General features: G+C 41.1%; 5 protein-coding genes across 10 annotated transcripts; 1 reads left to right on the top strand and 4 right to left on the bottom strand.

Moving 5' to 3' along the window:
• Positions 1 to 38,009: 38,009 nt before the first annotated feature.
• On the top strand, positions 38,010 to 40,618 carry gadd45aa (growth arrest and DNA-damage-inducible, alpha, a). 2 transcript variants are annotated; one of them, XM_080907165.1, is made up of 4 exons: positions 38,010 to 38,049; positions 39,189 to 39,290; positions 39,410 to 39,635; positions 39,906 to 40,618. In XM_080907165.1, the coding sequence occupies exons 2-4, from the start codon at positions 39,190 to 39,192 to the stop codon at positions 40,017 to 40,019; spliced, it is 441 nt and encodes a 146-aa protein (XP_080763291.1). In that variant the 5' UTR covers positions 38,010 to 38,049; position 39,189; the 3' UTR covers positions 40,020 to 40,618. The 2 variants fall into 2 exon arrangements, with proteins under 2 accessions (XP_080763291.1, XP_080763290.1); XM_080907164.1 differs by lacking the exon at positions 38,010 to 38,049 and adding an exon at positions 38,485 to 38,648.
• Positions 40,619 to 44,883: 4,265 nt separating this feature from the next.
• gng12a (guanine nucleotide binding protein (G protein), gamma 12a) lies at positions 44,884 to 82,437 on the bottom strand. Its single transcript, XM_080907728.1, has 3 exons — positions 82,072 to 82,437; positions 47,652 to 47,760; positions 44,884 to 46,888 (listed from the first exon to the last, which is right to left on the bottom strand). The coding sequence occupies exons 2-3, from the start codon at positions 47,742 to 47,744 to the stop codon at positions 46,763 to 46,765; spliced, it is 219 nt and encodes a 72-aa protein (XP_080763854.1). The 5' UTR covers positions 47,745 to 47,760; positions 82,072 to 82,437; the 3' UTR covers positions 44,884 to 46,762.
• Positions 82,438 to 83,918: 1,481 nt separating this feature from the next.
• Positions 83,919 to 114,083, bottom strand: wls (Wnt ligand secretion mediator). Of its 2 annotated transcripts, XM_080907376.1 has the most exons (13): positions 113,830 to 114,083; positions 109,759 to 110,031; positions 106,502 to 106,626; positions 104,250 to 104,411; positions 103,524 to 103,660; positions 100,622 to 100,790; positions 99,276 to 99,395; positions 88,232 to 88,329; positions 87,316 to 87,379; positions 86,570 to 86,713; positions 86,340 to 86,423; positions 86,061 to 86,229; positions 83,919 to 84,914 (listed from the first exon to the last, which is right to left on the bottom strand). In XM_080907376.1, exons 1-13 carry the CDS (start codon positions 113,933 to 113,935, stop codon positions 84,805 to 84,807), a joined length of 1,761 nt encoding a protein of 586 aa, XP_080763502.1. In that variant the 5' UTR covers positions 113,936 to 114,083; the 3' UTR covers positions 83,919 to 84,804. The 2 variants fall into 2 exon arrangements, with proteins under 2 accessions (XP_080763502.1, XP_080763503.1); XM_080907377.1 differs by lacking the exon at positions 99,276 to 99,395 and having other exon boundaries at positions 113,830 to 114,081.
• On the bottom strand, positions 90,107 to 99,269 carry LOC308412800 (uncharacterized protein). 4 transcript variants are annotated; one of them, XR_013974626.1, is made up of 2 exons: positions 90,838 to 99,269; positions 90,107 to 90,590 (listed from the first exon to the last, which is right to left on the bottom strand). XR_013974626.1 is itself a non-coding variant. In XM_080907375.1 (2 exons), the coding sequence occupies exons 1-2, from the start codon at positions 96,628 to 96,630 to the stop codon at positions 91,551 to 91,553; spliced, it is 4,914 nt and encodes a 1,637-aa protein (XP_080763501.1). In that variant the 5' UTR covers positions 96,631 to 99,269; the 3' UTR covers positions 90,107 to 91,550. The 4 variants fall into 4 exon arrangements, 2 of the variants coding, with proteins under 2 accessions (XP_080763501.1, XP_080763500.1); XR_013974627.1 differs by having other exon boundaries at positions 91,139 to 99,269; XM_080907375.1 differs by having other exon boundaries at positions 90,107 to 91,557; positions 91,724 to 99,269.
• Positions 114,084 to 129,301: 15,218 nt separating the features above from the next.
• scinlb (scinderin like b) lies at positions 129,302 to 142,228 on the bottom strand. Its single transcript, XM_080861399.1, has 17 exons — positions 142,097 to 142,228; positions 139,864 to 140,050; positions 138,696 to 138,850; positions 136,384 to 136,545; positions 136,097 to 136,246; positions 135,606 to 135,695; positions 135,353 to 135,485; positions 134,933 to 135,021; positions 134,615 to 134,830; positions 134,391 to 134,524; positions 134,121 to 134,211; positions 132,927 to 133,097; positions 132,649 to 132,823; positions 132,072 to 132,187; positions 130,611 to 130,688; positions 130,452 to 130,512; positions 129,302 to 130,208 (listed from the first exon to the last, which is right to left on the bottom strand). Exons 2-17 carry the CDS (start codon positions 140,042 to 140,044, stop codon positions 130,048 to 130,050), a joined length of 2,163 nt encoding a protein of 720 aa, XP_080717525.1. The 5' UTR covers positions 140,045 to 140,050; positions 142,097 to 142,228; the 3' UTR covers positions 129,302 to 130,047.
• Positions 142,229 to 144,179: the final 1,951 nt, after the last annotated feature.

The raw sequence follows: 144,179 nt of genomic DNA, 5'->3' as shown, positions 1-144,179 counted from the left end.
AAAGTTGCATGAATTAAGTGTTTTCTCACTTGGAGGGAGAAACAGGATTGACTTCTAAAAAGGTAACTTAGTTTTAGTTTTAACTTCGACACAAGCCTTTAAATGTGAGTTTTAAATGACAAATTCTGATCTATAATGATCCCTAGATACTTGTAAGATGTGACCATTTCAATTTCAGTTCCTTGAATTGTTTTAATCTTAGGAGACGTAGCTAACAACTCTTTGCCATTTGAGAATAACATAAACTTTGATTTCTCTGGATTTAACACTAACTTAAGTTGAATTAAATGGGACTGAACTACATCACAAGCAGACTGCAGAAATTGCAGGGTTTGTGCTACTGACGGAGATGAACAATAAATAATTGTATCATCTGCATAAAGATGAAATGCTGCATTTGACAAATTCTCACAAAGGTTGTTTATGTAAAGAGAAAATAGCAATGGCCCTAATATGGAGCCCTGCGGAACTCCTTTGGATGCTAGGAGAAAAGAGGAAGAAGACCCAGCAGCATGGACACACTGTTTTCTTGCTGACAAGTAATTTGACGTCTATAAAAGCTATCCTGCAGCTCCACTCTGAAACGTGCCGGTCTCCACATGCCTTCCTGCTAGATCCAAGCTCGTCACTTGGCCGCAGAGCTACTTTCGGCCCCTGGTTGTCTCCAAAGCCAGTTCAGGTATCCGGTTTTGCATTATCCTGCTGCTCCCTGTCGGGGGCACACATAGATCTCATATGATCACGTATGAAACTGAAGCAAGTCTTTGGGCTGTGAAAGAGAGCGGATGACAAGAAGAGTTTCTCCATCCTCCATTTCACATCTTTTCACTCCAAATTGCCCACTTCTGTCCATTTCCACTTTCCCTTCTTTCAGCTCCCTTCTTTCCCCTTTTCCCTTCTTTTCCAATCATCCTTTTGTCCTCCAATCAGCCCATACTTCCCTATCAGTCCTGACTCAATGCCAATCTTAATCCTCTTACCTCACGGCTCCATTACCCACTTCAGCCATTTTTGCATTTACACCAAAGAAAGAGGGGCTCCTCTCTTCTTCCTCAAACCCCCCCAAAAAGCTCAGACCTCCAATCCCACCAAATATAGATCCCTCCACAGACTATCTCTCCATGCATATGATTTCATTTTCAATCAATGTGAAATTTCTAAATCTGAATGCGAGAGGGGGCAATGAGGCTTTGGAGGGAAGGTGGTAAAATACCGGACCTCTTTGGAAGCCTTCATCCAAAATGAAAATAGCGTAAGTCCCCAGTTCCCAGGCGGGTGTGTCCGAGCCGCAGGATTATCTCCTGTTTTGTGTTGATTTTTAATCCCTAAATGCCACTTCTGCTCCCTTCAGTGCTGGTAATGAAATGCTAATGTAGCGCTGCACTGCTCATTTTCTTTAAGTGTATTTGTCACATCGTAATTGATAATATAAGCGAAGAAGAAGTCCTCCACAGGCAGTTCCTTTTATTTATGTGAAACAGGGTTTTTCATGCTTACTAAATTATCGTGCCAGCCGTTTCCTGTTTAACAAGTCAATTTATGATCTCTTCTTTTCCTCCCCTTTCTTTCCTTTCTAATTTACTGCCACTCTCTCATGGGAGAGATTAACCCCTAATCCCCTCATGTCCCATGGTTAATTGATATGATTTAACTATTACGAGGCCCTGGGTGGTTCCACACTGCTACCTCAGAGAGAGCATTCCCTGCGCTTAAAACCATGACCCTCGTTCCCCCCATCCGACCCTCCTCTCACCTCCCCCTACAGTCTCCCTTTCTCAGTTTTTTTCTGTCGTTTTTTTTTCTCTCGTACCTGTTTCATCTCCCATTTTGCTGCACTTTTCCTCGTGTTTTCCCTTGACACCACCCTCACTTGCTCCCATCGGTCGCCACTCAGTAGCAGTTAGCAGTGCACTCTGGGATGTGGCCCTCGCCGTGAGACCATAAGTTCATCTGAAACACTGCCAGGACTTAGAGTCTTAAGTGGTTTGGGACAGATTGCATTATAAGCTGGACATGCTCTAAATTAAGCTTGGAAAAATGTTTAAAAAGACTTTAGAAACAGTTTTCCCTTCATCCTCTTTTTTTGTTTGTTTTTTGTTTTGCTCACTACTGCGTAGAAGATGATGTGGAAAGCTCTCTCTGTACAATGTTAAATGTGTGCATAGACTAATAAGCAATTAAGTGATTGCAACATGCCTGGAAAATAACTTTTTTTCCACCCTCTATTTAAAAACCCTAAGCATAATGGCGTTGAGGGTACCATAGTTTTATTTTGTGAGTTTTGTGAGGATAGCTGTAGATCTTTCACTGAGAGTATTGCCTCATGTTGTCAAAACACTTGTAAAGGCAAGAGGTCATAAAGGCAAAATGTTGAACCACTATGTACCACTGTGTATAGTGGATTTAAAACTAAACCACAGTGGAAAATCCTGGGCTTTTCAGGCATTTACTACGACAAATCCAGCGATTAGTCTGCATCTCTGTTGCTCATAATCTCCAAATCTTGTTTGTGCAGGAGCACGATGCCAGCGAAATCCCATTTTAAAAAGACATTACAGTTTTTAATGTTTAATACTGTTTGTGTTAAATAAATAATGTAATTGTCTGCTTCCTTATGACACTGTTCATGTGCCATGTGTCACCATTTTGGCCTTAAGCACTAATCATCCAAGGCCTCCCACAATATTGCTTGAAGAGTTCATCACTGATGAGAATTGCAAGAAGAATTTTGGTTCACCAGTGGGCTCATATTCAGGTAGTTTTTCTTTTAGTAGAACCCTTCCTAAAGAACATTCATTTAAAGTAAGTGTACATGAAAATACAAAACTCTTTTTTGTAATTTGGACCTGAATAATGACTAATACCACTGTTGTTTAAATTGTAAATATTAGGCCACAAACCAACAAAGCTAGCTTAGCATAATGAATGGAAACCTACTAATTAATAAACATTTGTTAATTAATTACTAATTAACAAATTAACATAATGCTACATTAACATGCTATGTTAATGCTAGGTACCTGTGCTCCTTCACACTGTTGCCAAGTGCTTGCTCACACGTAATCATCAGATTATATTATTGTAGTCTTTACCTTACAATATAAAGCACCTTGAGGTCACTGAATTGAAAGTTATTGCTAACTACTTAGCTTCTGTCCTAAAATATGAACTTTATAGCTTTAGTTCCCAAGTTTCCAGGGTTTATTAAACCTGTAGCATAATAGTTAACTTTCAGACATGCAAGATATGCAAAGTTGTATTTTCTGGTCACTCCAGGGATTAATGGTGTATTGTAGATTTTCTAGAAACTAGATGGTTTGTGACTCAAACTAATGTTTCTAATTATTTGTGAATCATGCTTATGGGCAGTGAATAAAACTGAGGTTGTGGTTGAGTCTGTTAACTGACTAGGAAAACTATGCAAAAGTCAGTGTGTATCAGTCTATGGGGTAAAAATATATATATTTGTCTTGCATTCCTCATATACATCATTCTAGCCCTAAACCTGCACAGAGCATGTTGACTCCATTATCAGTCCAGTGCTGAAATGTTACACCTCAGCTGCAACTTTCACCGCGTCTCTCCTTTTTCTCTCATCTCTTTTTTCCTTCTTCCTCTGTTCTCGCCCATCTCCTTCCTTTTTCACTACGAACATGTGACTCATGCATATCCAACACACACACACGCACACTTTCCTGCCTACCTGCAATGAAACCTGAGAGCACGTCGGTGAAATCACTGTCATATTTCTCAAGCTGATGGAACATTCTGCCCGGGCCTGAAAACATAATAAATAGAGGGCCGCACTGTCTGCTCTCAGCTTTAGCATGTATTTGTAATGTGATCATTCTCAAAACCACAGCCTCCTCATGTGCTTTAATGCCGGGTTGAGATCACAACATCCTTCTCAAAGGGTTTAAAAGGGTTGTAATAATAATATGTGGCAAATGCATGGTCCTGTTACAATACCGCTGCATAATAAAAGAAAATAGGTTTCAAAGCTGCCTGCATTCCTAACAAAATCCATATTTTTTAGAGGGGGGTTGTGTCTTGTTTTTAGATCTGCGTTGAACTTGTTTGTCACTCAGTAAGCTCTGCTGAGGGAATGTGTCATCAGAGGAATCGAGGTGTTTGGGGTTTGGAGCGTTAATGTGAGGACGGCTAACAGGGATCAGTGTGTCTGTGTCCATGTGTGTACTGAGGATTATGTGTGTGCACTGCCCTGCAGTTTACCTTTTGGCTCACCTAAATGTCTGCATCCACTCATCTTTCTTCTCCTCCCACTCATCCTACTGCCCTGCTCCCCATAGCCCCTCTAAGTCACTGAGGTATTTCCACAGCACTGTGTCAGGGTTAATATTTACTCTGATCTCATGGCCCAACTGGCCCGCATACACCTCTCATACCTCATTTGCCATGTTTACAACGCTGAATGCCAAAAAAATGAAACAAAATAACATTAAACTCCTGTGAATCATTGTTTTATTCTTATCACCAAAATTTCTGTCACAGAGGTCTTTACATTACATCCCCGAGACCCGGCGTTGTCATATGGCGAGATTAAGATAAGATAAGATAAGATAAGATAAGATAAGATAAGATAAGATAAGATAAGATAAGATAAGATAAGATAAGATAAGATAAGATAAGATAAGATAAGATAAGATAAGATAGAACTTTATTAATCCCTTGGGTTGGTTCCTCTGGGAAATTCGATTTCCAAAAAAGCACAGCACCGACAGAAGTTACAGAGTTACAGAATATTATATATACACACACACACACACACACACACACACACACACACACACACACACACACACACACACACACATATATATATAAATACAGAGACAATATAAATAAAATATACGAAGGGGATAAATAGAATAAATAGGAATAAAAAATAAAAAATAAAAATACAAGTGAATTGCACATTTCAAGTATTGAGGTCTATTGCACTGTTGACTATTTACAAAAGTATTGCACAAGGTATTGTACAGTGAGGTGAAGAGGCACTACAGCTTAGTTGTTTCCCCCTCCTTTGTCCTCCTGTTTCCCCTCCCTCTCCCCTCCAGAGAGGAGTTAAACAGTCTGATGGCGTGTGGGACAAAGGAGTTTTTAAGTCTGTTAGTTCTTGTCTTGGGGAGAAGCAACCTGTCACTGAACAGACTCCTCTGGTTGTTAACGGCCGTGTGCAGAGGATGCCCAGCATTGTCCATAATGTCCATCAGTTTCTTTAATGTCCTTTTCTCTGCCACTGTCACCAGAGTGTCCAGCTTCATGCCGACCACAGAGCTAGCCCTCCTGATCAGTTTCTCCAGCCTGGATGAGTCCTTCTTTGCTGTGCTGCTCCCCCAGCACACCACAGCATAGAAAAGTACTCCAGCAACCACCGACTGGTAAAACATCCTCAGGAGCTTCCTGCAGATGTTAAAAGACCTCAGCCTCCTGAGGAAGTACAGTCGGCTTTGTGCTTTTTTATACAGGTGCTCTGTGTTGCATGACCAGTCCAGTTTATTGTCCACCCACAGCCCGAGGTACTTGTACTTGTTGACCACCTCCACCTCCTCCCCCTCTATCTGAACCGGCAGTGGACCTGCTCTAGACCTCCCGAAATCCACAACCAGTTCCTTAGTCTTTGAGGTGTTGAGTTGCAGGTGGTTTGTGTGACTCCATGCGACAAAGTTCCTCACCAGACTTCTGTACTCCTCTTCCTGATCATCCCAGATACACCCCATGATGGCTGTGTCGTCTGCAAACTTCTGAATGTGGCATAATTCAGAGTTGTAGCAGAAGTCAGAGGTGTACAGGGTGAAGAGAAGAGGGGACAGCACAGTTCCCTGTGGTGCTCCTGTGCTGCTGACCACAGTGTCAGACGTGATGTCCTTCAGCCTGACGTACTGTGGTCTGTCGGTGAGGTAGTCGGAGATCCAAGCGACCAGGCAGGGGTCCACCTCCATCCTGTTCAGTTTTTCCTGAAGCATACAGGGCCGGATGGTATTAAAGGCACTGGAAAAGTCAAGAAACAGGATCCTGACTGTGCCTTTTCCCCCATCCAGGTGTGAGCTCTGTGTAGGAGGTACAGGATGGCATCCTCCACTCCGACACCCGCCTTGTATGCAAACTGTAGTGGGTCCTGGGCATGTTGTACCTGTGGTCGGAGGAGGTTGAGGAAGAGCCGCTCTAGAGTCTTCATAAGATGTGACGTCAGTGCCACCGGTCGGAAGTCATTCAGCTCATTGGGCCGGTTCTTTTTGGGGACCGGGACGATGCAGGATGTCTTCCATAGGGCGGGCACTCTCCCCAGTCGCAGACTGAGGTTGAAGACTCGTTGTAGCGGCTCCCCAAGTTCAGCAGCACACGCCTTTAGCCTTTAGATTACGTTTTGGCTTTTCAGCATGTTATACGATTTATATCAATCAAGTACAAATATAGCATAATGTTTTGCTGTAAGATACAACCCGTCGTCCCCATATGAGGGCATACTTCTAAATATAAAGATGATGCTTAGTTTACAGCTAGAAAACATATGTTGGAGTTTCATGAGGTTAACTGCATTAGCTGTGGTGTAGTGACATTGATGTTGTTCATGCATCGTCATAATATTAATAATAAAGGATCAGCATTGCTACTGACCAATCACGTTCTTCTTTGAACGCTCTTATGAAATAAATGGTAAGCGTTTTAAATATTTTTTTTATTAATTTATGCACTACACCAAATATATTGGATATGGGGTTAAGGTGGGTTGCAAAGCAGCTTGCAGACATGCAATAACTGTTGGCTAAACAGCTGCCGTCTATGAGATTTACTAATTGGCAGTATAAAAGAGTGTCGACTGAGCCATGAGTTGGTGTGGGCTTGACTTCATGGCTTTCCTAAACTAAGGTTTGTTTGTTTGTTTGTTGCCCAAATTTGCCAAGTCCCCAATATGTTGATCTCTGAAATTAAATGCTATTAAATCCAAGATGATATCTGACTCAGAAATAAAATAAAATAAAATAAAATAGTGGAGTTTATGTTTAGCACAGTGAAGTTGAATTAATGAAGGACATTGCAGTTTGGACTAGTCTTTCCACCTCTGTCTGAATAATTACTGTTATTTTTATGCACCCATCAAATGCAAAGCGATGGACCCTGGACTTTGTAGCAGAAAGTTTTATTGCCCATCTACTAAAATAGTGGCTGGTTAATGTAATGCACTGGGCAGCAAATGCTACACATTTCAGACAGAGTTTGAGGTCAGAGGCTCACAGAGGCTCACAGAGAACTAGCACATAAAGCAGGTTAAAAATGGATAAGAAAGAAGTGTGTGGGTTTTAATTTATCTAAAAATAAATGCTTCTTTATTCTGAGGGACTTTTCTTGTGTCTTGTGAAGTGTTAAAAGACAGAAGACAGTGATGACATTTTTTATTGACCTATAAATGTATAAACTTCAGCAAAATATGACATCAGTTCCACACGAACGACTCAAACTCACATCGCAGAACATGCACGTGCATTTTTGTGTTCAGGCTCTCTGTCATGTGTACGTGTCGATGTGCATCCTTGTGAGGTGGTGTGTGTGATGTTAGAGTGTTTATCTTTTCAATGCAGCGTCTCCATGGTGCTGAGCTGTTTCGGTCAAACCTCTGGGTCATAGGGTCGTGAACCCTGGGTAAACTTAAAGCTGCTGCCTCCCAGCATGAGAGAAAGGCTCAGTCAGCCTGTTCTCCAGGTCAGCTGCAGATCAACAATAAGGATGTTCCCTGAACATTAGGGAACATATTAGAAAATGACTGCATCACTCAAAAAATGGGCTCTGCACTGCAGTAATAAGAGTGACATAGGCACAACTTACTGCTTTTGTTCCAGCTAAACCTTTATCGGAAATAGTTTAGAAGTCCTAAACTTTGATTGTTTTGTGTGTTTTTTCCAGATTCATCATTTTCTTTGCTATTACAACAGACTCTCCTATCAGACTCTTAATTTGCCCCTGGCAGCAATTTGACAGTCAATAGAGCAACGACCCTCATTAAACACCTATTTTACATCCATTTAGTATCAACAGATAGAGAAAAAAAACAATCAGCACAGTCTGACTGTTGATTGAGAACAATGATGATTTAGTTAAACTGAAAATCCAATGTCTGCCTCCCTCAGCCCTGTGATCAGCAAAGAAAAACACCTTATCCAGTCGATCCTACGAGGGGGGAAAAAAGAAAAAGAAAAGCCGGCTCTTTTTCTTTATCCCCAAAGCAGGATAACAGCCTGCGTTAGGGGAATATCCACGCCTGCCAATTGCAGTAATGGCCCCTAATTCCAAATTAATTCAGTCTAAATGAACTGTCAGAGGGAGATTGATTTGTTGAAGCTGCTGTCTTGATGAGTGGTGTCGTGGGAGGGGGTGATTAGGTGCTGAGGCCTGCGTCACCCTCCCACAGCCTCGGGCCATGAGGCTTAATTTTTTTTTTTCCTTTTTTTTAAGCAGACCTGGACCTGAGCTGGCAACGCCAGCTGTTTCTGGGATGACAGGTAGGGGGACATGTGGCCGCTTGGGGCGAGTAGACTGAGCGAGTAGAAGTGGGGACCAGGGGATCAGGGGTAAATTTTCTATCTGAATTGGTTGGACAAGCTGACGCTTAGGGGGAGGTTGATGAGGTTTCTAGATAGTCCGCAATGCACCTTGGAAATACCACATCCATCCAGTCCATCTCATTTTTTATTATTTCCACACTTCTGTCTGGCGTATCGCTTTGTGTTTCAACCATAAATTTAATCCCAAACCAAAAAGTTCCTCCTGCATATAGTTCCGGGCTTTTTCCATGAAGACAACCTTATTAATGGGCTCTCTTCAAAGTTAATTAGCTGTGGAAACGAGGCCAGGGGCACTGGCGTTTCTACCCCAGAGGACTTTGCTATCCCTGCTGATTCCCGGGCTAGGCTAATTATTTCCCAATAACCTTACTTACTGGCCATGCTCCCTCCTCTGGGCCTGAGCCTAACAAGCGTCACCCTGTGAGTCGAGAGGCTGTTCTGCTTGGAAGTTTTTAGCCGCCTGCCTCCCTGCATGCCCACCATCCAAGAGATGATTTTCTCCTCTTCCTCCTTCTGAGAGGAAGCGAGTTCAGACGCTCTGGAAGCCCCAAACATGTGGAGGCGAGAGGGTGGTGGCTTTCTAAAGGCGCTGCTGTTTGATGTCGAAAATTAAATTCCTTCAAATTCGCCATTAACGCTATTACTTAAAGTATTGGACACACTCCTAAGTATCCCAATGGCATTATGCTTGCTGTCATTAATTTCCCCCCTCCTGTAGCTCTCCCTGCAAATATCAATATATATATAAAATTTAAAAAAAACCAACAGCTAACCTTATTACTTTGGCTATTTAATTTGACTGTTTATTTACTTTCTTATTTATATTTTTATTTCTTCTTCCCGCAGCCAAAGCAGAATTGTGTGCCCTCATATATCGCACGTATGAATAAATATGGGCCACATACATATTCTGAGGGCTGAAAAGCTGTTTATCATGCAAAGAGGGAACATCAGAGGCTAAGAGGGGAGGTGGCTAAAATAGGGTGAGCTATCAGAATAGATATTAGAATATATTAGAATATTGGAAACTAAGTGTGAACTTATGATCCTTTGACATACTTGAAGATGAAAGGAGAAAGTAATGTTTTTAAGAGAACCGTTTGAGGTAGCAGTTGTAACCATGTAAAATTGCATTTTTCCAGGTGAAAGTCATGATATTTATCTACTGTTTGCTATAGACTCCAATAAATCCTGACTTATATCATATCTGGTCATTTATACTATCGTTGTCTATTGATTAGTGCATGTTTTTGCTTCTGCAGGAAGTGTTTTTCTCATCTGATAGCGCTGCATTAATCCACCCCGCCCCAAAGCTGTCACATCCCAATCCTCACTAAGCACACGGCCTCATGGCACTGCTCTGCATGTACATGTTAATGGTCAGAGAAACATGTTTTTCTCCTTCAGCGATACTGATCATAACAGATTAGAGCTGAGGTTTCTTCATAATAACTGAAGGGTGCATGATACGTATCTTTGGTAAGTTGCTTGTTGTCAGACATAGCGCTTTAAGTGCTGCTAATTCCTCTTAGGATCCAGAACAACACAAGCTAAGAGATGTTTTGTGTGTGTGTTTTGATATGAAAAATATTTGATATGCTTTGGTGCTCCTTTAATCTCTGACTATCACGAATATCTTTGTCAGACCAAGCACAAAGTTCTCAAATATACACCAGATACTAGAACGTACAGCAGATATTCAGAGAAAAACACATTGAAATGATGGAGTTATGTGTGTGAGCACAAGTAATCCTTTGAAGAGCTGAAACTTTGAAGGAAGTGGACCTTCTCCAGTGTTCATTTAAAAACATATATAAACATACAAAGCATTTTATTTTAGAGAAATTAATATCGCCTTAGACACAATCAGAGCAACAGTAGTGTGTTTGCAGATAACCAGTGTTTTTGTTTAGCCTCTACAATCTGTCTTCATCAAATTTACGCAATTATTTTAATATTTAATTTGAAAAAATATCCATGTTAAATATACCTGTGTGACCCTGGTGATTAAAGGCTAATTAAATAATATGAATTGTGACCTCTGTATTCGATCGGTCTTTTTGGTTCTCTTCAGTGTTGTGGTTCACTATCACAATATTAACTTACTGGATTTTTAACATTTTTTGGAAGGCTTTTTTTGGCTTTATTGTGATAGGACAGTAGGGAGGGGACAGGAAAGCTGGGAGAACACAGGTCAGCTTTTCAGCACCTGCCACCCTGTTTGTTTGACTTTGTGGATTTTGAGTTGCAGTCTCACGTCAAACCTGCTGTTAGCACACAGAACTTTACATTCGCTTGTCTTTATTGTTCAGAAACACTTGTCTTAAACTTTGCTTATTGTTGCACAAAAAAAGTTTTTTTTAATATCATCTGATTGTTTGTAGATGTATTTAATTAAATGTGTTTTTCCTTTGCATGAATTAGAACAACTCTGTATATCACAGAAGGGGAGAAAAAAGGTTTATGGCATTAACATAGAACTTATCAGAGGGGTTTTTTTTCTGAGCATCTATAAAAGTCTGATTAATGTAGGAGATGCAGCAGCAGGAATCACCGTCAGCTGCATTTAACCGCCAATAAATTAGATACATTTTTAAAACATCAAATGTTTCTTTTTAAAATATCTCGTTCTTTTATCAGACTGAAGCAAATAAAACTCTTGAGCAGATACAGCAGGACTTGTAATTGGTCCGTGCTCTTACTTTAAAGCCAGAGGCGATCACAGTTCTGAGGTTATGACACCCAAACTTGGCCATCGGGTCAGCTGTATCTGTAATTTGTGTTAAATGACTGAAGAAAAAATTAGTATGAGCTGAATTTCCATTAATCTTAGTGTACATCTTTTTACCTGTATGGAAGTGTGTATGTTGGAACGAATGTGGGATCCTGTAGTTGACTGTGTGTCTGTATGTTGGAACATGTATGCTTATCTTTAATGTGTGGCGTCTTGATGCACGCTCAATCATCCAGGTAAGTAAATCTCCAAAAGTTGATTCTGTTCATCTGGACGTGAAACGTTTCGTCACTCATCCGAGTGACTTCTTCAGTCTCAGCTGACTGCAGGTTTCCCCAAATCTTATAAACAGTACATTTGCATAATGACTGATGACTTTAATGTGCGGCATTTTAAACTGTGAAGCACGTTACTATGCAAATAAATGTATTAATATTATTATTAATATTAGTGTTAAATGATCACAATTACAGCTACAACTGTTTATCCATAGAAATACAGAAGAGACAAAAATAAAAATCTCGTCTTTCACGGATTGAAAATAAAACCCACACGTGAGTTCCCCTCTGCTCCTTTTCATTGTCTGTAATCTATTTCCACCAAAGTTTTCTTTTGTCCTCCCATAATGCACCTGGGGCCATAATAGAACCCAGTGTTCTCATTTCCCCTGATGGACCGCTGCTCTGCCTGACACTGCTGTCCACACACTCGTTAACAACTTTACTCCTCCTGCTGCCCCCGGCCATGCAGCGGATGGATGGACGGCCCCAGACGTCTCCTTGTCTAACTCTCACTCCATCTCTCTGCTCATCATCCCTCTTCCCGTACTTCCCGCACCACGAAAATCACCTTCTTTCCTCTCTGACTTATCACTCCACCCTGCCATTGTTCTGCTTCCTTGAGGGTTTTTTTTTTTGTTTGTTTGTTTTTTCTTGTTGTTGTTTTTTTTTCTCCACCCTCCTGACTTGTTCACAAAGTCTGAGCTGTTCTGCTTTAAGCCCATTTTTCACCCACTCAATATAGAGTGGGAGCTCGCTGACTGCATACATCCTGCACCGTGGCAGCTTAGCCTATCAATACTATTTAAATTCTCCTCGTGGCCCCAAACAAGCCGCTGCATTATTTATCAGGCGTGTGGTCAATCGCACATTATCAACACAACATTAGCAGGTAAATGGCGTTCGTGCAGCTGTTGAGTGATGTGGAGAGCGGCACGTTTGTCACACCGGACAGTCACTACAGAAGGTTTAGTCTCTGAATCCATTAAGCAGATCTCTTTACCTGTCTATAAGATATGTTTAAATTTTCTTAATTCAGTGCAAGACAAAGAGATAGCTGCTTATATAACAAACAAGAGTCCAGCTATTAGGGAGATAAAAGCCATCTACAACACACCCAGACACACTGCAGAGACACGGTAACACTTTTTTTCTTTTTGCCTCAGTTTCTTTTGTTGCTCCTGACAAAATGGAACAAGCTTGTTCAATCCAAAGCAGCAGCAGCACGACCATAAGTGTAATGTACTTCTAGATGTAGGAAAGAATGGGCTGCAATAATAGCCAGGTCCTCATTTAGTGTGGAAATGTTTTCCCATCTCCTGAGTTGAAAGGGGAAATATTCATTAAGGAATAAATCAAATGAGCCATGACTGCTACAAGGTTGCAGTGAAAATTCAATTTGTATTCATAAACAGCCACGAGCAAGGAGGTGATAATTCAGAAGAGTTGGGGTTACTGAAGCTGTTTTTTCGACTTGTTATTTAAAAAGGCCCGTGTTGTGTGCGAGTGTGTGCGTCTACGTCCAGCACGTACATATGTGTTTCATGCACTCGATCCCCTCATAAACTAATGAAGTCTTTTGGATCTATTAGCAACAACCTTTCTTTTTTTTTTGTTCCCGAGCGTTGTTTAAAATCTAAACTCAATCACGCTAAACAAGCAGCGGAGCTAACGCCGGTTCATTAACGTAACGAGATACAGCGAGTCTTCATTAATGACACAAACTGAACAGTGACTTCATCATTAAAACTATTGTTAAACTGGTTTAAGTGAAAGCTCATCACATACGGCTCATCGTTCATAAAAAAATAATACCAGAAAATACTGGTGAGAGTTTCGGTGTGGACTGAGTTGTCTAAGCAAGACTGTGAAGACCCTGCGTCCTCTCTGGACTCAGTTGGTGTCCCCAAAGGGATTTAATGCATAATTTTAAATTCATAATCTCATTAATTGCTGAGTTACAGACACCCAAGAGTATCTGGGCAGGTTTTAATCTGCCTTACTTTAAGCCCACATACATACAGTAAGTACAGTGGTGTGAAAAAGTCATGTCATGGTTTAAACAAACCATGACATGATGTGTTGTGCTGAAAAACAAAGTCACTGACATCTATCAGTCTGGGAAGTGTTACAGACTCATTTCTGAGGCTTTGGGCCTCCAGTGAACCACAGTGAGAGCCATTATACACAAACAGAGAAAAACTGGAACAGTGATGAAACTTCCCAGGAGTGAACGGCCAACCAAAATTCTTCCAAGAGCTAATCGACGACTCCACAAGGTCACATTAAAGAACTGCAGGCCTCACACGTCTCAGCTAAGATCATAGTTCATGATTAATAAGAAAGAGACTAGCCAAGGATGGAATCCATGGGAGAGTTCAAGGAGAAAACCACTGCTGACCAAAAAGAACACAAAGGATCTTCTCACATTTGCCAAAAAGGGGCCCAAAAGTTCAGACAAAAGCTGAACTTTCTGGGAGGTGTGCGTCCCATTACATCTGGTGTAAAAGTAACACAGCGTTTCAGAAAAGGAGCATCATACCAACAGTAAAATATGGTGGTGTGATGGTCTGGGGCTGTTTGCTGTCCAGGACCTGAAAGACTTGCTGTGATAAATGGAACCATGACTTCTGTCTACCAAAACATCCTGAAGCAAACTCAAGCTCTACGGCAGGACAATGATCCAAAACATACCTGTAAGTCTCCCTTTGAATAGCATAAAAAAAAACTAATAAAATGAAGACTTTGGACCTAGTCAAAGTCCTGACCTGAATCCGATTGAGATCCTGTGGCATGACCTCAAAAAGGTGGTTCATGCTCGAAAACCCTCCAATGTGGCTGAATTACAACAATTCTGCAACAATGAGTGGGTCAAAATTCCCCCACAGCGATGTGAAACACTCATTGCAAATTATTGAAAATGTTTAATTGCAGTTGTTGCCTGGTAAGGCTGACCCAACCAGTTATTATCACTTTTTCAGAGAGGGTTATGCACGTTTTGGATTTTTTTCCCCCTTCCTCAATAATAAACATTTAGAAACTGCATTTTGTGTTTACTTGTGTTATCTTTGTCTAATTTTAATGGTTAGAGAATGTAGCAGTAGTTTTGTTATTATTAATCTATGCAGCAGGGCCTTGTAAATAAAAACCCTGCAGAACTTCTCTTTTTGATTCAATTTTCCATATAAGATACAATGGTGATTCAGAAAACATATGTATGTTTAAACCTAAAAGGAAAACCAACATAAACTATTTTAGTAAGCCACAATGTGCTGTCACAATAGCCTCAGTGCACCTTTCTTTATCTGTTCTCCAACTCCCTGGAGCTCTGCTGGAGGCCTGAACAAATTCTTCTAAAAGAGATTTACTTATTTGTTTTGATGATGGTGGTGAAGTCAACAGATCTCCTTTAAGATCTCCCACTATCACTCTTCTGCACATGTCCAAACCATCTTTGTCTCCCAAATGCTCAACCTGAGCTGTCCCTCTGATGTAATCATTTCTAATCTCATCTATGCTGGCTCCTCCCAAAGATCTTAATCTTAACATTTTCATCTCTGCCACCTCCAGCTCAGTTAATGACTTTTAATGACTAGCACAGTAAATTATATCAATACCATCTTCTACAACTTCTTTTCACCCTTGCTCTTGCTCTCTTGTGCACTGTCCGTTGCTTTGGATTTTTAATTGATTTTCTTCATTTGGGGAGAAAGCCTGTGTTCTGTGGACAAGCAAAGCATTTAATTAAATAAGTTTAAAAAATCTAACTGGTCAGTATTTTGTAAGAGAAGCATCACAGCCATCAAAGAAGAGTTGGGCTTAGTATCATCTTCTAAATATTTTTAACATTGTCATTTTATTTTATTTTTTTGTGTGTGTTTTCAACACCTATGAAACCCAACTTACAGTTGGGAAAGATCAAAGGGGAACATCTGGTTAGTGCACAACTCTTTTTTACTTTTTATCTGCCACTGGCAAGTAAATCCCTCCAGCTTCACAAAAACCTGAAGTCCTTTTATCTTCTCAGAGGGAAAAAAACAAAACAAAAAAACAACAAACATATTTAGAGCAAAGAGAAAGGAGGAGAGATAAGAGATGGAAAGAGGATGACTACTCCGCTGCGCTGGAGAGGCCGCCAAAATCCATTACCTAAGTGTTCTTTATCTTTTCCATATGCTTTTGTTGTCTAATCTATCTCTGCAAATCCTGGATTCAGAAAACAAGCTAATGGATCAGTTCCAAGCCCAAGCACACTACTTCAAATGTGCATAGAGAGGAACTGTTGCAGTGCCACCCAGTGGTCGGAGGGCAGAAGTGCAGGTGTGGCTGCACGGACCAATAGATGACAAATAACAGAATTAAAGGATGGCAGACAGAGTTGCTAACTCTACTGTCTGCTCTGTCAGAGCCACTGCTTTGGCCGTCACATCCTTGATCCTCTCAGCTTTCTGTCTCCGCCACCGCCCCTCCCCCCAGATCTCTTCTTTTAAGGAGGATTGGAGTTTATTCCAGACAATCCACTCCAGTTCAAGAAGTGGAACGAGGAGGACTCAGGGTAATGCGGGATCATGGACGGGCTTCCAAAGGGGAAAATCGTAGCACAATAGCGCTGTGGCTCTTATCAGATTTAGAGGAACGGGTGTGGGGTTTATGAAGCCAAGAGCTCGGGCTCAGTGGTAAACTTTTAAGTTGTTGGAGGTGGTGTACTGAATATTGAAATTGGTTTGTGAGGCCCTTACAGGCTTCTAAGTTTCTCGAAAGGACGGGAAACGTAGAGGCAAATTATGCATCCCTGCGGCCTGATCGGTTTTTAGTTAACAGAGAAACAAGATGCTCTCAGCTAGATTCAGACTCCACATAAACATCAGAGGAGGACACATTATTATGAATGCTTCTACGGATTTAGGTGAACGTCATGCTCAGAACCATCTGCTAACTTTATGTGAAAAGCAGGAATTTTTTTTAGAGGGTTGATACTTTTGTTTTTCTGCTGTAACATAGGCAGGACACAGTCTGTTCATGTAACCGGGAGGAAACAGGGGGAAACAGTTAATCTGGATCTGTAAGTTAGCCAAACCTACCTAACAGCACCCCTGTTTGGCTCTGATTAACTTGTTTAAACCTTACAATGACACCATAAACAACATTTTTAATCTCAGCCTTCTAGGTTAGCACTGATGGGATTCATGATTTTTCAATGCATAAATGTCTCAGGTGTAAGGTGTCAAAAGAGCCTAAAGATGCTCTTCTTCCTGTGTTTAATATCAGTTAACTGCAGATAAATGACTTTCTGGAACACAGCCACACTGCTGTACACTTCTTTCATGCTCCAGCCCTCCACCACACCGTCGTCACGCCGTAGGCTAAACTAGCTGGTGATCAGTCCCAGTCATTAAGCCCAGCAGCAGCAGCATGCTGTGTGAACAAACATCCCTAATCACAGCCTCTTAAAGACTCCTAATGAGCCTCTGCTAATTAGGCCTCTCTCTCCAAGTCAATCTTTTCTCTCTCTGCCCCAGTCTGTTAGCCCAGCCTCATTTGTCTGCTATAGATTAGTGGACACAGGGGCCTATGTGCATGCGTGTGTGTGTGTGTGTGTGTGTGTGTGTGTGTGTGTGTGTGTGTGTGTGTGTGTGTGTGTGTGTGTGTGTGTGTGTGTGTGTGTGTGTGTGTGTGTGTGTCACATTGGCCCACATCAAGCTATTGAAAATCATCAGTAGTTAAGGTAAGGGTTTTGGATGGAAAGTCATCAATGATTAAAGAAGAGCTTTAATCTTTTTCAAGATCTATTGTCCTGAGTTCATCTAAAAGAAAATAATAGAACAGATGACCAAATATCTTACTTTAGGTTGTTGTTTTATGACATTGTTGTTACTTTAATTCAATTATTAGCTACATGTTTGTGCAAGGTGATTAGCTTTTATTACATGGAGAAAAGTTTAACAAACTGGGTTAAATTAAAAACAACATTAAAACATCCAACTTCTGTCTCTGTCTTCATGTCTCTTATTTCTTTCAGATGAGTTTCCATGGAGGACAGATTGTTGTAAATCACTTTGTCTCCTCACCATTGCTCAAACATTCTCCATATCACAATAAAGCGCTTGTTTGATTTTTTTCACTGTAATTTTTTCTGGAACCCTAAATGTGTGGGAAATTGTGCACTGATTTTAAAAAATGCCTAATTTTAAGGGAGTGAACGGTGCATCTAACAATCCTACATAATATACAGGTACTTATGTCAGTCTGTGTTTCATTTGGACATTTTTCGGGAAGCTTAACTGGGTCATCAGCAGCTCTTCCTCCACAGTGGGAGCACTCACTGCAAAAGCCCTGAATTCACATTCAGACTAAACGATACAAATCCTGGCCAGAAGACACTGGAAGGAAACCTCATTTTCTAACCTGTGTACCCCATGTGTTCGTGTGTGTGTGTGTGTGTGTGTCTCTGTGTGTGTGTCTGTGTGTCTGTGTGTGTGTCTGTGTACAAAAGAACAGATCTCAGAGAATAAGTCAGAAGATGAAAATTTGCCTTGGGATGGCACTGACCTCACACACCGGTTTCTCTTTTTTTCCTGTTTCAAATCTGTGCTCTTCTGTGCTCTGCAGCAGCTTACCTGGGGCTCAATGAGACCAAAGAAGTGTGCGAACCACATACTTGGTAACAAGGCTGTAAAGCATCTTTCAGAAGAGCAGGAAAAACCTTCAAGTTTCGTGAATGACGATGCTAGGTAATGCAAGGAACTATCTTCCAGGGATTGCGTTGCTGTCGTTCAGTCACACTCTGAAATTCCCTGACAGACTGTAGCTCCAAGCACATAACCCACATCAGGTTGTTTATGTCTAACATATCGTTGTTATTAGAACCGATCTCCATGTGCCACTTCAAGTTGATCTAAAAGAAGTCTGAGGTGAAATCAAACAAAGTGGCGTTAACTCTGGATGATGAGCATTAAGCCATAGGTCCAGGGCAGCAGGCCGTGACAGAGCACAGATCAGCTGCTAGACCAACAGCAGAATTTGTCACCTTCTGCAGCAGCAGATCAATGATAATTACCCAGCTGACATGAGTACAGCTATACCTTTACAGGATCAGGAACAGGGGGAGTGGGAGATGAAGAAGGAAGGGCGAAGGGATGAAGGGCTCTGGGCCACACTTAGCTCTGAGCTGATCGATACCGTGTGAGATATGGCTGTGACCGGCCCCGAGGCCCGGCCTTATAGAAGCTCAACAAGCCATTACTGTCGTCTCTCACAGGGCCTGGTAGCACCACGCCAGGGGTTGTGTGGACTAATGCATTATAGCAGCCAAAAACAACTTGGCAGGCAACACGTCACCATCAAAATGCCATTTCGGCCATTCACCTCCGACAGAAGAACTTTTACATTATGATTGCTACAACCAGGTCATTTTCCCTTGTGTACTAAATGCGTGACACAGGGTGCCACCCTGTTGGTGGCTTCCTTCAGCACCACGGACAGCACTGACTGCCCTCTGCCCTAATGAGTGGTCACAGATTAGAGCGTTTTATGCATCAGACTGAAAAACAAAGGAGAGAAAGTGGTTCCTGTTATTTTATAGTGATAATGAAAATCAGCTTAAAAGGATAAAAGTACATTAAATGGTCCAAAATAAATATGGGACGACTGAGGCTTCTGTCATGATTGAGTGTTAAGGTTAGGGAGACAAGGACAGGGAGACAAAAGGTATTCGGGCAATTTAAGCATAGATTTTGCGGCAGCTGTGGTTCAGGAGGTACAGTTGAGTTGGTCTTTAGTTAATCAGAAGGTCAGTAGTTCAATCTCAGCTCCTTTAGTCTGCATCCAAAAGTTTTTTTGGGCAGGATACTGAACCCCAGGTTGTCCCCAGAGAGTGTGAGTTTGTGCACGAACGCCAAAGGTGCTTATCCATAGAATAAAGTGCTGCATAGATGTGTGTGTGACTAAGTGTTTCAATGGGTCTTGTAGCACTTTGAGCGCTCCATTAGAGTACTATATAAATACCATTTAAAGTTCAAGTAAATATCTGACCCTGTCCAACCAAGAAATTAAAAAAAATAACACTTTAAGTAAACTGACATTTTAGATAAATAGTCAATTAGATTTTAAAAGCGAGATAAAATTAATCAGAAATGCTAAAAGCTGTATTTCTGAACTTTTAACCTATCAAGTTTATGCTAAGCTAAGCTAATAACTTTCAACCCAACAAAAAGACACTGAAGAAACAGCTAGCAGCAAACTTTTAGAAATCACTCTGGATATTAGATTCATTTGGTGAAACTTGTTTTTAAAGTGCATTAGTTACATTTAAATTATAATGGGGGTATCTCAACCTTTTCTGAATTCCATCACTCAGGAAAATGTAAGCGATTCACTGGTATCCTGACATTTTCATCCCACTTACCTGCTGGTACACGCGAGCAGCAAGTTCATCATCATAGGAAAGACGCTGTCACATCGTAACAAATTAGGCGGACAGGGCAACAGGGCAGCAGATTGGTACATTCATCACGGGAGAAATAGATCATGTCACGGCCGTCTGTTCTGCGGAGGCCTATCTGCTGCTCCTGTGGGCCTACAGACGTGCACTACATCAAACCCAACTGTAGGAAATGAGGCCTTCATGACAAGTAATAGGTTTTACTGAGTGGATGATGAGCATGTCTAAAGTATTTCAGGACATTCTCAGCTCTGATGGCACACTTTTTTACTTTCTCGCAGAAAAACACAAAGTTCCTCGTGCTCGTGAGCAGTTGTCAAAGTTGTCGGGAAAGCTCGACTACGCTCAGCGAGTTATCTGTGGCTTTGAAGGAAGGCTGAAAAGTTTGGTGGTGCACGTGTTGGAGCATTCTAAGTAATTCCCATTTTAATCTGACTTTTCTGTCTTTTGAAATGTATTCTCTCGGTTTTCATTTAAGCAAAACAAAACCTATCAGCGTTCTCTAATCAAAGTCCATTATACGGAGGGGAATGGCACTGCGCTCGTCTCAGTGTTCCTACATCCTTTTGTAAAGCGCAACTGATAAATTCTCTTTTTGTAACCTCTGCAGGGTTCAGTGGCCACATTCAATGACTGTGAGAGAGAAAGAGACAGGGAGAGGAAGAGCGACAGGCAATCATTTCTCTGTGCGAGCGGCAGAGCGGGTAGGCGAGCAGATGAAAGCCCATTTTCCTCTGATTAAGTCCTCTGAAAATATTCCATTTGTCAGTGCCACAGCAGCTGAGACAGGCCCTGGCCTGCACAGCCAGCCGACTGTATCTGTTGACTATGTAGCTGCCGTGATTTACATCGCTCACTGACAACATCATCATTTCCTCCTTTAATGTCCTCCTTCACTTCTGTCTATACCTCCATCCCATCCCTCTATCCCTCCCCTTGTCCCGCCACCTTGGCCACCACTTTCCCTCCTTCGTTCGCGCCCCCCCCCCCCATCCCATCGGCAGTGCTTAGCGCCTGCCGCCCCCTCTGCCCCCTTAACAGCCTATTTTTGTTTGATCTGCCCCCATTGCAAGGTTGACTGCTACCAAAGAGGGGAGAGCAAAGAGGGACCTGCCTCTGTCTCTGTCATAGTCATTTTCAATGTCATAAATTTCAATTTCCAATCTTTCTGCTCCCCCCGCCCTCCTCCTCCCCCCTCTCATGGCATACCCATCATGGGAATTTGTCACTTCTGTTTCTCTCTGTCTTTTCTCTCTCATTCATTCTGACTCCCTCTCTCCAAACACCTATTGGCTATTATCCTGTCTCATGTCTTCCCCAGACTTCTGCCACACAGAATGCAATTTTCTCCCAGCCGCATCTGTGATGAGATCCAAATGAAAGATCATTAATATTTTGTTCAAAAAGAAATGGAGTTGTGTCTCCTATTTTAAATATTGCCATTTTCCCTCCCTGTGCTCGCCTGCCGCTGAGGTGCTCTTCTCCACCTCCAACACATAAGGGCGATGCAGATGATCACTTTTTCTTTTTTTCTTTTTTTTTACTCTGCACCCTCTTTCCCAGCTGATGATTGCATATGTGAGCATGTGTGTGTGTGTATCCCTCTGTAAAAGCTGCAGGAAACCCGACAGGCATAACAAAGGTATTTGCTCTTTGTCTCTCAGAAGGTCTTTAACTTGGAGACACTGACAGGAGCAAATGAAGCAGCTGTGATTGTTGCTGTGTGAGAAAAGATGGAGTGGCACCATTAGCAGTGACTGGGGTACATCTTCTTGACAGACTGTAGTGTAAAAAGGAAGAAGGGGTGGAATAAACACTTTAAGATTTTTTGAAGGTGCTCGTGAACAGCAGAGACTTTTTTTAGTTACTTAACTGAAACTAAAATGATTAACTTACACAAAGAGCTTCAGATTAGATCGTGATTACTTTTTGTTGCGAAGCAATTGTAAGCTTTTCTTAAGAGTTCATTTCTGTGCTGCGAAAGTTTGCACTGCTTTTGCCCAAGGACTCCAAAATCTGTTCAGGAGGTGTAATATTTCTAATCTTACTTCCTGTTTAGTATTTATTTTCCCACATATGAAATTTGGGTTGCAGCAAGTCAAGAACGGTCGATTCTTTAGAATCTTATGTTACAGATTTATAGTGAATATCTGTCTTAGAGTTTTCCTCATAAAAACAATTTAATAAACAGCAGTTCAATTTAGCTCAATTTTTGTTAAAAGCACCAGCTCTCGTCTAGGTATTTATCTCAAGGTGCTTTCTGTTGTCTATAACCCAACAGTGTTATAGACCCATCTGAATCCTTACCACATAACCTGCATGTACTGCCCTCAAAACTTAACTCCACATGGTATCTTTTGCCATTTGCCTGTTCATTCCTCCTGTGTATGTCCAGCTGTTTTTTGTTTTGTCTTTTTTGCCAAAGTCTTTGAATTCATTAGTGATTACATAACAACCAGTGTCTATGAGGAATAATAATTATAGCATCAATACTCACAAATTTCAGTAAATTCCTAGAAGGAGCCACTTACCTAAGTTACGTCCCTGGCCTACAAAGACTCCCTGCAGAAGTCTAAATCAGTCTGCAGCTCTTCATCTCCTCAGCTCTACTCTTCAGGCCTGAAACCCGTTTGATTTGGCTGCGCTGTTTCTGTTTCAAGCTACTACACGCAGTCACAAACCCAGTTCTTCATGTGTCTGTAATCCGCTTTTCCATGGCTTATTTTTCCATCCATGAACCAGCAAACCTGCAATAATTATTTACCTTTTATCTAACTACAGTCCATTAGCCTTTATATTAATGATAACAGGTGGCTAACGTGGCTGTTGTGTATTTGTGAATAGTAAACTGCTAATGGCAACATATTATGCTAGCATGGCTAAAGATGCTAACTTCAGGGGATTTTTGAAACGTCCTACTGCTCTTTGGGTGAAGATCTTTTTCTTATGTTCTCAAAACTCCAGAAAGCTTCACTAATCTTCATTTCCACTTGTAATTATTTAATATTTAAGGTTAGGGCTGCATGATTATGACCAAAATGCTGATCATGATTATTTTAGTCAGCATTGAGATCACCATTATTTGTCCTGATTGTTCATTGAATTTACTGGCAACAATGTTTTTTTTATCGCATTTTCATGTAAAGTAAACACTACTTTCACATGTGTATGAATTGCTGCATCAAAACAAAATTGGTTCTCATTATTCACCTAAAATCACTTTTAAAAAGCGCAACTAGAAGCTAAAACAAAATTACATCGACAGGACTCTGATTTCACCTTTAAATTGTTGCTACATTCATATAATGTGCTAATTACACATTATATTTGTAGACAAATAATATAAAGTCTCTCTGATCATTGCACCTGCATGGTGGCTATAAATAAAATTTGAAGCAAAGTATTCAACAGCTGTGAAATCCTTTCCCCCAAGAATGCACCAGGGGATAACATTTACTTTGACCGAGTATTTCACGTTTTTTTGGAAATCTTTGTTACTCCCCAGGACAAAGATACAACTGCCTTGGTGACTTCAGCATATCTTTGTGCGCTGTATTGTGCAGCCACCAGAAGAGGGATACACTGTGGTCACTGCATGGTCACCAACAATACTCTGGTCGGCTGTTGTGTTTAAGTTATGCTCAGTTGTTACTAAGGAGCTCAAATTTTCCCAAGCAAATACCGCCCACAGCAGCCTAAAGCACAGATAGAACACAGGGTGGTTACATGCTTTCATGTCATTTACTCTAAATTCTGATCCTACCATCTGATCTTTGCAATTATACTTAACCTTCCTGCCTTCTTGGGACCTTTTTGTGCCACTGCTATGTGTTAAATGGCTGCCATTTCCACTGTGTTCAGTGGAATATAACCAAACTTGCCACAGGATAGTTTTTACCTGTCAATGTTAATATTCCAGTGTGAATTCCTTAAATCAGCCTAAAATGGCTGAGCAGCAGAAATCCCCACACCCATCACCCTGGGGACCATTTTCTGCCCATTGACTTCCATTATAAACGCTATTTTTCATCCCCAAATTATCATTATATGATTTTATTTTTTCTTCTTTTCTTGGATGTCAATGAAGACTCAGGGCCTTGAAGTTTTAATTTTTAAATTGCAAAAAAAATGCAAAAAAAATAATGGCAGGTCAAAATGTATGTTGGTGCCAATCTTTGGTCCATCTAAAGGCCTACTTATAATGACAATCACATATTACTTCAACTGGTTTTTTGTGGAAATATTTAGTTTCGTTTTTTGTTTTTTGGGGCTTATAACACAGGGCGCTCATGTAATAACACTGGGATTTGAAGGGTTAAAACAACGACAATATAATTAAAACTTTACATGAATATTTCAGGGAGAAGTAGTTTTACAAGGTTGGCTAATTTAAAGTGGAATAAAATATGGATATATGGTCTTTTTATGGCGTTTTTGGGCGTGGCTGAGAATGGTCCCTAGGGTGATGGGTGTGAGTTTTTTAAAGGATGGCAGGAGGGTTAAGACCCATTAGACCAGGCAACATTTGTCCAATCGGTCATTGTCCAATATTGGTGAGTCAGTGTCAATTGGGGCCTCAGTTTTCTGTTCTTAGCTGAAAGGAGTGGAACCCAGTGTGGTCTGCTGTAGCCGATCTGCTTCAAGGTTTAAAGTACTGTGAATTCAGAGTTGTTCTTCTGCAGTTGTAACAAAAGATCATATGAGTTGCTGTTGCCTTTCTATCACCTCAAACGAGTCTGGCTATTCTCCTCTGACAGCTGACATCAACAAGGCCTGCAGAAAATTCCACGCACTGGATATTTTGTCTTTTTCAGACCATTCTCTGTGAACTCTAGAGATGGTTGTGTAGAAAAATCCCAGTAGTTTCAGCAGTTTCTGAAATACTCAGACAAGCCTGTATGTAACTAACACCCATGCCACATTCAAAGTCTCTTAAATCACCATTCTTCCCCCTTCTGCTCAGTTTGAACTTCAGCAGGTCATCTCAACCATGCTGCAATGTGATTGGCTGAGTAGACACAAGTAGACGTAAATGAACAGTTGTAAAGGTGGTTAGTAAAAGTGTTATTAGAGTCTAATGTAACACTAAAGTTCAGTTAGCTAACACAGTGAAAATATTTTTGCACAGATCAGTAGATACTTGAAAAGAGTCACTATCTTTGCCAAATTGCATTGCACAGCATTCAGCATCAAAGTCTTTGAGTTTAGAAAAAAAACATTGAAGGACCTCAAGCTTTCTGAGCGCACAAGACCGCAAAGACAAACAGATTGCCTTTTCTGAATAGCTGTCTCTGCAGTGCGACTGCGTGACTTCAGCTTCAGATGGCTTTAAAGACAAGTTTAATGGGGCTTTTAAAGACAAGAGACTACAAATTAATAAGCAAAGAATACACATGATTTCAAAGACAGAGAGGTGGCTTTAATGGGGAATGTGCACCAGAGGAAAAAAAGGGAACCAATAAAGTTGTGAAATGTAATTTGGAAATTAATCAGCATTCATTAGCCCACGGGGCCTTTTCTCCAAGTCTCTTTCTCTCCCCATCTCTCCGTCTTTCGGTCGCTTAATGGTCCTTCTCTTATCGAGGCATCATGGGTAGCCCGCTCACTGCTCACCCAAGCGTTGCCCATTTGCCTGCTGTCTCGCCAGCTCGCTCTCTAACCAAACTTTACCTCCTACCTGACACCTCCCTCCCTCCCCTCGCTCATTAGCATGCCATTAGCATTTCATTTGCATGATTTCAATCAGGATTCAATTCACTCCGCTCTTTTTCTGACACTCTTGTTTTCCTTCTCATTCCTTAGCACTTATGACAAGTTCTCGATTTGTGCTGTGAGTTGTCCTCCTGAACTTTTACTTTTCGTGATTTTGTCTCATAGTCACTTTAAAGATCCATTAGGTTGGGTTTTTAGACATAAAATTATATAACCATGACATTACTTTTATTATCACCGTTTGTTTGCAAGACAGTGGTGAAACTCTCAGGGAGTAGAATAGATCACTAGAAGGACAAATCTTCTCTACTGTACTGTATCATGACAATGTCAGTAGTCTCACTTTGAATGGAGTTGAATTCATTTCGATCTCTTGGCTGGAAAGACACAGTAATTAGCCAGTTGAGCAGAGCGGGGCGAGGTCAGGCTCAGGCAATTAAGAAAGTGACAGCCCATCCAGCTCGGTGACAGGCCGAAGCCTCACACGCAGGCGCATTCACAGAAATACAAATGTATGCACAATACAGCGTCAGTATCCATGTGATGGCCTGCTTTTAAGAAAGCCTCCCACAAGCAGCCTAATTAATACAAAGTCACTGGCTCTTCTGTCCGTCTCTGAAAGAAGAGTGAAACAAATGTGAAAGCAGGCAATTCACACTGACCACTAATGAGGATCAGTTTTATCATTTTTAGTTATTGCTCAGAACTTCTAAAACAATATCTCTTTCTCACATTTAAATCTGGAAAGAGCAGCGTGGATGTCCAGATGATGGTTCACTGCTTTGGCTCACTGACTTAATGGCTAATGTTATTAATTATGGTTCCATGCACCTGTATTTTCCATGAAAATGCCTTGGAGTCTTTATCTGTATCCATACAATAGCATTCTTAAAACTGGGGAAAAAAAGAAATACAGCAACATTTTTATTGTGCTCATGTTAAAACTCAGTTGGTTTGTTGGCCCATAATGCGAATCAAAAATGTGAAAGAGACCATAAAATGATTAGATGACTATTTTCCTTCTAAAGCTATGGCGTCACTTTGCATCAAGCTGTTCAAAGGATTAAATCCAGTCTGGAGCCTTTCTGTGTGGAGTTTGTATGTTGTATGGCTTCCTCCCACAGTCAAAATGCAATCATAAATGGTTGTTTGTCTCTATGTGTCACTGCCTTCTTTTGTTGGAATTAAAGGAGTTGCCCCCTACTGGCCATTAGAAAAAATGCAAGGTTAAGAAGCTCCATAATAGCTTCACTTTTAGAACTGGAAGTTATGTCCATCTTCTATACATGTATCCCAAAATCATGCAAGAGATCTGCTGTTTGGATGTGACATGACAGTTTTGCACAGAGCTCATCTGTGCGGTTAAATGTGTGTGTGTGTGTGTGTGTGTGTGTGTGTGTGTGTGTGTGTGTGTGTGTGTGTGTGTGTGTGTGTGTGTGTGTGTGTGTGTGTGTGTGTGTGTGACATTATTCAGTACTCTCTTTGTCTCCTATCTCTGTTGCAACCCCATTGCTAAACTCTCAATAGTGTGTGTGTGTGTGTGTGTGTGTGTGTGTGTGTGTGTGTGTGTGTGTGTGTGTGTGTGTGTGTGTGTGTGTGTGTGTGTGTGTGCACGTGTACGTGTACGTGAGACATTGTGAGGTGTTCTGATACAGCGTGAGGCAGTTATAAATGGCCATCATTTCCCAAACCACTCTGTTCTCCATTGTGGAGCGCATGTCGCCGCGGGGTGGGAGGGAGATGATGTGTGCGTGAGAGTGTGTGTAGGAGGATGTAAGGGTGTGTGAGGGGGTAATAGAGGAAGTGACGGGGCTGATAGTCCCAGAGGAAAACTGTGAGTGCGGAGAATAGCAGAGATGTACCACCGTGCAGTGTGGAAACTCGTACTGAAATCAGTGTGTGCAGAGGAAGAGACATTCGTCTACAGCATCATGAGAGGCAGAATACACATTCAGAGTCAGGACTTATGTATCAATGTTAGGAAATACTAGAGACCAAATTTATTTCAGGTCCTTTTAAGAAACTGCATTTTTATTGCGTCTATTAACCCTAAATTTCTGTTGTCCTTCAGTTTTATCCTCCTCCACAAAAGTATAAAAACCAAGGAGTTCTCCACACTATGATGCTGATACTGAAAAACATTGCCATCTCTAACAAAAACCCTACATCACCATCACCAACTCCTTGTGCGATAGTCCCAGGGTTGTGTGGATTTGAGTTTTGGATTCCCTTAAACCTAAAAGAGATTTAATTCTGGTGAAGTTGATGATATGATTTATATTATAATTGTCAGACAGTATTCAGTATGCCTCTTTTTGTTACTTACTGTTTTACTGTTAGAGCAGGTCATCTGCTGGCAGGAAGGTCAGTGGATTGATGCCTGAAAGCATGTCCACATGCTGAAGTATCCTTGGGAAAGATACTGCACTCAGAGTTGCTCCTGATGTTTCCAACATACTGTGAGTGTGTGCGTGTGTGTGTGTGAATGTTAGAAAGCACTTAGGTATTGATTTTGACTTGCAGTACAAAACACTTTGAGTGCTCAAATGGAGAAAAAGGTACTATATAAATACCAGAACATTTACTTAGAAAATTCGTTTTTAGTTGTGTCTCATGCAAATTTTACATTCTATTTAACTCTTTGGTTATTGCCCGCCTCACCCAAATGTAATCTCCTGTGTTAATTACATGTAATATTATTTACAATATGCATAGCAAACACACTGTGTGGTTGCTATGTTTGTTGAGTTTCCCTTTATGCTCGCTCTTTGCCTTCGGTGGGGCTATAGCTAGACGCAGCCACAACTTGTTCTGGTGTTGTGCTCAAAAATTAAATAAATAACAAAGCAAGCCCACTTTAATCCCTGATTATGGCTCACGGTTTTGTCTCTTTCATCTCTTTTAAACAACATCTCCTGGCGATTAATACAGGAACAGGACTGGCTTTTCCCTTCAGGCTCAAATTGTTGTTTTTTTTGCTTGAAAGTGACATGAAATGACTCCAAAAAAAAAATCATTTAAGCAAAACTAACGAGCCTGTTTTGAAAATGTAGAAAGTGCAGATATTTGTTTAAAAATGTTCGGAGTAAAGGTAAAAAGTTTTCCGAAAAATAAATACTAAAGTAAAGTACAGATATCTGAAAATTCTACTTAAGTACTTCGTTACTTCCCACCTCTGCAAATAACAAGCTGTAACATATAATAAAGCATTGAATATAAGCTAAAATGTCTTTGTGAGAGTAATAAACTAATAAACTGTCTCCTGAGTATATCATTTAAATGCAAAGCACTGTATTTTTGCTGTATTCTTAGTGTTTTTGTGAAGGTTGTGTTGCTGTGTTTAGATTTTTCTGGACTTGGTGTTAATGGTTCATATCAAGCGTTACCCTCATAACAGTCTTTGCAGAGGCCAGTCGTTCGGTGCTAAACATTAGCGTATAACTGTCTTTTGTTTTATTCTTATATCCCTCTTTTCTATTTCACTGGGAACTCTCTCCAGCTTTAACACACACTCTCCATCTTAACTCGTTCTTGTAACTTAAGAATCTTTTGTTAATGGTAATTTGTTTTGGCAGCCAGAAAGTTTAGGATTTAAAACCGTTAATGACATTTGGCTCTGCTTGCCCGTTTTGAGTTTATATCATCCTCTTTTCTTTTCTTGTCTTTTCAATTTTCAGTTTCCTTACACAGTGAGTCCAACTATTGTGATTAAATTGGTCTATCGAAAGCAACTTTAGGAAAGATAATAGTTGCACACAGTCAGTCTACGGATATAATTATTTTATAGTGAGTGTCTTCAGCTACCTAAAGTGCGACAGTTCAGTGAAATCTTCTCGTCTTTGCTCAGTGCTGCAGTTTACTTTCTTCCATTTCACAGCTGAGTGTCTAATCTTTCCTTACTGGTGCTGTATGTAAAATGCAAACGAGCAGAAGCCATAGTGATTCCTGCTAAGGTTACTGCTTAAGTGCTCGCTGCTGGATTTACCAGCACGCAAACCATCCCTTTACACTGTGGCTACTGTAATCTGCAATAAAGGTTTCTTCCTGTAAAAAATGTATATATATGAATAGAAGCTTTAAATTTTAGTTTTAAATTCCTGTAAATCTGTATCTTTGAAAGCATAATTGTTCATGCTGACCTCTCAAGCTCTCAGCATTTTTGTGATTCGGTTTCATCTCACAGTTACAGTTGTGCATCTTTAATTAAAGTTTATTCAAACCAGCCTTAAAATGAAAGCTGTCTTGACTTGAGTATTTGCTTTAGCTGTTTTGATCACTGTGGCACACGGATGTATCTAAAACTTAACAACAATCACTGAGAACCACATAGCACGTTCACAAAAATCAAAGTCTAAGTGACATTTGGCTTTGCTTGCCCATTTTGAGCTTATATCATCCTCTTTTCTTTTCTCGCCTCAAAGCAACAAACTAAACACAAATGTTTTGGTGTTTTTTTTAATTGAGCACATCACTACTAAATTCAATTTAAAAATATATATGTAGTGTGTCATTGTACAGTATTCAATTGTAAAGGTTGAATACTGTATTTTTCCTGTATTCTTACAGCAATTTGTTACAGTGTGTGATCAGCGCACCTTTCCTCTTGTTCTCAAAAATATTAGATCCCAGCAGCACTCGATCTTACCCTCTCCCCTCTAAAACAGGTTAGCAATTAAATGGCAAAAACAGCAGGGGACACTGTGTGTGTACACCTATTTCAGTACATTACAAATGTCTTCCACTTATTTCAACCGGGGGCCCGATATGGTTCTGATACAAGAGACAAGTGAGGAAAAGAGAGGGTCACTTATGGAGGGGAAATAGCTGGTGTTTGACAGGAGGCCTTTCTAAATCCCACACTCATCCATCATAAGTGGCATTTGTGTACTCTGAAGGCCTGATAATAGCCTTTTGCATTTTCACACTGCGCTTTGCCTTTTGGATTTGATCGGGGAGAGAGGGAATGGATGGAAATAGGTGAGGAGGGTGGAATGGGACACACACACACACACACACATATAGCAGTTTCATTCGTTCTCTTTATTTTCCAGCCCTCATCATCCCGCTCTCACTCCTTCAAGGCTGCTTCTCCTCTCTTCCCTTCTACATTTTAGGAAAATCACTCTGAATTGGAAAAGGGACCCCGGGGCCACAGGCACAGGGTCCATGTTTCTTTTTTTTTTCTTTCTTTCTTCTTTGGATAATTGACTCCCATTGCCTGGTAATTCATCGCTTGCATATGCCAGCTAATTCATCAGGAGAAGAGAAGCTGCCGACCTCACAACCTTGCAAGCCCCACAAGCCCACACACCCCGATAGCGCGCGCACATACACACACTTCATATCTTAAGAGTTTTCATATCTCACCCCACCAACACCAACACCTCCCCGTTTTTGCTAAATCGCATATATGCACACAGACAAACACATCACCACCAGGGTGTGAGTTTAGCTCCGTCCGCCTCCTCCACCCGCCCCACAAGAGGCAGCAGCCTGGAATGAGAGGAGGGAGCAAGCGGCAAGTTAGTGGATGGAAAACCTGAGATGATAGATGGGGTGCATTGTGGCATTATGAATGAATTATACCTCCCAAATACCTTGAGCAGCGCAGACTGTCAGCGTGTATCTATACTAATCTGGGAGAAAATATAGCTGTTTCCACATTAAAGGGGGCCGGCAAAGAGCGAGCCACAGAATTAATTGAGCAATCAGGCCATTAGAGGGAAACATCATACTGAGCCGCGTTTCCTGATGTAGTAACATTTATCACTGCTGACCAGAAATCTGCTTTCCAGGCTGTGTTTCTTTCTTTCTTTTTTTCTCCTCTCTTCCTTTCTCTCTCGTTCCCTCTAATGTGGCCCATCTTCAAACAGATTAGGATTATTGTGACAAGACAAAGGTATCTTTTGTCTATTTCCATAGCTGTGTCAGTGGGTGCTGCATTTATCACGGCTGTCACGCAGTCTTAAGGCTTTCAGTTTGCACACCTTGTCCCATTTTTCTCCCAGTGGTGGGTCCATGTTAAATCTGCAAAAAAGTGCACGACTTGGAAATGTCCCCTGATGAATGGTAGGGTGGACTGTCAGGTACATAGGAGGATTTGTTTGCATTTTCCTCCCTGTTGAGTTTAGTTTTATGTTTATCAGGTGGATCTTAACAAAACATCGTCATGTTTTTCTGTCTTTTCTTTTTTCTTTTTTTTTTGCTCCTGAAACGTGCTCGAATATCTCAACTCTGAAGATGAGATGAGATGTTATCGGTTGTGAGTGCTCAACAATATTTAAAATACCAGATTAATAATGTATTTTCACTGTTGGAAATTTAATACAGCTGATTTCCAAAATCAGCTGTATTATCTATCAAACTAGGTTAGATTCATATCATTATATTTCACTGTTATATTTAACAATAAATCTCCTATTCTCATATACCATCATCAAATATGTATCATTGCCGATATTAGAAAATCATACTAGTGGTTGAAAGTACTTTTTTTAGTCTTCTTCCCAGCATTGTTTATCTAAATTTGTGGTTAGATAGAGCCAAGCACATGAGCTAAATTAAAATATAAACTTATTGCAAGGATACTGAACAATTTCCAGTCAGCAGATTTTACTCACGGGTTCAAAGTAGCATAGTGCGAGTTGACCCACTGTCATTTTTACATTTCTGTGCATTTATCTGAAAGGTCTGCATATAATTAACACAGCAGAACATCCGGTTTGGAGGACCATTCAATCAAAATACTCAGCTAGTACAGTAATATGAAAACATACTGTGTTCATCTGTGATAAGGATGATGTAGTCCTGGAAACTTTGAGGCGCTGCCTTGGTGATCCAACATCTGACATCTATCCCCCTCTACTGGACAAATCAGAGAACTGCATTAAGCCCAGTTCAAGTTGAGTTAGAGTTTTCACTGCTTGTGTTGGTGAAATACATATATAGAATAACTTATATGTGTTTTCACCATGACGCACTGTACAGGACACTGACATTAGTTTTGAGTACATTGAACTTATTGTCATGTTCCAGATACCAGTTCGATTTTATCAGAGTTTTATGATATGGTGTGCTATTTTTTCAGTCTTCTCTTGTCCAATTTTGGTGACCTTGTGCAAAATGCAGCCTCAGTTTTCTGTTTTAAGCTAACAGGAGTTGTCTTCCGCTTCTATAGTCCACCAAGGTTCAACAGAGGTTCAGAGACGCTCTTCTGCATACCTTTGCTGTAACAAGTTTCTGAGTTCCTGTTGCCATTCTCATTTCACCTCTGACATCAACAAGGTATTTTCACCAAGAGAACTGCTGCTTACTGGACAGTTTCTATTTCTCACACTATTCTCTGGGAAAATCCCAGCAGATCATAAACCATCTCTAGGGTTTCTGAGATACTCAGAGCAGCCTGTCTGACACCTACAGCCATGTCACATTCAAAGTCATTTAAATAACCTTTCATCCCCATTCTGATGCTCAGGTTGAACTTCAGCAGGTTGCCTGGACCATGTCTACAGGACTAAATGCATTGAGTTGTTGCGATATGATTGGCTGATTAGATAGTTATATTAACAAGCAGTCAAACTGGTGTACCTGTGTATGACATCGGTCCCTTTTGTGGTTGATGATATCACAGGAACACTAACAGAAAATGCTTATTTGCTATATTATTGCACCTATTATGAATTTTATCTCATGCTTTTAAGCATACTGCTACAAAACCATTAAAATATTTAACAATTATCAGTATGTTTACATTACAATTGCTGTGCTCTAAAGATCTGTGGTGATGATGTTGATCTGTGGTTTGACCTCTGACGTACCTTAGCACCAAAAAAGGTTGAAACCAGTATCCAAGTTAGGAGGCAGATATCAGTCACAGATATCAGATATCGTGCTTCATTCTTGGAGATGGTCTTTATGTGTAGCAGACAGTGATGGAAGAATGATAGATTTCTTCAGTATGAATTATTTATACTTTTTGACCTTCATGGCTTTGAGCCATTACACTGTAGGTCAGGAAAGCCGATTAGTTTTGTATGTTTCTGCAAATAAAACATGTTTCTAGTAGAGCTGTGCGATATTTCAAATTTTGGTTTGACCAAACCAAGTAAATACAGGGCCAGCATTGCCGATGCTTTTATTCTACAAAGGCAGCTTATGGCCGAGCAGTGTGTCATGACTGATGAGATGAGTCATTATTTATTTACACATTGAGAACATATTTTAATGACTGCTAAATCACAGGGATTTTTACTTTCTTACATAATGAGTTAATTCAACAAAACACACCTTTCAGCTTTTCATGTATTGTGAAACTGTTCCTGTCTCTGTAGTACTTTGTGTCAGCTTCTGTTGTTTAAATGTGCTATAGGCTATAAATAAAATAGACATGACAATCAACACCAAAAGGTTCAGATATTTTTCAACATGCATGTGTGAAAAAATATCTCTACATATTTATATATACTGTACTTAGAGGATAGAAACAAAGAATTGATCCTATCGCTACCACTAGAATCGATCTGATATCAATACAAGCACTGGCATTGATTCTATTGATATTTGGATCGACCCCCCCACTCTTGTTTCTAGTTAAGTCTTGTTCATTGGATACACCTGATGTCTTTGTTAAGCAGTAAAGTAGCTTAACCATTTTCTTAATGTGATAAAAATTATTAATTGCTACCTTAAATAAAAACAATAGGACAAGAATACATTTTTAAGCTTGATACTCCAAGCAAAACACATTTAACCATAAAGTAATCGTGGACTATGGTATGTTGAGAAATGTGCAACCTATCCGAGCTGTCACAGAGCGAAGATATTTCCACAGTAATTTTTGTCTGCAGCCACCAAGGGGCAGCATAACACCCCCTACCATCTGCAGAATGGTTTCCTTTAACTTTTTTTTTTTATATTTTCCATGTGTTGTCCAGGAGTAACTTGCCACTTGTCACAATGCGACCACTGTTGTTTAAGCTACCCTGAATATATAACTGTCCAGGTATCAGTAAGTAAGCTATGTACACACTGGTAGACTGTACCAGTGTTGTGTGTATCCTGTATCCAAGTGTCAGAAAACTGTGTAAGCTCTTTATCCTGCTCTTGAGAAACCTGGAAATGCTCAGTGGAGGGAGAGAAACTGGGAAACTGTGGTATGAAGAAGCCATCTGATCATCCGATGTTTGCACAGAGGTGAGTTACTGAGATGTTGAACAATCAAAACACAAGTGCATACAGGATATGGGATATGAATAGCAGCTCTCTTTTATTAATGTAAAGTCTGTATTCAGGATAACAGCAAGGCCAAGATAAGGCTCAAAAAAGTAGATGCTGGTCAGGAACATTTACATGAAACTAGGAATAAAAATGCATTCAGGTAAAATAGTTTTATTTATTTAGGAAATAGATTTTAAACTACACTAACCAACAACAGAATACAAAATCACACCAAATTACCCTACTTTAAGTAGCTAATATTGCTAATTCTATCCATAAGATACTTTAACTTTAGCCACGGACAGGAATGATCTATTGTGTCATTCAGTGGTGCGTTTGGATAACCTCAGTCTCTCACTGAATGTGCTCCTGTGACAGGCCAGCACATCATGTTATGTCATTATATTATATTTAGCTTTATTCAGTGACTAATGGTTTTACTGGGACAGAAAAGAGAAGACTTCCAAATATACTAACTTTGAGAATTCGAAGTATTTATACAGCGCTTTTCACAGACATAAAACTCACAATGACAATTAAAACACGAATATTAGAACCATATTCAAACAGAATAAAAATTAAAATTAAAAAACATAAATAACAAAGGAAAATTAAAAACGGAAGGCCTGATTAAACAGAAAGATTTAGCCTACACTGTAAAGTCTAATTAGTTCCCAGAACTTTAAAAAAAATTACATAAACTCATTTCCTGAAAAAAACTAAGTAAAGCGTACTTAAGAGTAAGTTAGGATAACTTATTTATTGTGAGTACACAGTACTAAAAATCATTTTTCTGAGTGAGCAATACTTAATGTTTATCTACTGACATAAACATTTCTTAATGGGTTAACTTAATCACATTACATTATCATCCTTGAGCTTAAGCAATTTCTAGTGCAACACTTAATCAATATAAACACAGTGTGTAAGTATGATTACAAAATAATAATTATAAACATTTCTTTTGAGGCAATGAAAAATCAGCCCAACTTTTATTTTCAGATGCAATAAAGTATATCAGCCAATATGCTGGATACTGTTCTAGTGAACAGAAGCCTCCCATAAATTTGTATTGCAAGTTACATCATTGATATAATCAATATAAAATGTATTTATTGTTCAGCAACAACTGCAGTCTCAAGGAGGCTCAAACAGCATATCTGTTTTGCATTCAGACCCAGAAGCTTGGTACGTTGTAATATTTTTGAGGATGTTTTAGGCATTACTCCCTGAATGACTGTCATGGATTTGGGTGATCTAAATGTAGGTGCAGCAGAAAGTCTTTAACATTGCCCCAACTTTCTTAATTTGAGAAGCAGTTGATGTGGTTTGGAGATCCAATAACCTTCACCCTGCAGGTGACCATCCTCACTGACTGCACCATCTATGAAGGAGAGCTCATCTCTCCTGCTGCAAGGAAACAACTATATTCTTTAGAACACCAACTTGTATTTGCTCTTCTTAAAACTTTTTATACATTTGCTATAAAACAGACCTCAAGATAGACAATCAAGCTACATTATTACACTGTTACCAAAAACTGTACATGTGATATAAACAATTATGTCATCCACCCATCCATTTTCTTCCACTTATCGGCGGCCGGGTCACAGGGGCAGCAGGGACTCCTCCTGGTGGTACATGCCTGGAACGTCTCACCTGGGAGACGCCTAAAGTTAGAAGCCTGAACCACCTCAACTGGCTCCTTTGGATGAGTAGCAGTTCTAGTCTGAGCCCCTCTTGAATGATTGAACTTCTCACCCTCTCTCTAAGGGAGAGGCCAGCCACCCTTTGGAGTGGCTCTCTGCTCACTTGTGAACAAGACCCTGAGATACCTAAACTCCTCCACCTGGAGCAGCAACGATGCTCAGGTGGAGCATCGTTGCTGCTCCTAAATATCAACATCATTAAAATAAATGACACTGAAGATTACAAATATATTGAAAAACCAATGGAAAAGCTAAATTATTTTATTTTCAACTATAATACAAACCCAGATTTTAAACATTTAACAGGATATTAATCTGGTTTAAGGGTTTCTTACATTTGGCTTTAAATTTCACAACAAAACTTGAATCTGAATACAATTTTTAATCAAATAAATACTACTGTTGTTGGTTTGGAAAAGTGATGTAAAGGTGAGCTTAGCTACTACTAGCTTACTACATTTAACTACATTTAACCAACCAAAGTTTCTCTGTAATTAGATTTTAAATAATAGTGGTCATAGTAAGGTTACACTGACAATCATCTCTTTCCCATATACAATTAGTCCAAAATGCTGCAGCCAGATTACTGACTGGAACGAAAAAGAGAGCTCTGTGTTAGGAGCCATATTTGTGTGTAAAGCCTTTAAAAAGTCTTGCAACTGTATATGTAGTATGCTGTGGCCATATATTCCCTCAAGACCATTAAGGTCTGCTTCTCAGTCACTTCTGATCATCCTGTGGTCATAGCTTATTTCAAAACTCTGGAATGACATCAGTTCTCTGTCAAGCTATATGAGAAACTGATGTCTGGAACTGTGATTGGAGGATTGGTTGCTTTCAGGTTATTTCATTTAAACATTGTGAAAGTGTGTAGCATAAACCCATTTATACTATTTTGTTTTACTGTAAAGCACTTTAGTTTTAAATTTGCTTTAGAAAAATAAATATACCTACTTACTTTTAAACTGCTGTAATATCTCAAATATTGGGAAAATTGTAGGCAACCAAATCTTATTTATTCTTTTATTTTATTTTTATTTTATTTAGTTATTTATTTATTTACTTTTGTCTCTCCATGATAAAAAGAAAATTCTTACTTTGGAATCAAAGCTTAAATCTAAATGAAACAGGAAGGGATGGGCAGTGCTGTTTTGTAAAGGAACCGTTGCTTTAGTAGCTCAGGTGATGTAAGTGGGTCACAAGAGTCTTGCCTCCACTCGCTGGTCTTTCTCGCGCCAGTCCTTTTTAGATCTCGCGCGCGGTTTCGGTGTGTTTTCGCACGCTCTACTGTCGACCAATCAGAGGGCAGCTTTCCTAAGCGGCGTCCCGTTGCCATGCAGTTGTCCTGATGTCCGCTGTGTCCTGTCCGGGAGTGAGGGTGAGTTCTGCAGCAGATTTTTCACACTTTATTTTATTAAACACTCGCTTTCAGTGATGAAGTTTCAAACATAGCGTGTTGTTTCGTGTCGGGCTGCTCTAACGTTGCTTTACGTCATTGTATCATCATAAAATCATACCTGTGCTGGACAAGGTTTGGCTTCAGTAGTGGGTCACCGGCAACATTAAGGCTAAAGCTTTGTACATACACACATACATAGCTGCAGTCAGGTTAGTGAGGAAATATGAGTGAATAGTAGTTTTGTGTAACTGTTGGGAGGTCAGCAGACAGCTACAGTTGCGGTAGTAACCCGACAAGAGACAGACACGCCTGCTGTCCTATGTGTCCAATCCCACAGCAGGAGAATTAGCATACCACCAATGGAGAGAGCCGGGCTTTCTCTCGGACTCTTATAATGTGAAGTTGCCAGATTTATCTCTCAGTTGCAGCACAGTGGAGTAAAGATAAAAAAAAGTGTGTCAAGTCGAGAAGACACTAGGATACCTCACCAGCACTGTACTGTTTGCGCTAAAGGTGGATTTGGATTTTATGTACAACATGACATTTGAGGAACTAAATGCGGATTATTCTCAGGAAAGGTAAATAATTTGGATTATTTGTATTTTAAAGGTTGATGTGGTTTATGTGCAGCTAATCGCATGCATTAATTAGATAAGTGCACGATAAAGATAAATCCAGGTTTGTGGGGGGGTTTGCCTGTAGCTGCTGTGTGGACGGTGTTTCTCAGCGAGCTGTCGGTGCTACAGTCCGGTGTCTTTTCAGTTAACCGCTCCGGTCGCGAGCCCCGGTCTCCACTTAGCTAACGTAGCTGCTGCTGTGTGCTTTTAGGTGACCGAAAAACACCAGATTTCTCACTGGAGAGCTAATTAAAGCTAGTCAAAGGGACTCAAACCGCAAAACTGACAAGAGTTAGCTTGTTTTTTGTTTTTTTTTAGTGGTTAAACAAACCTTGCACGGCTGTCAGTTGTGCTCGAAGTCAGGGAATACCGGCTGGTTAGCTAGGAGTCCGATTAGCTAACGCTACCCAGACAGAGTACGGTGGGGGTTTTCCTTGGGTTTATGTGTGTGTGTTAAAACTGCTGTTGCAACGTTTGTTAAAGTGAAACTGTGTGTTGCAGAATGGACACGGTGGCCAAAGCTTTGGAGGAAGTCCTCACCTCTGCGCTGCCACAGGGAGGCATTACAGTCGGCGTCTACGAGGCTGCCAAGTCGCTCAATGTGTAAGTGCAACGTATCTGTCCTGAAGTTTGCAACAAGTTGCCCCTGTGTGAAAGCAGCCCATGCAGCATGTACATGCATGACCTCATAGACTAACAGCGCCTCTCTCTCTTTCCCGCAGAGACCCTGATAATGTGGTTCTGTGCGTCCTGGCTGCAGATGAAGAGGACGTTAAAGACGTGGCCCTGCAGATCCACTTTACTCTCATTCAGGCTTTTTGCTGCGAGAATGACATCAACATCCTGAAAGTCAACAACACCAGGCGCCTGGCACAAATATTGGGTGGTGGGGGAGGTGGAAAACAGAGCGGGGGCGAACCTTTGGACCTCCACTGTGTCCTTGTCACTGTAAGTGTCTCTTCCTCTATCTATGTGGTTTTATAGCTAAAACCATAAGAATTTTGTGCACATGCCTGAAACTCTTACTCACATGGGAAACATGTCAGTACTTGTTCTTGTGAATTTAGTAAACATGAATATGACTCCTCCCTCATGACTTCTGAGGAATCACGGTGGAGGAAAATACCTTGAATCTACCAGCACATACAGGAACTATCTGTACTTTGAAGTAAACAAATGAACAGGCATTTACATACTTTTGTTTATATGCATTTTTAGAGCCCACATTCTACATCATGGAAGGACCCAGCTCTGAGCAAACTGAGCAGATTCTGCAGAGAGAGCCGCTGCATGGACCAGTGGGTACCCATCATCAACTTGCCTGAACGATGAACTTTGACCAGCGACAAAAATGTGTCCAGAGACGAATTTTATCTGCACACAAAGAGAGGCGTGAACCCCGATGGACACAGATTACCATCCAAAGATCAAATTCCAAAGCACTGCTGATTTGGGGGGGAAGAAAATTCCTGGAAGAAAAGAGGGGGAAAAAAACCTTGCTGTCTGTATGAGATGATGTATTTAAAGGATGAGGAGGGGAAAAAAAGCAGGGGTTGGATTTTCACAGGACTGTTTGGAGTTGCATCTGTCAGCCTTGGCAATCGAGATGAGACGGCGAGGTTCTTGTATCATCACACGGTGGAAATGGCATTGTTTTGTTTTGTTTTTTCTTCTTTTCTTTCTTTAAATGTGACACTGGCTGGACACAGTACAGACGGATACTATCATGTGTTTGTTTGGTAAAGGACTCTGTGACGGAGAAGTCAGAAAAGTGTGGGGAAACCAGAACGTGGAGCTGTTGAGTGGACCAAGGCCTCGGCCTCTCTCTGCAGAAACAAAGCACTCGTTGAAACACTGGACCTACTGCAGTTTCACTTGTTTGATTAAAAACTGTTAATGTTCACTTTGCTGTTGTGATAATTTATATTTAAGAAAGAGAGAAAAAAGGGAAGGGCTACACATCCAGTGAAGACATTCTGTGTATCTAGTGTTTCTAATACCAGCTGGCTTCTTGCCACAAGTGAAATAGTTCTTTTGTTACAATTTAAATTATTTCTAATTATATTTAAGTGTATTTATGTTTCTTTTTTTCCTTTTTTTTTTTTTTTTTTTTTATATATATATATAAAAAAATATTTGTAATATCTGAATACGAGACACTTATCTGTATTGGTGTCAATAAAAGTATTTTGTTTTTGGAACAAGAACTGCGTTTGTTGATCTCTCCTTTGCATTTCTGGAAATTTTAGCAAAGCTGAGCTGAAATGGGACCTTTAGCAAGTGGATCACATGTGGATCACAGGGGTCATGTTGGCCTCAGTGCCATCTCTGAGCTGAAGAGAACAATAATCCTCGCAGCTCTCTCTGCTCCAGCTTCTGCCTCGGTCAGCAGGACCTTGCTCATTCATCCAAACAGGTTCCCGTTTCACCAATACTCTGATTTGTTGTTGGCAGTTTGCATTTTCACTAGCTGACTTCCTCAGGAGGGGGGGGGACATGTACCACACCATTTAAAAAAAAAAAAAAAAAAAAAAAAAAATTTAAATAAAATATTGAGAACTAGTGCAGGTCTCTTGAGGGTTTGCTCAGAATACGCTGGCTTCTCCCCTCAGGACCAATAATGTGCAGAGAGTCCTTACTGGAAACAGGAGTGGAAAAAAACTTTGAGCGTATTCTAAACAAGGTTTTGGCACGCAACCTCGTGCAAGATGATCTGGAGCGCTCCCGCCACCCCCTCACCCTTTCCCTTCCCAGCTATGTCACATGCAGGTGATCTCTCTGGAGTTGAGTTTCGATGATGTCACAGGGCTGGAGTCAGGCGGGCAATCCCCTTCTAAAAGTGCACAGTCATAATCACGAGAAGGGCAGAAGCCTGTCCTTGAGTTGCACAATCCAGTTCAGCCTCTGTGTGAATTATTTACTGCTGCTCAACTTGACTGACTTGCTTCTCTGTAGTCAGAATGAATTTACTAATTCTTTGCCAGTTTGGTGGGTTTTGTGCTCTACTTAAATCTCACAGTTTGAGCTGCATATAGCAGAGGACTGGACTTCAAAACAAAACCCAGTGCCTCAGTAATGCTTCAGCTGGTCTCTGTTTTTACTACATCACCCAGAAGCCTCCACTGCACTCAGAAATGCAAAGTGCACTTAAAGCCACTCCTAAGTGCTACCTAGATCAGAATGTTCCCCTGCCCTAGAAAATTTCCCACAGGCCCTGTGGTTTTACAGTTTTAGCTGGCACCGTGTGAAAGGTCGCCCGGCTTGTGACTGCAGGAAGTGACGCTGACTGATGTAACGTGGCATCTCTGTGATGTAAAGAAAGGTTATTTTAAGATGTGAGCAGCGGAGGGCTGATGTAAGCCCTGTAATACCACTTTTGACTTCCTTTGAAGTTTATGCTGGATGTTTTTCCCTTTTCGTGATCGTCACCTGGTGGTCGTGTGCTACTGCAGGGAAAAGTTCACTGTTGTTTAAACACAGAGCAAAGTTCAGTTAGCTGCTGAGTCACTCTGAACATCGAATATTTGGCTTGTGCTGATGTAACCTAATATCCTGAGGCAGTAATATCATGAATTGAGATTTGAACGCACTGTGCGCTGTCAAGATCAATTATAATTTTAATAGGTGCATCTAGCCAAAAATCAGTGCTGTTTAACCCAGACTCAGAGAGGTGTTGGTTCTTCTTTATGGCTATTTAAGGCTTTTTGATTAGGCTGCGTTATACTGAGATGCTATCCTAATGGCAAACAAATTAATATCAACAAGAGGACACACCTGTCACAACAATACATATCAGCTGCACAACCGTATGAATTTGACCCGTGACACATTTATCAGCACTGTTTAAACATTGCAGGGATGTTGCACAAGACTTGATTTACTCCAGCCAGTAAAGTGCTGTCCTGCTCTAAGGATTTTGCATCACAGGGGACGACTATCTCCTCGAGATGAAGTGTCAGAATATAGACGGGATGGACGATTACACCCTAAGTATTTAGGAGTTGTTTCACTAACTGTGTGGGCTCGTGGAGCTTTTAAGCTGGTGGGTGCATGACAGCCAGAGCAACAAGTGAATCGGAAAAATTAGGCCACATCTATGGAAATGGTAAATATTGATAAGGTACATTTCACCAGTCGCACCTGTCAAATTTCATGCTAGTTTGGCGTTTCGCTTAGGTTTCATGAGCTCAGCTATAAGCAGTGGTGGAAACTTACATGACAGTCCCAGTTACATCGGCATGACCAGTTTAAACATGGTTTTCAAAATAAAAGCCACAGAGAGTTCTAGGAATGTAACAGATGCTTTGAAGTCTGATTTATTTAAAAAAATAAAAGCCTTCTATTTCAGTTTTCCAATGTTTTGTTATATAACTTTAAATGCCATCTCAATCCATCTTTTTTAGTGAAAAAGTTGTGCAGCTTTTATAGTAGCAACAACCCCACCGTAATATTTCCAGAAATTGCATACTCTAAATCACTAAAACTAATAGATCACATCAGGAGTTTCAGCATCATCATTTTTATTGTCACATGGGGCCCTCATGAAAGTTCCTGCAGAGTTTTACACAGCTTTGGTGTCAGTATGCTGAATCATACTGACTGAGAATGCCTATTAGTTTATAAGGGCATGCTGGGCCTTTAATCATGTTTGTATATTCTAATGTTATCATTGTGAAACTGAAGCTGTTATATAAATGAAGCCAATTAGAAGTTTCTGAAATGTTCCAAAGTAGGAGTGTTGATAACACAAATAATAAAGTCACTGACATACAGGCAGCACTAGCGTGAAAGTACTCTATTATTTGCAGCACTGTTTATGGGTGAGTTGTGCATTACATATTGTAACTTAAACAGGAAAAGTACAGATTAGCTGGCAATGGAGAGATAAACATGCAGCTGGGACTACCAGAGGAACTGAGGTGCAACTGCACTCCACACCCTCCATCATCCAGCCTCACCCACACATCAGCACATTCCTACACACTGACACTGTAACTGCCAGGACAGATTTTCACAGTGGGGCACATGGTCAGTGAGCTACCCTGCCAGCCGCTACCCCCCACTCCCAACTCTCACATTGCTGCACAATGACAAACTGGGATTACTGCAGTGGCCTTCAGGGGCATTCATGTCTACAGATGTCTGTAAAACATCTTTAATGGATGCTTTTACATGCCACAAGTTTTTAATCTTATCATAGCTTTGTCAACTTGAAATGGGCCTGTTTTTATTTGTCATATGTGTAATGTTACAATGGCAGATGCTAACTGTAATTAAGGTCAGGCTTCAGAGTCCAACGGTCATCTCAAGCACACAACCCTGGCTGTAAGTACATAAGCCTCTGACACTTTGTTTGTTTATGAGGGCCAGCCAATCAGAGGAAAGCCCACAATTTTTTTTTTTGTTTGTAAAAAAAAAAAAAAAAAAAGCACTATTTTCAGCTGCAAATCTGCAAAGGTACTTTAGTAGAGTCGGTTAATAAAAACATGGAGTTAGAAATGAGAACAGGTCCCCTCTAAAGTTTCCATTACAAGTCTCTATTTTTAATAGTCTGTACAATACTAACAACGCTCATGTTTCCTGCAGTGACATTTGATCTCTGAGGGACGAGCACCGTGAGAAAACAAGAGGAGAGTTTCGCCTGTGTAGCTTTTGAACAATAATAGGTGACATTGTTTTGTTTTGTTTTGTTTTTTCCATCACTACGTGGCTGTATGTGTGAGAACTGTCACATCCAGCCCTGTATTTCTGTAGTTTTTACAATAGCTGACAATATGCCATTCCTGTATGATCTTCCCATTGTGTGGAGCAGAAAACGTAAAAAGCTCTGTACCCACCAGCTGCCATGAAACAAGGTCAGAGAGACCCAAGAGGCCACCAGCAGAGAAGAAAAACAGACTCTCAGGCTAAGCAGGCTGTGCCCCAAAATAGTTACTATCCAAGAGTGGTGGAAATCAGAGTGTTGCACTTTCTATATTTAGCTTTGCACACGGTTTTTAAACTGCCCTGGTGAGAGGCCCGAGGTCTCTTCTCTCCCAAGTAAGAAATACATACATGTCTAATGAGAGGAAGTAGCCCCAGATAACACTATGGACATGAGAGGCCAGCATCGGGTTTCTATTCTGCATAAATCTCAGCATGGATAGTAGCAAGGCTATGCAGCACGGCACGTTTTTATTGAGATATTAGTACAGTATTGGACTGTAGGAATGCTTCACTTTATTAATTTCAGTTAAGTCTTCATACAAATGTTGGAATATTAATAAAGACAGTTATCAAAATGCAGATTTTGACAATTAAATTAATCTATAAATGGTACAATAAGGCTGTTACAGAGTCACTGTGAATGGACAGAAATTAGGACATGGCAGTGGTCATCTGAATTTTTTCCTTAGGAGGCATACAGGACTCGTTTATTGCAAGTAAGAAGAACTGACAGCTTAGACAAAAATCATAAAAAATAACAATACCATTGATAGTAACACTAGATCTTGCTGATTTGAAGACCTGAAAGTACCCTTTGGAGAAGACAACAATACCAAAACTGCTGAAAAGCGGAGCACCTGGTAAGTGAAACACAATTTTAACAAGTTCTGCTCGTGACATGTAGACAAAACCCGATGGCACAATATTGTTACAAATCACTTTCATCCCACAGATAAAAATTGATAGAAACATCTTTAAAGAAAGTACTCCCAAGTTAGAATGTTCTTCATCATACAAGGCAAACATAAGTAAGGCTTTAGAGTGAAGAAGATTTGAATTAATACTATCTATTCTGTCTTTTTTTTTTTCTTATTGTAAAATTCACCATAGCAGATATTTTTCTCCCAGCAAATCACAACATACAGCACATGCCAGACCGACACCCTCCATCCCCACAAACACAAAAGTGGAAAACTAGAGCAGTTTTAAGAGAGTGGTTTAAAAAAAATAAAAAGTAAAAATAAATCAATGCACACACATTATGCCCACCTGGTGCCAAAACACTTAAAGATAATGATGTGCACGTTCACTTGACTAAGACACTTGTGATGAGCGAGCAGGCGGGGCTGACACTGAGTAAAGATCGCTAGCACGTTTTGTCGTGAGCATCCTAAAAATAACGTACCGCAGAAAGTTTTTACAAAGGACGGCTAAAACAGTCAAATTCAGACACCATTAAAAATATTTCTAATATGCAGTGTCATTGGTTTTCTTGGTCCCGGCTTTTCATTACACAGTGTTGCTTCATGTAAATCTGAATCTGAGCACTGATTATCTTTGACCAAAGGTGTTCATATGGAATGAATATCAACATGACGGTTCATTAAATCAGCTAAAGGAAACACTATACAAGGTAATTATACTGCAAGGAGATTTTACACTATCAGATTACAGCTGTAGTACCAGAGAGGAACAGACTGAACTGAGCTGGATGCAGATTACGCAGAAGCAGCTGGGGGCTGCTGCAGCTGGGATGGGTTGTAAAATACTTTGCGTTACTGGAATTTAACACTAAGTGTTACTGCTCCAATCCAAAATACATCACGGTAACATCTGAGCAGAACCCGCCCCTGAATTTAGTAATCCAAACCGTACAATACCGGTGGCACCTCTTTCTGAAGCTCTCACTGTTCTCCTTGGATGACACACTTTAAAGGGCAGGAGGGACACTTTGGCTGCATGAACCCATTTAAGGCAAACCAGGGAGATGAGTAACAGTCGCTGCCCACCGGAGATGACGTTGTGCACATATCAGGAAAGACCAAAATCCATCACTGAGGATTGCAAGTGCTGTTGGGACATTTCGACAAGGATATCTGCTTTGATATTACGTACTTGGAAGCAACGTTTTGTTAGTGGTTAGAGCTCAAACTGAAGAATGGGTCAATATTTTCAGTGAATAATACAGGGCTGCTGGAACAGGCACACAACACATGGTTTCTGAACACATGGTAATGATTCGATCCCAGTCCACTCCTCCAATTTCTCCCAACACAAAGAAATACAGGAACATTAATAAGCCAAAACAAACAAACAAACAAACACACAAAAGAAAAAAAAAAAAACAGATAAAGGCTAGGTGACATCCACTACAATATAGTGCAGGGTTTTTTTTCCTTGAAGGGGTTGTCTGAAGCAGGGATGCCCGTAAGGAGAGGGTCATTTCTGGCGTGTTCGGTGCAGTAGTTCATAAGGTCTGCAGAGGCCTTGGATACCTGTGGAAACAATAAAAAATAAGTAAATAAAAAAAACATCACATACGAATGGAGAGAGCTTTTAATGGATGTCTTTGTTGCAATGCGCAAGCACACAAAGTCAATCCATTTGTAAACACAACACATATTTATGTACTGCTCAACAATTATATGTTCAAAAGCTTTGGATCTTTAGACTGGTTTTAGAGTACGGCATCACATCTATTTGAGATGAACATGTGAAATAAGGATATCCTTAAAAACTCCAAGCACCACTGTATCTAAACATGTGACCATCGTGTCTGTCTCTGCCCGGTTTGATGGAGTAAAGACTCTGAAAAAGGAATACAAATCACTAAACAAATTGTAATTTGTATTCCACAAAGTGGCTCAAATTCACGAGTTATCATCCAATGCTATTGCTTGTGTAGAAGCAACAACTTTTAAGAGAAGCAGTTGTGTGATTGGCTGGTTAATCCCATGTACACACCTCACATTTGGCCAAAAACAACAATTTTTCCCCACACTCCATTCATGTTATTCTGCAGAACATAAACATGTTTTTAAATGTGTATTTTATTTGTTAAGGTATCTCGTAACATTGAACATGAGCAGTTCACTACACTTTGAGCCATTAATTCTATTTTATTTTATTTATATAGTGACAAATCATATGTAAAGAGAACATTACACCCCCCAGAGCAAGCACCCCTGGACCATATGTTGTTGGTGGAACAGATACATAACATAGAACAGGAGAGGTGGCTTGAATGAGGCACTGTACCTTTATCCTCTCAATGCTCGCCTCTATTCTCAGCTGGTTCACCGTCCGTCGGGCATGGGCGATGTTATTGGAAGGGTGAAGCTTTGAAGACATCCTGGGCGATGCAACACTGCAAGGAAGAATGGAAGATGACTGGATGAGGAGGAAGAAACAGATAAAGAATGCAAATATGTTTTTGGTAAGAATGCACTGATGTAAGAGGCCAATAAAATCTAGTTTTGTTTTCAGTTCCTGCACTTCTATCAAAATGATGATTCCAATTATTGGCACTGAATGTGTCTCAGGTGTTCATCACAAGCTATTAAATGATTTGACCTTATGTAATGCATGTAATGTGTTGCATACCAACAGCTCTATAGCACACAGACAGGCCAAACATCCACATTTCCTTTGAAATATGCAAATTTTGTTTTGCCAGTGCATACTTGCAGCAAAAGTATGTGAGCTGCACACACTCTGCTACCTAAGACAGTTAATGAAGATCAGAATATGCATGATGTGTGTGTTTGCACCAAAGGCCACAAAGAGTTCAGAGTTTTTCTGATAATCATTAACACACAGAGCGAACAAGCCCGGACATAATTCACAATCCAGCTCCGATGTCGCTCTTGTGCTCTCTTGCTTCCTTTTATTGCCACGTGTCTGTGTTTCCCATAAAAACAGACTTATTTCCTGTAACATCTTTGCATAACACACAAATGCCTTCTTGTGACACACCTTGCTTTGACCAAAACCTTTCTCAGCAGAGAACAGGAAGCCTAAAGTACAGCTTCTCAGAAGTTTGTGTCGAAAGTTTGTGCAAACTGTGACGTTTAATTTAAATTAACAAACAGTGTGCGTGAAATATATAAATCAATCAACCTGTATGCAGTTACAAAAAGGCAATGCTTTTTCATTCAGGCCTTTTAAAAGTTGCCTTAGAGCGTATTTTTGGTTTTTATACTCTAGTTTTAGCTAAATACCTACAGGCCTCTATTTTCTGCTTTGCAGAGATACCCTGGCGTTAAAGCAAAATCTTTACTGATTTAGAAACATGCAAACAGAAAAATACAAACAAGTATATTATTATTACTATTACTACTGTGTTTATGTTTTGGTGCACAAATGCTCCAATTACTGCATCCGCTCTGAATGGGCACAGGATTGTGTAACGAGGCCTCGGTCACAGTAACTGTAAATGATACAGGAAGGTGCTGTAAACGAGACACACATGAACTTGCAACAGCCACAGACAGTCCTAAAGCCAGTTTTAGTCCAATGCAAACATATTGCAGAAAATGTTTATTTTATTAGACCCTGTCTGCAGGATGTAGTCAGTCCAGACAGCGTCTGATGCTGTAGCCAAATCACACTGCTTTTCATTTCAAGAACAAAGAGCGAGGGAGGAATAAAGACAAAAAACGGAAACATGAAGGGACGGAAGAGTTCTCCTGGGAAGTGCCTGATTGGAGTTTTATTTCCATCCAATGACAAGTAAAGACTTCAAAAGAGTGAGTTTGAGAGATGACTCAAAGTGCTGAAATGTTATTGATATCTTGTGAGACATCAAAGAGTCTTGCGTCACAATCTGAGAGGGTAGAGACATCCTCATCTTCCTCATAAAGGCGAGCCACCAAAAGGTGAAGAGGACAAAAAAATCCTTTTATCTAAACATTTTGAGTCCAAGTCTTTGTTTTTTTTCTTCTTTTCAATGTGTGGAGGAATTTTGTGCAAAGGACATGCCCAGGCTTAGATTTTTTTCTTTTATTATTATACTGAAAGAAGCAAAGATTCCAGACTGCACTTTTACTTCACCTGCTCCAGATGGGCTAGCATTTTCCTGCTTCCAGATAAAATATTCTGGTATCTTGGCACTATCAAGCAAAACCGACTGCATAGTGCAATATGCAAACACGGCCCAACAACTGCTGATCAAGTACTACAAAGAAATACTGCGATAGAATGAGAAATGCAAACAAGCTTCACACGGCAGGTCTGATGTAAAAAAAACAAAACAAAACTTGGGCTGGTCCTTTCTCTCAAAAACCTCTTCCTGCAGAGAGGCTAATCATCCATGTCTTGAGTTAAAGACTGCTATTTCAGGTTCAGCAGCAATTACACATTCTGCAAAAGAGAATAAAAGGGCTCTTAATCACAGATCAGAGGTGCAAGTAAAACCAAAGCAGATTTAAAAAGGTACCACATTTTATTTTGCTGTTAGCGTAATTCAGACAAATTAATTTAAAGGGTTTAAAGGGAGATTTATTCTGAAATTTTACCAAGTTTTTCTCCTTTCTGTATAAATGATGCTGTGCTATGTTAAGTGATCGTAACTTCTCACTTTTCTATGTGCACACTGTGTCTTAAATAAGAAAACTTCCATCATTCTGCTCACAAGTATGCAGTCATTCAGGTGTGTTTTAAAGATATTTCCAGGATTGGACGTCCTAGCTAATTCACCCCAAGATCAGAAGAACTGCAAACAACCCAAGAGCTAAATCTCAAATACAAAGTCTATGTCTGAACACACCACAAGCCTTCTAAATGATGCCCTTTCGATGTACAGAGTGTTGATCCTTGGCCATAATGTTTGGCCATAATGCATGCTGTGTTTGATGAAAACCATCAGGACAAACAACTCCTCCCAGCTGTCAAGCACGGTGGTGGAGGCATAATGATTTGTGCTTGTTTTGCAGCCACAGATCCTGGGCACCTTGAGGTCGACCATGAACTCCTCTGTCCATCAAAGTATTTTACAGAAAAATATGCATAACGACACAAAAGGATATCTGTGTAGCTTCTCAGTCATCCAGGTCATGGTAATCTAAGGAGCTTGGAAAGAAAAGAACAGTTCCTTAGAGCTTCTTCAGAACTGAAGAAGCTTCTCAGATGAAAGGTGAAATGTCTTCAAGAAACTTAAAGATGTCCAGTTGTTTTTCTTTTCAAGCTTCAAGATTACACAAAAGGATACAAAAAGAATTTTTCTGTAATGTTATATCTGTCTCACAGAAAAGATAGCACCCAGATTCGTTGGCCTAATGAAAGATGTCGACTATAAAAATTTGTTGATGCAGAATTTTATTGTCGATGCATCATATCACGTAAATCTGTTTATGTAACTGCAATACACTGCAGGAAACTATGTGGGCAACTATGCGCCTATATTGTCTGCCAAGGCAGACAATATAATTCTGTTTTGTTCTGTTTCACTAGTACTAAGCACAGGCGTTGAGTTCGTCTTTTAATGAGGCTCATGCACCTCTCAAATGGCTGAAGTCATGACAGAGAGCGACTTTTCCATTGTTCTCAGCTGCTGGGAACATCATCTCAAAAATAAGCGAAAGCCCCACTGCAGAGCTTGTCCACTGCAACTGTGAATCCATGATGAATTCATCTGTTAACGTTGGTAACTTGTTATTTTGGAGTGGAAACTAAATCTTTTGGATTTAATGTGAAAATTTATTTGAACTTATGGACAGAAGCCATTTTAGTTTCCTATTTTTAGTTGTTTTTTTTTGTTTGTTTGTTTAAATACTACTAGCACTTTAATTTGTGTTACTTAATACACTGATTATTTTAAAATTAATTTCCTGAGTCGTTATCTTAATTTGCTGGTGATTCACAGGTGGAAGGAATAAGGTGGGGAAAGGTACCTGGAGCCTGGAAGAAGAGATCTGCTCACAGGAAGTGGAGATAAGAGTTGTTGAAATAATCGTTGCATAATCAAATAATCAAAGAAAAACTTGCCGATTAGTCGACTACCAAAGTAATCTTTGCTTGCAGGTCTAATACCAACCCATTATTTAAATATTAGTTGCTGTCAGTAACCCTCAAGTGTAATAAGTATTTAGACTGAGACACTTTTAAAGCTTTGGCTCTCCACATCTGAAGCCTGGCATGTGAAGGGAACTAAAGAGACCTCCACGAATGTTATTTAAGATGAAATTAAGACAGAATTGAAAGTTTACTACTTTGTGTAGATTATTTTAATCAGCATGTGTGGTAGAAGAAAGAGGCAGGACTCCCATTGGGACTCAGAAGTGATTTCTGTAGGTAAAATGAGTCAAACAGTGCAGCCCCTGTGATGTGATGCCAGCTACCACCAGCAGCAGCCGGGCTGAAACTCTATGGGAGAGCACTGTGAGCATGAGTGTGTGGCATTAACCACCACCATGTACATACAGAAGCTGGGCAAAAAAAATTTACCTTCAAGGATCAGAAAAAGACCACCTCTTTTACAGCACAACACACATGCATACAAGCAGGCAGGACCACCTACTGCACAGAGCAGCATGGGCCCGCCACTCTGCTGTATCTTACACACACAAACCTACCCGCACACATGCCATTCATTAGCACGGTGTTCAAAGTACCAAGAACAGGGAACCATTATGAGTCAATGCTATTAACAGCAACACTCAGAGATGAAAAACTGTGTGTCTCACACTATTACTACACTGCAGCTTAAACCCAAAAAACCCTCTTAAAATCGGCTGACGAATACAAATAACATACATTAAAGGCTAAAAGAAGAGTCAGTCTGTGTGGTCTCTTCAGTGAGTGAGTATCTCGGGCTTTTTAGATTGGAGCAGCTTTTGTAATAAAGTAACACTGCTTTAGGGCTTAAGTATTGACAGCTGTACTTCACACTTTAACTGACATAAGGTGATGAGAGGCAGGCAAGGATCAGCCTTTTACGCATGGAAAGCTCTACATCTAGTTGACCCAAAAATGACAGATTGGTAATTGCAGACTGCGTTCTTCTGCAGATACACCAACTGGTACAGTCTTCGGTAAATGATCAGTAGGACCTTTTCAGAATGGGTGTTATTATTTGGGTTGTGGAGGAGCTGGAGGAAAAAATGTCACAGTAACCTAAATGCTCCAAAAGCTTGGATTATCTCACTCCTGCGCGCATGCAAATTTGATGCAAAAAACGAGTGCTCACAAAAAGAAACTCTAAATAAAATTCAGACATAAAAATACAGAGCTAAGCAAACCCATGCAGGCCAGGCCATCTGAGCATGGAGTTTATAGCATAGCGGTGAGAATATAGTAAAAGACTTGGAGGCAACTATGTCTTTGATGATTGAGAATGGATGTTTGTAGTGAAGGCTTTTGAGGTCCTTTTAAAGTCAGAATCCTTTAAATTTTTATCAAAGCAAGCTCAGCTTTCTGACGCCACTCCTGCAGCCACAGTGATCCATTCACTTTACATTGAGCAGTTGCAGTTACTGAATGTAGTTGTTTTACCAAGGGCAGATTCGACCTTCACAATACCTCCTGTATTTTTAGTCTCTGCTGATGCTAATACAACATTTCATTCTGACACAGGGAAACACATTTCATAAATTATTTTTTTTCCTGCAAGTACAGAACATGAAGGACATTACTGAACTGTCAGATGAAGAGCTGCAACCTAATCTCAAGTAAGGAAACAAACTGTACCGTGTCTTGCTGCCGTGTGGGAGCTACTTGTTTGTTAAATCAGATTGATCCTGCAATTACTTCTTCACTCATGCAACAATTTTTACTAAAGAAAAAAGAAAAGCATAGACCATGCGCTCTGATGTCGTGTTTCTGACAAATTGGCTGCACGACGAGTGCTTTCTGCAGTATTAAACTACATCTGCTGACATTATGCATGTGCAAGCTGCACATACATGATTATGCACAAGAGCCTCTTTTTTTATCTGCAAAAATATAAATCACATTTGATATGTGATTATTTTAAAAATACTTGAAAATCTACTGTCCAGACTGTAAGTGTTAGCGCTTTGGGGTCCTTAGGGACTAGTAAAGCGCTATATAAATACAGGCCATTTACCATTTTCCAAATAAAGCAGTGAATTGTGAAAATGCAACATACAGACAGATGTCTGCAGCTTTGAAAAGAGTTTAAAGGACTCCAGCCACACGTCATTATACTAGCTGTTCCCCTTTCCATACAAACACACACACACACACGCGCGCACTTAATCGTGGTATCTTTCTCAACTACAACCTTCCCCCTGCCAGTAGGAGTTTCCTAGTCTGCAGGCAAAGCTAAAAGTAGATCTCTCATACTTTGTGCTGCAACTCAGCACTTTTCCAGCTGAGTGAAAAACCGTCTCCTGCTGTACCTAAAACATGTCCCTCAGAACTACTCTGCAGCCTGCTTTACTATAAACACTTCCCTGTTCTCATAAGGTAACAGTGCTTATCAACCTTACTAATACTCAGTCATCAGTCCTGATGCTGAGTAAAGCGTGATTGTGTTTATAAACTAGAAGGGAGACTCTGGCTGCAGAGTTTCTCAGTCTGTGAAAAAGAAGGGGTGAGGCACAACACAGACGTGGTGAGCTTATACTTGTTTTATACTGTGAGAACCACAAGCCTGACATCACTACTTTCCCACCAGAAAAAAGAAAGAGGTACTTATTAGGCTCTGGTTTGTCTGTCAGCTGCTGTTTGGCAGTTAAAACAGCAATGATTTTGTCTGCCAAAGAGACATTAGAGACTTGGGACCTTTAACACAATTTATGCAAATTAACTGCACAACAAACTTCTTCTTCAGAAATGCTCATTAGCATTACTGTGTTACTGTAACATTTTGCAGGCCCTGACAACACACAATTTTGCCATTCTTGATAAGACTTATCATACGCAACAGCTGGTACACGAGCACCAGGGCATCTGCCATCCTCATTTATGAGCTTTGTTGAAACAACACATTGAGTCAGCAAGTCGCTTTGCAGAAATGTTCATTAATAATTTAGCATCGCAGGCTTAGGGTTAGGTAACTTTTTAGCCGCATGCTAATGTAAAACATTTTATTTAAAAAAAGAAAAAGCTTCCTTTGTCATTGAGTTTCATACATTCAATTGTGCCCAACATATTCATTTTTTATAAGCTCTCCATTTGTGTATGCCAAATGGTTGAAAACTACACTTCCTATAATGCCATATTCAGTTTGCCTCTCAAAGACACCCATGTTAAAATGCCCAACTCTACAGCAGAATTAAACATGTTTACAGTTTGGTATTAAGAAAGGTTTCTTTTCTTTCCCTCCTTTATTACAACTGCATGAGACTGAATTTACCTATAATTCACCTGTTGAAATTATATAAAAGCATAAACGTATTATGGGTTGCATTAATAGAGACTTTGCATGACAAGGAGTTGATGTATAGGCCATAAGGTATCAGCTACGGGTTGTTTCATCTTAAGCTTCAGTCACAGGACCAAAGACTGATCAGTGATCATCTGGAATCCACTGGTCAACCAACAATCTGCAGTGATTGCTAGCCAATCAGCGGGGAACTACATACTTTTTTCCTTAGCAGCTAGAGGTTGCTAGGGGGCCACCACCACTTTCTACGTCTGTGCGATTGAGGCCTAATTTGATTCACTGTAATGAACCCTTCAAGCATCTTTGCCCTTGGGTTTCTTAGAGTATTGGTAATTCTTGGACTAATAAAATGCAGGTAATCAGATTAAAGACCAGTAAGTCTTTGTTTCAGACTTGATGGGTGAAATATTTACATTTTTCTTAGTTTAGAAAAATCTTAGTTCAGCATAATAGCCGTCTTCCATTATACTAAAATTATCAAAGAGAAACTCAAACCAATTGATGACATCACATTGGTTATATCCATCTTTTATACACAGTATGCAATGGATCGATAAAAAGAGAAGGATGTTAATCTAAACCTAAGCTTAACTCTAAATGCTGGTGATGCTGGTGACTTGATCGATGTTAAGAAATTAAGCATTTAAAGCACTTTGGATGTAGAAGGTCTGAACAAAAAAATAATTGATAAAAAAATTGAAGATATGCCCAAATTGCTAAATTTGGGAGGGTGGCTGCTGCTTAGTCACTAGTGATAAATGTATATAAGGGTTCCAGGTTTAGCATTTGCACATACATTGACAAGACACAGAGCTGCAGCACCAACCCCAGAGCTGCAGGTTTGGCTGCTAAGATAAGTGAAGCTGACTGACCCCACCCAGCATACTGGCTGCACACTCTGTCCACAGGGAATACTCGGAAGTTCAGTGTTCCTTATGATTACCAAGACTGCTTGATTGAGATCAGCTAACAGTCATTTCTATCCCTGAGCAATCAGATAGTTTCCAGGAAAAGCAGCAGGACCGTTCAAAGATTAATGGAAAGTTGTTCACATAAGACATGTGGTGCTAAACATAACACAGTATATTTCATGATACAGTTAAGTTCAAACCCACATACTATGGCTTCTCAGAACTAACTGCACAATCCTGTAACTTCTGCTGCAGACTGACTGGATCAACTAGTCTAATCACCTTGCAGTGTCTCCACCAGCAATTCAAGTTGCGCCTTACATCCATGTCTGCATAATAAATGTAATGAGGGCTTTTAATTAACTTAAAAGAAAAAAAAGGGTATCAAGTATATTTATCTTTGGCCAGTAAAGTTGATTTCGATTAATAGTTTCAGCCATGACAGTAGACACTGTGTTATATATACACATACATCTGAATGCTAGCAATGCAGAAAATCCACATAATCATCACTACTTCACATTTCAGGTGTCCTGAGACATCAGCATTCACGTGACTGCCACGAAAAGATGTAAACCTTCAAAGAAAAAGACAAACAACCTGAAAATATGATGCCTCCAGCCACAGCTGTTGCCAGTAAGGAGGCATAAATAACAATCCAGCACACCGGAGCAACCTGCAACACAGTCCCACAGTGTCTAGACAGAAGACTAGACTGGACTCATTTCTCCAGGGTTTCTAAATCCTGAATTCATGCACAATTACTCGAGGCTCATTCTTGTCCAAATAAAGTATGAATGATTCCTTGTTTCAAGCACAGACTGAATGGCTGAGAAGTTTTGCTGCAGAAATTGCAACTCAGCCCAGTTTTTCTACAAAGTCAATTCAAAAGCACTAGAAGCTACAAAGGTGCAAGGAAAAGCTGCACATGAAGTCAGATAAGTTGGGTACATCCATGAAACGGCAAGTAAGAGAATCAGTGTCCTTAAACATGATGTTATTTAGGTCAGGACTGTGTGAACATAGCTGCTGTACAGAGAGTGGCTGATACAGCGCACAAGAGGAGCGGCATTTGTGTCAGCGTCTCTGACTGCCTGACATAATGACAGATAACAATGATAATTGAGAGGACAAGCAGGACCGGTATGTAAAAACTAAGCAGGGCCAAGAACTCACATGACGAAAGAAGGCAATCTCAACCTAATTAGATTCCACTCCAGACACAGCTCACAGCCCAGAGAGCTGTGTTCACACACTCACTACTTGATGTGAGTGTGTGAAAAAAAATCTTTTTTTAAAATTACTTTTGTTCTTGTTTCCTTTTCTGTGAACTACGATTTTTCATCACGATTAAAACAATGGCCCAAATTCTGTCTTTGAGTTATTTGTCTTTCTCACACACACACATCACTGAGTCATGTGGCAAAATCTGGCTCCCAAACTGCTGAATGGGCTATTTTCAGCAGGCAAGGTCAGCCATGTGGTGGCCCGTGGCTATTGTTGACATCGCAAATTATCAGTTGTGCAATTCTAAATGTGGGTGTATGTGGTTTAAAGATTAGGGCTGAATGTCGACTAAGTGTAGCATAGGCAAGTGAAGGTTTAATAGGTACCTGCAGCAGGTGTGGTGGGAGTTGTGTTTGTGAATCCCAGGATACAGAAAAAAAAATCTGTGACCTCCTTAACTGCAGCAACAAACATGGGTAACATAAAACAGTATAGTGCATTATAGCATCTCAATTCAGATCAAACAGTTCTTGGGGAACAGCTGGAGGCAAGTATCCAATGGGAATCTTCCAAGGATTTTTTTCTGTTTGCATTTGCACTGCTAATAGGAAATAAGATGCAATAGTCTAGCTAGCAGCTGATAACGTAACATCCTTTTATTTTCTTGTGATACCCTTTCAACCAAGTCATTTTCTCTCTTTGCATTGCTTTCTTTTTGCAGTAGATGCATATTAGCAAGTTCAAGTAAAATGAAGCCCAATACAGCCTGGAGTTCATTAACAGTAATTTCTTCTGGGTATTGTTCAACTACTTTAATATTTTACTGATATTTACACTTTTTCCATAATAAAGGATACCTGTGCTGCATTCATGTGTTCAGCCTAACACCCTACACTTAATCTGGGCATATGTATGTCACTCAAAGTTCCTGTTATCCTCAGAAAGAATAAAAACCTACCTTTTTTATGCAAACACCAAAGATTGGGGGTACTATGCCTGAAGGTTCCTGGAACTAATAAAAGTTTCCTATATTAGACAATAAGTAGAGACAGCCTTGGGCTGTAACTTCAAGCAACCTTTCATATCAAAAGTGCAGTAGATAGTGATGTGCAGTATGGGTTGAAACAGATAAAACGATTAAAGGGAAGATCCAAAAAGATCACAAGTGGCTAACATGAGGGCCTCGAGAAAGAGTCTGCAATCTGCAATACGCTGAACGTAAGAGCAAAGAATGAGAGATATTTGGTCTTTCCATTGATGTAACTGTCAAATGGCTCCTTGCATTCCTTCCACAGGAGGGGCCAGAAATAATGAAACAACTATGTAAACGACTTTGTTGATGCTCAACAGCCTTTCAGACAGGACTCCTGGCTTTACATGCATGATGTCAAAATGCTAATAGCAGGACTTAAACTGACGCAGAAAGTTGCCCCAGTGATATTGTTAGCAGCTAGAGGGTATTCTAAAAATAGCCAGCAGCTCTTTGTTGGTACTGGCTGGTTGCAATTGGTTCAAGTTAAAAATGACACCCAACTGTAGCTGAATATGACCAATTTGGGCACCATCCAGATTAGCAAGGACTCGACAGCTTCCATGTAGTTGCCCGTGAGCCTCTGGTTCCCCAGTAATGGGTCATTATCGAGCCTGGAGCAGCCCAAAACAAACAGAGGCCTGTGGCAGATAATGCCCTCCGGACGTCATTGCAGACGCACAGAGAGTGACATGCAGGAGACATGGGCGACCTAGGCAGCGTCTCTCTCTGCGCTGCCCTCGGAAAACAAACAACATTGTTCTCCAAAAACTGAACAAAAGAAAGCTTAGTGCAAGCCGAGTGGAGTTTGCTGGAAATGGATGCAGGGAAGGAATGAATGGCGGGGCAGAGAGTTGTGTGCTTGCGACCGAGACTGAGGGAGAGATAAGAGTTTGTATGTGTGCAGGGGAGAGAGAGTTCAGCTGGAGAAAGCAAGCTGTGCAGCTGTGTGTATGTTGCATTTGGTCCTGTGCCAAATATCTGCTGCTAGAGACTGCTATAAAACTTAAAGCTATTGTGAGTGCTTTGCCTCTCGCCTCAGTCCCCCTTGCCTCTGAAAGCTACTATTCATGACGAAGGCAGAGAGATACTACACAATGGTGCTCCATTTCTGCCCCAACACTGCCTTGCCTATATGGAACAATAAACAGACGTATTCGGCCTTTCCAGGCGCCACCCCTGAGCTCAACAGACAACATTTATGTCGCTACTGCACCGATGGTGAAAAAGAAAAGGGCAAAGGTGTGTAGTTAGTTATGCCGCAGATTATGCCTGATCCCAGCTGGAGCCGATGCAGGAAGCGTTAAGCAACAGCATGCATGCATGGAATAATTGATAATGGCATAGACGTCACAAAGCTTATTAGAATACAACATAAAGGTTGTAAAGGAGATTGCTTTTTGAGCAAAGAGGAAATGGGATTAGTCAGCTGGTGACATAAATGGGGATGAGTGTGTGTGTGTGTGTGTAACAAAGATTAGGTGTGTAAGGAGGGGCAAAGTCCATTTATACAAGTGTATATCTGTAATGCCCCCTGTATGGCATTCAGGTATACACGTATATTATTTTAAAGCAAATTACTACAGAATCTGTTCTGAGGAAAGTTAAGCAAAATATAATATTCAAGTACTAAATCTTTTGTTGTTGATCAACAGCAGCCAACAGCCATGTAGATCAGGACAAAGGGAACAGTGGTGGAAAATGTGTGCGTTTGTTTTTCAGGATGCTCAGGTCAGAGAGAGAAAGAGAGAGGAAAAGAGAGAAAGAGGTTGAGAGAGAGGAGGGGAGCAAGGGAGGGCGAGCGCAAAAGAAAAGGGGACAAAGACAGAGAGATAGGAAAAGACAGAGAGAGATAAAAAGACAGACACATACAAAAAAGAAAAGAAGTAAGAAGAGAGGAAAAAGAAAAGATACATGGTAAATGACTTGGTTCTTCTTTCTACTCAAAGCGCTTTACCTCTCATCCACATTGTACAGGCATTCTTTTTCTGTGTAGAAGTGCTTTCTATCTAATATTCACACAGTCCTACGAGTTGCTCTCGATGCATTCGATATTGAATGCATCGAGAGCTCAGTATCCTTGGCATGCAGACTGGAGCAGCCAGTGATCGAATCACCAACCATCCTTGATGACCTGCTCTACTTCCTGAGCCACAGCTGCTCCTGCAACACACCTAGGCCCACCCAATAAACTGTAAAGACAGATATATATCTATATATATATATATCTATATATATATATCTATATATATATATCTATATATATATCTATATCTATATATATATATATCTATATATATATATATATATCTATATATATATATATATATATCTATATATCTATATATATATCTATATATATATATATATATATATATATATATATATATATATATATATATATATATATATATATATATAGATATATACACACACACACACACATACATGCATGTGAGCAGGCTGGTGCATGGATATTCATAGGTGTTCCCTTTGCTTCTACTGTACTTTACCTTTATCATTTCTGCTGAATCACTGTATACATTGGCATGCCTTAGCCTTTATTACTCTGTTTGCTTTTCTAACAAATGTTATGAGCCATAAATGCAACTGGAACACAGCTCCAGGGGAACAGTGAGCACCTGCATCTACATTTAAGAACACTTGTATTTCCCATTAAAACTGACATGAGCCACTGTTGTGCCAGTGCCTCATTAATTCAGCAGATCCCCGAGAAGCCATGCTCACATGGTGAAATTTATTTGTGTGCAAACTTCTCACCTTTGTCATTACAGATCAGAAGTCACGAGGCCACATGGCTGTGGACTGTGGATGTTTTGAACTGCTTCCCTTACAAAAAACCTAGATAAGTGAAAAATAATCCAGAGGGCTATAGAAATCACAGAGAGGAGACGAAACCTTAAACACTTTAGAAGTGAAAGGAATCAGGCTCTTATGAAAATTTATAAACTATACCCAGGACACCAGTTTTTGCACAGTTTAAAAAACAAAACAAAACCTGAGCAACACCACCTGAGCATCAGCCTTCCTCCAGCTTACAAAAAGTGTGGGATGACTTTACGTGTCATGAAGAAGTCATGTGGGCTCATGTTTTATCTATTAGCAGTGACTGTACATGATTCAGAACCCAATGATCCCCATTATCTGCTGGTAAGAAGGGACATTACTGCACACGCAGGGACAGGAATGACAGGCATGTGGATAGCAGACAGATATCTCCACATGACCACTCAAGTTAAGTTGCATGAGAAGGCGACACACACACACACACACACACGCATACAGAAAAGAAAACAGAAACAAGCTCATAGAAAGTGTCAGCAGAGACAAGAGAAGTGCTGATCCCTGAGTTATTATTGGAAAATGCAGCAGTCACTCTGATAAATGCATACTCCTTATTGTGCTGACGTTAAAAACCTTATTAGACTTGATGCATACCAATATATTTCCTATTCCAAAGTGATTAGGACTATGGGGGCATAAGTACTTATTACAGTAAGCTCTGCATGCATTTACTGTGCCACTGTTTCAAAGTCCAGGTAAATGATTTTATCATCACTTTATGACAGCAGTGGAGGCCTCTGATAGGGTTGAGCGGGAAGAGGCGCAAGGTCAGGAGGACAAATGTTTATGATCAGGAATAATACACACGTCAGCACACAGCTATGTAAAGTCAAAGACCAAAATTGGACATGAATCTTGCAAGTTAAAGTTCCTTTCTGCTTTCTCTTCTGATTTTCATGCTATTGTTAAAACATACAAAAACTCATATTAGCATATATAGAAAACTTGCAGCGATATAAAGGACACAACTGCTGCATCTGAAAAATAAAGCATTGCAGTAAACCTGTATTCTTTTCAATGGCCAAGAAGTGGTTACAGCTGCAGTTTGCAATTACACTCCTGGTCCTATAGAAATTATGCGTATCGGACTTGACCTATACACTATGTTGTGATGAGTTTATGGTCTCATTTCATGTCACACTGAATAAAACATTTATTCAGCTTGGTCAGTTTATTTTTACACGACCATTATCTCTGTTAGGCTCAAGGTCTAACGTCTTTGGATTGACAAGTTGCTAGCCAATAGGAGTGCAGTTTTACATTAAGCTCCACCCTTCACTTGTCAAAACAATGGCAATAGTGACTTTTACAGCATATTTTAGACTAGGAAACACTAGAGCCAGCATTTGCCGCAAATGTACCACAAATAACCATGTTGCATCTTGTGATGAGTCTACAAACCCACGCACACACAAAAAGGAACAAGTAACCATTTGAGATTCAGAAACTTGCAAGTGTGAAAAAATGTCATCACTGCATAAAATCCCACAAAAAACACCCAAAAGATAATGAAACACTAATGACATTCAGTAGGCATGTTGTCACTTTAAATTCCCCAAGTGCAACAGCCTCAAATTCCAGTAACGCCACAGAAAAAAAAAAATGGTGGTTTTGCTTTTGAAATGTCTTTCTTGTTCCTCTAATTACTTTTCAGACACTCAGATATAGATTCACCATGATTACAAGACATTTAGGCAGCAGGAACAAAAGTTTAAATTATGACGGTTAAAATCCAGAAAAAGAGACAGACAGGATCTCAGACAGCCCGTTGACTTATAGTTAGATTGACTTACAATCACCCCCCTACTACACATACACACAAAGGAGCCCGAGTTACTATTAATCAGGGGCCACATGAATGGCTGCTCCTCCCTCCAACCACCGTGACTCTGTTCATCTAACAGTTTCAAAGACATGTCGGGTGCAGGAAGAGGCTCACACTGTGGGTCACAGTGAGGCCACTTCCTCTGCAGCCCACCCCAAATCCCCTCAAAAATTATGTTTGCCTCCTCCTCATCCTCCCTTCGTCTCCCTTTACTTCCTCTCTCTTCATGCTCCATCCACTTCTCAGCACTACAAGGTCACTAAGTTCACCCGGCTCATTCATGCGAGTAGTTTTGTTTATTTTTTAAAATGGACTATAGTCATTTAAAGAGACTCCAGTGGTGGACAAAAAAAAGAATTAGTCAAGACAATACACAGAAAATTGTGTGCCATAAGGTCATCGTAGAGCAACACACAGGAAATCAACAGAGCGAGAAGTGCTTCTGCAAATAGAGCTATACACAGAAATGTATGTGTGTGTGTGTTAATCAGATAGACTTAACTGCAGTAACCGTTCATGAATGTTTAAATTGCTTATCCTGCAAATGATTTCTCCACTGAGAAAAATAAAATCTCCACATGATCAGATAACGGTGTGGTCTTTTGCAACAAGAAGTGCAGCGAGAGGGAACACTGCCTATTGGGAACAGTTCAAAAAGGTAGCTGCACAAGGAGTCGCTGTACAAGAAGCATTCCTGGACCAAATGTGAGGTCTTGCTGCACCACGAAGGAGCGAGTAACTCTATAAATCACAGCCAAACAAAGCCTTGATGTTGGTTTAAAAGAAAGTGAATTTGACAAGAGTGTGAATGAGACACCTGATCTGAGCGAATGAGAAGACACTGAGAATGTGGACAAGAAGATAGACAGCGACTGTGCATCTCACAGACACCTGCTTCTGCTCCAAACAGAAACTGAGCATAACAGACAAAAACTGTGGGGCCCGAAGAGTTTTTAAAAGTGAATAAAGGGGTGCGGGTTTTTCTCTCAAACACAGCGAGGACGCTTGTGGATGCAGAGCCCTCTGCTACAGGTGTCGAGGAGGGGTCCCAGCCAGGCCTCTGTGAGGAAGGACACACACTGGCCTTTGTTTGGGATGCCAGCAAACTTCCCCATAGACTCAGAAAGGCCCCCAAAGCAATGAAAGAATCCATCAAAGTGACACTGTTTCTCCAGCCCACTCGCACACGCCCAGACAGCTGAATTTAAAATGCTGATTGGACTGTGAGGATTATGAATGATTCATTTGTCATTGGACCCTTTAAGATAGGCTGCATGCTTCTGGTGCATCCTGAACTTTCCTTCAGTTAGTTAAAAATGGCATGCTGCTGACAGAGCACTGAACCCTACCCATATGTACATATTTAGGAGTTGCTATTACACCATTAATGCAATAAAGGTAGTCATAGCCAGCATTCCTTACTGCTGCCAGGCTGGCCTACCCACACGATCCTACAACAGGAAATGCCCATATTTGGGCCTCGGCCTTAAGAAATCCTGTGCATGTCAGAGGAAATAATTTGAGGAGTGTTTGTGAAGTAAAAAAAAAAAAAAAAAAAAAAAAAAAAAAAAAAAAGGTATACCTTCCTGTGAGTGGGAGAACTTCAAAGCATTTTATATCCAGTCCAACCAGACAGAAGTTTACATGTTTCTACAGGAAACTCTACATTTTTTATGTAATTGCCAATCACAAGTGGAACAGCCCAAATGGTCATTATGCTTCCTATCACGGTGACATTAATCCATGGTCATGGGGTTGCATATAAGACTATGCATGAAGAAATCACAAGTCAAAAATATAAAAATAAACTCTGAAATAAGGTATTGCTCCTCTGACCTTTGTTATAAGATTAGAAATCCTTTACTGAGCCATGATCTTAACTGTATTACCAGCAAACAGTACATTACAAAGAGACTAAGGCTCGTCTGTCGGCCTTTGCGTTAATGGCGCTCTGCTTGTGTTGGTTACTATAGAGTCCTTCCAGTAAACAGTGCTGATACATAATCACAGTGCACACACGCACGCACCCATGCTATCTGAGCCGTCTAACAAGACAAATAAACGATCCCTGATTCACGTCAGAGGTGCAACATATGCAAAACAGACAATGCATGCTCACCTTGCAGGAAAAATTCCCTCACATACCCTTATGAGGAAAAAAAAGAAAGGAGGAAAGAAATGTAAAGGACAATAGGCAGGCATACACAGTGACATGAGGAGTGTGTGCGAGAAAGCAATCAAGATAAATGGCCTAGTTGTCACACAGAGCTGGACTCATAAAGGTAAAGAGACTAATATAAAATAATTTATTTAAATGTAAAAAGCATAGCTGCTGGAAAAATGATGCTTTGAATTAAAACATATTTTGGCAAATGCTTGCTTTTGCTGGGGTGGCACCAGCAGTAGGAGCACCAATGAAAATGACGGGCCTCTCAAGAGAGGCAGAAAAGCAGTCAGAGTGCACCACCTTGTGGCAGGAAGAAAGTACTGACAGCTGAACAACAGACCTCTTTAAGATCCAAAAAGTCTGAAGAGTTGTTTCGGGCCTGTTTCCAATGACTGTGACAGTATTTACTTTTGCTTTGATCTACTTTAAAGTGGTAAAAGCAATCCACAGAGAACCTGTGCTCTCTGTTATTTATCCTCGCCATTACAGAAGGAACTGGCTTCAAATTATGTGAAGTATTCAAAACACACACACTGGGCTCTCAAGCAAAACCCACATAATGCGCTTTAAGGCCAACTCTTCTGTGAGAGAGACACTGTTTATTTGTTCTTAAAGAGGCCTGCTGATTGTTACGATGCTGCCAAACATCATCCGCTCCTGTGACATTACCACTGGGGAGGAAGCAGAGCATCACACAATAAAGCCAGAGAGGAACCCACATGGTGATAGTTTTGTTTTTTAAATACGTATATTTTTGTTTATGACACACACATCCCATCCTGGGAATGAAGCCAATGAATACTTCTGTGTCCTCCCTCATTTACACATTGTTCCCCTACCCTTACAAGAATAATCTGTCTTCTCTCCATTCTCTTCTATTCACTGACAATAACATACAGACATGTTTTTTTAAAGAAGAAAAGAAAAAAAAGCCTGAAGTAAGCGAGGCAAACAAAGTATTTACTTAATTTGTTAAATAAGTATTTATTAAATTAGTATTTGTCAGACAAGTTATTGTGAGAGTAGACCGAGGAGAATCCACCTTTGGTAACAGTATAACACACAGATTAGTTATGTGAAAACATCATTAATAAATGTGGGCAAAACAGAAACTACCTTGTTTTTATAACTATGTTATGAATACTATGTTGTTTACAGTAAGTCGGGGTTTCTAAATTAGCTAAAACTCTCTAATCTATCCTACATTAGTTGACGTTTTAGAGAAAAAATTTAAATAGGAACGAATTTTTAAAGACACGGCAGTGACCTTGCATTATCAGAACAGTTTGCACTTTTGCTTGTTAATGTTTGACGTAAACTGTTTTTAAATCTGCACCACTGAGCTGTGTCTCTTCATCTTCTTAACGTCAATTCTTTATCAATTACAAGCCTCGCTGCTGAAGCATCCAGTGCCCATGTGTGTGCACTGTAACATCAGGACATGAAAAACACTGCACATTTACACGTTTTTCCTGGAACCTGTACCGTTTCCAATAGACAGTTTGGCAGAATATAACATTAGAAGATGATGTCAGATTATAGTAAAATATATTACTATTACTAGTATTACTATAGTTGTCTTTTTAGGGCTGCTAAGATTACATTTAGGGGTCCTTAAGCATCCATAAAAAGACTCTAAGCTCGACCGTGATGTCTGCAAATCAAGTGAGACCCAAACTGTAAACTTTTTAATAGTAATTTTCATATTGTAAATGAGTTATAGATAGAGTTAAAAACTAATAATTATTGATTGAATAAATCTACTAGAATAATCAATAGATCCATGAACTGTTGCAATTGTTTGACTCACTAATGTCCAAGAACACAACTCAACTGGACTGTCAGGCAGAACACTGACTGTATTATAGATACACTCACTGGACACTTCATTAGGTACAGCTTGCTAAGGGTTAGAAGGGTTGGACTTTAATTTCAGAACTGCCTTAATTCTTTGTGGCACAGATCCAACAAGGTATGGAAACATTCCTTAGTTTGGTCCATGATGGGTTACGGTGATGACATGATGATGACCTCACACAGTTGGTGCAGATTTGTCGACTACACATCCATGATGTGAATTACCACCACATCCCAAAGGTGCTCTAATAGATTGAAATCTGGTGAGTGTGGAGGTCATTTGACTACAGTGACCTCATTGTCGTGTTCAAGAAACCAGTTTGAGAGAATTTGAACTTTGTGATATGGCACAATGTCTATACTGTGGGCATAAAGTATTGGACATAGCCAGCAATACTCAGGTAGGCTGTGGCAGGGGTTAAAGGGTCCAACGTGTGCCAAGAAAATATCCCCAACACCATTAAACCTCCACCGAACTATTGATATGAGGCAGGATGGACTGCTTTCATGTTTCTTACATCTAACTGTGACCCTACTATCTGAATGTTGCAGCAGAAATTAAGTCATCACATATGATAACTAGGGGTGCAACGATACACAAAATTCACGGTTCGGTTCGGTTCGATACTTTGGTGTCACGGTTCGATATTTTTTCGATACAAAAAAAATGTTCATGCCTTTTTAATTTGTCATTTATTAAAATTATAAATATATATTTTAACTCAAAAGTACAGTTTTTAAATTGAATGTTGCTGAAACAAAAGTAATAAAAATAAATAAATATATCTCAGGGCTCTCAAAATTTCAAAATCCCTGGTAGCCCTTCGAGCAGGGACTCTTCAGTTTTTGGTAGCCCAAAATAAATGTAAGTAGCCCGAATAAAAAAGAGAGTAATTTTTTGATTGATGTTTTGTTTCCTTTACAATGTTATACATTAAAGTATAATATTGTAAAGGAAACAAAACATTAATCAAAAAAATTGTTGAAAAACAAATTACAACATTGTATAAAAATTACAATCATCAACTCAAATACTTGGTTCTAATTGAACATAAATTTCTATGAACTTGTAAGAACTGTGTAGGACATGAATCAGTCTGTGTCAGATCCTGAATTTGAAATTTCCGCTGAAGTCACGGGTAAGAGACAAGTGGAACCAAGATCGAGGCCATTTGCTTTTTGAAGTTTGCAAAGACTGCTAAATTTTGCCAGTGGTAGTTCAGTCTTTGCAACATAGTACGCTGTTCTAAACAGATTTTTCAGGTTTATTTTTAGTATGTTATTTGCAATTGGTGTTTGTTCTGGGAAAGATATTGCAGACTGAGCAATAATGCATTTCTTGCATTTCTCATGGGTTCTAATGGGGGCCTTTCTTAAAATGACTGGTCCCAGTAACAAAGGTGCTTGTCGACTCAGAAATCGATAGAAAACCAACAACACACCTGGCAGAACATTATGTTATTTACACAGGTGCACATAAGTGGTCCGCATGTGCGCATTCGCTGTCAAAATAAAAGACGCGCACCAGATAAGAAGTTGCAACGCGCGTTTGCATCCATATAAAAAGCACTGTTTTTGTCCGCTAGAGTGGGATTTTCACGGCACATTCCGCACCACATCTCTGTGCGTTCATCATTTGTTTGAAGCCAGCTCACCTCCTGCAACCACTTTTCCGAGAATACGTGCTTCTTTTGTGGTTCGGACTCCTTCTGACATTTGTTTGGAGGTGGAGGAACACCAAAGTAATTGCTTAAAGGAGCTTCTTCGACATCTTTTAGAGTTCTAAACAAATGTCTGTCCTCCTCCAGAAAATCTTATGTATGCAAACACGCGTTGCAACTTCATATCTTGTGCGCGTTTTTTTATTTATTTTGACCACTTATGTGCAGCCCCGGTTATATAGCTCGTCATATTGCAGCCACAGAAATTATTTTGTCCATGAAACCATAAAGCTGCACTTTCTTTTCGCCTTATAGTCTGATTTGTCATAACTTTTCCATTTTGTGGTAAGCTTTTCTTTGGCTGTCACTTCTTCACTCTGACCTGTCTTATTTGGCTCAGCAGAACTAAAGTATAAATCCTGCTGCTTTTACACACACACACACACACACACATAACGGTCAGCGATTCTCTGCGCGATCAACCTCTCATATGTTTAAGCTTGCTGCGGGAGATTTCACTTGTCATGTTTGCATAGTAAGCTAACGATTGATAAGACGATGTCAGAGAAATTGGTGCGCAAATTATCATCACTCACCAATCAGTACTGTCGCTCTCTATAGACAGTTCGCGCGATTGCAAAGTGAAAGCAAACGCGATTTCAATATGTCACATATTGACAGTGGCTCACCGATGCCAATGACATAATTACCCAGCTACATTTCCGAAAGAATGCAAAAGCATTGACATATATTTTTCCTTCCTACAATAGCCCGACGGGCAGAGCAGAGATAGATTTTGGTAGCCCGACTGGAAAAATCGCTAGCTCCGGGACGTCGGGCTAGCGATTTTGTGAGCCCTGTATCTGATTGAGGAATCACTCATCTTTGGAAGAGAGTTTATTACAGAGAAATGGCTCTTTCCAAAATAACAGCTATACTATACGCTTCTTCTGGGCTATATTCTCAGCAGCACATTGTAGCGGGTCAGGGCTGTTTGGGGTTCTGTTTGTACAGTTATGTTTTGTTTATGTTGCCATAGTGACGGATGACGCCCTCTCGCTGCGACGGTGTGTCCTTCCTGGGTCAGAGGGCGCCCTGTGTGTTGTTGTTGTTGCTGTGCTGTTGCCGCGCTGAGCAGTTAGCTAGCGGCAGTGTTCTTCTGCAGATGTCAATAAACGGCTGTGCTCCCTGGCTAGCTCACGGGAAGCAAGACCAAACGACACCTCCGTCTCCTCCTTGTCTAAGCTCGCCACATTGGTGTCAGAAGTGGGATGATGGTGGCACCCCATGTTCTGACCCGAGTGACTTTTCCCCCGCCGGTCGTGACCGGCCGGTGCGCCAAAAGAGGGCACCTGGACATTTGCAGGACTTTGTGTGGGGTAATGGGGTCGTCGGGGACGACTGACCCCTTAGGTGGGGGCTATGTAGCGGGTCAGTGCTGTTCGGGGTTCTGTTTGTACAGTTATGTTTTGTTTATGTTGCCATAGTGACGGGTGACGCCCTCTCTCTGCGACGGTGTGTCCTTCCGGGGTCAGAGGGCGCCCTGTGTGTTGTTGTTGCTGTGCTGTTGCCGCGCTGAGCAGTTAGCTAGCGGCAGTGTTCTTCTGCAGATGTCAATAAACGGCTGTGCTCCCTGGCTAGCTCACGGGAAGCAAGACCAAACGACACCTCCGTCTCCACCTTGTCTGAGCTCGCCACAATATTAAACATATCAGGTCCCCATAAGGAGAATCATGTGCTAACGGCAATCTAAATGACTCGGGTAAAGTTTGTAGCATGCATGCTTGTTGTTTTTGTCTGCTTCCACTTGTCTTTGCACTAGGATGATGTCGGCGTAAACACGCAGTCATATTCGTTGTGTTCCCACTAGTGCTGTCAGCATTAATCTCGTTGAAATGACGTTAACGCCACAACACGGCAAATCTCCGTTAATGAGCTACCCCTGATCGCCCAGAGTGTGGGGCTAGACGGCCAACACGTTAACGAGCTAACTGCGCTAACACACTAGTTCCCACCCATGTAATTGAGCATTGCGTGGCACATCCAACATACTGTTTTACTTTAGTCCATGACTCGCTTACCTTCAGGGTCATACCTCACATGAAAACCAAAATAATTCCAAACGCCAGATCTGAATGAGGGTGGGAGAGGTTCAATTTGCCATGGTGCAAGGAGAGCTTAACTTCTGTCTCGCTAGCTTGCCCTGCGCTCTTCTTTCTGACGATGCTGTCTGTGTTGAGTGCTCAGTGGATCTGCGCTTGACAGTACAGCCTAGGCGGAGTAGTCGAACGCAGATTCACTGAGCGCTCAACACAGACAGCATCGTCAGAAGGAAAGTTGATAAAATAAATTACAAATTTTGTATTGTTCGATACATATGCGTACCGAACCGAAAGCACTGTATCGAACGGTTCAATATCGATATGAGTATCGTTGCACCCTTAATGATAACATGTACAGTTTGGTTAAGCTTGTTTAAATTGTAGTCTTAGTTTCTAAGTTGACAGGAGTGGTACCTGGTGTGGTGTTCTGCTGTTGTAGCCCATCAGCTTCAAGGTTCCATGTGATTTGTGCTCAGAGTCAGTTATGCTTTCCTATCAACTCAAAGCAGTCTGCTCATTCTCCTGTGGCATCAACAAGGCATTTTCACCCAGGAAACTGCTGCTCACTGGATATTTTAGGACCCTGTAAACCCTAGAGATGGTTATGTGGGAAAATCCCATCAGTTCAGCAGTTTCTGAAATACTCAGGCCAGCCTGTCTGACACCAACAACCATGCTACATTCAAAGTCACTTAAATCACCTTTTTTCCCCTCATTCTGATGCTCAGTTAAACTTTAGCAGGCGGTGTTTACCGTGTCTACATGCCTAAATGTATTATATTGCTGCCACGTGATTGACTAATAACATATGTGTGTTAACGACTAGTTGCAAAGGTATACCCAGTAAAGTGTCTGGTGAATGTACATATGTGTGCATTTAATCTGCACACAGAATCAAAAAATAGTAAAAACAAAATGTCCACTGCATTTATACAAATTTGAAATAGCAAAAATAAATGAATAAATAAGACTAAAATACACAAAACATTATTTACAAGGTCACATAGGAAACTGCTCATTAATAATGGCCCAAATGGATTTAATTGCTTCAGTTTCAATGTCTTGGTTTTAGTATTGAGACACTGTAGCAGTGTAGTACAAAGCCACCATTAATGCCGTCACCTGTGCTTTTCCCACTGTATGAAAAAGGCCTTCTGAGAAAGCAATCCTCAAATCTAGGAAGCTAGAAGCATTTAACCCTTATAATTATGCAATTATTGGTTATAAGAAGTTTTGGCAACTCTTTTGTAGAGAGGTTCCTCCCAAATACTGCAGAGCATTGAGCTCCCTAGCCCATCGACTAACCTTTACACTTTGTGGGACAGCTACAAATCTAACCTCACATTAAAGTGAGGTTACAAGAAACTTCAACCTTGGACATAGTTTACACTCCAAACACACCTATCTTATCTGCTTTCCCTCTCCTGTCCAACCAGAGATCGGGATGAACAGCTATGTACTGGCAACAAACTGAGGCCTGCTCACCAACCTCAACACAAAAAGGGCTCATATGTCAATGTGTGCACTTACAGCATCAGTTTTAAGGTATTACTCAACAGTTAAAGAAAACAAAACTTTAACCTGAAGCTATAAGGAAAAGAACAGACTCAAGATGGCATTGTTGAGTTGACTTGTTAAATCACTCTCACTATAGGCTGGTTTTGTGCAGACTTTCATACACCAACAAAAATATTCGTTCAAAATCTAGTTTTGGCTTACAGAGGCATGTTATTACAAGCCCGAAGCGCTTTGCAGGTACCATCAGTCACGGCATACCAAGAACTCTCATAAGTCACTGCCTAAAATTTCCTTTTTAGAACAAAAGTCAGTAAAAAACAACCTAAAGTGGTTTTCACTGTTTTTACCGGAACAAATGCAAAAATTGAGTCAAGCAAAATCTAAATTGTGCAACTCAGTATGCATTTAAATGATAAAGTAAGCTGGTGATTTCAGTCTCTGAGGTTGGAAGTGTTAGGCAATTAATCAAAGAGTCCGAAGCCAGAGGCATAAATCAATAATAACCATTTAGGCCAGGGGTGTCAAACTCAAATACACAGTGGGCCAAAATTCAAAATGGAACAAAGTCGCGGGCTAACATTAATATTTATTGAAAAAAAAAAACTTCCTCCAGATATAAGAATGAATTTTTTCTTATGGACTCAAACAAGTTTAGTTGAAAAACTGAATATGGAACAGCAAAGCTTAATACTAAACAATATATATATTAGCTGTATAATACCAGTAGGCCAGCTCTAATAGTAATTTGGTATGGCTTCGCGGGCCAAATGACACCTATGATTTAGGCAATTTATCAAAAAACAAAATAGCAAAAAACAAAAAACAAAACACATGCTAATTCAAGTTTCTTGTTTTAATCTAGATGAGTTTTTTATTTTTTAAGTCTATTTTGAAGAGTTTTCATCATTATTTTGGACAGGGCAGTACAGAATGACATCCAGCAAGTGGCCCAGGACAGACTTGAACCTGAGGATCTGCAGTAGTGTGAGTTATATCATTGCTTCTTCTACAATTTTATATGACTGCTGACTCAATGTTTTGCTGCTGAGCTTCTGTGTATTTCTTACACTTGAAAAAAAATACCAAGAAAACCTAAAAGATATTTAAAACAACTTCTGTATATAAAACACTGGCAATACAGGGAGTGCAGAATTATTAGGCAAATGAGTATTTTGTCCACATCATCCTCTTCATGCATGTTGTCTTACTCCAAGCTGTATAGGCTCGAAAGCCTACTACCAATTAAGCATATTAGGTGATGTGCATCTCTGTAATGAGAAGGGGTGTGGTCTAATGACATCAACACCCTATATCAGGTGTGCATAATTATTAGGCAACTTCCTTTCCTTTGGCAAAATGGGTCAAAAGAAGGACTTGACAGGCTCAGAAAAGTCAAAAATAGTGAGATATCTTGCAGAGGGATGCAGCAGTCTCAAAATTGCAAAGCTTCTGAAGCGTGATCATCGAACAATCAAGCGTTTCATTCAAAATAGTCAACAGGGTCGCAAGAAGCGTGTGGAAAAACCAAGGCGCAAAATAACTGCCCATGAACTGAGAAAAGTCAAGCGTGCAGCTGCCAAGATGCCACTTGCCACCAGTTTGGCCATATTTCAGAGCTGCAACATCACTGGAGTGCCCAAAAGCACAAGGTGTGCAATACTCAGAGACATGGCCAAGGTAAGAAAGGCTGAAAGATGACCACCACTGAACAAGACACACAAGCTGAAACGTCAAGACTGGGCCAAGAAATATCTCAAGACTGGTTTTTCTAAGGTTTTATGGACTGATGAAATTAGAGTGAGTCTTGATGGGCCAGATGGATGGGCCCGTGGCTGGATTGGTAAAGGGCAGAGAGCTCCAGTCCGACTCAGACGCCAGCAAGGTGGAGGTGGAGTACTGGTTTGGGCTGGTATCATCAAAGATGAGCTTGTGGGGCCTTTTCGGGTTGAGGATGGAGTCAAGCTCAACTCCCAGTCCTACTGCCAGTTTCTGGAAGACACCTTCTTCAAGCAGTGGTACAGGAAGAAGTCTGCATCCTTCAAGAAAAACATGATTTTCATGCAGGACAATGCTCCATCACACGCGTCCAAGTACTCCACAGCGTGGCTGGCAAGAAAGGGTATAAAAGAAGAAAAACGAATGACATGGCCACCTTGTTCACCTGATCTGAACCCCATTGAGAACCTGTGGTCCATCATCAAATGTGAGATTTACAAGGAGGGAAAACAGTACACCTCTCTGAACAGTGTCTGGGAGGCTGTGGTTGCTGCTGCACGCAATGTTGATGGTGAACAGATCAAAACACTGACAGAATCCATGGATGGCAGGCTTTTGAGTGTCCTTGCAAAGAAAGGTGGCTATATTGGTCGCTGATTTGTTTTTGTTTTGTTTTTGAATGTCAGAAATGTATATTTGTGAATGTGGAGATGTTATATTGGTTTCACTGGTAAACATACATAATTGAAATGGGTATATATTTGTTTTATGTTAAGTTGCCTAATAATTATGCACAGTAATAGTCACCTGCACACACAGATATCCCCCTAAAATAGCTAAAACTAAAAACAAACTAAAAACTACTTCCAAAAACATTCAGCTTTGATATTAATGAGTTTTTTGGGTTCATTGAGAACATGGTTGTTGTTGTTCAATAATAAAATTATTCCTCAAAAATACAACTTGCCTAATAATTCTGCACTCCCTGTAAGTCTGGGCAAGGGATGTCAATCTATTATTAGATCCATGAACAGTTGAAAATCTACATAAATTCTGATACTTCTATACACTGGAACAGAGAAAAATTTAAATATGTCGCTGAATAGAAACAGATCGACTTCATTCAGTATTATTGATGTCGAAGTAAGCATTTCTGCTTCATGTCTGATTGCACACCCTGTTTTTTGTTTGAGTCAATATTGTCTACACTGCTAAATAAGGCTTATTTTAAAGAAAATATGAGCTGTGTCACTGAGCAGAAAGCTGCAGAGGTAAAGAAATCCGTGGCTTTTCCTCTCACATGGATGTTAGATGCTCCGTGTTTGGCACTAGTTTTACCTTTGTGTCTGTCGCCTGTGTCCTCCACTCAGACTGACAAACACAATAATAGGATCTCTACAGCTTGAACCCAGCTTCAGGGACCAGTGTATCCTTGAAACAACAAGCAGACAGAGTCAGCAAAGGCTGAGACACGGCGGTGAATCAGAATCAGAAAGCCTTGACACATTTACTGAAACGGGGGGAAATTAGGTCTGCGCGCTACCTTTCTTACCTATCTGAGATGGTTGCTATGACAACACTTCCTGCTTAGCAAATGTGTACATGTCAGGCTGATGTCAACCTGATTAGTACATGAGCACACAGAGCGCCTCACTTCCTGAAGGCAGCAGTGAATAAACCACTTTCATCTACAACCACCTTTGAAACACACAAAACAAAAAAAATTATTAATTAATAAAACAGCATCTTAGAAAACACTTCGGCTATAAAGTACGTGTTTCACCAAGTTGGCCCATTTTTAGCCAATAAGAAAGGAAGGACTGAGTTATGCCTGGGATTTCATAAAAGCAAGTGACTGTGCTGCCAAACCAACACATGGGTGTGACTGTATATCCGCAGTGTCACCACCACTCCTCTGAGTACATCTGCTGCTGGGTAGGGTGAATTTCAAGCAAACCAGACACTGTAGGCTCAGCCTTGTGACTACCAACTTACACAATGCAGTGCATACACAGACACACACCGCAAACATCAAGCTGGAGCAGCCTTTGAGGCTCAGAGTGTATCTTTGCATACTGTATAGCTGAAGTGGAAGAAAATCATCACTGAAAAGACAACGTTGTGGAGTTCTTAGTGAAACAAAAGAGAGGAAAAACTGCATAAAACCCTAACATGAGTGACATTTTTCAGTCTTGTAAAAATAGAATAAATATATTTCTTCATATACATGGCGCATGACAACCCAGAAAACAGTTTTATTTTTTTATATATATAAACATATATATATTAGGGGTGCAACGATACACAAAATTCACGGTTCGGTTCGGTTCGATACTTTGGTGTCACGGTTCGATATTTTTTCGATACAAAAAAAATGTTCATGCATTTTTAATTTGTCATTTATTAAAATTATAAATATATATATTTTAACTCAAAAGTACAGTTTTTAAATTTAACCCTAACCCTTGTGCATGTTTTTTATTTTGACAGCGAATGCGCACCTGTGGACCACTTATGTGCAGCCCTGGTTATTTAGCTCATCATATTGCAGCCACAGAAATTCTTTTGTCCATGAAACCATGAAGCTGCACTTTCTTTTTGCCTTATAGTCTGATTTGTCATAACTTCTCCGTTTTGTGGTAAGCTTTTCTTTGGCTGTCACTTCTTCACCCTGACCTGTCTTATTTGGCTCAGCAGAACTGAAATGCTTTTACACACGCACTCACATAAGCTCAGCGATTCTCTGCGCGATCAACCTCTCACATGTTTAAGCTGCGGGAGATTTCACTTGTCATGTTTGCATAGTAAGCTAACGATTAATAAGACGATGTCAGAGGAATTGGTGCACAAATTATCATCACTCACAGATCAGTGCTGTCGCTCTCTATACACAGTTCGCACGATTGCAAAGTGAAAGCAAAAAAACAAGCGCAAATTCAAACGCGACTTCAATATGTCACATATTGACAGTGGCTCACCGATGCCAATGACATAATTACCCAGCTACATTTCTGAAAGAATGCAAAAGCATTGACATATATTTTTCCTACAATAGCCCGACGGGCAGGGAAGAGATAGATTTTGGTAGCCCGACTGAAAAAAATCGCTAGCTCCGGGACGTCGGGCTAGCGATATTGCAAGCCCTGTATCTGATTGAGGAATCACTCATCTTTGGAAAAGAGAATTTATTACAGAGAAATGTCTCTTTCCAAAATAAAAGCTATACTATCCGCTTCTTCTGGGCTATATTCTCAGCAGCATAAGGAGAATCATGTGCTAACAGCTGTCTAAATGACTCGGCTAAAGTTAGTAGCATGCTTGCTTGTTTTTTGTCTGCTTCCACTTGTCTTTGCACTAGGATGATGTCGGCGTAAATGTGCAGTCATATTCGTTGTGTTCCCACTAGTGCTTTCAGGTTAATCTCGTTGAAATGACCTTAACGCCACAACACGGCAAATCTCCTTAACGAGCTACCGCCGATCGCTCCGTGCATGGGGCTAGACGGCCAACACGTTAACGAGCTAACTGCGCTAACACACTAGTTCACACCAATGTAATTGAGCATTGCATGGCACATCCAACATACTGTTTTACTTTAGTCCATGACTCGCTTACCTTCAGGGTCATACGTCACATGAAAACCAAAATAATTCCAAACGCCAGATCTGAATGACGTTCAATTTGCCTGTTGCAAGGAGAGCTTAACTTCTGTCTCGCTAGCTTGCCCTGCGCTCTTCCTTCTGACTATGCTGTCTGTGTTGAGCGCTCAGTGGATCTGCGCTCGACAGTGCAGTCTAGGCGGAGTAGTCGAACACAGATTCACTGAGCGCTCAACACAGACAGCATCGTCAGAAGGAAAATTGATAAAATAAATTACAAATGTTGTATTGTTCATACATATGCGTACCGAACCGAAAGCACTGTATTGAACGGTTCAATATCGATACGAATATCGTTGCACCCCTAATATATATATATACACACACTATGATAACCTTTGTCATCCTAATAACAAATCTTGGCAGCCATCAAAGATCTTGGCCTTTTACCAAAGGAAAATCACCTGGACTGTGATAAAAACCATCAACCATTATGTTTTTAAGTACAGCTTAAGTTACTTAAACAAAGGCTCTTTGTCTTCACTATATGCTGGCCAGTCATGCTTACACGTACATGTATAGGGACCCCGTAAATAGATATGACACCAGGCTCATAAAAAAAACAAAATAACAATAAAGAATAGTCTTCATGTACACAAAAAAGGAAGAGAGAGAAGATTCATGTCCAGGAATGTGAATCAAAAGAGTTGTATAGACTCCTATGAGACTGTTTAGACTTTTTTTTTTTAAGTTCTGGATTTTGACCTTCAGCGTAAGAGCAGAGATAAGAGACTGCCAAATAAGAGTGGACAACACACATAAAACTATCTGTACATTTTATAGAAGATCCATCAGGAATGTATTAATGAAATCTGCCATTTCACAATATTGACAGAACACAAAGTCTTTCTGTTTAAGCTGATATCAAACACCTCATCACCTTGTTTATTTGATTTCTTCAGTATAAATGTTGCCAGTTTTACACCATTTTACCAAGACATTTAATAAAGTTTTCCTTTAATCTAAGGACTGTTTTGAGTTATTTATTAATAAAATGCTGCGGCTTTGCAGAGTAAACTATGCAACATTTTCGGTGTCTGACGATGATGTCAGGACCAGCTAATGTTTGGTTTTTTTCAACACTTTCAACACTCAACAATGATTACTTCCGTGAAGACACGAAAGCAACTATCTGGCAATTGCTGACTAATGATTTCAAAGTTTGTTATAGATTGTGAATAATCAGTAATCAGATGATTATTACTATTTGTCAGTGACCAGAGAAAGAAAATTAGGACTTAAGTAGGAGAGAATTACTCATTTATACCACTGATGAAGGTTGCTTACTTCTTTAAAATGTCACATGGCGAGAAATGCATTTTTACTTCTCAGAAATGATGGTTTGAATAACTCTTAATATTCATTTTAGCCAACAAAAAAAGCCTTTAAAAAAGTGTGAAGAATCAGAAACAGCAAATTCCTCATACAGTACTGATCCAAAGTCTTTATCCACCCCTCATTTCTTTATATTTTGGTAGGAAAATTAGAAATAACTGTGTGATGTTTTTGAAGCAGCTGCAAACATCTATAAAAATACAGTATACAAGGCAAAAACAGAGCTTCTACAATTCTAACAAGCTTAAAAGTCAGTATTTGGTATGACCATTCTCTAACACAGGCTAAACTCTCTGAGGCAGCTTTCCTTTCATTTTAATTCAAATCAATTTTATTTATATAGTGACAAATCATAACAGCTGTTTCCTCAAGCTCCTTTATACTGTAACCAAAAGACCGTACAAAACACCAAAAATCACACGACCCCCTACGAGCAAGCACTTGGCAACAGGGTGAAGGAAAACCTCCTCTTTAACAGGAAGAAACCTCTGGCAAAACCAGGCTCAGTGGGGCAGCCATCTGCAGCGACCAATTGGTGTTGAGAGGAATAGTTTTCCAGGCTTCTTCAGGGACATCCTCGTCTTCAATTTAAACACTTAACAGCTGGTATGGCATGGTTGATCAAAAATCTGACCGGCTACTTTCAGTACTGGCTGAAATGCAGCCCCAAATGATGACAATCCTGCCCCCCAGCTATAGATACTCTCCTGACCTCCTCTGTACTCACTGAAAATTATTTGAACCAAATATTTAAAATTTAGATTTATCAATCCATAAGACCTGTTGCCAACAATTTTCGGTCCATTTCTTGTGCAATTTTGCATATGTTGGCCTTTTGTTTCTGTTTACCTTCATTAAGAATAGCCTCTTAACAGCTACCCTTCCAAGGAAACCATTTCTGGTGAGGCTTCAGGGAACAGTAGATAGATCAGCTGAATGACCACATGTATATCTCAGGCCCTGTATCAGGTCTTTCCTGAATTTTTCCCCCTATTCCTAAGGACATGACTTTCAGATAATGTTTATCTGCTAAAGATAGGTTTTTTTTTTCTTCTTTATTTTCAGATCTGCCACTTCTTTTTTGTCTCCGACTTGTCCAGATTCCTCACATTTTTAAGGGACATGCTGCACAATATGTTGATAAATCCCATGTTTTTGAATAATATTTCTTTGGGAATTATTATATTGGTGGAAAAAATATTTTATACCTGTCAAACTGTGTTATCCATGGCATTTTTCGAGGATTCAACTAAAGTCGGAGAAGAAGAAATGGAAGCATGTGTTTTTGTCACAGGCTGCTAGTAACAAAGTACTTAGAAATACTTTTTAAAATTGGTTCTTTGCTATCACTGGTTTATCTCTTGAGTTAGATACATTTTTTATTGACCCATAGGTCTGTGTTAAGTGAATCATTCAAAGATCACTTTGTGTTGACTGTACTATCAAACAAATAAGATTCCTCTGAAAATGGTCATATACGGGGACTGGACTGGAAATGAGTGCGATAGCAGTTAATGACCAAAGAACAACTTTGAATGGCTTTCACAGAGCCTGGAGAAATATTGCTCAAGTCCATTTTAAAATTTTACGAGAACATCTGGCTCCCAGGAAGCAAAGTATAAAGAAATGAGGGGTGACTCAAGAGTTTTTCTGAGCATTGAATCGGTGCCTGCTAAAGTGATTAACTTTCTCTGACTAATTATTCCAGCGCTGAAAGAAATATCAGTGTTTCCATGAGGTTGTTGTCACGTTACTTAAAGGACTCAGGAATTGAGAGGAGAAAGGGTGTGAATGTAATAACATGTACTTTAGCACAAATACTTTTAGAAACATATAATTTACTCAGTAGCCTGTAAGTCATGCCGGTTTCTGCGTGTGAATAACATGTTGAGAAAAATATGTGAATCTCAGCCCACTAAGGAAGTAGTGAGATCACTGAAAAGACACGAAAGCAGGCACAAACAGGCACGTACACACATACCGCCTCCTACTTCAACAAAACTCTCCACTGCGGGGAATCACAGAGAGCTCTATGAGGAAACAGATCCTGGTCTTAGACGGTGGTCACCGCTGCATTTTCCTCCTGCTTGTCAAAAACTCGCTGCCAATCGAGTCAAGCAGCATTCTGTGTCGGAGGAGGAGATGCACGCCATTCACAGATAAAGGATTACAGCATTGGTGACAGCTGCATGTGCGGCCACATCCCACAACTTGGCTCAGATGGGGAAGGAGGAAGGAAACAAAACAAAAGTGATCCTCCATTCAGTCTTGCAGCTTACAAGGAGTTCCCCTCCCCGTTCCTCTCTCATCCAACCGCTGCGTTAAGCAGGACATGGTTCCCATCTCGATCACATAGCCCCCTTCCTCTGTTACTAATCAATTTACATGCATCACACGTCATACTAAATCCTGCCAGCTATCCAGCTAACCTACTCACACAACTACAAATGCAGCGGGTGCCGCTAAAAAAGAATCAATGGGTTTTTTTTAGGTGATAACACGTTGAAACCATCCCAAATCTCATCTGAGGAGCTGTTCTGTCATTTTTTTTTTTTTAAAGAGCTGAAAATAAGTTGTTGTTTTTTTTTTAAAAGAGTCTGTTCCATGTAATAGCATAATAGCAGCCTTATGACTGGACCCAGCACTGTAGGGCTGTCAGTTCCTTCATTAATGAAACAGTAAACTTAAAAGCTTCTATAATGGGATAAAGCAGTGGCACAGATTCGGTCACTTCATCTCTTCTGACTTCTGAGGCAGTTCACTCCTTCAAAATAAAACTTCATGGCATGTCAGGAACGTGAAGACAGGAAATGTATGCTCCTGGGCTTCCACTGTGTGCGGTGTGATCCACTCATGTCGAGAGGAAGCTTTGATGGCAGTGAATGGGGTACTAATGAGTTGGGCTTATCAATGGCTGGTCTGTATTCTGTCCTCCTAATGGCCTGAACTGTTGATGCCCCATGTAAACATCTCAGCCACTTCCCAGGCTCAGAACTGGTTCGTGGTGGGCTTACACTAGTAATGTCCCTACCCATTATACATCTGATTTGCCATGAAGGAAGTGGCTTGGTTTTATTTTCTCTTCTAGAATAATCTATCTGCTTTTCAAAATAAGTCACTATGTGGCAAACACAGTAGGTGGGGCCTTTGGGGAATAATCGGGGCAGAAGGCAGCAGTGTGTTGAACAAACCTTCAGTTAAAAGCTTTTCACCTGTTGAATACCAAACGAATCACACATTTCTTTGTAGACACACAACTGCAGAAATAACATTTGTGTGTCTAAACTGTCTGTGGTGCCACCTAAGTGTTGCACAGGCGGAGGGAGACTGTGAAAGCTGGCAGCTGACAGTAAATATGTCTCATAGTAGAACAGATTGAGACCAACTGTTGCTTCAGCGTAAAGCTCGTTATATCGGCTACTAATGTGACATTTTATCAACATGTTTGCAGTCTTACCTGGCCGGTGTACTGTGCAGTCAGGTATAGCCGTGTCTCCTTCCACTGAAGCCAAACTGTCTCCGTCAACAGACTGGGAGGAGACCTTTCCCTCAGCTCTGTCTCTCACGGCGCAATGTCAGAACTACACTAACGTGTTTACACCACAGACTGTGGAAAACAAGCTCAGCGGAGACCTCGCCGTCGACTTCCAAGCTCAGCTTTCACTTTCTGCGGACGTTTAGAGCTAATTTCTTTTAATTGTGGTTTACTTTTTCTTCTTCGCCAGCTTCCCCCTTTTCTTTCCTTTTCCTCCACTTGGACGCTTTGCGTCGAGAACAGCCGAATTTTGTCGGGAGAGAGGCGGACCAACCGAAACGCAGGACGACCGCCAGCTTCAAGCTACCCACCGCTCAGACGCGACTTCCGTAAAATTTCACAATAAAATGAAAGTCGAGCAGTCTAAGCTACTGCATTATTACATCGAATTTAATCTAAAAAGCTAAGTGTAAAGTTGGCCTTTTAAATGTAAATTTGCTGTTATTTCTGCATCGGTTGCCACAGATAACGAGAAATGCATTTCTAATAAACACTCTTAATTATAAAAAATTAATAAAATTAAAGCACACGGGAAATGGTTTATATTTTAGTCAGTGAGGTCCTGGTGTAAATATTCATTGAGAATTGAAGTCTAAAGTCACGGGCCACTTTATTAGGTACATGCTAGTGCTTTGGTGGATTCCCTTTTCCTGTGTGAATTGCAGCCTTCGTTTTCTGTCTTTAGCTGACAGGAATGATATCTGGTGGTCGTCTACTGCTGCTTTAAAATTCAGTGCGCGGTGCCTTTAGAGATTTTCTTCTAGTATGAGCCTGAAGCAGTCTAGCCATTGTCCTCTGACATTAACCAGACAATTTTAATCCAGATTTCTGGATATTTTCAAACCTTTCTCTGTAAACCCCCAGACATGGTTGTGTGGAAAAAACCCAGTAGATCATCAGTTTCCAAACTACTTAGAGCAGCCTGACACCCAACAACCACAAAGTCACTTAAATCTTTTTTCTTCCCTATTCTGTTGTCCGGTTTGTATTTCAGAATGTTGCCTTGACTTTGTTTACCTGCCTAATGCATTCGGTGTGATGACATGGGAATGGCTGGTTAGATATAAGCAGCTTTTCCACAATAACGCAGCTGGTTAGTATATATGAGAGAATCAACTCAAAAGTTCTGTCTGTATTGTATTACCTACTCTGAACGTGTTTAATCATGCTACATGCATGCTAAAACAAACAAAAAAAACAAAAAAACCCGAAACAAAACAAAAAGACCAAAAAAATACTCAGCATATTATTTAAAAACACTAAATTAAACATCAACAGTAACAAAAACTAATGTAAAAAATAAGGATTAAAAAGAAAAACAAAACAAAGCATTGGTAACAAACTACACAGAAAAAATACAGTTTTACTTGGTTTTACATCAACTATAACCCGGAAAGAAAATTTCTAATCAAGATATACTCAGTAGTAGCAACACAGAAAGCTGCATTCAGAGTACCAAAGTCCTCTCTGGGACCAACATGCAGATATGCAAGAAAATTCTCAATGAAACACAGTAAAGATTTTCCCTTATTCTTAATGTTTAGAATAAACACTGAATCTGTTTCCTGTTACACCAAAAGTCTCCAGCTAACTTGACAAAAGTGAAAGCAGCACTGTCATTCTGCTGTTAGCCTTGCTGAGGCGCACTCTTTCCTTTCTGTGTGCAGCAGAAGTGTCCAACGGTTTATGCATTAAAACCCTTCACAAAAACACATTTTTATTTCTTTGGTTGGTCTGAATTAAAAGAAAAAGTCTTAACAATACACACATTAAGTAAAAGTTTTTATTTAAATCAGCATAAAAAGCAAATAAAAGAGACTAAACTTAAAAAAAAAAAAAAGTGTAATAGGCTACAATCAACTTCAAAAATATTGATAGAGCTGGATGCATATATTTTGTGAAGTTGAAAATAAGCACTTTATGAAAAATAGATATCGACATTGTAACCAAATAAACATACAGTATGCATTTCCCAATGTGGCTATGGTCTGTACATTTCCCCAGTGAGATATATATATATATTTTTTTTTTTTGTTTGTTTGTTTTTTTTAAAAGGACTTGAATGACTAATTGTGACAGCAGTACTCCATATGATCTACTTTCTATGACACATACGTTTGTGACAGGTTCTGAACGCCTTGAATGAGAAAACGCCCCCTAATAAAGCAGAAAATCAAACCACGTGTCTAAAACATCTTGCAGTCGGTCTTCGTCAGCTCAGGTTTTTAAAACAAATGGCACAGGAGTGCGACAGCGGCTCACGCCACAAAGAACTGCTTTCGTCTCCCTGTAAAGCAGCTTTTTCAGTACCAGACTTTGTGTGAAAGGTATTGTGCAACATTAACAAACACCACATAGTTTACAATAAAGTATGAAATGTGAGAAGAAATTCCACCGTGAAATGAACAGGACTGATAGGAGTGCTGATATTCAGCCTTTACAAATACAAAAAGACACTTTGGGAACATACTGGCTTTTAAACAACCTCGTGGTTTGATGCCAGAGAGCAATTTCGGGGTGATGGCAATTGCATGCAAGGTGGATTGTCGATCCCATTTTAGAGCCACTTCAGACATAAAGAGGAAGCCTGTTTGATTACATATACATCAGTGGTGGAGCAGAGAGTAGATGGGAGTCTGCGTAACAGTGTTAAATCTATTCCTGGGCTTCTTTGCCAGTCATCTTGTAGACCACAGTGGGACCATCGAGATGCGTGATAGTTGTGGTCAGATGGAGGTCTTCGCCGCTGTTCGCTCCGCCATCACCTGCACATAAAACATCATCATCACATTTTTCAGGACATCTTTAGTCCTTTTTGGGCTTTTTCCAACTTTACATTACTGCAGGCAGGAGTCTGTTGCATATCAAGCTGCTTTAGCTGAATTTCATTTACATAAACACTCTCAGCTTGCGCAAAGCAGAAGTGAAACTAGAGAGCTGAAAAAGTAAATCAAAACATGGAGAGTGAAGCTTGGAGAGAGCTGCTCCTCCCACGAGACCCCTTGACGCACTTCAGGGAAAGCTTCCAAACTTCAAACCCTCTTTTTCTCTCTCTCATGCCACTGACGTCAGGAGATGGATGGATGGTTTTCATTACTTCCTTGCTCTTCGCCCCACCCCCTCTCTTCACTGTTCCCTTCTTTTCCGCCTGGAAGGAAGCCTGGTGTCCATTAGAATCTCACTCTCAGGCCAAAGAGACCCTTCTTTCCCCTGGGAATCAAGCCTTTCTCACTCACTCCAAAAAACAAACTTTGGATGAATAGGCAGCTTTACAAGAGGAGACAGATACTTGCTCTCTATTAGACTGAAGTAAGAGCTACTGGGGGCATTAATAAAATCCATCCATCCATTCGCTTCCGCTTATCCTTTTCAGGGTCGCGGGGGGCGCTGGAGCCTATCCCAGCTGTCATAGGGCGAGAGGCGGGGTACACTCTGGACAGGTCGCCAGTCTGTCGCAGGGCCAACACACAGGGACAGACAACCATTCGCACTCACATTCACTCGCACATTCACACCTAATGGCAATTTGGATTTTCCAATTAACCTATCCCCACTAACTGCATGTTTTTGGACGGTGGGAGGAAGCCGGAGTACCCGGAGGGAACCCACGCAAACACGGGGAGAACATGCAAACTCCACACAGAAAGACCCCGGCCTGATGGTGGAATTGAACTCAGGATCTTCTTGCTGTGCGGCAACAGTGCTAACCACCGTGCCACCGTGCTGCCTGCATTAATAAAATTCAGCTTTAATACAATGAAGAGAAAGGGGTTACGTCTAGGAGCAAGCAATAAAAACTAGCCTTATCAATAATTTATTGCCATGATTTGGTAATTTTTAGAGACCAAAATAAAAAAATAAAAAAATAAAAAAGCGGGTTAATTATAAGGCAAGTAGAAAGGTGTACTTACCAGTGATGCACTGACCACTTGACTGCTCATCTCCATAGTGTTTGTGAGACGGTGCATAGAGAAACATGATGGCGAACACGTACAGATTCCACATACCGTAGATGCCAGTGAAGAAGGCGCTGTTCACCTGCACTGTGTGTTCTCCCCAGTGCCAGTGACCTTCATTCACCTGGACCAAAACCAAGAGAGATCATTTTTAATGATTTTGTCCTTTCAATGTCGTAACTGGCCCTTACTCTGAGACACAACAGATTCCGTAACTTTATGAATGAGACTCACCTGACTTATGATGAAGAAGATCACTGTCAGTGCAGCACAGGCCAGAGTGACCAGCATGAGGAATTTGAACCTAAAAATCAGACCCTAAAATGATGACAGTGGGATTACTTAGTAAGAAAACATTAAGCGTTACAACACTGTTAGGAGTGCATTAATGTGTGTGTAAGATAATAAAAAACCTAGATCTAAACACACTGGCATGACAAACTAACTAAACCGCAGACACACACCTCATAGTGAAGCTGTCTGGCCTTAGACATGGCAGGGAGGGACATCCTCTTGCCACTAATGTTGCGGAAGACTTGAAAAACCATGAAACAGAGGAAGAGAAAGTAGAGACACGCACAGATCCCTGCCACAATTATGAAAGCCATCTAAGGAAACTTGTCAAGGAAGTAAGTAGTAGTCGTCGTAGTAGTCGTAGTCGTACTACTAATAGTGAAAATAGATGAAAAGGTTCCACAAATTTAAACTTACAAAACACATTTTCACAATAATGTCTGAGGTGAAAAAACTTATAAAGTTATACTCATAAACCCACAACTCTATTCATGCAGTTATGGATCATTGTATAATATATTTTAAAGCAGCTAAGGTGACCAAAAAAATAAAAAAGGTTGTGTGCTGATGAATTTTACATCAATCAGATCGCCAAGCAAACAAAAATGGATATGCACACGTAAACACAAGAACCCTCAGCAATGCACATATGGCATAACTGAATGTTTCATATCATCATATTAGTCAAGAGAATACAGTTGCCAGTTTGTGCAGAAGCCAAGTGCAGTTTGGAAGCTGGCATAGTATCAATGAGGAAATTAATCTGTTCCAACAAATGAAGCAGAAGATCAACCATAACAATGTTTATTCATGCTAAACTCAGAAGTCATGCTTTGGTAATTTACTCTGCCATAGGGTCTCCACTGTCATCATTTCTCCCTAATGAATGTTCAACATTTGGTCATAAAAAGGATACAGCCAGCTCTGTTCCTATGTCCGAAGCCCAGATGCTGTAGAAGGGATTTTTCAGCTGGACACCTCTAAGGAGGAGAAAAATAAAAAAATAAAAAAAACAAACATCAAGTATGACAGAAATCTTTTTTTATATACAGACACACTTCGAAGGAGTAATATGATAACACACAACCCATGGAAAAGAAAAATACTGGTACAATGCAGTACATTTAACTAATTTTGAACAATTAGCCATAGCAGTTGCAAATAAGGAGTGACTATTGTGGTTTGAAAAAAGAAATTATATAGTCTCCTGATGAGTATCTGGACTCAATTAATAGTGTCATGTAAATAAATCACAAAACTTGCATAGAATATGCTCATAGGAGTTAAAACGGGGCATTATCTAGGGCAGCGGTCCCCAACCTTTTTTGCGCCACGAACCAGTTTATGTCTGACAATATTTTCACGGACCGGTCTTTAAGGTGTCACGGATAAAGACCCAGGGAAACCAAGTTAAGCATAAAAACAATAAAATAAAAAAAAAGATAAAAATTCCAGAAATTCCCTCCCCCCCGGGCCTCAACTCTCGCAGCCTGGTACCAAACGACTGGGGTTGGGGACCGCTGATCTAGGGTATATCGATTGGCTAACAGCTTGTGAGTAACAAATCAGTAGCCAATGAGCATGCATTGTCTTCAGCTGTTATCAAATCAATCCATTCCCTGTACGTCTGGTTTCCAAACAGAGACCGCAAAAAACGCCCAGTTCAAAGGTTCATAAACAAGACTTTGCCAACCAATGAGTGAGGTCACGGTGGCTACGTCCATCTTTTATACCGTCTGTGGTTTGCTGTAAACGCACCTCTATAATGCAATGGACATACTCAGTTTTAATATGGTTATTTAAAACTGTGTTTAATGAAAACTTAGTCTCACCTCTCACACATGTCAAAGATAAAGAGGCAGAAGGAACCAAACACGACAGGTCCGACCTGCTTCCAGTAAATTGAGAAACGGTTCCTCTCTGTCTGGTCCTGAAAGAGAAGCACAAAACAGACAGATGTTTTTCACATTTCATCACTTACTGCATGCTACCTTCTCGAGGAATGGCCATGCTATAGATGAAACAGATGTCCTTTTATAAACACACCATCTTCATCAGAGTTTTTGATTTGTGATTGACTGATTGACTGGACTGCGATCTTAAAAATCAACTAATGTCTGTGCTCACTGTCACAGACATGTTAGCCAGCAAATGTAGATCTCACAGTCAGTGGAGGGTAATTTAGAAACTATGATAACTTCTGATACTACGAAGACCTACAGTGGGGCAAAAAAGTATTTAGTCAGCCACCGATTGTGCAAGTTCCCCCACTTAAAATGATGACAGAGGTCAGTAATTTGCACCAGAGGTACACTTCAACTGTGAGAGACAGAATGTGAAAAGAAAATCCATGAATTCACATGGTAGGATTTGTAAAGAATTTATTCGTAAATTAGGGTGGAAAATAAGTATTTGGTCACCTCAAACAAGGAAAATCTCTGGCTCTCACAGACCTGTAACGTCTTCTGTAAGAAGCTTTTCTGTCCCCCACTCGTTACCTGTATGAATGGCACCTGTTTGAACTCATCATCTGTATAAAAGACACCTGTCCACAGCCTCAAACAGTCAGACTCCAAACTCCGCCATGGCCAAGACCAAAGAGCTTTCGAAGGACACCAGGAAAAGTATTGTAGACCTGCACCAGACTGGGAAGAGTGAATCTACAATAGGCAAGCAGCTTGGTGTGAAAAAATCAACTGTGGGAGCAATCATCAGAAAATGGAAGACATACAAGACCACTGATAATCTCCCTCGATCTGGGGCTCCACGCAAGATCTCATCCCGTGGGGTCAAAATGATCATGAGAACGGTGAGCAAAGATCCCAGAACCACACGGGGGGACCTGGTGAATGACCTGCAGAGAGCTGGGACCAAAGTAACAAAGGTCACCATCAGTAACACACTACAACGGCAGGGAATCAAATCCCGCAGTGCCAGACGTGTTCCGCTGCTGAAGCCAGTGCATGTCCAGGCCCGTCTGAAGTTTGCCAGAGAGCACATGGATGATACAGCAGAGGATTGGGAGAATGTCATGTGGTCAGATGAAACCAAAGTAGAACTTTTTGGTATAAACTCAACTCGTCGTGTTTGGAGGAAGAAGAATACTGAGTTGCATCCCAAGAACACCATACCTACTGTGAAGCATGGGGGTGGAAACATCATGCTATGGGGCTGTTTTTCTGCCAAGGGGACAGGACGACTGATCCGTGTTAAGGACAGAATGAATGGGGCCATGTATCGTGAGATTTTGAGCCAAAACCTCCTTCCATCAGTGGGAACTTTGAAGATGAAATGAGGCTGGGTCTTCCAACATGACAATGATCCAAAGCACACCGCCCGGGCAACAAAGGAGTGGCTCCGTAAGAAGCATTTGAAAGTCCTGGAGTGGCCTAGCCAGTCTCCAGACCTCAACCCCATAGAAAATCTGTGGCGGGAGTTGAAAGTCCGTGTTGCTCGGCGACAGCCCCAAAACATCACTGCTCTCGAGAAGATCTGCATGGAGGAATGGGCCAAAATACCAGCTACTGTGTGTGCAAACCTGGTAAAGACCTATAGTAAACGTTTGACCTCTGTTATTGCCAACAAAGGTTATGTTACAAAGTAATGAGTTGTATTTTTGTTATTGACCAAATACTTATTTTCCACCCTGATTTACGAATAAATTCTTTACAAATCCTACCATGTAGATTCATGGATTTTTTTTTCACATTCTGTCTCTCACAGTTGAAGTGTACCTCTGGTGCAAATTACTGACCTCTGTCATCATTTTAGGTGGGGGAACTTGCACAATCGGTGGCTGACTAAATACTTTTTTGCCCCACTGTAAATCAAGCTTCAGTAGTTGCAAAATTCTCTGACCTGTGACATCTCACATTTGATGATGCCTGTTCACAGGAGAAACAGGCTCCATCCATTGATTTCCAAGAAATAGGAAAAATACCAAATATTTCATCCGAACAACATTAGCAGTACATTCAGTGAGTGTGAGGTAGATTTGTGACAGACAGGTGAAGGACACACAGAAATACAGATTCTTTGATTTGTTAGTAAATGTTCTGTCCTTATTGTGCGTCCCTTTGCCCAACTTGACAGACAGCTAACGGTTCCAATGAACATTGGAGGCGGAAGTAAGTTTAAGGCTTTTTACTTCGTCAGTAGTTCAATGATTGACATCCTTTTCTTCCCGTAAAACTAAAAACAAACACAAAGTAAATGTCACAAGATGTCTTTTCCTCTTTACACACACTTCTAGGATATGAACTATACTGTTATATAGTATGTGTAATCAACAGCGACTCAGTATTGATCACAATACAACTTAGCGAGTTTAGCTTCCTCAAAGATAAACATAGCACATGAAATAACTGGTTTCTAAACAAATCTATGTAATAGAAATGCACCAAATAAACTTGTAAACATGTTGTACATTAATACTCACAAGCAATAACTCTCCAAGGCAGAAACGTTTTAAAGAGCAACAACATATTCTGCAGGCTAACAAGCGACCAGCTTCCTGTTTCCTCTACCCACAGGAACACAAAAAAACCCCACCAAAATAAAAGCTGGTGAGTATTTCCACTATGACCAGCAGAGGGTGCTGAAGAGAAAGAACCTATGCATGCCATAACACTCCCCGTCTGGTATTGTAAAATACCATTATGAACCAACTGAAACATCATAAACTGCAAGATTTTACAGATTATATCTGAATACAATGTTTACCATCATGACACACATACTTCTCAGTCCTTTGGGGACATCAATAACACTGTCTCTGACACAGGTCTCAGGTAAGTATTAATAGTTCCATTTCTCGAGACCCTCACTTCAATCTTCCTGACCCTGCCATCCTTATCTGGGAAGATCTGGTTGACAAGTCCCATTGGCCATTCATTCCGCCTCGCTTGTGCGTCTTTGATGAGCACCAAATCTCCCACCTTGAGGTTTGTATGGTTACGTTGCCACTTGTTCCGGCTTTGCAGTGTCCCTAAGTACTCCCGTCTCCATCTGGTCCAAAATGTGTTTGCAAGGTGTTGAACTTGCCTCCACTGCTGTCGATGGAGATCTTTCTCAATAAAATTTCCCGGAGGGGGAAGAGGAGTGCACACCTTCTGAGTGAGAAGCATGGAAGGTGTCAACAGGAAGGGTGTGTCAGGATCTGTTGTGATAGGAGACAAAGGTCTAGCATTAATGATGGCTGTTATCTCTGCCCTCTCAAACTGAAGAATCGACGCAGGGAATTGATGAAACTTGATGCGTCCATCGACTCAATCAGTTCAATGTGCACAGCACGTGTGCTAAGACACGTAAAAAGAACAGCCCACCTTCTGCTATTTGCCTGGCCTCCTCTTGTGCGCCTTGTGACCACAGACCAAGGGCCAAATACATCCAAACCCACGAAGGTGAAAGGAGGTTCGGTGCTGATACGATCAGAAGGCAGATCTGCCATTCTTTGCTCAGTTGCTTTCTTCCTAAGTCTGTTGCAGGTGATACAGTTGTGGATAATCTGTTTGATTAGCCTCCTTGCTCCTGTAATCCAATATCCAGCAGTACGGACTGCACCTTTTGTGAACACCCGTCCCTGATGCATTACTCGCTGGTGATGGTGTTCTACTATCAACTTGGCAACATGGCTACCACCTGGAATAATGAGAGGATGTTTCTCCTTGTAGTCGATGTTGGCGTGTTTGAGCCTTCCACCTATCCTCAAGAGTCCTTCATCATCACAGTAGGGATTGAGTTTTTGTAAAGAGCTGTGTTTTGGTATGTCTTTACCATTAGCAATACAGGCAAGTTCCTCCTCAAACATTTCCTTCTGCACACTTTTGATGACGACAATCTCAGCCTTTGTCAGTTCCTCTGCTGTGCGAGACTGTTTGCAATGATGCCATGAACTGCAAGAGGGACCTTCATCTTTGCTCTTGAAGACCTTTGCAATATGAATGAGCAAACTAAGGGCCTTGAGGAGTTTCTTCAAAGAGGAAAAACGTCTGAACCTTTGCGATCCAAGCAGAGACCCATCATTACTCGTGTGAGTGACAAAGCTGCGTATTTCATCATCCAACTCGGGGTCCACAAGGTCATAGGTTTCAGCTTCTCTTGTAACACTAGCTTGTAACAAGAAGGCAGGTCCTTTAAGCCAGGCACTGTCACCAAGCATGGCGGCAGGCACCGAGCGTGTGCCTATGTCAGCAGGGTTAGAGCTCGTAGGGACATAGTGCCATTGTTTTGGTCCTGAAATCCTCCTGATTCGCTGCACCCTGTTGCCAACATATACATAGAACCTCTTCGTCTGGTTGCTTATATAGCCTAAAACCACACGACTGTCTGTGTAGAATTCAACTGCCTCAAGATTTAGGTCCAGTTCACTTGTGATGACTTCAGCAAGCTCTGCAGCTAAAACAGCAGCTCCCAATTCCAGTCTTGGAATTGTATGAGCAGATTGTGGGGCCAATTTTGCTTTCCCTAGAACGAAGCCCACCTGATGGTTCTGATTTTCGCCAGTGGTCTTTAGGAAAGCAACTGCTGCAATGGCTTTAGTGGAGGCATCTGAAAAGATGTGTAACTCTTTTCTGATTGCTGTTGACATCGTAGCAGAAGCGTAGGTCCTTGGAATATGTACATTCTTGAGATCGACAAGAGATTCTTTCCATGTATCCCACTCGGCCTCCCTTTCTCTAGGCAGTGGAGTGTCCCAGTCTAGGGCCTCACTTGAAAGTTCTCTCAGCAGCATCTTTCCCTGGATTGTAACCGGTGAAGCAAATCCTAAGGGATCAAAAAGACCATTGATTGTAGCTAAGACACCTCTCTTTGTAAAGGGCTTCACTGTCTCTGCTACTCGAAAGGTAAAGGCGTCTTTCTTTAGGTCCCATATCAGACCAAGACTTCGCTGTGTAGGTGTCACATCAGTCTCCAGATTTAGCTCTTTAAGCCCCTTTGCACGGTCATCTGGAGAAAACGCATCAAGAACCTCAGAGCTGTTTGATGCTATTTTATGCAGGCGAAGGTTAGATGTGGCAAGCATTTCCTGTGCTCTCTTCATTAGATCAATAGATTCACTGGCTGTGGGCCTTGACATAAGCGCATCGTCAACGTAGAACTCCCTCTTAATGAAGCGTCGTGCATCTGATCCGAATTCCTCTTCACCATGAGCTGCTGCACATCGAAGGCCGTATATAGCTACGGATGGTGAGGGGCTGTTGCCAAACACGTGAACCTTCATTTGATACTCACAGATGTCATTGGCAGGATTGTTGTCTTCATGCCAGAGGAAGCGCAAATAGTTTCGATGGTCCTCTCTTACAATGAAACTGTGAAACATCTGTTCAATGTCAGCGGTTACTGCAACAGTTTCACGTCTGAACCTCAACAATACTCCCAATAAGCTATTATTGAGGTCAGGTCCAGAGAGGAGAACATCATTGAGAGAGACGCCATGGCACTTTGCACTTGAGTCAAACACAACCCTGATCTGATCCGGCTTCTGAGGATGGTACACCCCAAACGTAGGTAAGTACCAGCACTCCTTGTCCACCTCAAGTGGAGGAGCCAGTTCAGCATGGTCACGATCAAATATGTTCTGCATGAAAGCAAAGAAATGCCTCTTCATTTCAGGCCTTTTTTCAAGGGTGCGCTGAAGAGAGGATAAGCGTTTGACGGCCTGGTCGCGATTGTTGGGCAGCCACTGGCGAGGTCCCTTAAATGGAAGTGGCGCCACCCAGCTGTTGCTGTCATCTATGAACATCTCTCTCTTCATGACCTCTAGGAACAGTTTGTCTTCAATAGAAAGGCCGATTTTGTTATCGTCCTCGAATGTATCAAAGATGGTGCTTCCAAGAGTGCATGCCTTAACTATAGGTGTTTCGGTGGTAGGGAAGGCTTTACGCTCAGACTTGGACCCATAATTCTCTTTGATATGAACCATATTTGGACATGGTCTGAAATAGGATGGGCGATTGTTCTCAAGCACATTAGTGTGATAGGCATCCACAGCTGCAGGCTTATGAGCATCACCTAAACAGACGTCACCAATGATGACCCATCCCAGGTCCAGTTTCTGTGCATATGGGGCATTGTGAGGACCGTTTCTATGCTGCCTCGCTTTGTGGACACTAAGTAGGTCACGTCCAAGTAAAAGGAGGATCTCAGCTTTGTGATCGAGTGGTGGGATGAGATGGGCTATTGGCCTTAGATGAGCATGTTCTGCTGCCACCTCAGGGGTAGGTATCTCAGCTCTGTTACTCGGAATGTTATTACATTCAATTATTGTCGGCAGCGTGACTGATGTGGCTCCGTCTAGTGACTCCACTACAAAGCCTGTAGCTCTTCTACCCATCATTTCTGTTGTTCCCGCACATGTACGAAGTGTGAATGGAGATTCTGACCCCTCTATGCCATAAACATCAAAAAACTCTGACCTGGCAAGTGACCGATTACTCTGATCATCGAGCACGACATAAGCCTTTGTCACTCGCTCTGGCTGCGCTTTTGGGAAAACCTTTACCAAGCAGATCTTAGAACAGGATCTTCCTCTCTGAGCTTCTCCACATACTTCAGTACAAGTCGATGTTATAGCAGGCTGAGTTGTCTCTTCTGTGCCCTCCCCGCCATGACCAAAGAGAGTTGCAGGAGGTGGTCCTGGATGAAGGGCAGAGATATGATTCCTGCTTTCACATTCTGTACACTTGATTGTTGTGCTACAGTTCTTGGCCATGTGACTAGTGGAAGAACAGCATCTAAAACAGATACCATTGTCCTTGAGGAAGGTCTTACGCTCCTCAATGGGTTTATTGCGAAACCCTCTGCAGCGCTTGAGGGGATGTGGCTTTTTATGAATAGGGCACTGCCTTTCCACATCACAGGTTTGCTCTCTCACGCTGTCTTGGCCAGCTTTCCCCTGTGATATTTCCGTCTTGTGAGCAGAGACCAAACCCTTATAGGTCTTCCTCACTGTAGTATCTGACCTAAAGTGGTCTGTTGTAGATGCTAAGAGCCTGAAGCCTGGATCATTGCGGGCTTGTGCCTCTCTGCAGACAAAGTCACAGAGAAAGGAAAATGGCGGAAAAATGACACTATGGTCAACTTTATACCTAAAACCCTGAGAGAGCCACTTTTCCTGGATATTGTGTGGTAACTTGTCCACAATTGGAGCGACACCACGTGCAGTGTCAAGATAGCTTAGCCCTGGGAGATAACCCTCTGATTTTGCTGCCTCAACCTCTTGCAGCAGGTCACTAAGCTCTCTCAGCTTAACAGGATCTTTGCTACTGACCTTTGGGAAGTTTGTAAGCCTGTCGAACAGTGTTTTTTCAATTATCTCTGGAGAGCCAAAACATTCCTCCAAACGCTCCCAGGCTTTGTCCAGTCCAACTTCAGGACGACAGACATGCACTGTCTTTATTCTTTTCACATGCCGTGCTGAGTCGTGCCCTAGCCATTTAATAAGGAGGTCCAACTCCTCACTGGGGCTGAGTTTTAGTCCACTGATTGCATTCAGAAAGGAGGATTTCCACGCCCAGTAATTTTCAGGGCAGTCATCAAACTTTGTGAGACCAGCATTAATAAGATCCCTCCGTGCCAAGTACCTTGCTATATCACCCACCTGAGCACCGCCATCTGGTAGGAGTTGAGGTATGACTCGATCAGGCGACCTTTCCCTTGTGCTCTCTGGTGGGTGCGGTGTTGAGTGGGGATAAATACCAGACTTTGGTTCCTGAGATAGCCCTGATGTTGGAATGGCTTTGTTTCTCATTTTGAACAAGTGAGATTCAACATATGGAGTACCAAAGCTTTGCCTGGGTTGAATCGTGGGCTTCAGCTCATGAACAGTTGACTCTCTATGCTCTTCCTCTGGTTTAGCACTCTCGGTTGGCTGTAGATGCTGCTCCACATACTGCCGTGTCCTTTCAGCAGTCTCTTCAAAGGCTGGTTTCCTTTCAGTTTTGACAGACTCCTCTGCTGCAACCTCAAGGATGCTGGCTTCAGCCATAGCTGCTGCTACCTCCTTTTCATACTGTAAAGTGTTCAATTTGGCTTCTATGCGAGCCTTTTCAATCATCATTTCTGACTCTATTTTGGCATAATCAGCTCGTGCGCGAGCTGCCTCCAGTTTAGCACGAGCTGCAGCAGCGGCTCGACTGGCTGATGATCCACTCGATGGTATAGAGGCCACTGACCTGGTCTCTAGAGCCGACAGCTGCGTTATTTCTTTTGTGACTTGTGTGTCCTCCATCCCACAATGCTGCTGTGTGGCAAGCGTAAGCAGTAGTAGAGATGAGACGTGCTGGCAGACGAAGTTGCTGTCTTTGATTATCTCTGCCTGCTGAGAAGCTGCTTTTTTACTGTTCTGTCCTTATTGTGCGTCCCTTTGCCCAACTTGACAGACAGCTAACGGTTCCAATGAACATTGGAGGCGGAAGTAAGTTTAAGGCTTTTTACTTCGTCAGTAGTTCAATGATTGACATCCTTTTCTTCCCGTAAAACTAAAAACAAACACAAAGTAAATGTCACAAGATGTCTTTTCCTCTTTACACACACTTCTAGGATATGAACTATACTGTTATATAGTATGTGTAATCAACAGCGACTCAGTATTGATCACAATACAACTTAGCGAGTTTAGCTTCCTCAAAGATAAACATAGCACATGAAATAACTGGTTTCTAAACAAATCTATGTAATAGAAATGCACCAAATAAACTTGTAAACATGTTGTACATTAATACTCACAAGCAATAACTCTCCAAGGCAGAAACGTTTTAAAGAGCAACAACATATTCTGCAGGCTAACAAGCGACCAGCTTCCTGTTTCCTCTACCCACAGGAACACAGAAAAACCCCACCAAAATAAAAGCTGGTGAGTATTTCCACTATGACCAGCAGAGGGTGCTGAAGAGAAAGAACCTATGCATGCCATAACAGTAAAACAATTTTAGACGTAACTACTGAAATAGCACTGTGATAAATTACTCAGATTAAAGATTAATTCTAGAGGATATTTGGACCTGTGCAGTTATCCAGCATAGTTTTGTGACTTGGCGACACAACTTGTGCCTCAGCACTCCATAACCTCACACTGTAACCACTCTAGCACCTTTATGGTTCCTAAACACTTAAAGTGCAATAATACCACTGACAGTTGATCACTGAATGTCAAGGAGGGAAAAATTAAAAACAGATTGAGCTACAACACTGGCATCCTATTACATAACCACACCCAAATTCAGTGAGCACTTTAGAATGACCCATTTTTGACAAATGTTTGTAAAGGCAGACTGACTGGCTAGGTGCTTAATTTTATACAACTGTGGCAACTGAGCTGAAAACACCTGAATTCAAAGATTAAGAGGTGTTCCTCAATACTTCTGTCCAGACACTGTACCCAGGATTAAGACGAAGATGAAAATATCAACAGGCACCATCATAATATTGAGACTTCTCTGCAGAAGGACCCAAAAGGCTCATCATGCTGCTTTACATGAAGAGATCCTGCTGTATCATGCCACAAGAAGAGCTTTAAGGAGACGACGTGAATGTCTTCAAGTAGTTACGGTAGTAAGCTACTTGAATCCAGAAAAAGCATTGGGAAAGGACTGAAGTTTAATATTCAGCACAAGTTGACCAAGCTGAAAGAGTTCAGAGTTAATACACACCAGAGGTTATAAATGATGCCAAAAGGTGTGTCTATTAGATGTTGACAGGGAGAGATCTAATAAACTTTTGTGCAGCAGATACTTGGATGAGTAATAGCACGAAAAGGACAAGTGTAATTAATAAAGTCTGTGATATCTGCAGAGACCAACACCAAGGATTTGGAAGTTGTTTGGCAACATAATAAGCACACCTGTCTAATGTATGGAATTTTTTAAGACAGCAGAGTCATCAATTATTTAGTAGTCACCTGACCATCTTTTTCTGTTTTGATTAGTCAAAATGCCTGGTGTGAAAAGTCTTCATGTACACAGTCTGAATCTGTCGTTCAAATTTGTAACAACATGATCAAACACTTTAGCATTGTATAGTGATTTGCTGGCGTCTCTACGTGTTACAGTGCAATTAATACACACACACACACACACACACACACACACACACACACACACACACTTTGTTTATGCAAAGTGGGCGGGTACTGGGATAAAACTTCTCTAGTAGTCTCACCAAAGTCATCTGTCAATGGGAGGAACAATACTGTTGTATGACAAGGTGGGAAGTACATGAGCCCTACACAAACACAGCCTCAAATGTATGAAGTGCCATAAATGTCAGCTTTTGATCTCACAAGAGCAACTGAACATCTGCATCACACATGTAAAATGTACCAGTCTCTGATCCAACAGGGGACTTTTAAAATATGATGTTCCCTTCTATTAACATCTGATAAAACCCATTTGAAAAATACAGTGATTGTGCATACATTGTTAATCATATCAGCTCAAGCACAGATCACGGCTGTCATGCAAAACTGTCTTGAACTTTTACGCATTAACATAAAGCAAAATTAGATAATGAACAGAATAAACAGGTTGTACAGAGCAAAACCTTGAGAACAAGCAACCAGGTTTAAGAACAGGCCATGGAACCACACCACGTACAAGCTCAGGTGTGTCAGGTAGAGATGTGACATTGCTGCAGAGGCTTTAGCATGCCAACGAAAACAAGTGGAGCAGAGCCAGCCAGCCAACAGGAGAAAAGCCTGCTGTGCTACAGTCCAGAGAGTTGAGGCGGGACAAAGAGACGATGAACCTGTCTGAGGCAGACATGGAGCTCATCAAGACAATGGTCACTGTGTTCAGGTGACCAAAAAAAAGCTGATGTCTGATCATCTCCGTGACTGCCTCAATCCAGGCCAGATTACAGACGTCAGATAAAAATGACCTGCGATTCTTTTGTGGGATGACAGCAAAATTCAGGGAAGATTTTGATGGCTGGTACACAGAGATCACACATCTTCAGTTCTTCTCTGCCCAGAACCAATGTTTCAAAGAACTGTGTTTCCTGGACAAAAATGACAACAAGATAAAATGGGCAAAACCACTTTTCCAAACTTTATAGTGTGACGTGTAGGTTTTTAACATGAACCCATGACAAGACTCAAGTTTTATTGTCCTTATTCAAAGAACAAAGCTTTAAGTCATGAGAACCATGTGGGTTTTTTTGACATTACTGAAAACAAACCCAAACAAATATGCATATAATGAAACACTGAATTGAACTCTTCACATCTGTCATATTTGCTTGTTCTCTAGCTTTCAGTTAACAGTTCTCTGTTTAGCTGTTAAGGGTCTTCTTTAAGATGAACACTCACTCAAAAAAATATATTATTATTTAATTAAACTGAGAAATAAGGAAATTATATAAATTAAGAGTCAAGTCTTGCAAGTGATGAATATGGAGATGCAAGATGTACTTCAAAATAAATACACCTTTACACTGAGAAAGCATAGAGTAGGATCAAGAAACAATAATCTGCACAAGTCCTCTGTGATTACACATGCAAGTGCATGGTGCTCTGCATTTTCCTATATCAATATGGGGGCTGGAGTGAGAAAGAGAAGACAGTGTGCAGTAGCTGAGGCATTCTCCTGAGCATGCATGCAGTCCTTGCTTTTATCCGAGCCCGATCATCCTTTCATTCAAACACCATAATTCAGGATACTTAAATAAAAGTGAGATTAAGAAACTGTTCTGGCTCCTTAAGAGTCACCACTCATGTTATGTAGTGTTATACAAGTTCATGCAATCTTTATTCGTTTCTGGCACACTGTTCATTTTATTTTGACATTCTACCGGAAGTGCTACTTCTCATTACTTCCTGTCTAACGGGAGAAGGACAGTTTGCTACTCCTGTGCCTGCCTATGCTACCTCTTAAGCCAGCACAGTCTGTAAGTTGGCAGTATTGTTGTGTTTTATGTTAGCACTAACTGCCGTGTGTTGTTTGTGATATTTTGAGAAAGCAAATTGACTCAATGATGTGCTTTATTAGTCATTAGCCTAAACGCTAATTAGCGCTAGCTAACCGCTAACGTTAGCTTGTTAGCTTGTTTCGTTCTGCTTTGCTTTGCATAGTAACAGGTCATAGCATCTTCTAATTGTAAGAATGTTTGCTTATATTAGCTCACATGGGATATTTTGTGTTTGTTTACAGAAACTGTAAGTAAGATCAATAGCGAGTCAGAAAAACCATGCACAAGACCAAAGTAAATGGAGCTTTGTACAGTACCATGAGGTGCTCCCCGCAGAAGATGATCCAGAAGGAGAGCAGCATCGAGTAGAAGATGCCCTGCCTGATGTCTCCAAAAAGCAGCATCCATGTCCAGTTGAAGCCAACAGAAAACCACTCCACTGGGATGTTGATGAATGTCATGGAGATTCCTAGAGCCAAGATTACCCTAGGAAAGCAAAAAAAACAACAACCATAAATTCAACATTACCTACTTTGATGACTTATGTAATAATATGTGACTCAGCGTAGGAAAAGCCACCAAAAGATGTAAACCGGTTATTTCAGCTAAGAACTGGACTTTCCGATATTTCCAGTGTTTATTATCTAAACTCCGCGGTCTATAGATTTCTCTCAAAACTATGTGTGTGTGTGTGGGGGTGGGGGGGGGGGGGGGGGGGGCGCGGGGGGGAGTGTTTTGTACTTAACACTTTCTAATGTATAAAAATTAAATAAACATCATTTTGACCCAAATTCTTGTCTCGCAAACCTCTGGGCTATGAGCGGTTGATTGCTGACCTTCCCAGTCAGCAATCAACCGCTGCACCTCCCGCACCTCCCACCCCTCTCCACCGCAGTCATGCTGGAGTCGTTTCCATCTTTAGCCTGTTGTGTTGATTTTTTTGAATGGACACAGTTTGACATCTTCATGTTAAAATTAATATAATAGAAGATTGAATTAATCTATTTTTTGCATGTTTATTGAAAAATTTTGAATTTTTTAGGAAAGAAGGGGAAAAAAAACAGTTTGAACTAGCCTGGTTTTCATTTGACGCATCGAATATGGTGGCATATAAATGAAGTTTCATTGAACATTTCATTGAATTTGAATTAAAGACTGGGGAAGTAGGACTCCCAGTGGGATTTACTGCCTTCTGAGGTTGGCTGTTCCAAGTGATCTGGATCATCTTTATCATAGTGAGACATTCTCATCCTGAAGTGTGTTTTTATTTTTATAAAGTTACATCCCAACAAGTATTATTTGTTACTTTTAAAAAAAAAAACTTTAAAAAAAGAAAAAGTATAAACTTCTGTATCTGGACTAAAACTGTTACACACACATACATTTTTTGTTTTAGGCTGAGCATTTACTTAACCAGGCTTACTAGACTTCAGGACATTGATTAACTTACCCATTCAGCTACAACCACAGCATGTTCCCACAGAAGCTTGACTTATGCGTTTCTAAATCATGTATTTTACCTAAACAGCCTCATTACTGCTAGACCTTGAATATCTGTTTCATGAAATCTAGAGTCCAGTGAACTGAGAACAATCACCACAGAGAAAAATTAGGCTCATCTTTTTAGCAAATTGCAACAGGTCCCTGCATGTGACCAGCTGATAAAACAAATACTGTAACTAGACAGATAAGAGGGCAAAACAGAGCTACAGAAGATAGATGGGTACAAACACTTTATGATAACACTGTGGGCAAGAGAAGTAATCTGATACACATTCTAAGCAATTTGACGCCAGAAAGTTCTGCAAAGTGAACAAAGTGAAACCACATTAGACCGGTATGTATGGAATGTGTCCAGGGCACCATCGACACAGGCAGGAGAACTGGGACCTGCATACGCCCGCATGTGTGAAAAAAAGTCAAAGGGTTAGGGTCAAGTTTGTAAAACTGAAGTGGCAGACTTTTTTTCCCCTACTTAACATGGGACAGCATGAAAAGTACAGGTGTAACTAATAACATGAATTATTTCTTAAGTGCATTTGAGTATGTCAGGCAATAGATGTGAGCAACCATCAACATTATCATTTGTTTTCTGCCGTAGCAACTCAAAATGTCTGCTGCGTTCCTGAGGAGTTGACATTTTCAGCACGTTTCCAATGACAAAATAAAGATGTTTCATATTATCCTGTGTTCCCCCTCACATCCATACTCCTCACAACTTTAGAGAAAGCCTGAGGTTTACCATTCTGACACCTATGTGGGCTAGTATGGCAGGAGACTCTAGTAAAGCTTTTAAAGCATGAAAAAATCATCCACTGTCCACAAATAGGGTACAATTCGCACTTCCTGAGAGCCTGCTGGTCATCTGGGAATAAGAGCCTTGAGCTGGAAAACACAGAGGGAAGGAGAGATACACTGTGTGTGTGTGTCCCGGTAGCGGGTGTGTTCCCATTCCTAAATGCGTGTGTGCAGCATGTGTCAGCTGAGTGCTAGCTTGCAGATTTTGTAACGTGTTTCACGCTTCGCCTGGTTTTTCCTGTGGCGCAGAACGCTGCCTCTTACTGATCTGTCTTCTCTCCATGGCAGGGGGTTAGACAAACACTGGGCTCGGAGCATGACTTCAACTTGTTCACAGGGCAGCACAACTGCCTCCATGTGTTGCTTGAACCTTCATCGACTTGGCTTGGTTATAGAATTAATACAAATATTTGAGGAGGTTTTTGGAATATACAAAAACAGCCATGAAGATTTCTCATGTTTCCCACATTGTTTTGCTTACACCACCTCATTGAATTTTCAGTAGTTAAAAAGCCAAGTGCGAAATGCCAACATTCCTAGATACCATTCCTCCTCAGACGCTTGATGAATAACACCCTCTGATCTCAGTGACCTATACTGTACACAGCTAGTATGACCTACTTGTTCTTTTCATCCATAGTTAATATGTACTTTCATCTAGTACATGCGCTGAAGCTGAGCTACTGTGTTATCATCTAACAATTACATGCAGGTCCTCAACATATCATTTATCTGTAATCACTGAGCCACAGTTAATTCAATTATTTGAATCTTCATCACTGGTCACCTGAGGGTAGATGGATGAAGTGAAGAGAAAGGTGGATGGCAGCAGCAAAATTTTGTGTTATTTGGAAACGTAAAAAGAAAAGTTGCACTTTTTTACAGATCATCACTATGATACTGATAATGAGGGGGCCTTACTTCTCTAGCAGGACAGGAGGTCTGCTCATGAGGGTGATGCGTCTCCAGTACCAGATCATGATGATGAGGATGCTGGGTGTGAGGAAGGTCTTCATGGCAAACCAAACTTTGGTGAAGCCACCGTTCTGATGAATTCCCTGATGAGCAATAAGAAACGCTATCAGTGTCAGTGCACGGTAACACTAATAGAAGTTTTCCACTAAAACCTACTTGGCTCAATGTGATTCGACCTCACTCCATTTCAGTTTTTTTCCCATTACAATTAAGTACAACATAATGTGTGGGGGTCAAAACGTACAGCATAATAATGAAGGATGTCAAGGCGTTGGTATACCTGCTGCTCAATGTATTGTTTTTTTGTGCAGTCATTTCCTTTGTTGTTGGGTTTCAAAAATTGCATTTTTGATTTTGTGTAGGCGACGCTCTCATGACTCATCAAGTGATGCTGCTGATTAACCAGTCCGTGGCATGCAGTCTGTTGACGTACATTTTTGGATAGCCTCAGCCCCTGCTGTGCAGGTGCTTAAAAAAGGCCTGATAATAGGTACTACTATCTAATGGAAAACCCTAAAAACTTAGGCGTGTTGAGCAGAGCAGAGTAGGTACTAGTGGAAAAGGGCTATAACAGTACATCCCTTAACCCTTTAAAGCCCAGCATACTGTATTTGATGCATGTGTTTTTGTGAGAGTTTAATGGGGTAATGACATGTCATTGTGAAATCTTACAACAAGTCGGATGTCTCTGATCTCTCCAATTCCCACATTGATCTTCTTCCTCTCGTTGACAGGCAGGCGAATGTTGAGGAGGTAGTACTTATGGGCCACGCTCCCCACTTCCATGAAAGGTAGCAAGTCGCACTCGTAGTAACGGCCCTCATTCTCGTGAGTCTGGAGTAAACAAGCATTTGAAAACACGTTTACCTAAAGAGACAAGCTACTTGAATTTATTTTAGGTAAGCATCAGCATCAACAGTTCTGAAACTGACTATATCCACAAGATTAGCTGAATGTAGCTTTGAGGCAGCAGTGTAAGTAAATACAGAGCATTTTCCATTCTTCTTTCCCACAAAAATGTAAGCACAAAAATAGCCTAGGCAGTGTTTTCATTGAAAATTTTGAGTATAAAATATCTCCTTAATACTTCAGTTTAACTAATTTACCCATGTAACTTGTCAGAAGCCTTTACAATATAAAATATATTAAAATAATATAAACATTTCTACCTGGGATGCTGTACCTTGGGCCAATTTTTTTTTTTTTTACCAAGGGTTCAATTGCCTGCTTTGTCACTAGATCATAAATTTGGGTATTCTCACTAAGGCTAATGATACAGACCTTTTTCATAATATGAAGAGACTTTGGAGTCAGAAACCATGCGATTCATAATATAAACTAATATATATATAATAACTTAACTTTACAGATCATTCTTGTATACGCTGATAAAAAGGTTACATTATTAGTACAGCAATTTATCCATCTAGTTTTGCAATTAATACCTAAACCGAGTATCTTTTCCATAAAAGCTTTGTACCATATTGTTTCATATTTCTATTTAACAGCAGTTGTGGAAAAATACTATAATACCTCTCCTTTTTCAAGAGTTATGCTCTCACCTTTTAACAAACCCCATTACCCCTTATTGCTAGACAATAACCGACTAAATATGATTCAGAGAGGAGAACCGAGTTCTTGGGTAAATTAAGGGTGTTGCATCTAGTTCAGACATGTCTGTAAAAACAGCAGGGCAGACAGAGCTGTACTTTAAACCTCTAAAATACTTTATACTTATACTTAGGGCTGGGCGATATGACCCAAAATTCATATCTCGATATTTTTTAGCTGGATGCCGATATAAGATATATATCTCGATTTTTTTTTTTTTAAGCCATAAGTTAAGAACAAAAAGAGAGTTCTAGTCACACTGTGTCCCAGATGTGGGCGCTTTTATTTACATACAGCGTAGATGTACATGAAGAAATTACTCAAAAATAAATTATCAGCATTTATTAAATAATCATGGTCCATAAATAAAAGAAAACAATGTTGTTTTTGTGCATAACAAAAAGCTCACAATTGTGCAGTCAAAATGTAAACTAATAGACGCTGAGCATAATAACAAAGAGACAGATTTCACAGCTGCACCACGTCTCTGAACAGGTGCCATTTGTGGTCCTTATACACACACAGTACGGTAATATTACGTTGAAGCACAGTACTATCACTCCGCGAGGCTCCTCCCCGGTAGCCGTAATCCTCCAAGACAATCCATCAAGCGGTGCAGCTCCGTAGCTTAGCAAAGTCATATTAAAACATTTTTTGACAGATTGCCGAGCGCTGTGTACCACATAAAATCGGTTCGCGGTCAGTAAGCACAACCAGAATTCATACATAAGGCGCACTGTCGAGTTTTGAGAAAATGAAAGGATTTTAGGCCGTGCAGCCCCTCCGGGCTGCATGTCGTTAGCGCGGTTAGCTCGTTAGCGCGGTTAGCTCGCTAACACGTTGACGCCGTCCAGCCCCACGCACGGTAACTCGCTAACGGAGATTTTCCGCTTTCATCTTGTCATTGCCTGCAGGTGAAGCTATGGGGGAGGCGGAGTTGTGTTCAGTGAAGGAGAGGCGAGGCCGAGTAACGTTGCGTAGAGACAAAAGTGGACGAAAGAGAGGCAAACCTGCGGCTCCACGAGTATAATTATAACGTAACATAGACTATATCGATATAAACGATATTGTCACATCTTATATCTCGTATGAAAATATATCGATATTTTTAAAAAACTCGATATATCGCCCAGCCCTACTTATACTACTAATTTTTTTTTTTTAAGTACAGCAAAGAAATTAAGTTTGCACTGAGTTATTGAAGCTACAGGACAGAGGCAAGCCCAGACATGACACAACTTTGGCTCTGTGTGCCAAGTCAATAAAATGAGCAAGCTTTTGTAATTTAAAAGTCGAGCTACAGTCTTAACTACCTTGGTAGCGGTGAAGTTGCAGCTGAGTTTCCTCTGCTCGAAGGAGTGAGCCATCTCTGTCCATTCACTGTCCATATCATCTCTGTAGGCCAGGCCAACGTCAATGTACACCAATGATCCATCCTCTGGGGAATAATAATCATCATCATCATCATCACCACCACAACAACAAGAAGTTGCTTTTGCATTAATATAACACTTGATATACATATTCTAAGGACAATCCTGACAATAATAAAGAAGACAGAGAGAAACATTTTTCCCGATGGAAAGAACAAAGAAGGCTCTGAATAATACATATACACACATGTCTGCATTTTGACGTGTGTTGTGCCTCGTCACTGCACAAACCTGCTGCCTCTTATCATCCTCGCAATGAGATCAAATTAAAATGTGGTGACAGACAGCCACAGCCTTTTCAGTATACACCCACCAAATGCTCTTAGCAGTGGACGCCTAGCTTTTTTCCTTGTATGTGTCAAAATCTGTAGAACGTTTAAGAAGCAATCAGTGAGTTTAATCACTGGCAATCGGCATTTGCATCAAAAACTCAAGGGTACAGTTCAAACTGGCATACATTCATGTAAAGTGCAGATCACTGGCGTGTTAAACAGTGGTCCTGCAAATCTGGAAAAGTTCTGAAACACTCGTATTAATAAGATTATTTCTCAATATCCACGTGTTCGATATGGTTCCTTCCAAAGTAACCATAGCAAGGTTACTTCCCAATACACCCAAACTTCAACAAGACCTTAAAAAACCCAGCCCAGTGAATCCAACAAAAAGATCCAAAGCCAAGCTATTAAAGCTCCATCTTTAGATCACATTACAAAGCCAAGTGTTTTCTCCTCCAGCCCTCCAGAGAGCCTCTTGTGCCGTTATGAAACAAGCTGGAATGAAGAGAAAGGAACCCGGTGGCCTCTGCTGTAAGACAGGGGGGAAAAAAGGAAAAGAAAAAAAAGGGGAGAGAGAAGAAGAGGGAGCCAGATGAAAACTGGCAGCCGACTGTCTCTGTAATGCCCTCCCCTCTGCCATTGGTTGAGCCGGCCGCCCTCAAATGTCAGCTCGCTTCATGCAAACATTCCAGTCCACTCCAGCAGCCATTGCCACGGAAACTAAGCCTCCTCAACAGCTGTGTTATTGCTGGACCTGGGCCAGAAAGGGGGTGCTTGGTGCTGGGTGGAGTGGGGCAGGTGGGTGGAGTGGTTAATAAGGGTGACGCTCTTCTCTGGGATGAACATTGTTACACAGATAAGGTAGTCAAGGAAGAGATGGCCTTGTGTTACTTCGTCATACACCAGCAGAACAGAATCCACCCACCTTTGTGAGCTTGCTCTACTCGGGATTTAACCCTCATGGTATTTTGTTACCGGCAGATTCACAAAGTGGCTCCAGCGTTTCAATTGGGAGCTCACTGGCATTTTATGAAATCAGAATCAATGAATTGTTTTATGCAGTAAGGTTTATTGAATAAAAATGTAGACATGGCCTAATATTAGAAGTTGCGTCAGACAACATAAAATGGTGATTTGACTACCTGATTGTTCCTCTTTTATAAGATTAAAGAGCTTTCTGTAATGTGAGACACAAAAATGCCTCACATTACGCAATGCTTATGCCAATTTAGGCAGTCTGTTCGTTACCCGCCTCTTATTTTTTTTCAGTTTCAAGCTTACCTCCTCAGGATAAAAACGGAACAGGCAATAATGTTGTACACTAGAAAAGGGATGTAAATTATAGGGTTTAAAATTGTCAACTATTTTACATTTCAAGGTGAGATTCCTGCTTTTTCCAGCACTACCCGATTTCTACTAAATGTGGCACTCTGCTTCTTCTGCATCCATTTGTTCTCACAGCACCTCGCATAGCTTAGAAAGATCAAAATGAGTCGATGACATCTGGCAAAAAGGCTTGTCTGTGGTTCAGGCTGAATCACTGACTCATCTGTCAGACAGCCAGGCAGTAAACAACCCACAGCCCCCTGACACAACCGAGGCCAAGAATGTGAGCAAGTAAGGGATGCTAATGAGTAGGACGCCACTGTACCATGACTGTTTAGACAAGCCAGACCAGAAAGGCAAAGATTCTGAGGTATTTTGCCCTCTTTGTTGCTACAAATACTTCTCATCACCTTTGAGTGTGCTGGCCTACAATGGATTGTATTAAGGCTGACAAGCATGTGTCAGTCTAGATAAGCCTCTTTACATCAAACGTTCCCATCGTACTCAACCTGACATTCAAATACTTTGCTATGCATTGCAATCCATTTGAAGAAAATTTTTCATTGAGATTCAAATCGACTTCCCCAGACTCTGCTGGTGATCCAGACTCTCATTAGACTTTCTCATCATCCTCTCTAATCCCTTCTTTGAGGATTCTAAGCACCCTGCCATGACACCAAACCCTGTCTTCTCTGAGGTGCTAGTTATTTCCCTTCTCCCCCTCCTCTGAAGTACTTCGACGCATTATTAGAATGCTGCAGATCGAGCTGTGAACTAGTACACTTCACAACAATGTTGTTTTAAATTAGGAGAAGATGCAAAAAATGTTTCCAGTGGGAGACTGAAGACATCAAAAGGCAGCCTGGATCAGCTGCATAAACAAAACCAATGACAAATTTCAACTTTTTTTCCTCCCTAACCCATTACAATTACATCTCAAACAGCTTACACATGGGCAATATCCCTATCAATCTAAGCTTATGTTTAAAAAAAGAGAGTTTGAATTGGGATAATGAAATATCCAAGATGTATGGAAAACAAGGAAATGTAATTGGCCTAAAGCAACCAACACCAATACCTGCCTCAACAGTGACTGACAAAGACCCTGAGATCTGCGAGGCTTTTGAGACGAAACAGCAAGACATTCATCTTTGTTTGCTGCCTGTTTGCTGCCTTTCTGTGCCATACATTTAAGGTAGACGTTCTGAGGAATTCTGAGTGTTCAGGGAAGGTGAAAGAGGGAGGAAAACAAGAAGAATTGTACTGAAAAAGATTAGCTGTAGCTGACTTTTACAACGCTGGTGACTTGAGATTACAATAGTTGTGAATATTTCAGAGGTTAGCTTTGTCCAGAGCCTCTGTAAATAGTTTCTCTTCAGATTGTGAAAGCAAGAAATACCACAGAGACAAAATATTGACAAAGTTTGTGGCATGCAAAAAAAAAAAAAAAAAGCCATGTCCTTGAGACAAAACATGGGCTATGTTGCCCCATCCCTTATTTTCCTTTAAAACCCATAAGACACCTTTAGTTCTCACCTATCTGGTTGTACATCTTGAAAGCGATGTCAAACTGCAGAATGACCAGCATGAACTGGAACCACGGGCTCATCTCCTTGTTGGGAAGAGGAATGTGGACAGCAAACACAATGTTGTTAGCCTCGATCCTCTTGGCCATGGCTTCATCAAACGACCGGATCTTATCACACTCCTTTCGGCCCCAAGGCATGAACCATTTTGTTTGCTGCGGTTTGTTCGGTTTATCCACGCATTTTGTGGCCAAGTAGTGGACTGCTGTGGTGGGGCTGGGAGCTGGAAAGACAAAGTGGTAGAGGTTAGACTAAGTGTCAAACTGAAATACTGCAGGAGTTTTGTTTTTGCTTTTGTTTTTAAATGGTCCTACCATGCCAGATTTGCCCTCAAACTAACAAATCGCATGAAATTATTTTAGCCCAAATATAATACATCAGTCTTCAGTGCTGCAGATTAAACTGTTCAAGGACAATGTTAAGAGCTTAGGAACAGTTGCCAGTTTGACTTTCAGCCAAATCAGTACAAACACTTTGGTAATTACTTTTTTTACACTGTTTAGGAAATGCCTACAAGCAAGGCTCTGTCTGTGAAGTGAGAGGGAGGGAAAATTCCCGAAAGCTCTCAGGCACCAATTACAGTGTTCACGCATTGAGATTCATGAGCTCGACAAGACTGCTGTTTGCAGTCTCTACTCACAGGAACTATTGTAAGAGAACAAAAACGGCCATTATCATGACAGCAAAGAAACTCTGGCACCCTGTTGTAGAACCTAGAGGCCTGATGTGAACGACACCTGAAAGGTCTGAGTGAAGGTGTAGACACACAAAACAAAAAGCCCCCAAAAACCCCAACATTAATTCAGGAAATGATGCGGGACAATCAGCAAATAAGTGAATCTGTTAGATTTATAGTGGTTTAGCATTTACCTGCAAGCCCTTATACATTACCGGCTCAGACAAAGGTCACTTTTGTATTTATACTCCTCATAGCGCAGACATACACACAGAAGTAGCACAAAGAGCCAATGTAAATACACAGTACTTGCCACAGCAGTAGTGACATGTGAGGTCAAACTTTTCTGATGATTATAATTTGGCAGCATTTTAATAAATCATTCTATACACTCTTTAGTAAATTGATTTAAAAAATGCATCCAAACAGCTGTAAATGACCACTTTGTAGGAAATCATTCACCTGCAGCGTATAAACCAACAGAAGAGTACTGAAAGTCGTTTGCTGTTGGAATCTAATCAGCCTATCTGTGAAGTCAAGTAGTTACAGAAGTTACCACTCTTGCGTTAAATGTTTACAAGTGTTAACTCTCTCCCTTTATATGGTGACGCTAATAGATGCATCTTGATGCTTGGTCACGGAGCACGCATTTCACATACTAGAATCAACTGAATGCATCAAACTACACAACTTCCTGTTAACGATTTGTTAGAAGCAGTCCCATTAAGACCAGCAGTCTCACAATAGGGTCACATACACACTTAATCTAGTGATATTAGTTTCTGGACAGAAATGCTCCAGTTTTGTTCATGCTCCCCCAACCTTGTTGTTGTTGTGTGTGTTTTGTTTTGTTTTTTTAAACAATTTGGTCTCATGTGTACTGACTTAGGTTGATATGAAAAAGGGTATTAAAAGTAACGTGAATTAGTAAAAACTCAACATACATGACCTTTGTCTTTGGGGAATTCTCTAAAACTGTCTTTTTTCTGAGCAACTCACAGAGATGCATCAGAAAAGCGGACATAAAACAAGTATAAACACCCTTGTGCTGTTGTTTACTGTGATAAGTAAATGTTATGCGGTCTGACCCAGTAAGATTATCAGTATGCCTTTCACAAACCATATTAAGATGCCATCAGAACAGAAAGTAGTTCTGAAAGTGGATGTTGTTCTTCATTAATACAATATGGCCTCAACTTTTCAAATAATTTCATTCATACAATAAAAACTCTGAAAACCTAAGCCAGGAGGTCTGCACTACACTGCAGTGATGCAAACTTAAAATCAGAGCCATAAGTCAGACACTAAACTTGAACTGAAACAAGCAGTGAAGTAAGCAGATTTAATTTTTTTAAATTTTTTATTCTTTATACACTTCCCACCGACAGACTGAATAAAAGAACAAATGGGTACCTGGGAGTTATGAAAGTCAAAACTAGGACAAAGGACATAAAAACACATTTATGCCTCAAAAATGTTTTGATTTGAATACTGGCTTATAACAAGCAGGATGTGGACTCAAATCATGCAGATAAAACTTTGAAATGGCTTCAATCAAAAGGTACGCAAACAAAATCTCACACTCTAAGATAAATATGCAAAATGCTGAGCAAATCTGAAAGAACTACTGGGAAGTTATTAAGCTCTTAGTAAAATTCCTAGTATGGTGACATAAGCTGTAATCACCGTCTAGGGTACTTGTAGGAAGTACTGACTCGTGAGGATGAGCATTCAGAGGTTTGAGTTTTCACATCCAGGTTGTAAAAGAGATTAGTGGTGTTTCAAAGACGATGCAAAGCTCTCTTCTCCATCTCTACTGTTAGAAAGCACCAACTCATAAGTGGTAACGCTGTTAGACCGATGTATTTTTCAACCTTTTATCGTGTCCAAAGGTGCAGTAGCCACAGAGGGAAGAAAACCGTGTGCACCTGTCCAGAAAGATCCTGTTACTTATCTGAACATCTAAACATATCTGCTCACTCCAAATCAAAAGCTAAAGGGCGGATGCCACGGTTTACACACCTATAGGCTCTCGCACAGTCATAAAACTCCACCACGAGGATCTTTATCTGTGCTAAAGGCTGTTTGAAATTAAACATTAAAATGCACACAGAGCAACAAGGACGACCCACTGGAGTGAATTAAACCCAGTTATCTGGATCCCCTCGGAGTTCAATTATCAAGTGACCCCGTGAGTCCAGAGGCACACCAGCTCCTCCAGTCTCTATCCCAGTGTGTCCAGAATAATGGCCATCCCCTCAGCCCGCTGACCCCATGCCGTGTTCCCGGGTTTGTCGGGAAACAAGGGGAGAAAACCCCCTTTCTACTCAATTACCCTCGCCGCCCCCGGCCACCGAGCAAACACAAAGGAATCTGGCTTCATTAAAACCATCTCAGCCAGGAATGAACCAAACAGGCTAATTTATCAGCCATGTAGAGAGAGGGAGAGGGGGACTGGCTGGTGGGTGGTTTCCAGACTCTAAAAGCAACACAGGCATCTTTCACATGGACCCAACTTCTATCGACCGTGCTGTTGCACTGCTGGTGGGGCTTGTGCGAGCGTATTTGAGTGGGTGGATTTGAAGAAACTTGACAGCAACTCCAATACAGACCTGAAGGCAAAAAAATGCAACGTTGACAGCTGCGCGTGTATGTGTGTTTCTGTGCAGGTCTGTGCATGTCTGCCTCGATGCAAATGAAACTCGTGGAAGACGGGAGAAACATTAATGCTCTGCCTGCGAGGCCGTGGGGATTTGGGGAGGAAAAAAGGGGGAGACAAACGCAGGGCGAAGGAAGGAATGAAAGGAAGGTAGAGATGCTGCCTGGGGGCCCCCACACAGCGGATATTATATACGGGGAGGAGGGGGGAGAAGAGGGAGAGGAGAACATTCGAGTTGGGATCAAAGTAGTCGAGGGAAGGAAAAGACAAAAAAAAGGTATCCCAGAGCTTTTCTGTGTTGAAACAGCCCATTAAAAGTGTGATGTTCTGCGTTATTTTTAAGCACAGAAACGAAGCCAACTGGTTGTGGGCACGCAGGCAGCGAACACCTTGAAACAAAAGCAGTGATTTAGAGCGGAGGTGCCATTTCGTCTCGAAAGGTAAAAAATACGGCTAAAAGTTAGCGCCCTTCGTCTTTTGTTTCACCGGGAGCGTTTATTACCGCTCCTATCAAGGTAAATAGCGACGAACTCAACTTAAAAGTTTTCCGTTTTAGCCTTTTATACACGTTAACCTTTAAATACCCGCGAGCACGCGCGTACAAACACAGACGTTAGCTTGAAAAAGCACGTAATAAAAGTACAGATAAAATTGAGGCAAGGAAAACGGGGAAAAAAACAACTTACCAATTAAACCGCCGACCATGAAGGCAAACGCCTGGAACAAAAGCAGAATAACTCCCACTATCACCAACTTTTTGGTGCTCATATTCTCAATAATAGCCCCCGCCATGGCGAAGGAAATGTTGGATTGAAAATATCACCACCGAGCGAGAAACAGTAATGTTGGAAGGACAAGAGGGGGAGAAGAAAGCGATGCATCCACTGCAAGTAGGAAGGCAAGCTGGGCCCCCACCGCTCTGCTCCTGCCTTTCAACTTAGGAGGAGGAGGGAAAAAACAGGAATCACATGACCGAATAGCGCTCAGCTTTATCCCTCAACAGCCAGCTAAGATCAGGGGGAAGATCTGTGGAGCGCCACCGCATTGCATTAGAGGCTGGTAATGCAGGTTACTGTGTCATTGAATGCCTGTAATAGCGTCCCTGTTGTGTGGGACAGGGCTATTTAAAGGAAGGTTTGTGAGGTCCCATCTCATGTTTGGAGCCGTCGACACATTGTCCCCCTAACCTATTCTTGGTCCAAGGTAGGAAGAGATATAAATAGGCGGCTGCACAATACTTAACTGTGTTCTGTAAGTTCAGATTTTTCTGGGCACGTGACATACTCAAAGGTTTAAGCCAACTAATGTTCGACAGTTAAAAATAAAATAAAAAATGTCACTAAATCTTCCTGGTTCCTAGAGCCAGTAGATCAGACTTTCGCTGTCCCTCCAAAAAAAAGAGCCAATTTAATTGCTTATAATTTGTAATTAAGTCTTCACATTACATGTAGTAGAGCAGAGGTGTCAAACGTAAGGGCCGCCAAAGATTCCCCACTGTATAGCTTGGAAAATGGGAAGACATTTATATATTTTAACCTCTTAAATGTATTTCAGTTTTACTGCTTTTCCTATTGATGAAGACTTCTCCAATGCCCATTTATATTACAACAAAGTAATTAACTATCCTTTAAACAATTAAATAGCAGGAAAAAAATATTTTTCCCAACATTTCTTTCTATAGAAATTCCTCCTGCAGTTGTAAGGAGGAAAATGCTTCAAGCTAAACAAGCTGCTTCTCTGCATACAGACTGCTTTCATTTTGGCTTCTTAATTCAGTAATGGTGTGAGTGTGAAACTAATTGAATGGGAGCTGCTGAAAGAGCCCTTTTGTTCACGTTTAACTTATTGTATAGAGGTATAGGGAAATAATTAAAAAAATACACTAAATTCTCTTTTCAGAAATTACAGAAAAGGACAATTTGCATAATACACAAACATGAGTATCTTCAAATCAAATCACTTTTATTGTCACATCACATGTGCAGGTACACTGGTACAGTACATTCAAATCAAATTCAAATTTTATTTGTCACGTACACAGTCATACACAGTACGATATGTAGTGAAATGCTTGGACAACTGCTCGTGACCTAAAGAAAACGAAAAAGGAAAAGGCTATGAATAAGATAGGAAATAAATATGAAAAATTAAAAAGGGTAAATTTAACTAGGAAGGAATAAAATATAAATTAAGGTTAAAAATGAAATAACTGTACAACACAAATTAGAATGAAGGGTAAATTTAACTGGGAAAGAATAAGATAAAATATCTAAATTAAAGTTGAAAATAAAATAACTGTACAACAAAATACACAATATAGAACTATATAAGAATGTATGAAGAAATCTAAATATAAATAAATATATACACAATAACAGCAGCTGTACAAGTATTAACCGGAAATGAAGAATATAGTGACCAGTGTTGTGCAAAAACAATGTCCAGAATGTCCAGTGTGTGTGTAAGAACCATATGTGTGGGTCAGTACTGTGTGGTGGTGTGATTGAGAGACCGTATCGCCTGCGGGAAGAAGCTCCTCCTCAGTCTCTCTGTGTTGGTCTTCAGGGAGCGGAATCGCTTTCCTGACCTCAGCAGAGAGAACAGTCTGTTGTTGGGATGGCTGAGGTCCTTCACGATCTTCCTGGCCTTGGTCCAGCACCGCCTGCTGTAGATTGAGTGCAGGTCAGGGAGCTCGGAGCGGATGGTGCGCTCAGCTGACCGCACAACCCTCTGTAGAGCTCGTCTGTCCTGCATGGTGCTGTTCCCGAACCAGGTTAAGATGTTTCCCGCCAGGATGCTCTCTATGGTGCACGAGTAAAAGTTCCTGAGCACCTTGGAGGGCAGTTGGAAGTCTCTCAAGCGTCTGAGGTGGTAGAGACGCTGTCGGGCCTTTTTCACCACGGTGTTGATGTGACAGGACCATGACAGGTCCTGCGTGATGTGAACTCCGAGGTATTTGAAGCTGTCCACTCTCTCCACTGGGCACTCGTTGATGACGGGGGTCTGGTAGTTCCTCTCCTGCTTAGTGCTGAAGTCCACTATCAGCTCCTTTGTCTTACTGACGTTTAGAAGGAGGTTGTTCCTCTGGCACCAGTTCTCCAGATTCCTAATCTCCTTCAGGTAGGCCGTCTCGTTGTTATCAGAGATCAGGCCCACCACGACGGTGTCGTCAGCAAACTTGATGATGGTGGTGGAGCTGGTAGTGGCCACACAGTCATATGTGTACAAAGAGTACAGCAGGGGGCTCAGAACACACCCCTGGGGGGCTCCAGTGCTGAGAGTGGTGGAGGCTGAGACATGTCCGCCCATCCTTACTGCCTGTGGTCTGCCAGTTAGGAAGTTGGAGATCCACTGACACATAGATGAGCTGAGTCCCAGATGCTCCAGCTTGGTGGTGAGTGTGGAGGGAATTATGGTGTTAAATGCAGAGCTGTAGTCTATGAAGAGCATTTTAACATAATTCCCCCTTCTAGTGTCCAAGTGAGTGAGTGATGTGTGGAGGAGATGAGAGATGGCATCGTCTGTGGAACGATTTGGACGGTAAGCGAACTGTAGTGGGTCCAGTGTGTCTGGTAGTGAAGAAATGATGAAGTCTCTGACCAGGCGTTCAAAGCACTTCATCACTACTGAGGTGAGGGCTACAGGGCGATAGTCATTGAGAGAAGCAGGGTGGGGTTTCTTCGGGACAGGAACAATGATGGACTCTTTGAAGCATGTGGGGATCACCGACTGAGATAGAGAGATGTTGAATATCTCAGTGAACACAGGAGCTAGCTGGTATGCGCAGTCTCTTAGGATACGACCTGGGATGCCGTCTGGTCCTGCTGCTTTCCTGGTGTTCACTCTTTTGAAGGCTCTCCTTACTTCATGCTCGGAGATGACGAGCACGTTTCCGGTGCTGGCAGTATCTTCCTGTCTGCAGCCGTTACCGCCGCTAACACTAGCATTGTTGGAAACCTTAGCTGCAGCCTCGAAGCGAGCATAGAAAGTGTTCAGCTCGTCTGCCAGAGTCACGGCCGCGTTCGTCATACCGGTTGTTGGTGCTTTATAGTCCGTTATTGTCCTTAGTCCCCGCCACAGGCTCCTAGAGTCACTCTGTTGGAGTTGTGACTCTAGTTTCCTCCCGTAGCGCTGCTTCGCCTCTTTCACCGCCCTCCGCACGTTATATGACGCGGCTTTGTACGGGTCCATGTCCCCCGTTGTGAGTCCCGTGTTGTAGGCAGCGGTGCGGGATCTCAGAGCGTCGCGGATGGTTTTATCCACCCACGGCTTCTGGTTGGGAAACGTTGTGATAGTCTTTGTCTCCACGGTATCATCCGCTAGTTTCCCGATGAATCCCACAACCGCTTCCGTAAACACGTTGACGTCATCGTCGGAGCTGTTTCTGAACATGCCCCAGTCTGCGTCATCGAGTGCGTCCTGTAACGCGGCCACCGATTGATCCGTCCAGCGTGCGACCTTCCTCTGAACCGGAACTTCCTGTTTCAGCCTTTGTTTGTATTTTGGCATGAGGAAGATGGCGGCGTGATCAGATTTGCCAAACGGAGGGCGGGATTGTGCCTTGTAGCCGTCCTTGACCGTAGTGTAGCAGTGGTCCAGTGTCCTTTCACCCCTGGTGGGGCAGGTGATGTGTTGATAAAAGTTCGGCGCTGCGCGTTTGAGGTTGGCGCTATTAAAGTCCCCCGTCACAATAAGCGCAGCGTCCCGGTGTTGTGTCTGGTGCTGTGTGAGTGCCTCATGCAGCTCGCATAAGGCGGTGACCGTGTCCGCTTGTGGTGGAATATAAACGGCACTTACAATGGCCGATGTAAATTCCTGAGGTAGATAAAAAGGACGACACATGATGGACAGTAGTTCCAGATTTGGTGTGCAGGAGCGTGTGAGAGGAACAACGTTCGCACTGTTGCACCAGTTGTTGTTCACCATTAAACACACGCCGCCTCCCCTTGACTTCCCCGAGTCCCGTGTCCTGTCCATGCGGTGAACCGAGAAGAAGTCGGCCGGCTGGATGGCGTGGTCCGGCACCGCTGGGTTCAGCCATGTCTCGGTGAAGCAGAGGAGATTGCAGTCCCGAATGTCTCTCTGGAACTTTATCCTGGCCCTGAGGTCATCAAGCTTGTTCTCCAGTGACTGGACGTTGGCGAGCAGGATGCTAGGCAGAGGTGTGCGGTGTGCACGAGCTCTCAGCCTGTTCCTGACGCCGGCTCGCTTCCCTCTAGGCCGCCGCGGCTTCCCTTTGTTCTCCCTCGAGATCTCACTCGGCCAGCTCGGATCCGGAGTTAAAAACTTCGAATTGTGAGTACATTGTATACCAATAGAAACAAGAGTGTCACTGTCATACCTAATGTACCCAATGGTGATGATTTTGCCGATTTAGAAACGCTGAAAACTAACTTAAAAAACAAAGACAAAGAAAAAGTGGTCGGAGCAGTCGTGACGGCAGCCGACCTCACCGGCGCCATCTTTTTTTTTTTTTTTTTGTGAGTGAAATTCTTGTGTGCGAGCTTCACAAGCAACAGAGGTGTGCAAAGTACAATAACATAAGAACAAGCAAATATAAGAATGGCTAAATATGAGAATTATATGAATAAATATATGTACAATATAAGAGTGTATGCATATTACTGAATGTGTATACTAAATATGTATGTCTACGTGTGTGTATATGTGTGTGTGTGTGTGTGTGTATACATATTTTACAAATTAAATAGCGTAAAAATAAAATTAATATATGAAATATACAGAGGTTGGTAGTTGGATATTGTGCAAAACAAGTGGCATTTATATACAGTATGGAGTGCATAGTGTTGAAGTTCCAGTAGTGAAGGTGAGGTGTCTATGACGTGTTCAGCAGTCTGATGGCCTGGTGGAAAAAGCTGTCTCTCAGTCTGCTGGTACGGGACCGGATGCTGCAGAACCTCCTTCCTGATGGAAGTAGTCTGAACAGTTTATGGCTGGGGTGACTGGAGTCCTTGATGATCCTCCCCGCTTTCCTTCATCATACAAATTTCTAATTTTTACAGTCAAAATGACTAAAACTTCATGACTTGTTTAATTACAATACAGCACAGATAATGCTTTTCAACTAGAGAGATGCATGTGATGAGAACTACTAGGAAAAGTTTGTGTGCCTGTGTGCGGGGTTAAATTGTGGAGTGGATTAGCGGCTAAGGACGAACAATGTCCAAATATCCAGAAATTTAAATCAATGTGTAAACATATGATTTTCATGCAGTTCAAGGATGGGGCCAGCATTAAGCTACAGGAGGTGTTTTCAATATGTCCAATGTGATAAGTTAGCATTGTTATACAACATACAAGGAGTGCAGAATTATTAGGCAAATGAGTATTTTGTCCACATCATCCTCTTCATGCATGTTGTCTTACTCCAAGCTGTATGGGCTCGAAAGCCTACTACTAATTAAGCATATTAGGTGATGTGCATCTCTGTAATGAGAAGGGGTGTGGTCTAATGACATCAACACCCTATATCAGGTGTGCATAATTATTAGGCAACGTCCTTTCCTTTGGCAAAATGGGTCAAAAGAAGGACTTGACAGGCTCAGAAAAGTCAAAAATAGTGAGATATCTTGCAGAGGGATGCAGCAGTCTCAAAATTGCAAAGCTTCTGAGGCGTGAAAATTGTCTTTAAACTTTATAGAAAATTGTCTATAAAGTTTGACTTAACTTTATAGACAATTCCATGTATATGATTGTGTATGATTCAGTTGCACTAGTTGTGAAGTTGCTCAATGTAACCAGTTAGATACTGGTTCCCATCACTTCAATAGGGCTTTGGAGCGTGATGTCACGGGGGGTGGGCGTGGAAAGGATTTTGGCCCGATCCGCCATTTTGGGGGTCTAGCGCAAGTGAAAAGGGAGCGAAGTCACACACAACAGCCATGGTTCGTATTTGCTGTGTGGTCGGCTGCAATGTTCGATCACACGACCGGCAAGAGAATAAGGTTGAAAATGGTTTATCTTTTCATTCTTTCCCAACCTGGAAGCAACATGAGGCAGCTCGTGTATTGATGTTACCAAACGAAGGCGTCTAGCCTGGATAGCAGCTGTGAGACGAGCTGACGTGCAGTTCTCTTCCATCTCCAAATATCTGTTGGTGCTCCAGACATTTTCATTCCGGTAAGTTCTAAATATGTTCACATCACACTTTATAGCTGAATAATATCATCGTTGGTGGTCTCGGAAGTTATAGAAATTGCGATCAAACATAGAATGGAGTGACTTGATTGGTTGATGTAAAGACAATAAATGAAATGAGACAGGAAGGACACAAATTGGCGTTAATAATTTACCCGATTATCAATGTGTTAACTTGCATGTACTTTACAATTATGGGCATATAATATGATAACGATATTTTAGCAGTTAAATGATAAATGTGTAACATTAATTATGGTGGGGGGTGAAAAATGGCTATTTCACTCGATGCACTCCAGCTGACTTACTTTGACGACGTACTCAGAGTTTGGTGGCTTGAAAATAGCCAAATCTTGCACCCAGCCATTTGTAAATTGGATGTGCGCCTCCAGTGACTTGTAATTACGAAACTGGTTCGCTGTGTAAGCGCTTACTCCACAAACAAGATACGTGAAGATATCGGGGTAGGACAGTGGCGGTAAGTCGTCTGGGTCTTTACTCCACTGCCGTATTTCAAATGGGTCCAGATTTGCGATGCACTCTATTTTTTTTCAAGTACAGCTGCTTCGCCTCTGGACGCAATCGGTCTCTATACCGTCTTTTCTTTTGAGCTGCTTTTAAGCATGTTTCTTGTCGTCGTCGTTCCAACAAAGTGTGTTTGTTTTGATTCGTAGACCCCGAAAATGGAGCTGCGCTCCCACAATGCATTGCGGCGTGACGTCAACTCCAAAGCCCTATTCAAAAATACAAAAGCTTCTAAATTTGGATGTACAGATGATTACACACTGAGAACAATATTGTGAATACTTTATTGGATTTCTCCAAACAGCTCCCACTCCATCCTACACAGAGGTCCTTTCAGCATGTTTTAGATCTTAAACCTGTCTCACCTGTTGCTCCTGAACAATGGTTCTATCATGTTCGTACTGGATTATCTGTCCGTCTGGCATCTGAGGGCCAGTCACAGAGCCAGTTACAAATGAGACAGATATTCTCACTATTAAATACTGCATATATATGCACCGTTTAGGCAGTTAAACACTTACCTGTATGTGGTTGCCATCTTTTAGAAAGGATTATTAGATATTTGGGGAAACTAGCCATAAAGAGGGTCTCGTACATTTACGAGCATCAAATGTCCTGGATTTCATGGTTTCAAAGTTTAATAGGTCTTTGAACTTCATAATAAAATTGAGGCCATTATTAGCAAAAAGAATTTTAAAAAAGAGCAAAAAAATGCTTAATAAATAATAATTGTTTTAAACTTAAGCTTTGTAATTGTAGCAGATTTCATTATGTGTGTAATTTTTTATTTAGCCCCACAGTAGTAAAATCCATAAATGAGAGTTAGATTTATTACTAGTATTTTACACAGCATTCAGCTATAGTAACATGTTCTGCATTTTCCTGCTTCACTATCTGATCTGAACAGCTGCACTCTCTTAATAAATTAATAACCAAACATTTCTCAGTAACCAATAACTAGATGGAACAGCACAGTATCTAAGAGAGAGATCAGACAGTGTTTGAGCTAAAGAAGCTGTGTGTTTCTTTTGGGGGCTTTTTGCACACTGATCCACCACCGTTTTCCTATAGTACAATGCATAGGTTCACGTTCAGATGAGAAAACAGTTTCAGCTGCAGGCATCTACTGCTGTAATTTAAACAATCACCTCATTCGCCTCATGTTTTACACGCCTATAAGGTGAGCTTTTTACAGTGCACATGAATATTACGTGATATGGTATGACTAGCTCATGTTCAAACATTTAAGATACTGTTCAGCCATTTTGTTTACTGGGTAGTGCAAAATGGCTGAGTTACCTGAGCGGGAATCCACTAAAGCCAAAAAATAATATATATTTTTTTAATTAATTACAAATACCTTAAAGGAAAACCTAAGAAAAGGATGCAGAAGCACAGAAACAAACTGCCGTGTACGTTATAGTATGTAAATTCAAAAACTGTATAGAGAGAATGGCGCAATGAAAACAGAATAAGATAAGATAAACTTTATTTAGTAGAATATAGGCAGTGAGAGTTTTGTAATTAACTTTGAAATACGTTTGCAAAAGACAATGACAGTAAATTAACCCAGTTCTACCAGCTTCTCTTTTCTCTAATACAGTAGAGTGTGTCTGATCTACTAAAAATCCTCATACTTGACAACACAATAAAACACAAGAAAAATCAGAATATGTTTGAGATTAGGATTTTTATTTGATGGCAAATCTATTTTTTTATGTCAGGTTTTTTTTTTATTTGATTTTGTTTTACTTTGATGCTATAATGGATGATTTTAAAATTCAGTTAAATCTAAGATTATATAGCATCGCAGCAAAACAAGAGTCTCCTCAAGGTGCTTTATAATGTAAGGTGAAAACCCTACAGTATTAGCAGGAAAATATCCAACAATCAAAAGATGCCCTTTGAGCAAGCACTAGGCGACAGTGGGGAGAAAAAACTCCCTTTTATAAGGAGAAATCTCCAGCAGAACCAGGCTCAATAAGGGGCAGCCATCTGCTGCGACCGGTTGGGGGTGATGGAGAGACAATATAGGGAGGCAAGATGAAATATACTTCTGTTGGCCAATTACATTGTTTTTGAATAAATTATTAAACGTTTGCTTCGAGATCTTTAATGAAGCATTGTAGTGTGTGTGTGTGTGTGTGTGTGTGTGTGTGGGGGGGGGTCAGGCTGGTCTTTTAGTCATCGCTGCTGCCCTTAAAGCAGCTCCTAAACAGCTACGTTAAAGCTTTTCCCACTGCTCGAAAGAACCTTGTAATTTTAGACTTCAGTGGGGGATTGAGTACAACCTCAATAGTCATGTCCAGGAGATCCAGAAAAAGTTCATCAAAAGTGTAATCATCTGGTGTAAGAGCCGAATGTACAAACTGATCTGCAGAGTCAAGCTCCTTTATAAGGGCCTTACTCATTTTCTTTAGCATCCGCCGTTTGTTATTTTTAAGAGCACTCAGATATCCTGGGATTCTGACCTTATCTAGAAGCAGATCTGTAAGACGCCTGGTGATCACTTCGTAGTTTTCTATATTCAGAGTTTTTGTGTCGAAACTACATTTCTCCAGGAGCTTATCTAACAGACAGTTACTGAAGTCTCTGACAATTTTCTCAGACTCCTCCTGTAAGTTTTTAGAGGTTGATGGCTGACTTTGAGCTTCTGTAAGACCAGTTTGAGTGATTGGTTCAGGCTCAGGGCTGTTTTCTGGGGGTGGGCCCTGCTCTAGTACACTCACGCAGGAGACTGTTTCATTTTTGGGAGGACAATCTGGACGTGACTCTGGTTTAGACAGTCTGTCATTTTCTTTTTGCTCTGTTGGAGTCAGTGCTCTTAAAATCACATCCTGGATGTCTCCCACGGCACCAGAAATCTTGTCACTTTGGACAGTTTGATCCAAAGCATCATTCTCCAACCACAGAAGAGTGTTTTGCAAAAACCTTTGCACTGAGTCTTCTACAGTCACATAGAGGAACTCGGGCGAAAAGGGTAACTCATCTGTTGGCTCTGCAGACCTGGAGATCACAGAGTCTGAAAGACATTTTCCTGATAGTATCACAGGGAGTACATATCTTTCAGTTGACTGGAGATGGTCATACACTTTATCTGTCAACTCCCTGGAAAACATCTCAGTTTCCTTTATCTTTTCCAGGGGGTTCCAGATAAGGTTAAAATGTTCTGGCCCGTTTAATTTATTAAACATTTGTTCAAGAATGGGTTTGATGGTGTTATAATCAACTGGGGAAGAACTTTTAAACCAGCTATCCATCACTGGTGTGTTTACATAGCTACAAAAAGAACTGTAGTTGTCCATGCAATCTGCTCTCTGATCATCAAGAGAGTTGACCGGTTCGTGGAGACAGATGAAGAACCTTTTGTTTTTCTTCACCAGGTGTTTTATCTCTCTGATCATTTTGTAAAACTGCTTTTTGGCAAAAGCGCAGAAGTGCTCTTTGTGCAGCTTTTGGTCATTGCTTTTTCTGGATGGGATGCATGACGCGAAAAAGTTTTTCACCTTTTGGATAATTAACTGCACATTAAAAGCAGGTTGGCGTGAGTCACATTTCTCACTAGATGTGACATCTTCACCATCAAAAGACTGCAGATTATCAATTATTGTGTTTACAATGTCAGCTGCAGCTATTTCTGCTGACGTGCTGGGACGCTGGAGACTTTCAGCTGTCTCAGCATCTGTGCACTTCTCTATTTCTGTGTCATCTTCGGCATTCGAATACTTCAGAGTGTCAAGTATTGCATTGACAACATCAGCACCTGGGGTGCTGGAACGACTTTCCGCCATCTCTCCAGTTTCACTTTCTTTTTTCTCTACAGGCGTCATGTCATTTTCATCCTTATTGTCCTCTGTGATTCCTGTGTCTGTGCTCCATTTGGTGAGAGCGCTGCTCACCTCCTCAACAACCATTGCCTTCTTAGAGATCTTTCCCATATGGAAAAGATATATATAAATCTTATAAAGTTTGTATCTGTCTTGTGTGAAACTTGTATGAAAAGCATATAAGAGTGAAAACAGATATAAGATCCCTTGAAAAATTATATAATGAAACTTGTATGTTTTGGACACTTACTAAAACAATGTATGAAAGTAATGCGAAAGTGGCCACTTTCATGAGTAAATCATGTAAGCCTTATATGATTTACTCATGAAAGTGGCCACTTTCATGAGTAATCACATATAAGTTTTTACTATTTCTTTTCCGTATGGGTTGATTCAGTACTCTCTGCTCTTGAATCAGACGGGCTAAGGGAACTAGCTGCGCTGCCCTTTGACATGCACTGGCTGCTTAGCTTACCTGCACATTTTTCCAAACACGAGGCAGCGTGAGAGACTATGCGTCGAAGGTTTTTTGTGGTTGTCATTTTTCCACTGACATAAACGGCCGGATCTGACCGTAAATCCGGGTTGTCTAAGAGTAGAGTCACAGCTGAGTTGACCTTTTCTGAGATCTCCAATTCAATCAGTTTTGTCAGCTTCTTACTGGACAGTTTTCATGGGGGATGTTAAGAGCGATGCTAATGCTGGTTGAAAGAGCGTCTCCCAGCGATGGAGCTATTTTTGCCACAGGTATGCTGATATCTGTTTGGGACAATTCGTCTGTCATTAACTCCTGAAGTGTGGGAAGTGCAGATTTCAGGATGCCGGTAGAAACTATCTGAATGATTTCGATTATCATATCAGCCAGTAATGCTTGGAGATCAGAGTCCCAGATTCCCTGTTCAATCAGTCCCCATTGTACCTGGGAAAACTGATCGAAACACTTGGTTATAGCAGGTAAAATATGCTCGGGAATAATGGGGATAGAGCCTGTAGTCTGCAATTCAGCCATTGTGGACGTTTCTGTTTCAATAAAATTATTTGAAGGACTTTGAAAATCTAAGTTTGTAGAGTGCGAAGATCGCGGTCTGTACATCTCATTTACTTAACGCTTAGTAGTAGATTGTGAGTCCTGGGTCTATATAAGGGCTCAGTTGACTTTTACGTCACGGGCACGTCAAAGCGTTCGCTACGTCACAGTCAGGCGATCAAAGCGTTCGCTTCGTCACATCGCACGCATGCGCACTGTCTGTGTTTTGAACTCCCACGCACAGGCTTCCGGACTTAAACCGCTAATAAATTCTTACATACACATCATGTTGGTGTAAAATACAGTATCTGGAAGCGAAAGGACATTTAGCCTCGTTATTTACTCTCTTAAAATGCACAACACCAATATATAAAGTAAACGGACGGACACTGCAGCGAAACGGAGCTCTAATCTCCGAGTGTACAACCTCTGGACCCAGCGTGATCATCACCTGTTAATATGCTAACATGACTAACGCCAGAATCACTGCACGTAGCTCCGCTTATTGAAGCTCGTGTTAGCCTAAATACGTTCCAGCAGTACTAGCTAGCAGCCGTTTTTAATAAGTTAACGTGCTCTTGACAAATAAACCCTGCAGAAGCTCATACTGAACCAACACTGAGCGCAGTTACCTGCTTGTACTTACAAGCACTGAGTAAGGCTGAATAAAATGAAGGCTGTCCAGTCACTGTGCTATGCCAAAGTTGAACAAATGTCTGATATCGTCTGAATATTTCTTAATGAGGTATTGTTCACAAAGTTACCCGTGCAGTGCTCTATACAGCTTACATCCTTTGAAAGAAATAATTTCAAGTATTAATATTTGTTGTCCAATACTCAGGAGCTGCCCTCAGATTCTAGTGATGGTATTTCCGGCTCTTTTTAGAGATCCGGCTCTTTCGGTTCGCCTCACTAAAAAGATCCGGCTCTTTCGGCTCCGAACCGGCTCTTCAGGTTGTTTTGTTGCTTTAATTAATTTATTATTAACAATAATATAAAATTATGCACAAAAGGAATTACTAACGTAAAAAAAAGTGGTTTTATTTGTATATGTTTATATATAAATATATGCGGTGGCCCCTAGAGACAAAACACGTACAAACTCCAAAACACATTTCTAGCATGAACTGAACTTCCAAAGCAGAGCTACTAGATCACTTAAATTACACAATTGAAAGCATGTGTGTATTGTTTGTGTATTTATACACAGGCACTCATATATATTCAAATAATTTTAAAAAAAGTTCATTTACCTGTTACTACCACACACCAAATCCGGACGTTGGTACTTGCTGGCTTGTGTAGCCACTAGGTAACAAAAGCTCAACACTGCGCCCAGCATCCTGGAGCACTTCTGTTGTCTTTTGTACGTGTTTTGAGTTTTTATGTGCTTCTGAGTTTTTTGTACGTGTTTTGGAGTTTTTACGTGTTTTGGAGTTTTTTGTACGTGTTTTTACGTGTTTTGGAGTTTGTACGTGCTTCAGAGTTCGTACGTGATTTGAAGTTTGTATGTGCTTTGTCTGTAGGGGCCACTGTAAATATACTTTTATTTTTTCATTCCACATAAAATGTAATAAATAAATCATATAATACAAAAATCAACTATTCACATTTCAACTTTTAACTATTTAAATTTTCAGCTTTTTCCTTTTACAAATTTAAAGTGAAAACAACACAAAACACTGCAAACCACAACACAACACAATTAAATATAAATTATAATATGAAAACAAAAAGAACATGCATATTCTCTGTTATATGGACCTGCATGAATAAACTTTCTGAATCCTTTATCATCTGCAACCGAAAATAGTTGTGGATGATTACTATACCTTTCTAATGTGACGTTGTTGTCCCTGGCTCTCTTTCTCTCTCTCTCCCTCTGGCTCTGTTCCTGTGCTACTCAGTGTAACTACCGCCCCTCCCCCCTCTGCCCAGCATAAAGCACAAGGCTTTGGTGCGAAGTGAAGCGGAAAAAAGTGTGTGAGAGAGAGAGAGAGAGAGAGAGAGAGAGAGGGTGAGAGAAAGAAAGAAAAAAAACCCACGTGATGGCTCGCGATAAGAAGTCGGCTCGCGTCGTTCACGTCAAAGAGCCGGCTCTAAGAGCCATTTCGTTCGCGAACGACCCATCACTATCAGATTCAGACCTCAGCACCACTCAGTGACAACAGGAAACTCATCCTTTTTCTTCACTCTTTGTAGCAACTCCAAAATTAACCGATGAAAATAGTACATAGGTTAAACAGGTGGTTTGAAAGACTTTTATTGTGAAATTACTGACTTTTAGAAATAAAACCCTATCAGTGAAGGTTTGTCTCAACTAGTTTGTTGCACCGCTGAATCCGCTGGTGGAAACAGCAACTGGCCAGTCAAACTGCTCAGCATACATGCCCAGGGCCAATAAGCTGTTAGGTGTGTTGAATATAGTGGCGAGGAAAAGAATAAATACTTCATATTCTGACGGCTTAGTGTGAGAGCACTCTGCCTTGCTGCTTTCGCTAAGCCTGCTCTATGTTTTCCCCTTTTGTCCTCTATGTTGCCTTGTGTGTTCCTGGTAGGAGGTGTAAATTGGTGCAGCTTGGGCACCCGTGCAGTCCCCCTGGGGCACTCAAGAGCTGTCTATCGTTCCATCTATTTATTGGTCCATCCAGAACAATGCTATTTGTTTGGTTGGCCCTGTCCATAATTATTCAGGTTTTACACCAAACATTCAAGCACTCAACCAACTGCTGACACCATTGACTAACACACCTCATGAAAGTAATTATGTTTTTTGTTTATTTTTGTTTAATAACCTTGTACATTTTGGTTAAAGCAGTGACTCTCACATTTTTTGTCATGGAGCTAGACTCACTGACTTATACACATAGCTAATAAAGACCTTGGTACATTTCTATCAAATATATATAAAGTACTATAAAGTACTCAGGACCTTTGGTGGCCTGTGCCCTCAGTCTTATTAGGCACACGCACACAGTCTTTAATATGAAATTATTTAAATGTTTGTGTTTTTGTAACCAGTGCTCATAATCACAGTATTTTATCTTATTTTACCTTATCCTATCTTATCTTAAATTGGTTTTCCAGTAAACCAAAGATTTTAGGTTGTATTTTACTAAAGAAGGCCCTTTCACATGCTCCCTTATTTTCCACAGTGGTTGGATCTGTTTGTTTGATTTGGTGCAGAGTTTATGCCATATGCACTTTCTGATACAACCCTCCCATTTATCCAAGCTTCAAAGGGCTGGCACTTGGAGTACACTAGCTTTGGATCCCCCTGAAGCGGGGTTTGTGTCCTCTCCTTGAGGAGATAACATTGACTGTACCCAAATGTGAGTATACACAGCAGTGCAAAAAATAAAAATTGTGCTAAGGCCACTTCCTCTATTAAAGTGTGTTGCCATCCTGAAGAACAGTGCAGCTGTGAGCAGAGTTTTCATTTCTTCTTCCTACTTCTACTGCTGTTGCAACAAGATCCCATTTTTCTTTATTCCCCATCCAACAGAGACATTTAGTGATATGTGGCTGTTAGACCTTGCGATTTCTGTAGGCAGAATAATAAATACACTGGTGGTGCAGTGCACTGGCTTTCAAGGCTCAAGAATGCTCAATAACCACAAGTTTGAAACACTGTGAGCTTTATTTAAAAGTCATCTATGTGAAAATCCCATTTAATAGATTTTTAACATGTGACATACACATACCATTGTGTGAATGGGTGGGTGACTGATTGTGTAAAGCCCTTTGGGGTCCTTAGGGACTAGAATAGCACTATACAAATACAGGCCATTTACCATTGTGTGACTCTTAAATTCATGAGCACAGATCCCCCCCCCCCCCAAAAAAAAGCTCCGTGCAACTCATAGCAAGTATACAACTTTCCATTATCAATCATAAAACACCATGCATTTATGTGTACTAAAGAAGGAAGCTGTTTTGATATAGAAACTGTAAGGAAAGCATGAGAGAATGGCTCCTTCTGAACACACAAGTAGAACAGTAAAAAAAAAACAGAAACAGAGGATTTGTCCAGCTGCCTAAATGGCTTTCGTATTTTCTTATTCCTATTAGAGCCCTCAGTGGGTATTTGCTAAACATGTAAAGGCTTTTGGATATGATCAATCAACCATTTTGATCAATTAAACATAACTGCTAGCAGAAGCCATCGTTTGCATGCAGATGTGATTCATTCCTGTTTATGAAGCCCAGTACACTGCACTGTTGCTGAGGCAGCTATTAAGGGTGATAACGACGATAGCATTGGTTTTTGGCACTTGGGGATTGAAATTAAAATGAATAAAAACAGCATTAGGGACTGCAGGATAGGTAAGGAGTCAGACATAGACGGAGAGCCTGGAGTTCTGTGTTCAGAAGCGGGCACGGATTCGGTCCAATGGATCTGTGTCCCACATCTTGGGATCCCAAGCCTGGAACCAGCCAGTGAAAGTTGGAGGCTCTGCTCCCTGTTTGATGGTGGTGATGGGAATTCCTTTGCGACCGGAGGGATCCGAGTCCACATATTCTTTTGCTGCACAACAAGAAGGAAGAGAGGGGAAGAGACAGGTGGAGAGATGGAGGATGAGAATGTGAAGAGAGGTGGTGTTTACCTCTGATCTTAAAGTTTTTGGTTTTTGATTTGAAACTTAAAATACTTAAGCACAATAAGTTTTCTGATTCTGTTTCACATGCAAGATGCTGTCAAACAGTATCTTGCGTGTGCTTTGGAAATCATCTTTTTCTTAAACTTTTTTTCAGTTGCAATGTAACAAACCTATCTTGGGAGCTCCTTCCTTTTCCACGTCATTGGCATCTTTGCCAATCCAAATGTAGACCTAGAGACAGGAGAGATTTAAAAAGTCATAATTTTAAAAGTATGTCCTACAAAAGTTGTGAAAGTGACATTTCACACATGCCAGAAAGATCACCTCACCTGATCCCAGGTGTCAAGGAGCATTACATCATCAGTGGCCAGATCTGATTGAGTGAAGTCTCCAGGAACTTCTTCCACCTGAGAGATGGGACAAAAGGAAGCTCAGACTGACTGCCTGCAGGGTTTAGGTGCGTTCAAATGTCACAGTCCTTCCCAAATTAGCACTATACGCTGATCAGGCATAACATTAAGAGTAATGACAGGTGAAGTGAGTAACACTGATTATCTCTTCATTGTGGCAGCTGTTAGTGGGTGGGATATATGGCACTCATCCAAGATGGCGCCAGTGTTCATGGCGGGCCGTCTCTTCGACTTCTGTCTGCTGTTTGTTATTTGTTCTTTTTTGTGTTGTCCTGATGTCTACATGCTTTTCACATATATTAGGGAGCAATTGAACATTTTGTCTGAAGAGTTAGAAGCTGGAAAAATCGGCAGGTGTGAGGATCTGAGTGAGTTTGATGAGGGCTATATTAGGATTAACGAGGCCCTTGTGGGGTGTTCTTGGTCTGTAGTGGTCAGTATCTATCAAAAGTGATCCAAGGATGGACCAGTGGTGAACCATCGACAGGGTTACTGGTGGCCAAGGCTCACTGATGCACTAGTGGTCTAATCCAACAGATAAGCTAATGTAGCTCAAATTACCCAAAAAGTTCATGCTGGTTCTGATAGTAAGGTGTCAGAATACAAGGAGCATCACAGTTTGTTGTGCACAGGGCTGCATAACCACAGACTAGTCAGGGTGTCCATGCTGAATACTGTCCACTGCCTAAAGCACCAACAATGGACTCGTGAGCATCAGAAATGGACCACAGAGCAATGCGAGAAGGTGATCTGGTCTGATGAATCATGTTTTCTTTTACCTCATGTGGATGGCCACGTGCGTGTGCATCACTTACCAGGAACACCTGGCACCATGATACACTATGGGAAGAAGGCGAGCTTGTGGAGGCAGTGTGACGTTTGGGCAATGCTCTACTGGGAAATCTTGGGTCCTGCCATCCATGTGGATGTTACTTTGACACGTATTACATCCTTAAGCATTGTTGCAGACCATGTGCATCCTTTCATGTGAACGGTACTCCCTGATGGCAGTGGCCTCTTTCAGCAGGATAATGCACCCTGCCACAAAGCAGGAATGGTTTGAGGAGCACAACAGCGAGTTTGAGATTCTGACTCCGAATTATCCAGATATTAATCCTGTAGGATATGCTGGACAAACAAGTCTGATTCATGGATGTGCCACTTCCCAACTTAGACAACTTAAAGTATCTGTTGCTAACATCTTGGTGCCAGATACCACAGGGGTCTACTGACATCCAAGCCTAGACCGATCAGGGCTTTTTTGGGAGCAAAAGGGAGACCAACACAATATTAGGACATGGTCACAATGCCTGATCTTTAGCCAGATGTGACTCTTAAAAAAAAAAAGAAGTTTGAGCTGCATTCTTCTCCCTGACTTACACTGAGTCTTCCTGTTTTGTTGGAGCAGCCAAAGAGACGTGGGGGTCTGATCCCGCTCTGCAGACTCTTTGACGTCTGGTAATCCGTTTTGCCTCCCAGAGCAGACCAGAAGTCAGCTGTGAGAGAAGAATACACAACCGACTTTAGCTACACGTAACATTTAATTGATGCTTAATTTGTTTGGACAGGAAGTGAATCACAGCCTCTTTGGGCCCCTGACTAATAAAATGCATCAGCTCTTTAAGTGTAATCATAATCAGACCTGAAATGTTAGTGTTCACTATCACTGACGCCATCAGGCATCAATGCGAATGGCAAATAAAGGTAGAATTTGATGGCTTTACATAAGTAATTTCTTAGCTTATATACACTTTTACATTTTGTAAGTAACTTAAAAACAGCCAAACAGTCTTTTATCACTCAATTGTGAATCAAAATCAAAAGAATTAGAATGAGATTAAATATTTCCCATAAAATACCTCCTTTTTTATCTTCAGATAAATAAAAGAAAAGGCGCAGAGTTAGTTTCTTTGAGCAATAAACAAGGAAAGTTCTGACTTTTATGTTGGGGACTCACCTGGCTCCTTGCCCTCTGACACATTGCTGGGACTACCACCCAGGAAAGCCACCACATGCTTGGCTGCTTCCATCTCTTTATCGCTGGCGCCCACGCCACGCCACACAAACAAGCCACTTGGCGTTTTCAACACAAAAACATCGTTGGTGTTCAGATTGGAGGCAGTAGCTTGGACCTGAGGAACCACACAAGTGAGAGGAGCAAATAAGAACTCTCTTGTACACACACACACACACACACACACACACACACATACAGTGTGTTGCAAACCAGCTTACCTCCACCGCACGGGTAGCATTGGAGGAGCTCTGCCGGATGTGGAAGAGGCGACTGCTGGCGGCTTGTGTCTGTCCACCTTTGCGTGACGTTCCTCCACTGTGGATGATCATTGGCTTGTCCTTGAAGATGCTCATCAGGTGGGGAGGCTCCTGACCCTGTGACACTCTCACCTGTGGGTATTAACAAAATTCACCAGCAAAGGCAATGACTAATCCAGTTATTCCAGTTTAGCTACAGATTGTGTTCTTAGGGTTACCAACACCAAAGTGAAGTGGTAATCTAAGGTTCCGTATCACTATGTGCAGGAATAACAAGACTGAAATAGATCAATGCTCACTTGATATTCACTGTAATTAAATTGAGTTTCAGCTAAGTGATTTTTATATAAATGCAACACAACTGGAAAATTTTGAAAATTTTTAACTAAATAGCAATATAGCGTGATTATTATCTAATATTTTAAATACTTTAGTTTATTTTTAAAGAAAATACTCAATGATATCAGCTGTGTTGGCATGGTTGTGTGAGAAAATCAGCTGAAAACATCTCAGAAATGTCTTAATGTCTCCAGTATGGCTGAGAGTTTGATGTATAACCAGCACTAACTGAGGGTCAAGGTTTTGCCACGTTTTAATGCAATTCTTGTAGTTATGGCAACTTATCTATTAAAACGTGCTGCAGGTTGGATCGGATCAAAATAAAAATGATAGAAACACTGCCCTCTGCTGGCTATCCTGGGGGGTGTTTTTTTCTTTCTTATGGGATCGTTATGAGGCAATTAGTTTTCATCAGCTACACTAAATCCTCTGTAATAGTTAATAAATTTGAAGTATCGGAAGAGAGGCAGAAAATTTTTGTTTTAGTCGTTGTTACACAGCCCATAAGTTAAAAATGGTGCGTACTAGTTATGTGGGAAGTGTGATGAGTAGATTCAAAGAAAGGTAAACGTTATATGTATTAAGGTTAGTTTGAGAGCCATAAGCTCTTACTCAATGAAGGATCTCATATCACCTTTATCTGTTCATGTCAGTCATTTAGGGAGAAAAATTACGCTAATACAATAACTGCTCACATTATTTAGATTGTTTCTTTAACATTTCTAAGTCATACATTACATTACAGGGTCTTTCTGTGATTACACACACTTCTTTAGTGCATGTGATGTTGAGGTGTGTAGTGGGTCAGGTTCTAACCTGAACTGGGGCTCCTCCCATTGAGTCATCCAGCTTCACTGTGAGGAACGCCGAAGCGGCCAGTTCGTCTTGTGTGCACTTCAGCCCCTGCCTGACACAGTAGCACCAACACAGTCTGAAACACGTCATTAACTCGTGCGTTTGTGTGTGTGAGTGTGTGAGATAGAGAGAGAGATCTTAGACAGGGTGTGGCACACTCTGCCACAGCTTTTACTTCATACTAATTTAAAGAGATTATACGCTTTATACATGTTTTACAGTTTTACCCACCATGTGTATATGATGTGCTGCTCCCGTGATCCCTGTCTGTAGCTGTAGAGGATGAGGTAACAGTCGCCCCCATAGAAGTGACCATAAGAGGAGGGATCCACGGGCACATTTGCACCATTCTCGACACGCCAGATCTAGAACACCAGACCCAATCTTTAAAAAAACCCAAAACCTTACAGCTGTGTTTACCTGTGCTATTGTTTCACTTTTTAACACCCTCCTACCTGGACTTTGCCCTTGCCATCGTCCACCATGCCGTGCTGCGCTGCCATGGCTTTGTTTGTGTGTAGGGTGGAGGCATCAAAGGGAACCTGCTCCACTTTGGCTATGCGGCCAATAGTGTAGGCCTTACTGGGACCTGTGGTCTCATCCTTATCCCTCCAGTCGGAAAAGAACTGCTTAAAGAGAGACGTTTCGCCACCTGCAGGAAGTACTTGGATCTGCAAGTCAAACAGAGATTTGGCTTTACGGTTAGCTGCACTGTGGGATTTACAATTGTTGTTTTTTTTTTGTCTAAGTTACTAAGTACATGTTGGCTTTACCGTTGTATTTTTGTTGTATCCCTTATCAGTGATGAACTTCTGACCTGCAGCCATGGCTGCTTTACGCTCCGACACAGTGGCCTTAGGGCCTGTTGGAATCAGATAAAACAAAGGCGGTGTAATTCACCTTTATGTTATTCAGAGTGAGAAATATCTGCAGATATTTACGTAAAGACGCTAATTGCAGTGCAGTCATAAAACACAAAATTACTGCTGTAGATTTCCTGTTATTGTTCAGCAGTGCCAAAAATAAAACCAGCAGCATTTAAATATACCTCTTTCACATGTGTAGCCTTAATCAGAGAGACCAAAAAGGTGTAAACACACGCTTTCCAATCATTTCTTTGTTAGAATTTGTGCAAAAAGAAGAAGAAAAAAGCACAATGTTAGAAGTGTTATCACAAAAATGTTTTGCTGCACCTTTCCACACAAAGATGGTCTTGTCCACCCCGTTGTCCAGGATGTAGCACTCCTCCGGAGACAGCATGGCCTGTTTGAAGGGACTGGATGCAGCCACAGACGACACCTTCATAGAGCCAGATGCATCTGAGATCTAAAAGAAAAGGAAAGAGGCCCCATCAGGTACTGATTTCTTTTTTGCTATGAAATCTTTCCACCCTTGTATCAAAGCCAGGGTGTTCACATTTATTTGACTGTCACTTGTGCTTCTCACCATGTAGAGGGCAGCCTTCTTCCTGTTGGAAGTCTCCACCTTGTCGTCATCCGGAGTACTGGGGGCGATGGAGGTTTTTGGTCCTAGAACCTAAACAACAATCAAGGGCATTAATCACTAAAGGTTTATCATCATTAGCACTGATTAAATGCTTTTTAGTGCAAATATAAACACAGCTTTATTCAGATAAAAAAAAAAAAATCTCTATAAATTGAAAGTATGCTCGTTAAACCAGCCCTCCCCTAACTCTCTCTATCTCATTAGGCATCTTGTTGTAAAGGAAGTGTTTACTAAGCTGCCCTGGCACAGAGCTGGCGTATGAGCAGCACTTACAAAGGGCAGCATTGTGCCCCGTCGTTCCCACACTGACTAAGTCTGTCGAATGCATTAATTGCACTTAAAGCTCCTGCTCTCAAGTGATCACCTCTGAGGTTAAAGTGTGGTGACATTTGCTAGAAGAGGGAGACGAGTGAGGAATGTGCGTGTCTGACCTCTATGATGGGAGCCGGCTCGTCCCCCTCCTCCACCATATGCACTTTGGCTCTGCCGTTCCTCTCATTATCTCTGATGTCGATGGTGACCTGGGAGGCCTTCAGCCGCTCAAAACGGTTACACTCACTGCCGCACCACTGATAGATGTCCTGCAGGAGGGGAGAACCCGGGAAAGGAGGTTTAAAGATGTGAAAGCCTTAACTATTTCACAGAAACTGTAGAGGTTAAACTGCACTCTGTACATACAGTAGCAAACACACACACAAATAAAAAAAGAACAGCTCACCTTTCCCAGGTCAATGATGAAGCAGTCTCCTTTGTTGAAGCTGTCCCAGGACATATTCACCTCGGTTGCTCTGATGACCCTGCGACCCTTAACGTGCAGCAGGCGTTTTACATCCACGCCGTTGGTCACTACATGTTTGAAACCTGAGGCCACACCTCCTTTCTGTGAAATCCAATGATGATTCGCATTAAGTTTTATCCTGTGAATATTCTTTCAAATCTAAGCAATGCGGGGGATGAGCTGATTTAAGAGAAGATGAGCTATCTTTACACCTGAGCTGCAGTTTTAGTTACAACTACTACACACGGGCCAAATGACCAGGTAAGTCACAAATGTTCAAGGGGAGGACGTGTGGAGTCAGCTGACGGTGAAATGAGTTTAACACAGGACTGTAAAATCTTAAGGAACAACTGGTTCCTTAAGACATGCTGTCAGTTAATGGCATAACCACATCCCATCACTCAGAGTTAACAAAGACAATGGGCGGAAAAGAAACTAACATGATGACTGAGGATAAAATGAAGATTGTTGTGTGCAACACGCCGTTGTACCTGGCGGGTGGGATTATCACGTAATGTGCCGTCCTTGGTAGAGCCAATAAACAAAGCAAGTATTTAGAAAACATGCAAATGAACAGAAATACCCTCTGCTGGAGAAGAACAACATGATGATCCTTGTCAGTTTATAACCTCACAAAAAATGAACTGAAATAGAAGTTGAATTAAATGTTTGTGTTTTGTAGACTTTTAAAAATCTCATAATGTGATTTTCCTCAACATGATCCTTCTGCAAGCTACTTTACAACCTTCCTCACCCCAGTTTCTCATTTGTATGCTCTTTCTGACCTTACTCGGTGTAATGCCTGCCACCACTGATGCCTCCTCTGCTGTGTTTGTTGTGTATCCAGAGCTTTACCGCCAATGGAATTTGACTAAAGTGGTTTTTACTGAAATATGGGTGAAAACAACAACAAAGGAAACTTGCTTAAATTAGACTTTGAAAAAAAACCACCCAGAAGAGTCAGTGACTCATCCTCTGCTGCTGAGGTCAGATGACTAGAGTGTTGTTAGACTGGCTACTTTGACCACCAAATGAAAACCACATTCATCCTGTTATTGGTCAAATGGTAGAAATTTTTTCCGTGGCAACAACGCATGCTCTGTTTATTGTCAGAATAGTTTACTGAAAGTGAAGTTACCAAAGCTCTGTCGAGAATGTGAGGTTTGGTTCTGTTTCGGCTTCGCTGTGTCCCAAACACAGCCAGTGTGCTTGGACTCTGCAACATATGCAGAGCAGAACTCTCCAAAGAGTAGTAAGCAAGCATTCGGGCTAATTACATTTAACTAAAGCCACAAAGGGGGGTTGGGGTTATGAGAAACAGATGGCTGTTAAAAGTGGTTTAGCTTGTGTTTCTCAGTATCCTTATTTGCAGAGGCTGGTTGCCTAGGTTATAATCAATCAGTCCATCAGACACACCATCAGAGAGATATAGAAAAAAGGGGGAATGCTATGATTTCTTTGAACTTCAGAATCATCAGCTCATCTCAACAGCAAAGTTCACAGGATGCTGGTAATCATTAACACTGCAGACATGTTTCAGTCAAACAGAGTTCTGCAGCAGATCACTGTTCGATGTTTAAAACATTAGTCATCACACCTCTCACTGTTTACAGGATTTATATATTTTTATGGTTCTGTTATTTAATAGCGGACTGGGAGCAGAAAAAAAGAAATCCTTACAGAAATGTCCCTTATTTAGTTACTAATTTAAACCAGCGGTTCCTCTTCTCCTATCAATAGCCTTTTAATAGCTGACTGGAACCTGTCATTTACTTGCTCATTACCAGCTTCACTTTTTGGACTCTGCTAGTGTAGCTTTGCATGATTTTCAGGTCAAAATAATGCTTGTTTTTCTTATCAAAGTTTCTTCAGAGACATGTCAAAATGAAACCTGGTGTGACGTTAACTTGTCTGCCATTTTGCACGTGCGACATAATAATAAATAATACAGGGGAAGCCAAATAATGCTCCAGTCACAGCCCCTTAAAACCACCGGTCTTGGGGGAAAAATGTGTATTCCCCACCGAGCTGACGAGTGGTTGCTCAATTTTTCTGGCGGTGGCTGGCGGTGACCAGTCAGTGACCCCCCTTGGCAACCCACCTCACCCCAGTTTTCGTCATTTGTCAGTTGTTAGAGCAAAATGTGTATCTTATGACTGGTTGGCAAAAATCTTTTTTATTGCTTTGTTCAGTCACAGATTGTCAGAGTCGCCTGTAGTTTGCATGAAGATCCCAACTTCCATAAAGCTCACCTGGTACTTGATGCCTGACTTGAAGTAACCCAGGAAAGTGTTGGACTCGTAGTTCTGCACCTCCCTGTACTGCACCGGGCCACCACCCAGGAAGTCATCCAGCTGTGAGGCAAAGATCGCTGTTGCTCCACTCTCATCCTGTGAACACTCATCCCCTGCAGAAAATAGACGTTTGTAACTGGCTAGTTCTAGAAACAGTCCTGCAACTGCTTCGTATTCACGCTCAAAACTCAAGCTTCTTACAGAGAAATCTGCAGCGCTTTAGTGCAAGCAGTAACCTTATGCGCCCTCTGAGTCAGGACTGGAGTCATGGTTATAATTGCATAAACCACATGAGCAGCAGAGCCTCTCTGTATCCTGTTATTACTGTCAGATGGCACACAACATGGATAAAACTATTCCACAAGTTTTATCTGACTAACATTGATCCCAGACGGAAGGATTAATTGTGTCCCAGTGTTATAAAGACTGTAATGTGTTGCAGATGGTTGGATGGCATTGGATGCAGACTGGCAGGGAACTACGCAAACCTGCAAAAAACTAGTACTCGTCTCTAATGATCTGCAGGGGCATTCCAGATGTGAGTCATCCAGCAGTTTGTTTTATGTGTCTGTTTTTGTTATGCAACCAAAAGGAAAAAAGAAAACGTTTGGGGTGGAGTATAGGCTTTTCTTTCGCTGCATTGTTCAGGGTGGTTAAAGTTGCACATCACTGAGCGTTCTGTTCACTCATAATTTAATTCTAAGCCACAAAAAGGGAACTGTGCAGGCAAGAGGAATTTCACAAACTCCTGTTACTTTAAGCTCCTCACACAAGGGAGGATGTTTCAGGTCTAAGATCTAAAAACCCAGAGCAGTTTCCAAAACCAGGCTATTGTGGTGCAAGCTCACGATGAAGCAAGGGTATCTGCTCTCATTAAACCCAAAGCTACACCTGTCTGTTTGTGAGTTTAAGTACTACAAATTGCAGGGAAACGCAGCAGCTCTAGAGGAAGTGACTTTTTAAAACTCTGAATATATCACTTAAGTTTGTAGCCGAGGAAAATGCCAAACATCATACTTTATCATGAAACTGGAATGAAAACAGATTTGCTTTGGTGCAATCAAACAAAACTAAGCAGAAGCCTCAGTAAAGTGCAATACTGCAGTTTGCAGCATCCATGTCTTACCCAACCACATGTGAATGTTGTATGATGGGGCTGAGGTGGTGAAGAGCAGCAGGTAGGCATCTCCGGTGTAAAAGGAGCCGTGCAGGGCTTTGGGAACCGGCTTGAGGTCCATGCTCTCGATACGCCACACCTGCAGCCCTGGCTTCTTCCCTGCAGTTTCAAACTCCTTATGGCTAACCATGATGCTCTGAGACACGATGAAGATTAAAAAAGAAAAAAAGAAAAAGAGGAAGTAAATAGTCTTGAAGTTAAAGGAAGCCAGGTAGAGACACAGAAAATAATTTTAATGTTTTTGCCATGCAAAATGTGGCTGCAGTTGAACTCCTGGAAAGCCACAGAAAGCATTCTGAGAATGACAGAAACAGCAGACGCTGCTGAGAGCGCTCACAAACACAATGCAAAAGTTATTTTGTGCAACCAAATTTATGATGTGCTTCCTGAACAACAAACGCTAGATTGTGTCTTAACACCAATGGAGGAAGGGGGTGGTGGTAGGGAGGCTAACCACGGCAGTTTATAAATGTACATTCTATCTCTCCTCTAAGCCACTTCCATATTTGGACACTCACTGTAAACACTGAACTAGAAAGACAGGTTCTTTAACTATATCACGCACTGCTGCTCGACGTCTGTCAACCAACTTTCAATAATCATATTAGCCATGAACCGTACATCAATGACTCTCTGCTTAGTATCATATTTTATTTATTTATTTTGCACAAACTCATTGAAAAAAACCCTAAATGATCTGAGAAACCCTTTGTTGTTTCTAAAAAGTCATAATATATGCAGCATATTGTGACACCAGAGTCTGAGAAAAAGTTACGTTTTTTCAGAAATGACTGATGCAGGAACTTTGTACCATTATCAGCACACATTTAATCAGAAAATCATATCTCCACTAAAATAAACAATACCACATTCCAGGCTGACAGTGCTGCGTGACCTGTATTGCTTGCTTCATAAACTCCTATCATATTTTTTATGGCTGATACTGGAGTGACTCTATAACATCACATAACGTCTGGACTGCTACAAAACACAGTGAGAAAGCTGAAGCACTGAGTCCAGGAACTCACAGGAGGTTCTTCTTAAATAAATGAATATTGTGATAAGGTTGAACGTTTGCTCCAAAGAAATTGAGAGATTATACGGTACAGATTGCTAGTTTGTCCAGATTACAGAAGAGCCTGATTACAAGTGTGGCTGCAGGATTATAGCTGTACTCTCAGACTAAGACTTCTCTAACTACGCAGCTCTGACCACGTCCACTTCCACTGCTGTAAAACCATAAACCTGCATTTAATTTACATCCCCTTCATCTGATAACCACAGTGCTCATCACGCAGGCTGAAATATTTAATGTTACTGAGAGTTTAAATCATACCAAACAAACACAATCCAAGGAATCAGCATCATGATCACCACTTATTGTTACTGCGATGTTTGCAGTGCTGTGTCTTAAACGAGCGGCCTGCAGCTCAGCTTTCAGTGAAGAAGGAAAGAAATTGAGTGGACTTCCTGTAAGAGGCTGATCAATAAGTGCTGCATCACGGACAAAACTTCCAGACCCCATAAAGTGCATGAATTGAAAACAGATGCACTGATATTAACGCTAATGTAACACAGTAATGAGCACAATGTTGCATCTCTGTGTGGTGGGGTGGGGGTCATATGCTGGGAAGAGCATCTTCCACCAGCTGTGCTTGTCTGCTGCAGACCTCTGATATATTTACATTTTTAAAAAAGTGCATTTGTGTTAAGAATGAAGTCTGTACTGCTTCTTCCTCTTTTTTGTCTATTGCATAACTTCTTAACAACCACTGTCTATGTTCCAATTAAAGCTTCCATTTCAATTATATTTCAATCGAACGATAACGATCAGCAGCAATATGAAAGAATATCGAATATCACGAACTCTAACGCGTTCTCTCCTTCCTTTTCGCCCCTTTCGCTGGCTGCTGTGACTCAGGAAGAGGAAGAAAAAGAAGAGGGGGAAAAAACAACAACAGCTGGAAACTTTCCACATCTGGAATTTCACTCGCTTTAAACGTCCCAATCCTGCCTGGCTACATGAGAGCGAAAAGTCAGCGATTATCAGCTAAGATCGCGAGCTGTTGACCTTTGATCTAAAGAAATTATGCAAGAATTAAAAGTGCAGAAATGCCACAGCGTGTGCACCCACGTAGACTGGGGTGGGGGGGGGGGAGAGGAAAAAAAGGGGGAAACTCACAGTTTGTTTGAAGGATGAATCACACAGGAGAGAGAGAGAGATGCGCAGACGAGTCGGTGGAGGTCGTAGATGCGGCAGTGAGGCGATTATGGACACTCTCTAGTTTTGATGTGCTGTAGGTGACGAGACGGAGGAGGAGAAAGGGGAGGAGGAGTGGTGCTGGGGGAGTGTCCAGCATGAATACTTCTCAGGCGGAGAGAAGCTTTCTGAGAAGAGAGGCTTGATTCAGGAAGAAAGTCTGCCTTTACAGTGCTGTGCCAACACGACCGTGGACTGCACAGCGCAGATTATAAAGCTTTCATGTAGGGAGGGACAAAGTTCAGCATGCAGTGGCTTCTTAGAAGTAGCACCAGAATGCGTGACTTTAGGTTTGGCTTGAGATCGGTGTGACTAGGAAAAACAAGAGCAGGGAAATGTGTCTGCCTTTAAAATCCTATAATGCAGAGGTATCATAGGAAATCAGATACTGTGAGTTGGGAAACAGCGTCAACGGCTATATTCAAAAGACAACTGTGTGTTGATTTGAAATACAGATGTTAGTGACACTTCAACTTCCCCCTTGCTTGAATAAACCAGCCAGCCCTTGCAGATACAGGACACCACACATACCTCTAAACGAGAGCATCCAGAACATTCATTCGGTCTCATTAGCTTCAAGATAAACACATTATGTAAAACAACTTTTGGCTTTGTTACCATGGTGCACAAAACCCACGGGGCATCTCACCATTTGCACACATGAAAATACCACTCACGTTTGAAGGCATGCTTGCACAAGTCACACCCAGCATCTACCTGCTGTACTTCTTCTTTTACAACAGGTACAGCGAAACAGAAAGTACCCCTTTGAGTTCTAATGACACCAATTAAAAACTCACCTGGTCCACACCTTCTGAAATTCTTTAAAGATAATGTCAGATGAACAACAATGTGTTGCATATTTGTTGTTATTTGTTTAACAAAAAGGTCTTAAGATCCCACCACAGTGTTTCAATCAGGTTGATGTCTGGACTTTGACTGGACCATTGCAACACTTTGATTCCTTTCTTTTTCTGCCATCCTGTTGTAGATTTGCTGCTGTGCTTGGGATCATTGCACTCTTTCATGACACAATTTGGGGCAAGCTTTAGCTATCAGACAGATGGCCTCACATTTGACTCTAGAATACTTTGGTATACAGAGTTCATCATCAACTCAATAACTGCTGGGTGCCCAGGTCATGTTGCTGGATAACAAGCCAAAATTATTACTCCTCCACCACCGTGCTTGACAGTTGGTATGAGGTGTTTGTGCTGATATGCTGTGATTGGTTTTCTCCAAACATGGTGCATGGTCTTCTCCATCAGTGGACGTTGGTGCAAAGCTTTGTGGTTTGTTCAGATGCAGCTTTGCAAACCTGAGCAGTGCTGGCATATTCTTTTAAAGAGAGCAGTCCTTCTCCTGCCAACCCTTCCAACCAAGCCATACTTGTTCAGTTTTATTCTAACTGAACTGTCATAAACATTTTAAATGCTAATTGAGGCCTGTAGAGTCTCGGGTTTGTCCCAGTTTCTCTGAACATTTTACAGTCTGACCTTTGGGTGAATTTGCTTTGAGATTCTTCAAGAATGTTATACACAGATAAAAAGCTTTTAAAAAGTGCATCTTGCAAATGTGTATACATTAGAAAGTTTCACATAATATCATGCAGAATATTTCAGTGTAATCACGTTTTGCTTTTTGTTCTTCTTTACACAAGGCTCACAAGTTGAGAATGCCGTGTGAAATTACAAAGGCTTCTTGAGAAATCTGGACAGATGAAAGATCGTGCTTCCTCTCTGTATCAAACTTACAGCAGCTGACTAATGCTTGATCAGATTGTTGCAGCAACTACATGAGAAAACAACCTGGTAACAGCTGATTAAAGCTTCGGTTTGTTTTACAAGCCAAAGACAGAAGGAAGCGGGTTGGAGTGGTAAACATGGCTAACTGGATATTTTATCAAGTATGCAAAACTGTCTAAAATTGTGTGCACAGTTCGTGGTGTAGCTGTTCCTCAGCTGACGTTTCTCTAAGTGTCTGTGCAAACCTACAATAACTCGAT

The sequence above is a fragment of the Rhamphochromis sp. 'chilingali' genome (assembly GCF_963969265.1).
Source record: "Rhamphochromis sp. 'chilingali' genome assembly, chromosome: 16".
In the NCBI taxonomy this organism is placed as follows: domain Eukaryota; kingdom Metazoa; phylum Chordata; class Actinopteri; order Cichliformes; family Cichlidae; genus Rhamphochromis; species Rhamphochromis sp. 'chilingali'.
This window is presented reverse-complemented; position numbering and strand designations above follow the sequence as displayed.

Bases quoted from the DNA above. Each gene is read 5' to 3' on its own strand.
- gadd45aa (XM_080907164.1), top strand. From the start codon at position 38,599: ATGTACAACATGACATTTGAGGAACTAAATGCGGATTATTCTCAGGAA. The intron at 38,649-39,188 runs GTAAATAATTTG...TGTGTGTTGCAG, and splicing joins GCGGATTATTCTCAGGAAAG to AATGGACACGGTGGCCAAAG. The intron at 39,636-39,905 runs GTAAGTGTCTCT...ATGCATTTTTAG, and splicing joins TCCACTGTGTCCTTGTCACT to AGCCCACATTCTACATCATG.
- wls (XM_080907376.1), bottom strand. From the start codon at position 113,935: ATGGCGGGGGCTATTATTGAGAATATGAGCACCAAAAAGTTGGTGATA. The intron at 86,714-87,315 runs GTATCCTTTTTA...AAGTTTCCTTAG, and splicing joins ACATAGGAACAGAGCTGGCT to ATGGCTTTCATAATTGTGGC. The intron at 86,424-86,569 runs GTGTGTGTCTGC...TCATCATTTTAG, and splicing joins CCAGACAGCTTCACTATGAG to GGTCTGATTTTTAGGTTCAA.
- LOC308412800 (XM_080907374.1), bottom strand. From the start codon at position 96,630: ATGGAGGACACACAAGTCACAAAAGAAATAACGCAGCTGTCGGCTCTA.
- scinlb (XM_080861399.1), bottom strand. From the start codon at position 140,044: ATGGTTAGCCATAAGGAGTTTGAAACTGCAGGGAAGAAGCCAGGGCTG. The intron at 135,486-135,605 runs GTGAGAAGCACA...CTTTTCTTTTAG, and splicing joins AGAAGGCTGCCCTCTACATG to ATCTCAGATGCATCTGGCTC. The intron at 134,831-134,932 runs GTAAAGCCAACA...TTTGACTTGCAG, and splicing joins GATACAACAAAAATACAACG to ATCCAAGTACTTCCTGCAGG.
- gng12a (XM_080907728.1), bottom strand. From the start codon at position 47,744: ATGTCTTCAAAGCTTCACCCTTCCAATAACATCGCCCATGCCCGACGG. The intron at 46,889-47,651 runs GTACAGTGCCTC...TTGTTTCCACAG, and splicing joins CGAGCATTGAGAGGATAAAG to GTATCCAAGGCCTCTGCAGA.